Genomic DNA, 144,179 nt, shown 5'->3' with positions numbered 1-144,179 from the left:
TTTGACAGCATATTATGAGTGGGCTCTAAAGTACTTATTTCCAATAAATTATTTAAACCTTCAACTAAAATGGTATTTATGGGAAAAATTTCTTAAATATTTACAAATTAAAAAGGTTAACTAGTACTGTACCATTAAATACCAACATGCGAGATTGGAGGGACCTATAGCATGAACTAAGATGGCAGCAAATGTTTTACAAAGTGCAGGAAATGTCAAGTAACAGAACAGAAACTTCTGGAATTCTCTTTTTCAGCTGATTATGAAAACTCTGGGTCCCTCCTCTCTCATAGGAGGCAGACTTTCTATGACTACATTGTCCATCAGTCCATATTTATCCTCCTTTTTATTCCTTCCTCTTCTTCCATTGGTTGTGACTTCTTCTGTAAGTCCCACCCTCTCCACTGGCTGAGAAAGCTGATTGGTCAGCTGCTTCATTGTAATCTGCATTAAGAGAAATCAAACATCAGATTCCTGTATGAGGTTGAATCGTTGTATCTTTATTGGCAAAAAATAAGAAGAAAAGCTTTCGTTCATCTGAGGAGGGATGTTAGGGGGGAAGGGATGCCCACCTGCAACTCCCTGAACAGGTGTAGCAAGGCCACGCCCACCACGATGACCAGGAACGAGCCCAGTGTTGTGACCACGTCCACGGCAGACATGCTGCTCCACTCCTGGAAAAGGATGATGGAGGTGGAAAGGACCACAGAGGTGAAGAGGACGTAGTAGATAGGATACACCAGCAGGGTGTTGAAGGTGTCCAGAGACTTGTTGAGGTAGTTCACCTGCACAGACACAAAGGTGACTTCAGACTCATCAATGAGTCTCCCAGCCACATGACAAACACAAACGTTTGGCTTTGTGTGTGGGGTCTGGTGTTCTCTCCATGCATGAGGAGGCCTTTCTGTCCCAAAGCTGTTTTAGACTTTTTTAACAAGACGTTTTATGGTATGAAATGAGGATGTCAGTCAGATGAAGTTTCATACTGGCCACTCATAATTAACCATTTATAACAATAGTCCATAGTCTTCTTAAGGTGCATTAGGACCAGCCCTGTTTAGTCTGCTTCGATCCAACTCTAGTTACTTTGTTTAGAAAGTGAAGTTCATTTGTCAGGTGATCAATGTGCAATCCAACTCTGATGTGGTCCAGAACAGCAAACTGTGGTCCGGATAAAAACTTGGGTCTGAATTTGGTTGGAGCAAACTCAAGCTGGACTTGGATGCATATGTGAATGTCAAGCAAACCAGAGAGCAAGAAGCAGACAGCAGCAAGAGCATTCTGGAAAAACACAACTACAGCAAGTGCAAGTGTCTGTTTCTTGCATACATTTTTAGCAAAAGCTTAGCCCATCGTTGAAAGGTGTTTATTTGGTACATTGTGACAGACAAAAGAGAAATCCTCCAACTGCTGAAATCTAGTTTTATCTACACTTTGTGAAGAAGGAATTAAGGAACGGTCTGGAACATTTGACACAATGGATGTCATCAGCTGAATCAAGTCTATTCTGAGAAAATATACTTGTGTGAACCAGTAAATTACATGAACCAGGAGGACATTTTGATAGATCATTAAGATCAAAACCAAAATAAAAACAAATGATTTTAACATATTCATGATTATTCAATTTAATAACCAGATATATGGTCTACAGCAATCAGATACTGCATTATACATCACCAATTTATATGGTACCAAGACACCAAATTCTTTTCCATCTTGTAACTTACAGCGCCTGTTTTTATGAGCCCAGCTTACCTGTGCTACTATTGAAACAATGAGGGTGAGCAGCAGGATCCATGTAAGAGGCTGGCTGAGCACAGAGATGTCATAAGTCACTGGGCAGAGGGGGAAAAAATGACAAAGATTCACAGCAGTGGTTTTGTGTAATTCAGCTAAAGGAAAACTTTAGCTGATCTGAACATGTTTAGAATCTTCAAAATGTTGAGTCAGCAGAAGCATGTTTCCGTCTGCAGCATCTCACCGGTGTTGATGGCTATGGCGAGGCCCTTCACCGACGATACGGTGAAGGCTCCCAGCAACGAGCAGATCCCGATGTAGATCAGGATGTTGGAACGACCAGAACGTGGAGAGAAATACAACACCAGAACCGCACACAGAACCAAAACCGCCACAATATAGAACAGGAAACCTGGTACAGGCAAGCACAGTGGCAAACAGATAAGCAAAAACTCAAAGAATTTCTTGTTTTGTTCAAATGAAGCTTGCATATAAACCAACTTTGAGTTAATTACAAAATAATAATAATAATAATAAAGAAACAGGGGTGTCAAACTCATTTTCTTTTTGGGTAACATCACGAACATAATCACAGAGTCAGTTGTGGTAGATTGGTTTTAATAAACCGACCTATTAAACTTTCTCTATTTTCAAAGAGTAATTCATAAAATGTAATCACTTTTAACATGTATGCTAACTGGCTGTATATGAATAAAAACAGATCTGATTGCTGAAATTATATTTAAGAATGCAATGCTCTATGTTGGATTTGATGGACCATGTCAAGTAGCATGTCTGGATGAATTGTTGGACTCTCCTCTCACCTGGCTCCAGCAGCTTATTGGTCATGTCCTGTATTGATGTGACTTCTTGTTCTTGTGGGGCATGAATGACCAACAGAATGCTCCCGAGTACACACAGCAGACAGCCGAACTTCCCCACCACATTCAACTGCTCCTCCAACAGGCGGGAGGAGAGAACCGCGCTTAAAAACACAGACCAGAACGACATGACTAAAAACACATCAACATGTTTTCCTCAGAAGATGGCGGCTGTCTGATGAGGACACTGAGCGCTACCTGATGAGGACACTGAGCGCTACCTGATGAGGACACTGAGCGCTACCTGATGAGGACACTGAGCGCTACCTGATGAGGACACTGAGCACTACCTGATGAGGACACTGAGCGCTACCTGATGAGGACACTGAGCGTTACCTGATGAGGACACTGAGCACTACCTGATGAGGACACTGAGCACTACCTGATGAGGACACTGAGCGCTACCTGATGAGGACACTGAGCGTTACCTGATGAGGACACTGAGCGCTACCTGATGAGGACACTGAGCACTACCTGATGAGGACACTGAGCACTACCTGATGAGGACACTGAGCGTTACCTGATGAGGACACTGAGTGTTACCTGATGAGGACACTGAGCGTTACCTGATGAGGACACTGAGCACTACCTGATGAGGACACTGAGCACTACCTGATGAGGACACTGAGCGCTACCTGATGAGGACACTGAGCACTACCTGATGAGGACACTGAGCACTACCTGATGAGGACACTGAGCGTTACCTGATGAGGACACTGAGCACTACCTGATGAGGACACTGAGCACTACCTGATGAGGACACTGAGCGCTACCTGATGAGGACACTGAGCACTACCTGATGAGGACACTGAGCACTACCTGATGAGGACACTGAGCGCTACCTGATGAGGACACTGAGCGTTACCTGATGAGGACACTGAGCACTACCTGATGAGGACACTGAGCACTACCTGATGAGGACACTGAGCGCTACCTGATGAGGACACTGAGCGTTACCTGATGAGGACACTGAGCGCTACCTGATGAGGACACTGAGCGCTACCTGATGAGGACACTGAGCACTACCTGATGAGGACACTGAGCGTTACCTGATGAGGACACTGAGCGTTACCTGATGAGGACACTGAGCGTTACCTGATGAGGACACTGAGCGCTACCTGATGAGGACACTGAGCACTACCTGATGAGGACACTGAGCACTACCTGATGAGGACACTGAGCGCTACCTGATGAGGACACTGAGCGCTACCTGATGAGGACACTGAGCGTTACCTGATGAGGACACTGAGCGTTACCTAATGAGGACACTGAGCGCTACCTGATGAGGACACTGAGCGTTACCTGATGAGGACACTGAGCGTTACCTGATGAGGACACTGAGCGCTACCTGATGAGGACACTGAGCACTACCTGATGAGGACACTGAGCGTTACCTGATGAGGACACTGAGCGCTACCTGATGAGGACACTGAGCGCTACCTGATGAGAACACTGAGCGTTACCTGATGAGGACACTGAGCGCTACCTGATGAGGACACTGAGCGCTACCTGATGAGGACACTGAGCGCTACCTGATGAGAACACTGAGCGCTACCAGATGAGAACACTGAGCGCTACCTGATGAGGACACTGAGCGCTACCTGATGAGGACACTGAGCGCTACCTGATGAGGACACTGAGCGCTACCTGATGAGGACACTGAGCGCTACCTGATGAGGACACTGAGCGCTACCTGATGAGGACACTGAGCGTTACCTGATGAGGACACTGAGCGTTACCTAATGAGGACACTGAGCGCTACCTGATGAGGACACTGAGCGTTACCTGATGAGGACACTGAGCGTTACCTGATGAGGACACTGAGCGTTACCTGATGAGGACACTGAGCACTACCTGATGAGGACACTGAGCACTACCTGATGAGGACACTGAGCGTTACCTGATGAGGACACTGAGCGCTACCTGATGAGGACACTGAGCACTACCTGATGAGGACACTGAGCGTTACCTGATGAGGACACTGAGCGTTACCTAATGAGGACACTGAGCGCTACCTGATGAGGACACTGAGCGTTACCTGATGAGGACACTGAGCGTTACCTGATGAGGACACTGAGCGCTACCTGATGAGGACACTGAGCACTACCTGATGAGGACACTGAGCGTTACCTGATGAGGACACTGAGCGCTACCTGATGAGGACACTGAGCGCTACCTGATGAGGACACTGAGCGTTACCTGATGAGGACACTGAGCGCTACCTGATGAGGACACTGAGCGCTACCTGATGAGAACACTGAGCGCTACCTGATGAGGACACTGAGCGCTACCTGATGAGGACACTGAGCGTTACCTGATGAGGACACTGAGCGTTACCTGATGAGGACACTGAGCGCTACCTGATGAGGACACTGAGCGCTACCTGATGAGGACACTGAGCGTTACCTGATGAGGACACTGAGCGTTACCTGATGAGGACACTGAGCGTTACCTGATGAGGACACTGAGCGTTACCTGATGAGGACACTGAGCGCTACCTGATGAGGACACTGAGCGCTACCTGATGAGGACACTGAGCGTTACCTGATGAGGACACTGAGCACTACCTGATGAGGACACTGAGCGCTACCTGATGAGGACACTGAGCGTTACCTGATGAGGACACTGAGCGCTACCTGATGAGGACACTGAGCGCTACCTGATGAGGACACTGAGCGTTACCTGATGAGGACACTGAGCGCTACCTGATGAGGACACTGAGCGTTACCTGATGAGGACACTGAGCGTTACCTGATGAGGACACTGAGCGTTACCTGATGAGGACACTGAGCGTTACCTGATGAGGACACTGAGCGTTACCTGATGAGGACACTGAGCGTTACCTGATGAGGACACTGAGCGCTACCTGATGAGGACACTGAGCGCTACCTGATGAGGACACTGAGCGTTACCTGATGAGGACACTGAGCGCTACCTGATGAGGACACTGAGCGTTACCTGATGAGGACACTGAGCGTTACCTGATGAGGACACTGAGCACTACCTGATGAGGACACTGAGCGCTACCTGATGAGGACACTGAGCACTACCTGATGAGGACACTGAGCGCTACCTGATGAGGACACTGAGCGCTACCTGATGAGGACACTGAGCACTACCTGATGAGGACACTGAGCGTTACCTGATGAGGACACTGAGCGTTACCTGATGAGGACACTGAGCGTTACCTGATGAGGACACTGAGCGCTACCTGATGAGGACACTGAGCACTACCTGATAAGGACACTGAGCGCTACCTGATGAGGACACTGAGCACTACCTGATGAGGACACTGAGCACTACCTGATGAGGACACTGAGCGCTACCTGATGAGGACACTGAGCGCTACCTGATGAGGACACTGAGCGCTACCTGATGAGGACACTGAGCACTACCTGATGAGGACACTGAGCGTTACCTGATGAGGACACTGAGCGCTACCTGATGAGGACACTGAGCACTACCTGATGAGGACACTGAGCGCTACCTGATGAGGACACTGAGCGTTACCTGATGAGGACACTGAGCGCTACCTGATGAGGACACTGAGCGCTACCTGATGAGGACACTGAGCGCTACCTGATGAGGACACTGAGCGCTACCTGATGAGGACACTGAGCTTTACCTGATGAGGACACTGAGCGTTACCTGATGAGGACACTGAGCGTTACCTGATGAGGACACTGAGCGCTACCTGATGAGGACACTGAGCGCTACCTGATGAGGACACTGAGCGCTACCTGATGAGGACACTGAGCACTACCTGATGAGGACACTGAGCACTACCTGATGAGGACACTGAGCACTACCTGATGAGGACACTGAGCACTACCTGATGAGGACAGAGCGCTACCTGATGAGGACACTGAGCACTACCAGATGAGAACACTGAGCGCTACCAGATGAGAACACTGAGCGCTACCTGATGAGGACACTGAGCACTACCTGATGAGGACACTGAGCACTACCTGATGAGGACACTGAGCACTACCTGATGAGGACACTGAGCACTACCTGATGAGGACACTGAGCACTACCTGATGAGGACAGAGCGCTACCTGATGAGGACACTGAGCACTACCAGATGAGAACACTGAGCGCTACCAGATGAGAACACTGAGCGCTACCTGATGAGGACACTGAGCAATACCTGATGAGGACACTGAGCACTACCTGATGAGGACACTGAGCACTACCTGATGAGGACAGAGCGCTACCTGATGAGGACACTGAGCACTACCAGATGAGAACACTGAGCGCTACCAGATGAGAACACTGAGCGCTACCTGATGAGGACACTGAGCGCTACCTGATGAGAACACTGAGCGCTACCAGATGAGAACACTGAGCACTACCTGATGAGGACACTGAGCGCTACCAGATGAGAACACTGAGCGCTACCAGATGAGAACACTGAGCGCTACCTGATGAGGACACTGAGCAATACCTGATGAGGACACTGAGCACTACCTGATGAGGACACTGAGCACTACCTGATGAGGACAGAGCGCTACCTGATGAGGACACTGAGCACTACCAGATGAGAACACTGAGCGCTACCAGATGAGAACACTGAGCGCTACCTGATGAGGACACTGAGCGCTACCTGATGAGAACACTGAGCACTACCAGATGAGAACACTGAGCGCTACCAGATGAGGACACTGAGCGTTACCTGATGAGGACACTGAGCACTACCTGATGAAGACACTGAGCACTACCTGATGAGGACACTGAGCGCACCCAGGGGGGTCACCAGTGTGGCTGGCGCGAACATGTAGGCAGCAAAATTACACACCTCTCCGGCTCCCACTGCAGAGACAGCACACACACACACACACACACACACACACACACACACACACACACACACACACACACACACACACACACACACACACACACACACACACACAGGACAGATGATCCAGTCAACTTTTACAAGAAAGAGACATTTTTTGCACATTGTAGTGTATTGAACTCTGATGAAATCCTTCATTGTATTTGTTTTAAAGTTCTCTACGTTTTTGTTTGGTGGAGATTATTTTCTTGGGTTGTGATCGCTTTATAGTCACTTTAAAAAATGGTCTACTTTACACAAACTAGGGACGAAAACGATAGGAGGTAATAGTGTGAACATTCATGAAACACATGGCTAGACGCAAGTTAAAATCCAAAGCAACAATCAAAAATAACACACAAAGCATGATAAATCCGGGGGTTTTCCCCCACAGTCTTTCTGACTGAGTGAAAATAGATAAGACACTTTAAAGAGTTCATGAGTGTACCTGAAGTAAAAGCAGAGGAAGAAACACAGAATCAAAGCAAAATTCTAGTTTTTTTCCCCGTTTGTGGTTGTAGGTCATCCCCTCATTAGCTCTTGAGAATGCCAACAAGCTGCTCAGAAATGTGATTGAAATTCAGTTAATTATATTAAAGATATTGATAAAGACAACTAGAATTAGAATTTTTGACATAGCTTTTACTAGCAATAATGAATGATCATGAAAATGTAATAATGTTTTGGTTGCTTAATGTTGAGATTATTGCACTTGAGTTTTGTAATTTCTGGATTACATCTAACGCCTTTCTTGTAGACACACTTAGCAATGTGGCAAAATGTACAGGTTTTACCAACGGACTTTGAAACGTTGGACTGCTGCGTGATGAAGAGGACAGCAAAAGCTCAAGAGCAAATTTGCCTCATTTACACTTATGGTAGTGAAAAATGATTTATTTGGATTTTGGAAATGCAGAAATGAGTCTGAAATGAATTTATTAACAGTAAGAGTTTCTTGTCTAGGAAATCCTGTCTGGGAAAATGCTAAACAAATATTCTTGCTCCAGAATTACAAACTGATAAAACTCCTGTTTTAACAGAGATAATCAAATTTATTGTTCAAGCACTTATTCAGCAGCACATGGAAATTAAACCTCCCTAGTGCATCTATTAGAACCTTTTTGCATTTTGGTTTAGCTTAATCTCATACATGCTTCCATTTCTAAAGTTCTACTGATATAATTTAATCCAGTTTCCAAACTAAGCTATTAAAGGGTAAATGATCTTTTTCCTCTCTCCCCTTGACTGAGATGCGCAGTAAACAACTATTCTTGGGGGGTTTTGCTTCAATCACACAAATGTTACGACTGTAAAAGGTTCTACAGTGAAGTTCTTACTGGTCAACAGGCCTCCCCACCAGAGCCAGTCTTTAAGGTAGCCATATCCTCCATCACCTGCAGAAACGCAAACAGATGCACATTTTGTGCTAGTAATGCCATCCTGATTCATAGCATACACTGCACTAACGTAGTATTTTGTTTCCTGGTTATTTTCATATTTTGTCACATAATAGCCAACAATCTCATTTTTATTTGATGGGATTTTATGTGACAGTCCAAACATGGAGTATAAGTGAAGTGAGAGGAAAATTAAATAAAGAAAAACTAAAAGTGTGCACTTTACTTTCAGCATGTTATTTCATAGACTGTACAGTCATGAGTAACATGTACTTGGCTTTTTGTACACTGGCTTTTTGTGCAGAATATTTTGCCATAGAGAAACATATCACATGGTTAATTAGTCAGAGTATCTGCTCCAGCAGCCAACCCACAGCATCAGACAGAGTTCATAGTTTAATGAGTTTAATGTATTGTTTTAAAACTACAATATATTAATAAGAATGATTATTACTATTGAGTTTACACATCATGACTATTTGCACCAGTGAATATTTATATTGATGGTAATTAGAAGCATTATGCCAGCCTACTGACAAAGTGTGCAGTAACAGGTGGGGACAGACAGTACTGCATTGCTTCATATAAATACAGAGAAAACATCAGTCATTCCAATGCCAATTTCAGGTCTACATGTTATCTAACTAAAATGTCTGAATAACAGAATGTAGAAAAAAATGGCCAGTTCTGTAAATCCCATTTTAAATCTTTGATACATCTTACTACTAATAGTCATCCCTTAACAAGTCTGCAAGTTTAACTGAAGACGAGTGCAACAGTTCCATTTATGAGCGTGTGAGTTGAATGTTGTATCATACAGCAAAAGTGAAACACTTTTTTAGGTTAGTGGCTAATGCTAATGCTAAGATGTGAATGTAACACAACTTGAAGTTTGGGTAAAGGATGTACTTGTTGTGGGCACAAATTAAGTTACTAACATCAATAGAAATAATTGCAAAGTTATTTTAAGGCTGGTTGAATTATCCAATGAATGGTATCACAAAAAGCAGTCACCCTACTTGCTGGGAGAAGTGATTGAGCAGAACAAAACAGGTCTTCCAAATCGTTGTTACTTCCATGTTGGAAAACAATTTGAGCTGAAATGTCAGGTCTGTATAAGCAGTCACTTTTGTCACTTATTTTAACCCGTTTCTAAATAAATCACCTTTTCGTTGTCATTTTTCATTCTTTCTATTCTGAACTTCTCACCTCATTGACTCTTCAGATTAAAGTAATATAGTTCATCTATTTGGAACCACATTTGTTGCTTCAATTTTGCAAGATCATCCAGGGCACAGAGCAAACATGGATCAAATGTCAACATCTGCCGCTGCTCACCTGCTCTGCTGTGTCCATTGCTGGCCAACCGGATGAGAGCTTTCTTCTTGAGGATGACACTTCCACCAATCAGGAAGGACGACAGCATTGCCAGAGTTAATCCCAGCCACATGTTGTAGGAACTGTAAGTTTGCATACCTGGAGACAGTTCGCATACTTATTAAGACTGTGTGTTTAACAGGGTGTGTATTCTTCTATGAAAATAAAAACACCTGCAGGGAAAGGTTTTCAGAAGGAGTGTCCATGGAAAGAGCAATGAGCTCAGAGGAATTTAGCCAGAAATAGCTCCGTTTTGTGGAACTGTTTTGTTGTGATCACAAGTTTGTTAAAGGAATGCTACTGTTATTATGGTCTTTTAATGATTTGCCATTTTTATTTCAAGATACAATTACTCCAAGAATAAGAAATGCATGAACCAAGAAAAGAAAAACCAGAACCAACATGCTGAAATTCATTCCCAATCACCCATTGATCCCACACTTCTTGAGGCTTTTATCATTATCAATATAATCAGACAAGATACCGATTAATCCACTCTTCATGACTAAATTAATAATACCTTTTTAAATTGGTCAGTTTCTTGACATGAACCTGGTTTTCAACAAAGACTTTTGGGATGTTTTTTGTTACTCTGATGTGGTCCAAGGCCAGTTTTATTCTAGACTCCTTTGAATGTCCAAACACCCACTAGTGTTCAGGTTTTACAATGTATTATGCACCAGTTCTACTGGCCGTAAAGCAGTGCTCCCCAATCCCCGGGCTGCAGACTGGTACCAGTCCGTGGACCAATTGGCACCGGGCCGCACAAGAAATAATTAAATATTTCTGTTTTATGTATTATTTGAGTATGGAGGATCTTTTACTTTAATAATCCTTTAGCCGGATTCTCTCGGTTGCGTCTTGCCGCCAACATTGAGCCACAAGCAGCAACATGAGTAAGAAACAGATGAGATTCTTTGGAAAGTTTCTTTGTGAAGGTAAAAGGCCCAGAGAAGAGACAGGAGAATGGATTCATCCGGGTAGGTGATTCCCACAGTCCCAGCTGCTCTGCATGATGTGGTGACCGGATGTCAATCGGATGTTAATCCGGTCACCACAGCATTGCCTCAATGAAGCTTCATTGCTTCATTGCCTCAATGAAGCTTCAAATTGCTTCTCCTTGCAGAGACCAAGTAGGCTGTGCATTAGCAACACTTCGGGTGTCATTGTCTCTCATCACTCCCAGATGGGAGAAATGAGCTCAGCGCTCCCAATAGTCATTTTTCTGAGTTAAAACTTTCACAAGAGTAAAATGTTTGTTTTTGTGGCACAGCTGTATCTTATTTTGAAGGGCATTAGGGCAGTGGTCGAGACAAGATGAGAGGAGTAGAGCTTGTGAGTTTTAGGTCTGGTTCATTTTTCGATGGTCGGCCGATTTTCCAAACCTCTGTGACCACAGAGCCGATAAAGACCTACAGGTTCGATCGGTTCGTGTGTCCGACCACACGGCAGGAGCAACACACCACAACAACTGATTCCAGTCACAAACATCCCGATTCCAGAAGAAAATCCAGTAAAACTCCCAACATACCAAGTATGTTTGATTTAGAATAATCAAAAACAGATGACCATGTAGAAGCAGAAGTGATAGTTTATGGATCATTTTAAGCGATAAAAGACAAACAAAAAGAAAAGACCTTGGATAAAAGGGAGCAGCTGCTCTATTTGCTGCACTCTGATTTGGAGGTGAGTTATGATTTTTCGTAGTTAACATTTTTAACTCAATAAACATAACCACATATAATAAACATATATAAAAATGAAAGTAATTTTCAAATCAATTCACACTTTAATATTACCTACAAGTTCTACATTCATACAGAGGTTTGCGCCTCACCACCACCGTAAATTCAGGTGTTCTGAATTGTATATTTTCACTGTTCCAAACCTGATTTGACTTCACTCTCAAATCAGCTTCATCCTGAAGCAGATGAAGTTTTTCTAACAAACTTCATCTTTCCTTTAAGTGTTGGCTCCTGCCTTCAAGTTAATTCCACTGGATCACCAAAGGAAATCCTGAGTATTTGCTTTGCAAAACTCTGAAAATCCTACTAATTTAGTTGAAAGACATTTCTGACAATGCAGTGCTTTCATTTGACGTGCAGTTGAGCTGCACGACCAACAAAGCTGAGCTGTCACAGTGCCGTCCTAATAACACAGTACTCAGGTGACATGCATCCAATTTCCAGGACAAAACTGAGGAGGGAACAGAGGCGATCATGACAGCAGAGCAAAAATAAGCTAACTTTACACAAGAAGAGAAGCTGCGATGCTCAGCTGATAGAAGCATGTCGGTGACGGACTACCTGTTTGTCGACTGTTGTTCAGGTGTGTGAGGATCAGAGTTTGATCTGTGGTGACCAAACACACAGCGGTCTGGGATCCACACCACAGTGTCAGCAAAGAGCCTGCAAAGACATGAACCATTCACTGAAAATCTGAAGTTCTGTAGGACATTTCTGATTTTACTAGAATTCCAGGTGATCTTTTATTAGGAATGCATCATATCTTTATTACTACAGAGTTAAACAATAATAGTGGCCATGACCAGAAAACCTATGTACACATTTCCTGTAAATCATTTGTCAGTGTCCAACAGAGAACAAAAAAACAATCGTTGACTGTAGACCAAAGGTTTGCCAAAAATAGAATTACTTTGAACTCAACTGTCCTTCCTCTGACATCTGACTCCAATTTATTACTTATATCCAGGATTTTGTTCTTTATCATCCATATCCCATGACTATATAAGAAGATTAGGACATAGATGGATTAGTAAGAATATAACTTTTTGGGTTTTGTCTGTATCCTCCATTTCAAACCAGATCAGAACTCATGATATTGAAGATAGACCTCAGTAGAACTGGCCTTTGACCATGAAAGGTGATTGTTTCCAGTTGTTATAAACTTGAATTTTACATGTTAGTGTAATATTTATCCAGTTGAACAGAGTCTTACTGCAGTAAGTGCTCACACTGGAAACAAATGACACTGCTTAAGATGCTGAAGGTCACAGAGGTAAAAACACCGATGAGCCCGAGAGGAAAGAAGATCAGAAATACAACCATCCTAAGACTTTTCTAATATCATGCTTCCCTAAAACTGAGTTATGAACACATACGCACTGCACTGTGTATGCACTGTTTGCACAAATACTGGTCTTGTAGGTGGCAGGGGAATGCAAAGAGACTTTTCCCCAGAGAACTGTTCATGTAAACAAAGCTAAATTAGTGCAGGAGACATTGTAAAAAAAAAAAAAGTCAACTGAAGGCAACTGAAAATTAAAATGGATTCAATTTGAGTATTTCCTCCTGATGTCAGATTTGAGGCATGACAAATCTGACAGACAAGCTTTATTTCTATTTAACCACTAGATCATTTACAATTCAGCTGCTATCAAATGTAGTGAAATCAAATTCAAAGAACAGGACAAAATAACAAACCTGCTGAACTTAGTCCTCCTCTAAGTGAAGTTACTTAGAGGACTGGGTCTTTAAGTCTAAAGTTTGAAGAGTTAATTTCATATTCATGGCAAACTGTGAAACTTGCAAGGACTAATTATTAACCTTGAAAATTATTTGTTTCTTAGATCAGTGGCACTTAATGTTATTTCAGTTCTATTTTAGGAATTTGATTTTCATGTATGATCAGGGTACTTGAGCTACGATGCTAGCTTAAGTTGCCAGTCTACAGTGGAATGTTCAACAGAAATGCATCTGATATTTGGTGATGGTTTGCATTAGGCACCATTGATATTTTGAGCCTCTATTATAAGAACAGGGGAGCAGGGTTATTTGAAGACTTGTTCCTCCACAAGATGCTGCCCTGGGGAGTTGCCACACATACCAGATACCGCATATGTATATACATACATACCACACATATCACTGACTGGAACTTTTAATCATTAGTGAAACCCACTGGATACAATTGATGGGAGTATAACAGGATTAGAGTAAAAAATGTTTCAAAATAGTTAAAACTGATTGAAATTTGAAGTTCAGTCAACGATGTTTCATGTTGTTTTTGCTCTATTACATTATGCCAAAAGAACATGAAAAATGTAAACAAAATGTCAAGAATGATGGATGGAGATATGCTGCAAATTTGGAAGAAAACTTGGGAGACATTAAAAATGGTTCAGTTTAAATATACAGCTAGAGTCCCAGGATCAAATCTCACTGATTTTAGATTAGATTCAACTTTATTGTCATTGCACATGTACAGAGCAATGAAATGAGATTATTATCCAAACAAATGCTTTCTGCAGTAAATTAATCCAGCATATTGTGCCTACCTATGCAAGGTAGAAAAAATAGGCAGAAGAAAGTGAAACAAGTACAACCAAAATAAATGGAACATAATTGTGCATAATTGCATAATTGTGAACTATTTTGCAAAGAAGACTGTTCATAAATTTCAATCCCTAAATGAGGAAAGCAGGTAGATCATCCAGATCTAGAGAAACTCATCCATGTGTTTATCTTTAGTCACATTGATTATTGCAACAGCATCTTCACAGGCCTGTCCAACAAATCAATCCTCCAGCTGCAGCTGATCCAGAAGCTGCTGCTCCTGTTCTCACTAAAACCAGGAAGATAGAGACATAACAGCAGTTTTAAAGTCCCTCCACTGGCTCCCTGTAGCTCAAAGAATAGACTTTAAAATACTGTTGTTAGTTTACAAATCACTGAACGGTTTAGCGCCACAATACATTAAAGATCTACTGTTGTTGTATCAACCTTCCAGACTCTCAGGTTCTGGTTCTGGTTCTGGTTCTGCTCTGCATCCCCAGAACCAGAACCAAGAAGCAGCTTTCAGCATCTATGCACCAAAAATTTGGAACAAACTTCCAGAAAACTGTAAAACAGCGGAAACCCTGACTTCCTTTAAATGTCAACTAAAAACACACCTGTTTAGAGTTTCATTTGAAACGTAATATGTAACAATGTATTGTCTATTATATGATGCATGACTTTGTGTTTTTGTGGTTATGATGTAAAGCACTTTGAAATGCCTTGCTGCTGAAATGTGCTATACAAATAACATTTGATTTGATTTTAGATGCATATAGAGATCTTTCAGATTATTCCAAAAACCCTTCTGAGATTTTATGAACAAAAACACTGACAGGCAGACAAGAAAAGTAAACATATTGGGTGTTTGCAACTTAATGAGACAAACAAAAATGTTTTGGGTTTCTTTTTCAAATTCGAAATTAAATTACACAGAAATTGAACTGAGGTAAGAAAAAAGTTTTAAATTAGATTTCTGATCATGGCAGCTAAATACTTGGCTTTGAGAAATTCATGATTGTATCACCGCAGCTTCCTACACTGTTGTAGACACTCCTTGGTCTCGCTGACCAAAATGCAATATTTGGTTTGTGTGTGCAGTGTTGAGCCATGCTGGTCTGACCGCTCTGCTTAAGGGCAACAAGAAGAACTTGGCTAATATTTACACTGTAAACAACTCGGCACCAGGCAGCAGCCAGATAGAGAACACTCAAAACGAAGTGGTGGGGAAACATGTTTGGATTTCAGGTGTGGGGAAGCAATTAAAATACCTTACAAATCAAAATGACTCAGAGCATTTAGAGATTAGAGATTACTTGTATTAAGCAGAATTTAAGAAACAAATTCCAATTCAATATTTAATTTGTTGTTTCAGTTTTGTTTTACTTGGTAAAGTCAGTCGGCCAAGAAAGGAGAAATTGAAAATATGTTGATTGGTTTGAAAATTAAACACATCCTCTTTTTGATTAATATGTGGAAGTTCAACAAACAAACAGTTTCATTCGAGGACAAAAACATGAGTAATAAAAACATGTTTACATATTTGTACTTTACTAACAGTTTCACTTAAAGTGTGAAGCAAAGGTAAGAATTGAAATAAGACAAAAATGAAAGGTATTCTCCATTTTAAGCTACCATTAGTATCTAATATTAATAATTAGCACAATTAGCATTAGTTTGAATGAGCGCCACCTCAATGGCTGAAATGCTGTGATGGACAGACTTTTAATTTTTCCTGGAAGAATGGCTTCTATTTCCATTAGGTCTGAATTTCGGCCCCAGTCACTTGAATATTGATCACTATACTGGCCTCAACATCCCATCAAAAGCTGCTTTTCATTTTTCATTGTTTTACTATTATTATAGCTGTTGCTATTAGAATTCCTCCAAACAGCATAACCAAGGTTTTTGCTTATTCTGTCAAGTTTATTGAAACAAAGTCAAGTTCATTTGAGTAGCACATTTCAGCTACATGCTTTACACCATAAAAACAGTAATCAATTATGAAACATGCAATAAATATGACATTTTCTCAAATGCCACCATCAAAATCATCAAGCAAATATTTATCAAATATGTTGATCATTTTTTTAGTTATCCTGAATTAAAGGCAACTCTAAACAGGTGTGTTTTAGGCTTGATTTAAAGGAACTCAGAGTTTCAGACGCTTTCTGAACGTTCTAGATTTGTGGGCCATAGAAGCTGAATGGAGCTTCTCCACGTTAAGTTCTGGGGTTCCAAAGCAGATCAGAACCAGAAGAGCAGAATGATCTGGAAGGTTGACACATTAAGACCGTTAATGCATGTTGGTCCCAAGCTGTTCAGTGACTTGTAAACTAACAGATCCCTGTAGCTTTTCCCTGAGCTGCAGGTGTTAAAGCTGATGATGTGCTCCATTTTCAAAGTTCTAGTGAGAAACCGCAGCAGCATTCTGGATCAGCTGCAGGTGTCTGATATTTCAGGTAAATCTGTAAAGAAAAATGTATTTACCTGAAGAAGATGAGTATTTAAAAAAAAAAATAAACTTGAGTAAAATAACTTCAAACAAGTCAACTCCCTGACTTGCTGAACATTAAAATGACTTTAAAAAAATTGAATAATTTCAATGTCTTTGTCATTTTGATTCACAAGTGTTGATATTAATAGAGGGATGAATTTCAACCTTTGATTTTTGATCAAGAAATACTGTTAATATACATATTTCTATTTGGTATTATGTATTTAAGAGATGATCAAATATCTCTTCTTGTTTATCAGAAGTTGAGCATCATTTAAATTCATTGATTAATTGAGAAATACCAACCAAATATGTTGGTTTGTAGTTCAAACCAACATATTTGACTTTGTGTGTCATTAAACATCATTAAACATCCACATGGACACATGGAGACATGGAGACATGGAGACATTGAGACATGGACACATGGAGACATGGACACATGGAGACATGGACACATGGAGACATGGACACATGGAGACATGGAGACATATTTCGGACAGCTTTCAAGCAACAGACATTTACATCTTCTCAGAAAAACAGGCTCTTTGTCCCGCATATCGTTTGTATGTGATGCATAATCTCACATTTAAAATGTTCATAAGTCTGTGACGTTTCATGAAAAACAGACAGAATAGAGAAACAGTTTCAGCTCTGAATTACAAGACAACGAGGAGAGGACAGATGTCCACTGACGGGTCCAGCAGCAGGAGCAGCTGCAGCAGCAGCAGCAGCAGCACTGTGTGAATCCCTGATCCTTCACCTCAAACACAAAGCAAAGCTTCTTTCTTTTTACCGTTTGCGCACGTCTCGTTCAGGTGAAACTCGGGCATCGCGCTGCTGTCCAGTTGGAAGTGACCAGAAGAAACAGCGCAGAACCGGAAGTCCGTCTTCACCTTTGTCCAACAGATTAATTAAAGCAGCTTTTTAAAACAGTTTATATAAAATATATTTAGGGAGCGGTCAGCACTTCAGTCCATGGAACAAACGCCACTTCTGGGCCGAAAGTCCGCCCTGTTTTCTCCGGAACCAGCCGCGACCCAAAGGAGGTTCAGGTGACCACGCCCACCCCGCCCCGCCCCGCCCCGAGCGGAGAGAGCGATGCGCGCGCCCGCGACAGGGCATGCAGGGTACGCGCTTCTCTGCACAATACCAGGTTAGGTAAAGTCCTTGCTTAAGGTCGTGAGACAAATTTCATTTGGGGAGCCTAGGTTATTTATTTATTTATTTATTTATTTATTTAACATTTAAGTAGTGAACCAACAGTTAACACACATGTCTGTTTCAGAATGAGCTTTGTGTAACAATTACAACAGTTACTTCACGTTATTCGTTAAATCTCTTAAGAAAATGTGCTAATTTTAAACATCATTTCCATCTTTTAATATTTTGCTTCCTTACAAATTCCAGAAAATGACTAGTTGAGATGATAATAATTAGATATGATCCTAGCCAACATTGGGCCCACAAAGGTGGGAAATAGATTGAAACATGGGGCTTGAGGGATTTTACTCACTGTTGTACTCATGTACTCACTATTAGACATTTTTATAGGGTTTTTGTTGTTGTTGGTTTTTTGCATGACAACTCTGTAAAAATTTGACCCTAGGTTTCTTAACCACTTTGAACAGATATTCTTAATCACTCTGCACCAAGAAATGATTTTTTAAACGTTCCACCTTTTCTTGCCACCAGTTGTAGCCTAAGTTCCATTTGTTTCTTGTTTCTTGTACCAAAGCTATGAGGAAAGAGCTTGTCTTAATGTTTGCCTTTCTGGCAACTGCCGGGGAGCAGCAAGAAAGCATAAATGAACAACATCGTTGCAGGTTTTTGGTTTTTAAGATGCACTTTTGTCTCATTTTGAAAAAATCATAATGAGTCAACAGGTTAGAAAATATCTGGCTCTCTGTAACTAAAATAAACAAATCGAGGATCTATGATGCTGTGGGCTTCATTCTCATCTATAAACATTTTTTAGAGTGAATAGTGTCATAAACTGCAAAATCTTGCAAGCTCTGTCTGAAATTGAGAATTGCTCATTGTTGAATTCTGTTTTTACAACTTAAGCATTGTTGCAAGAATATATGTGATTGTTTGGGTATTGGGCCAATTGCAAAATAAAGCATAAAAAGCAACCAAGAATTATGTACAGAAATTGGACAAATAGGAATCGATAAGAGCCACAAAGTCCAATATTGTATGTTATAAATGAAATCCAGATGCTGTCCTGTTGACAAAAGGGGATTGCACACATTAAAGATAAAGCAAGATTTTACATAAAGTAAAAAAAAAAAGTAAGCATAGAGAGAGAGAGAGAGAGAGAGACTCCCACCTTTAATTTGAGTTTTACTCAAACTGAAGGTGGGAGTTTTGTAAATAATGATTTTGAAAAAAAAATTAAAGGAAACATCTTTTTTTCATATTTCTTACCACGGATGCTAATAAATATGACCTGCAAGAATATTTGATGAAGGACACATTTTACATTTTTTTTGGGGGAAAAAAAAAAGTCCATCTAAGAAACACACATACCCTGACGTTGTCTCAAATCATAAAACTTTATTTTCTTGCAAAAATAATCCATCTCTCAACATGTCATTGACTGCAGACGGTTCTCTGGAAGAGATCCACGCTGCTGGGATGGGGTTCACTCTAAATTAAGCAACAAATCAAGCTGCGCTCAGTCAGCGGCTCCACATGGACTGTCTGCACGCCGATTAGTTGCAGTAGTTCTGCAGGTCAAAGATACTGCAGGGCCTGTGGCAGCACTGCTCGACGATGCCTGTCCTCTTTACCATCATCTCCATCTGGTCCTTAAAGGCCAACTCGGCCACCTCGTTCTCACCGCCCTGAGTCGACCCTGTGGCGGTCTTTGAAGGGAGGAACCCTGGAGGAGAAAAACAAAGAGAAAGGAGAAAGGGTTCAAATAGGAAATGATTGACTTGAAACACAAGGGCTAGTACTGATGCATGTTGTTGTTTGGTATCAGACAAGAGGTAACAGTCACCTACCACATAAGTAATGACAACATGGAAAGAAAATAACATATATTTTAAAATCCAACACAAGAAGAAAGCAGAACTGAACATCCTGATCTGAGTGGGACACAATCTGAAGACTTAGTTGACAAAAGGGTTCAGAGGACCACAAATAAGAGCAAAGATGAGAATATCACTTTTCTATATTAATTTTTTTGCCAAAAGTGATTATGACAAAAAAAAAAAGAATCAGGTCATTATTTGAGGCAGGTGACTATATGAGAAAGAGTCACAGACGACCAGAATAATTCCATAATATATACATGGCAACAAGGAAGAAACCCCTTGAAAAGCTTGCTTGGAACAAAACATGTTTATAAACACATATAACATATTCACAAAAATAATAAAGATTTAAAAAACCCAGCTCACATAAAAGAGCCAAATAACTGTTCAAAAATTTGATTTCTAACAAAAGTTCTGCTTAGAGCATTTAGAGCTACTATTTTGTTTCTTTTACCCAAAAAGTTTTCCATTTTTTTCTCCAACAAATTAAAGTGGTAAAGTTTTGATGTCTCACCCAGGAGATGATCCACATCCCTCTTGGGGCTGTAGAAGAAGCCTCTGTCCCCACAGACCAGGTAGAGAGCGTCAACCAGGTGAGAACCGCATAGATGCTGCGGTGGTGCGACGCCCTGGGAGCCGGGCCACGATACAACCAGTAAGACCAGCACAGAGAAGGACTGAAGCCACAGTGCTGCCATGCTGGAGGAGAACTGAAGACACACAGACAGATTCTTTAGACGAGAGCAACAAAACAAAGAGAAGGTCATCAGGAGAGGTGGAGAAGAATCACTCACTTGTCAGGAGTCAAAGGAGGAGGTGAAGCTCTGATGAAGACAAAGAGCAGAGGCAGCAGAGAGCTGGTTGGTGTGAGGCAGAATGAAAGGAATCGCCTCCTTTTATAACCCAACACTTCTTCAAACACAAGCCCAACCCCACTTTCTCAGTTCTTTAGTTTTACAATGGAAACATGAAGCAATTCAGTTCATGATAAAAACAAAAACAAAACATTATTCATGTCACTTGTTTTATGTAAGAAAATACATATTTTAAAGGTAAATAATTCCAAAAAGACTTAGAAACTATAATAATAGTGTGACGTCTGTGTACTAAGCTGCTGGTCAGCAGATGCTCAGTAGCACTTTGTATTTCTGATTGAATGGTTCCAGCACTTACTTAAGCAAACAAGAGCTAATGAGCCAAAATAATCCAATCACCTCATACTGACAAATATTGATCTGCTAGTAACCTTCTGCTCCATCTGCTGAAGTTAAAGAAGTTGAATCCAATCCCTCCAAGTTTGGATTTCTAATCACTTTTTATCTGATCAGTGTTTTTTCTGTTTTTTTCTTTCTGGTCTGAAATAGTAAACAAGATGCAAATACAATAAGGGCTTAAAGGTGGAAATGATTGGAATTTATTGCTTCAAAAATTGTTTAGATAGCAGTTTTATTAAGAATCTTTTCACCTCACCTTCAGATTATAAGGACCACCAATGCTTTCTTCATGTCCTCACTACATTTTTTGATTGAAAAAACCTGATTATGATTTAATTAGACTAGATTAGTGAAAGATTAGTCTACACTATGCACTAGTGAAATAGGATTTTTGCCTTCTACAACATATTTTTATTTCAAGAATTTATTAAAGGGACAGAATGTATTTTCCAGGTACTTAGTGCCACTTTATAGTACAATCAAATAACTGTGTTACCTTAGAAAAATTTTATAATTTGACACTTTGAAATGGGGTCCATCCATCCGTCCGTCCGTCCGTCCATTTTCTTCCGCTTATCCGGGTCGGGTTGTGGGAGTAGCAGCTTCAGAAGGGAGGCCCAGACTTCTCTCTCCCCAAGATTCCCAGGGTGGCCTGGGAATCCCAAAGCGTTCCCAGGCCAGCCAGGAGACATAGTCCCTCCAGCATGTCCTGGGTCTTCCCCGGGGCCTCCTCTCGGTGAGTCGTGCCCAAAACACCTCACCAGGGAGGCGTCCAGGATGCATCCTGACCAGATGCCTCAGCCTCAACTGGCTCCTCTCCATGTGGAGGAGCAGTGGCTCTACTCTGAGTCCCTCCCGGATGACCGAGCTTCTCACCCTATCTCTAATGGAGGCCAGACACCCTACGGAGGAAACCCTTTTCGGCTGCTTGTATCTGAGATCTCGTTCTTTCAGTCATAACCCAAAGCTCATGACCATAGATGAGGGTAGGAAGGTAGGGTCTCTTTCTCTTTAAAAACTCCTGTTCTTTCTCAAATTCAGGATATCGTCACATCGCTCCTCTATTAACACTTTAACAATGTTTTCACCAGTTTCACTGAATAGCAGTTTGTATAATGAGCTCAGCAGATGCACCGTTCCACCACATGTATGCTAAATTCTGCTGACTAGTTTGAAGGAACTGAGTGAGGGAAGGGGTCTTCTGTGAGGCTGAAGCTCAGAAGCATAGAAACAGGCATTCTGCCCAGCTGAAGATTTTGCAGAATGCTGGCCCTCTGAAGAGCTGGAATAATGTTGCTCAGAGTGAATCTAGTGTTCCTTTGCAACAGAAAGGCAGAAAATTGCATACAAAATGGATAATTTATTTGTAATTGTTTCAATGAATGGGGCACAGATCAAGTAAGATGCATAAAGCAGAAAAGCAAAAGAATTTCTTTCCATGTATGAAACAAACCGAAATTCATTCAATTATTTCATATATAAACATGTAAGGAGCAGGAAAAAAAAAATTAACAAGCAGAGAGTAAAACGTGTGCTAGAGTTTTCTTATTTGTATTTAAAGTGGCAAACTAAATTGAGCTTAGTGATAAACTAAGCTTAAAAAATTATCCACAAAAATATTTTTGTAGTTTTCTCCTGTAGGACACACTATGACTTTATTTAGGATTTTGAAAAGATTTTCATGTCAGTCTTCCTACATGTGTCAAAGCCCAACACTTGTCTGAACATTGAGAACTACGAGTATGCTAATAGCTTTAACTTTAAGATAGACTTAATTTATACCATATCTCAAACTATTACACCACATAAGGGTAAACTGGTATAATGATTCCTATAAACAGTCTAGTTTTCAGAAGTTATGTTATTACACTAGAAAAAGGTCCTATGTACATGTATATACACACACACACCCACCCACACACACACCCACCCACACATACACACACACACACTACCTAATGGATGTCACTGAGGTGCTGACGGAGCTTTGGTGAGAGGATGTTTGTCACGTTCAATGGAAACTCAATGGGTTGAAAAATGTTAATGGAGATCTTAGAAACTAGAACTTGAAATACTTTCGTGGAGATGCGTTTCATCTACTTTGTAATACTTACATATATATAATAGATTAACATCCCTAATATATTAGAACTGTCAATCAATTAAAATAAATCTAACCAGATTTTTACACTTTAGGGCTGTGATTTATCAACTATACTCAACAATTCATCATGCTTAAGTTTATAAGATTGAAATATAAATAGACATGTCTTAAAAATGTTAAAGAAAATCTTTTGTTGACCTCAGATTTCCTGTTTTTTTATTTGTATTTTTTTTATTAAGAAACAATTAAATCAAGTTATTTGTTTCAAAAGTTAACTTATAATGTTAACTATAAACTGGTTGCACTTGAAGAATAATTTATCATTGACAAAAGCAGGCAACATGCTAGCTTGGTCTTATCCACTGATCTGTCACTGTTTCCTAAGTTGAAAGATACATGTACCATCAGACACAGCCAGCTTTTTACCTTGTTTGCCGTCCAGCAGCAGGTTCTATTTTATGAGGAGTTTCAAGTACTGATGGTCTGATGGTCTGTGTCAGCGTTCATCTCCCAGCACCTGGTGAGCCAACCAGCTACCCTTGGGCTCAACTCCCCCTATGCAGCTGGCTGCTGGATTTCCTCACAGATTCACTGCAGCTTGTGAGAATTGGGAGAAATACTTCAAGGGTTGTCAGGGTGAAGAGCCCACCGCTCTTCACCCTGATGACCTTTGACTTCTATGGCAGGTTCAGTATGAACCATGTCTTAAAGTCTGAAAATAATACAACTGTGTTGGGTTTCATCTGGCATATAGAGAAGAGGTGAGAGATCTGGTGGACTGGTGTGATACAAACCATCTAATCCTGAATGTTAACAAAGAAGAGAAATTTCAGGAAAAAAAATCAGCCAAGTCACACAGCCCTCCTCATCAATGATGACCAGCAGTATCTCTATGGTTTGTAGCATGAAACACCTCTGACTGACAACGTATAGAGTAGTGAGGTCAGGGAGAGAGTCATTGGGACTGAACTCCCAATCGCTGACTGTCCAGGGCTCCCAATCACTGTCCAGGGCTGTCCAGTGATTGGTCTTTTGTCCAATCACAAAAGACCCCTTCCACCATTTCCCTGCTGCCCTCTGGGAAAAGATTCAGCAGCTTCTAACGCAGAACAACCAGATTCCACAACAGCTTCATTCCTCATGCCATAAGACTACTAAACTCCCATTCATTTAATCTTTTTTGTTGTATATATTTATATTGATACTTTTATTATTACCTATTTATTGTTATTGGAGCATGGCAACAACATTTCTTTCAATATGTACATTTTAAAATGTACAACTGAATGGCAGTAAAATCTGTCTATCTTGGAAGAAATGAGTAACAAGAGTTTGTGTGAGAAGAAACAAGAAATGTATTAAAACCTCGCAAGGTGAGAACAGAAACACAGAATCAAAGGAGTCTGGCGAGTCTGCTTCTGGTCAGAGAAGAGACTTGATTGGAGAATAGGTGTGAATTCCCGATTGTTATGTACTATGAATTCTGATGGCCTTGCTATTTGTCTATTGTTAAGGAAAGGAGGGTAGCTGAGTTCTACATTGGGGAAGTAACATTTAGTCTCCAGGATCAAGGAGCTCTACCCTGCTGTCATATGACACTGTGGAAGTCTATGTGAGAGCAGCTTGACCAATTTCATAAGAAGACTGTAGCAATACCTAAAGCAGAAGAGGGTTGAGGAGCACATTATAAAAGCTTCCATTACAAAACATGGCAAAGACCTGAGCTGCTTGTGAACTCAGGAGAGGAAACCCAGAACACAAACCCTGTGTGAGGGTTGAACTTACAAACTTCAGATTATGAAACTCATGAACTCCACAAAAGCTAACTGGGCCACAACGGATCCATGCGAGATAGTGTTAAAGTTATCCTAATTCATTTTTACTTTCTTGATTTTCAAAAAACTGTAATGTAAAATTGCCTAGGTCTCATGCCGTCTCCCATATATTTCAATTTGTAAAGACAAAAAGCACAAATAATTAATAAAACAGCAAAATTCATCTTCATTTGTGGAATAGAGGAAATTCTTTATTTAAATTTCAGTGTGATAAAAGCTTTGCATTTGCTACACAACATACACTTATAACTATTGTACCACACTACAGCTCTGTGCCTGAGGTCGCAAAAACCACACAATGCCGACTTTAGATCATGAAGACAAGACATTATTAAAACATAAACCTGGCATTTCAGGTCAGTGAACACTTGGTCCTGGGAGCTGGATTTTGGCTGGCTCGTTACCTGAAACCTGAAACTGGCATGAATACACCAAGAACAGAATTCGAAAGAGAAAAGGGATAAATAATGCACATTACAGAATCAAAGAAAAGAAAACATGGAGGTAGATACTTGATGAACTAGAAATAAATGTATGTCAAAGCTATGCACAGATATTTGGAGGAAAAAAAGGCATTTCAACAATATTTATAATGAAAATGTATGGGAAAAACAGCTACTGTGATCATTTTAATGGTCGAATTAAGAAGGTGCCTTTTGTCTTTTAGATTAAGGATGTTTATCAGGCATGAACTAAATGCTGAAATTACCAACAGGCTGCTGGACAAAAGTTTGATATGAAGCATATAATCAAAACATCATATGCATAAAAACTAACTTTTAATGCATCACTATTTAGAACACATGGCAGTAGAAAACAAGCACAAAACACCCAGTTGTAGTCAATAAATCTGACTTATTAGAGGTCGAGATCAACTATATTCAACTCAATTCTTCATTTTCTCTAACATTTGACATTTTGCAACAATTTATGTTTTTTACAGTAAAAAACATTACTGTTTGCCTCACAATGCTTGACACATTTTTTTGGTGATCTTATTTAAAATGTGCTTTGTGTGTGTACTTGTACTGTGATTTTTGTGATGCGTCACAAAAAATAATGGCAAGCAATTAAGCAACTATAGAATTCTACAGGCAGATCCAAAAGTTAGGAAGATCTAAAGCAGAGGAAACAAAAAGTGGCATCACTTAAGCTTTCTCAGGACAGTTTCACCATCAATCACAACATGAACACTGAGTTAAGGATGGAATGATCAATGTGTTTTTACTGGGACACAAGCATAAACAGGGAGTGTACTCAGAGATATAAGCATCGATTTCAGACTGCCAAAACAACGGAAAATGCAAATATGTCAACCACAATAATTTAAACTGATTGAAAATGACTTTTCAAAGTGAAAATACACCTAACATTTCAGATTATTATTTCTCATTTACTTTTTAATTCCCTTGTTCTGGCAGTCGGTTACAAGCACAGAAAATAAACAACCTCTTTTCAGGAAGGAGGAGAGCAGCCATGAGCTCAGTTTTTCAGGATGGAGTCATACATCTGGTAGATGTACTGAGAGACTTCAGGGGCCCGACACTTCAGAGAGAGCTGGGGAGAAAAAAAAAGAAAAAACGAATATAATTTTCTCTCATATTTGAAGGTTTTAACACCCATTTCAATGGGTGGGAGGGTGGGGGCGTTCTGCATTTATAGCTGAGTTCATTTGTAAAACAGAAAGGAAAGTGCCAGAACTACAGAAGGGAGGGAAAAAACTATTTGTAGAATAAATAGCAGTAAAACGAGAAAAGAAACAAATACACCTGCAGATATTTAAAATAGGCGAATACTTACGACCCTTTTCTAGAAACACAGAGCAGTACATTTATGGTAGGAATCTACTACTTTTTACAAAATGAACAACACAGAACTCTCAGAGATATGAGTACTAAGCTGCTTCTTTCAGGTCAGACCTTAAAGGTTGGTTTATATGCAGCATCGCTAATCAAAAATTAACAAATTACTTTGCAGGAAATACAAGTGTAAAACTCATCAGTTCCTAAAAATAAATGTATTCTGTACCGTATAATTGGGGTTCCCTGGTTGAATACGGAGCTCAGCCAAGATCCAAATGCCATTGGTCAACTTGAGTGACTGGTACAGCATGTCCTGGCCTTCCACGTTTCTTTTGGCAATGGTGTAGACGTTGTTATTCTGTAGTTTGCCAGACACCGTGTCTGTAAGACCAGAATGAAAATCAGTCCTTATTATGAAACACCTTAACTTATGAAGCGTGATGAAATAATAAACCAAGGAAATGAACAGATACACAAAAACAAGAAGCTAAAACAACTAAGTAAATCAACGTTTTGTCAAAATTCATCTATTGCGACAGGGTCAACTAGCTCTTACAGCGTTTTATTGAATATCTATTAGCAACCTTCAGATTGAAAGGATCTAAATCTATCTCAAGCCATCATGGGTTTGTATGGTTGTGAGGGGAACAGCACAATTAACAGCCTTTCTACATAAAACAAAGAAGTTGAACAGTTTAGATAAAAAAAGAAAGTATCCAAAGGTGAGCATGTGGGTGAAAGAGGAAAAAAAAACAAAAATAAATAAATTAGAAAGTAAGATTTTGGATTAAACACAAGACAGGACCTAAAAATGACATTATATGACAGATGAAGAATTAAGAACAGTAACTAAGCAAATATCTTCAAAATTCAGGATCAGTAAAACCGCAGAAGAATTCAAACTTTAACTCTGCTAATGTAAGTTTTAGAGATTCACTGAGAAATTGTTATTGATTACACTCAGTAGATTTTTAGGTTGATCGGTCCTGACCAGCGACTAGATCAAAAACCCGATCTTTTTCTCATCTGTAAATGCGTCACATCTGTCTCCCTGCGCCAGCATAACTGGCTGAGAACATCTTCCAGTTCTGCAGAACCCTGCTGATGAACTATTTTTGGATTCTCGTGAACTGAGCCATAGAAACAGAGAAACATCTAAAATGAACTTTGACGAACATCACTGTTCTTCAGAAAATGCAGAGACTCAGGTTTGTCAGTATTAATGCTAATGACCAATATATAGCTGTGTTCCAATTCTAAATGTGCGAAAAACTGCAGATATTCCACTAATGTAGAAAAAAAACACAATTTTACAATTGTGTTGTTTTCTTCAAATAAGAAATGCGATTAAAATCACACATCAATAAGTCTGTTCAGACAATGTCATCAAAGAATATACGGCGCCATCACCTCCGTCCACTTCACATCATCTTCTTCATCTTTTCCTTCAGTAGTAACATCTGGCTGTTGATTACATGACTTGGGTGATGCAAAAGAAACGTTTCTATTGCACCAGTTTCAAATACACTATTTTTAAAAGAGCTGAAAAAGCCTTTACTGTAGAGCACATCTGTCAAAGTCAAAGCCCGTGAATTAATTACCTCTGGCCCCCAGGATGATACTTAATTACTATTAGAACCGGCCCGCCGGCCACAGCAGCCAGCCCGCCGGCCACAGCAGCCAGCCCGCCGGCCACAGCAGCCCGCCGGCCACAGCGGCCAGCCACAGCGGCCCGCCCGCCGGCCACAGCGGCCAGCCCGCCGGCCACAGCGGCCAGCCACAGCATTTCCCACAATGCAACAGTAGCCTGCAAAGTCACTGAAGCACGAGCAGCTTCATTGTTCATCAGCAACCAGAGCAGAGATCAACTTTAAGGTCCCCCTCCTCAAAAACGGCTAAACATTTAGTGACGCTGAGAACAGAGGGTTTCAGGCCAGGAGGGAGGCAGACAGTGATGCCAGTAACCGAACTCGTTACTGACGTCAGACCACTTTTTTCAATAATGAGTAATCTAACGCGTTTCTATTTCAAATCAAGTAGTCAGACTACAGTTACTTATCAAAACCACCTTGAGTGACTATTTCCTTTTGTAATTTTATTTTCTCTATGCCGTATGGGGAGTAACTGCAGTTACTATGCGACTGCACTGTCAGCAGCGACAGAAACAATGGAGGGAGATGCGCATTTTGTTGCTGAAAAGGAACTATTTTGAGTTTCGGTCGCCTATTCCGTTTATTGCGGCTTTAGGCTTGTTTTTTCTTTCTAAAGTCGCTTGCAGATTTAATGAGTCGCGGGTTGCAGTTTTTGGGCTTAATAAGCGACATAAACCCTAGAATTTGTCCGTCATCCAGTTAGTTTTAGTCCATCATTCCCCGGATGATCCGTCCCGCACACTTTGTTAATGTTAATATATTTGCTGTGAATGACGTCAGGCTTCGCGTTGCGCTCCAGAAAACCGCAAACATCGAGACTAATATGAACAGCGCAATAAACGTGAAAACAGTCGCAAATTAATGTGTTCGTAAAGTTGTGCGACTAAACATCATTATAATTATTAACATTAAGATAAGTATCACTAATCTATGCAGCCATCTGAGTTGTGGAGCCGCAGGAGGATATCTGTGCTGTGACAGCAAACACAGGGCCATAACACACAACCTGGAGGATGGATCCTATTTATAATTTTTCAGACAATAGAAACACACAAAAACAAGAATATGAACATTATAGAGCAGCACAATAATGCATTTTCACTTTATAATGCATGCACTTTAATTTATGTATTTATTTTGATATCAAGAAAGATTTTGTTTTTCAAAACAATGACAGTTTTTGCTGTTTGCCCATTGAAAAATGGTCTCATTTGAAATTACTGTTATTATTGCTTTATTCATTTAATTATTAAATAAGATACACTGTGGTGGGTCTTGAGTCAATAGGCTTTGTGCAATCATTTCAATACGTTTTACTAAACGTAGAACCAGTCAGGCCCTCGGCTTGTAGCAAATTTGTTTTTTTGGCCCTCTGTGTATTTGACTTTGACATCTCTGCTGTAGAGCAAAAACTTTTTACCAAGAAATGTGTTTTTTCAAAATCGGTATGTTTTCATTGAGCAAATTTGGGCAATTCCAATTTGCAAACTTTTAAGGTCAGTGGAAATGTAACTTAAGACAATAAAGACATCTTAAGCAAATTTTGCTCAAAACCCTGAAACATTGAGTCGGCATAAGCTGAACTAGCAAGAACTAGTGATTGAAATCATCCACAAAACTCTGTTCATGCTGGTACCTACCAGCATTAAGGTGACAATCTTTGATCTGGTACTGGAGCTCATTCTCATTGGGAATGTCCTTCCAGGTGGCCAGAAACACCTGTCGCTCTGGAAACAATGAGACAATGAGACACAGTCATCAAAATAGATCTTAATTACTTTATAAGGTGATCCAACATTTGTAAGGAAGATGTAGATTTTCTTATCATTTTGGGCAAAGTGCACACATAAGAGTTAATTATTAATTTTATATTACACAAGACGGAAATTTTATATTTAAGCATCTCTCGAAATGATCAAATTTGATTATACTGTGCTTCACTTTCTGGATCTCAGAGATGATTTCAGTCCACACTTTAAAGAACATACATATATTTTTACTTCTTTGTTAATTTAGTATTTTCAACAACTATGATTAAAGATGTATTGCTGTCTATTGCACTGCATCAGCAAATTGGATGAAATCATACCCATTTTTCCATCTTCAACAAAGAATATATTCAGAGGGATGAGGACGCTGAAGTAGAACACGTCAATGTTGTTCTTTACAGCCACCTGTGCATACATAAACAGAGGAGAAAGAGACAACCATTTTGGAGACTACAGAGCACAAATTTGTAATAAACATGCATCTTCAAACATAAAATGAAAACTAAAAAGTTAAATTTTTCTATTTTCTGTCCAGCACATCACAAATAATTCTTACTTCATTAAATGATTCTTAAATTCAAAAGCTACTGTTTCACAATCTAAATCACTGTGAAACTCATGGTCAAAATCCAGCTTTTAATATCATCATCTGGACTGTAATGTCATATTAACATTACTAGGTCCCTCCAGTTTGTCGCGATTCTGCGAACGTGGGAATTTATGCAAAAATCAACAAACCCCGCATATTTGCATGCTAATGCATAAAAGTAAGTTTATTGCAAATTTTTCTTAAAAATTGTCAAGAACATTAGGTTTACGTGACTGCTAACTTCCACCAGCAGGTGGCAGTATTTCTTACTTTTACAACACTGCTGCCTGAGCCTCACTTGTTGTCAAGTTAGTGTGTAATAGACGTGGCAAGAAAGAAAAAAGAAAAGAGTCACATTTAACATCTTACATAAGTTTGAATTTTGAAAGATTGTCATCAAATATTTCAAAGTTAGCACCACAAAATCTGTGATTTTGATAAGATCAAAATCAAAAGCAATTGTAAAATCCTGGTGGGACTGAAGATGTGAAATGATTAATATTTATATCTAAGAAGTAATAATCAAATAGTTAGTAATATTTCAGCAGTTTGTTAGTGGGTTCTATCAATACATTTTGGCACAACCAGCCCATGAGAACATTCACTATCCTGATATGGTCCAAAATGAAAAAGAGTTTGATATCCCTGATCTAAATGATGACTAACCAAAAGTCACTTGATAGTGATCAACAAGCATTTTGTGAGGACATGCTCCTATACCTGCAGATTATTGAGCGGATCCATCTTCATAACAGGCCCAATGGTATTAACAGGGAGGGAGACCTCGATACTCTGATTGGGCATCAGTGGAGTGTGAATAGGCAGAGGACTGGTGGGGATCACACCAAAACTGCAACAAGAACAGAAATTTAAGCCCAGTGCTATTCGGTTGCAACTTTTCCAAAGACATTTGTGAATTAGTGCCTGAAAAAAAAAAAGAATTCCTCTCCTCCAGTTCACAAACCTGTTTTTGTTGAACTGGACAGCAAAGTCGTTCATGTGCTGCAGCGCCTTGTTGGTGAACGACATGTCCATGTACATGTGGCCCTGGCGGCGGGAGAATGTTCCAGAGATTTCTAGACCCTTAGCTTTTACTGCAGGAAGCCACACCTGATAAAAAACAGCTTTTGGTTTAAAGACTTTTTTGGCACTAGTGACATTTATTGAACAGCAATTTGAAAGAGAGTGGAGAGAGAAGGAGAAGACATGCAGGAAAAAGACTGCATTGAGGAATATAGCCTGATATAGAATAGAATATAGAAGTTGTTTCTCTGCAATAAACACATTGCGCAACACATAAGTGATAATGATGACAGTGCTTAGATCCTTCTCCTCCTGGCTCTGATTGGTTGTTTCTGACTGAGTGGTGTTTTTCTGCAAGTGGCAGTAGAATCACAGGGATGAGGCGAAGGAGCTTGATGTTTTTCATATTATGTGTCTCATGTTACACTGTCCAAACAGTGACAGTTTTAAAAAATATGTAAAAATATCTTTTTACAAATGTACATACCATGGCTTTAAGTACAAAACCAAACTCAATCCAAAACATTCAGCAATGTCTAAACAAATGGAACTATCCATATAATATAAGATTAACAAAATAAGTTTAGCTAGAAAAAATATTTCAAATCCTTTTACCACCAATAATCTCTGTTTAATTTGACAGTACATTCCTTCTTTCCTTTTATCATTGCACATGCAATACAGTTAAGTGTACTCACTGCTTTTGGGGCTATGAATCCTCCGGTGGTGACGGCCATGCCTGTGGAAAGCTCAAACAGATCATTGAGGCCACTGCTGACTGCTGGAGGAGCAGGAGTTGGTGACGGAGCAAAAGTGCTGGGGACGGACGACGGAATGAAGTTTTGTCCCACCTAAAGGAATTCCGAGACAATAGCACAAATATTGAAAATACACTGTTCTAGTGAAAACTATTTCAGTAAGCTTTCTATGCAGCTTCACCAAACATAGGCCAAAAGGCCAAGAAGAAAACATGAATAAATCACACAAAGAATGTTAGATGTTAGGTCACTGAAAGCATGATTATATGGAAATAATATTTGGACACTCAGCCAAAGCAAAAATAAAAGCAGACCTAAATTAATTCTGAGCAACACCTTTTATGTGCATTTGAGTATTTTAGCCCATAAATCATAAAACATTTATTTCAAATTATTCAATAATACAAAGTATCTAACCCAACGCAATTAGTTTTCATTAACTAATTTTCATTAGTTAATGAAAATTAACTAATGAAATTTTCATTAGTTAATGAAAATTAGTTAACTTTTGAAAAGTTTTCATTAACTGATCTAATTCTTGTAAACAATATATTCCACAGTAGAAAATACAAACCCATTGGATCATAAGACTAAAATAAAAGTTATACATTTTGTTTTAAAATAGGCCAAAATGATTCAAAACAAGACATTTTCAAGCCCTGCATAAAAGTGTAAAGCAATAAAAGATTCTAACACAGTAAAAGCATGAAGAGTGCAGGAAGAGTTTAGTGCAAGAAGCATGCAGCAAGATGGCCGAATAGAAGGGCTTGACTTACAGCTGGACTTCCCCCAACACCTCCGCCCAGGTCTCCCCCAAGCTATGGGAGAGAAGAGGAGACCCCAAAGACAGCATTCAAACATCACAGAAAGACCGAACACACACGCACACACACACGCACAAACAAAAACAGAAACAGAGACCTTCTTAGCAACCGCAAGCCGTCAAGAGCAGCCCCTCATGGTCAGGGAAAATATTACCTCAATAATAAATCTGCAAGACAACTAGTAAGACTTCTAGACATTCTGAGATGTTAAATGTAAAACTGAGACTAACATAGCTTCCAATTATGAGCCAATGTCACTCTTGTATTTAAAAAAAAATATATACATTCTATAAAATTCAAAAAGTAAAACTAAAAGATTCATTACGAGCTGAGTAATACTTACATTTTCTGATGATTAGGTCTTACAGCTAACAAAACCAGAAAATATAGCTTCTCAGAACATTTAAGTACATCAGATTAATGAAAAAAAGAAACTGACTCCAGAACATTTATGTGCAGCAGACTGTCATCGACAACGTTCACAAAGGGTTTATTGCTAAATAAGATGGATTTTCAGAGTTTTATCGAAGCAAGTTGTTGAAAAGTTGTGTGAAAAAAAAAATGTAATAAACATACAATTAGAAAAAATATTGAATGCATTGTCCCCCTTTCACTCAACTTTCCATTAACTGCCTACTATATTAATTTATTTAGAAGTAAAAAAATAAAAGTGGTTATTTGATTTGCTGACAATAACAATTTAGCATATTGTTGAATTAAATACAAAGCACGATTAATTTAATTACTTACTATGAAATTGTGCTAATTTATTAGGTATAATTCCAACCACAAGACGAGGGCAACGCCCTTCCAATATGATTCGTAGGACATGTCGTCCAACAAGTGATTAATAAAACAAAAGTTACGCATGTAACTATGGTTCTATGAATCCCGGATGACCGACAGAGGGCGGTGCTGAAAGCACTGAATGTTTCCTTTGCGCATACGCCGTTCGAGGAATATTACCAACAGAGTCACATCTGTGACATATCGGATGATCAAGCAGAGGCTATACAGCATGACGTCATCCGATGCTCTGTTCCTACAGAATCTTCTCGTGAAATGCAAGGATCCTGAGATCCTGAGTGATAAGAGAATCTCTGGCAGTCATCTGGGATTCATAGAACTGTAGTTACATAGGTAACTTTCGTTCTATTTCATCCCTACTGACCGCCAGAGGGCGATGCTGAAAGCACTGAATGACTAATACCAGCAATGTCACAAGGAATCCTGAGCACAAACCTCAGTAAGAAGGCCCAGAGCACCCTTGTAAAAGAACCTGGTCCAGAGAATGAAAGGAGGCCACATTCACATTGTAAAATCTAGTGAACGTGCTTGGAGAAGCCCATGATGCAGCAGCATATATAGCTTCCAGTGGAACTCCTCTCGAGGCTGTCCAGGAAGTGGAAACGCCACTGGTAGAGTGTGCCTGCACGCCAACTGGCGTGAAGGCACGCCAGTTGGCGCCCTGCAGCGTAGGCGTGGGAGATGACATCCACAATCCAATAGGAGAGACGCTGTTCGAACAGAGGACAACCTAATCTAGGGGCCTCATAACACAAGAACAGCTGGTCTGAGCATTTTATAGCAGCAGTGGCTGCAATATATGCCTCTAGTGCCCTCACTGGGCACAGTAACGCAGAACCATCACTAACTTCCCCTGAGATGGGTTGAAAACGCACCAATCTCAAGGTTGGTTACAATAAGAATGAGAAAACACCTTGGGGCCAAAACGCCAGGTTTGGCCACAAGGTAACACCAGAGCCATCTGAACTCCATCTGAGGCATGATGGGCTGACAAAAAGAGCCTGTAACTCACCGACCCTCTTAGCCGAGACAATAGCCAATAAAAAAGCAGTCTACGAGCACCACGCAAAAAAAGAAAAACCAGATTATAGCTCCCCACTGTACAGCCATCAACCTCAGCATGACTTGACGATATAGCCGCTACATAGACCTTAAGTGTCGAAGGAGAGCAGCCCTTATCAAGAAGGGACTGAAGAAACTCCAAGATGCTGGGAACCGCATAGGTAACTGCATCATCAATACGGGAAAAACACCACCAGGAAAACAGATGTCATCTGTTTTCATATAGCTGACAAGAGAATACCATGGCACTCAAAATAGTGTGCCTGACAGGAGCTGAATACCCAGTCAGCTGCTGTTCAAGTCTCCCAGTGGTCACACCCACAGCCGGAGGTGTTGAAGATCAGGATGCCATATCTGACCCCTCAACTGCGACAGTAAATCCCTCCTGGTCGGGAGACACCATAGGACACCGTGACACAGACTCCGTATAAGTGGGAACCATGGATGTGCCGGTCAATATGGAGCTACCAGCAACATCCTGTGGCCTTCCTCGAGAACTCTCTGAAGAGTCGGCCAAATCAGGGAAGGCATATAGGAGGACCCCGGGTCCAGGATGGGCCAACGCGTCCAGGCTAAACCTTGTTGTGGATGTTGTAGACTGTTGTAAAAGCATTGTTGTAGACCATACTTTTACATGGCCATAACATTTTATATTAAAGATAAATTGGCTTTATTGGTCTAAAGCAATGGTTTGAACATTTTCATTAGCTGTAGCAATATTAACATTAATAAACCCTTGAAACATTAATCTGTGTGCAATGAATTCATGATACTTTACATTTTCTGTATTACATTACTTAAACTTTTCAGTGAAATTGTAATTTACTGTTTTACAATTATACAACTGGACCCCATCATGAACAAATAAACTTCATAAAAGTGTTAACAGCAAATCAGTCAGTTTTTATGTATAACAGCAAAATCTAAGTGGTACGTTGCACCCATGCAGGTGGTGGAAAAGTAACTTATTTGTGCAACTGAGCTCACCAAGCTGTCCAAGCCTCCACCCAGAAGGTCCACTGCACCCATCTGCATGGAGGAGACTTGGGGAACATTGACAGGAGGGCCCAAGTCAAGGTTTAGCAGGTCACCTAGAAGGTCACCCTGGCTGGGAATCACATGTGGCTGGTCCATGGCAGCAGCTGGACCACTGCTCACGGGGCTCTCGCCTGTATCAATACTGTTCAGGAGGAAGTGGAGAAGAGGTTAGATGGTACATTTAAACTTCTTTCATTCAAAATATCAGCAAAGTCTCTGACTCAAGGCTGAATATATGAAACAGGGTTTAAGCAGGCTTCGCCAACTAAAATTTAAGACCTTTTTAAGACCATCAAGAATAAAATGTTCACTCATCACAACAGATGTATCAAAGAAATTCAGGGGACCAAAACTGGTCTTTCTGGGGTATTTTTATGGCTCTTGGTAGCAACTTTCTGTTCCTCACATCACGAAAATGGCATATGGCTTTCCAGTTACCTAGCTAGGTAGAGAGCCATATGTTAACTGGTAATAAGCCAAATGTTAGGTGCCAATGACTTGTTTGTTTGCTTGCCAGCTAGTTATCGAGCCAACGAGATGGCAAGAAAGTATTAGCAGCTTGTTAGCGGTAATCTTAACCAAACTGAATCAACGAACGCAGTGAGTGAAGATGTCTGTGCACGACTACAGCTTTGGTCTGATTAAAAAGTCTCATAAAACTTGAGACCAGCGATTATCATATTTAAGGCAAACTTACATTTTCCGTAATAAATTTAAGACATTTTAAGGCCTTCACATTAGAAAAATAAATGTAGGACTTTTGAGGTATGCTCAGACGTCCTGTAAAACATGAGAACCAATAAAGCAACACTGCGATCTTTATAAATGATTCAGGTTTTCTGTGTTTGACCTGCTGTGCTGGACAGGAAGGTGCTTCCGGTGGATTCCATGACTTCCTTCCACAAAGGCGCTGGGCGGCTTGTGATAGACTGAGGCCAGGGAGCCGATGTGGCAGATCAGCTCGTCCAGCAGCGTGGGCTCAATCAAGTCAGTCTCCTCGGAGATCAGGGGCTTTTCTGACAGCACCACCTCTTTGGCCGTCACAGGGTCAGTCGACAGCAGGCGCCAGTAAATATAACCCCTGTCACGGAGGTCTGGGTTGTCAGAGTCCTGAGGGGGGGAAGAAAAAAACTGAAATAAATCTCAATGCAAGACTGCTGGGGAAAAGATTTGCATTTTTTTCATATGAAAAAAATGAATGCCACATTTCATTTTTTCACAGCATGCAAATGTTAAAAACATCTAATTTTATGAATTTTGTTAACGTGTGGATTTGACCTAGTAATCCTTGAAGTTGGAAAGAAGTTTTCAACCTTTCCAAAGACTTTTACATAAAAAAAACAGTTTCACAGACAGCACTGGTCATTGCAGATTCTGGTCTGTCTGATGTGACCTGACCTGTTCAGACTGGAGACTGGAGAAACCAGACAGGGAAGATTTCTGAGCATCACTTCTAAGTTCACCACGGACACATTCAAAAAGGTTTAATATGGGTTTACTTTGATTTTTTGAAGTGACAAAATTGTGATAATGATTTTTTCCCCATAATAGAGAAGTGTTGACTCAATAGAAAATATTTTCTGTGAAGCAGGTGTGAAAGTCTGATGTTCATAAGTTGTTCGTAGAATGAAAGATAAAACTGAAACACAAATGTGGGAAAAAGATTTATTCCGTGTTCCATTTCATATTGGAAATAACAAAAACAAGATATTTTTTAAAGTAACTGTTTTGTGTACACAAAACTACTTCATAGTCAAAAATCTAAATATGTAGTTTTGAAAGACACCCATCTCCTAAAGTTGAAATCATACATACAGTTGAAACAGAAGTTTACATCCACCAATCAAAAAGACAAGCACATCTTTTATTCTCACTGTCTGTAAAGCTGAACAAATTTCTCTTGGTTAAGTCAGTTAGAATAACTAGAATTATTCTTATGAAGTGAGTCATCCATTTACTTTCTGTAGAACTGACTTTTGTAACAGAAACAACACTAACCTGAGTGGCCAGACTGAGGACCTGCTGTACCAGCTCCTGAGTTTCTGATGGTTTCTTCAGGAACAGCTTCACAATGGCAGTCAAAAGAGTGAGTTGTACCTGCAAAGCAAAACAATGAAAAAACCTGTATATAGGTGTAATGAATGGCTAGCAGAGGAATTATGCAGAATGTAAAGAGTGAGATGCACTGACTTCTTCTGAAAGGGCTAGTAAACAGGTTAGCGTTCACTACATCTGTCTGAATTAGTTTTTGGCTCATTCAAGGAGATGAAAGCAGAGTTCACAAGAACTTGTATATCCCTTCTTTTTAATCAACTCACCTGAGTGCTCTCGTCGTGGAAACCCTCAAGGAAGCTCTCGAGCAATTCATCAGCGTTGTCGATCCTCTCGGCGTACTCTCCGACAATCCAGATCATGGCACCTCGAGCATCGGGTTCATCCAGGGAGTCCAGGTTCTCGCACAGTGTGGCGATGATGCTCTCATATCTAAAGAACATCAGCATCTCAGTGGTTAGATGTAAAGATAACTGGACAGATGATGTAAGCCAGTGTGTTCTCACGTACTTGTTAGGGTACTTGCGGAAAATGTCCCTGATGACCACAATAGCCTCCTGAACCACGTAGTTGACCTTTGTCTGGATCAGGTCCAACAAAGTGCTGACACAGCGCTCAGCCGATTGCTACAGAAACAAGACATACGCATCCTCAATACAAAAGGATCATACTAACTTACAACAACAGATCCTTTCAGGGAGTCCACTTCAGAGCTTGTAGCCATGACCAGACAAATACAACTACTAAAAACAAATCTTACTGGAGTATGTATTATCTGTTCTCCTCATTTGTGTTTGATTGTTATTTTAAAATCAAAGACAATATAATGCTGGGCAATGAATACATTTTTCTCCATCAATAAAATGTTTGATTTTTGAAGATTCAATTTCAGGAAAATCTGGATTTTTCTTTCACCAATGGACTCCTCGGGTTTCCATCAGAGTAGTCAGCATGCCCAAAGACACCATCTTGTTAGACAAGCATGTTTTATAGCTTCTATTTATTTAGTAGAGTTCAGGTGAACTCTACTGAATAATAAGACCAGGCACATTTTTTGAAGATTATGAGAGTAAAGTCACAATATTACCAGAATAAAATCGTAATATTGCCAAAATGAAGTCGTAAGTTTCTTAGACCCAAAAACAAAAAATTTAAATTAAGAATGCAAATTTTGGTATAAATTTCAGAGATAATATTTAATCTTTTAACACACTAGCATCAGATTATTGTCAGTAATGTTGAAATGATGGTGTAAACAACTGGGTCTATTTCAAAGACAGAACTACACCAACTGAGCTGCTCACAGCAGATCCTGATATCGAAGCTCATTTCTAATTAAAAAATTATTTCTTGTAATTCCTAAAGGTAAAATTTGATCTTTTTTCTGCAAACGTCATGAAGGGATGATTAAAATAAAAGCTACTTTTTTAAAAATATTTTCTGTTTTTAAAAAAAGAAATCAGGCAAAAAACAAAAAAAGCAGAATTTCTATCATTAAGTCATATTGCCCAGTCCTAAGACAAAATCATCATGGAGTTGCCATTAAAGCCAATTTTAGCATTGAATATTAATGATTAAAGTGTTTAGAATAATTAACATAGGTCTTTGTGTGTATGCTCTGAAGAATGTCTCCTGTCCTTTAACTTTATGTTTGTGTGTATTTCCAAAAAGCTACTAAATGAAGCAAGCTCTATGACAGGCACAGCAGAGACAAAACAGAGCAACTTTGCTGCAGCCTTTGAATTATCTGTTGCCATCTAGTTCTCAGTAGTGCTTTGGACAGCTGGCATACTGCCAGAGGAAATAGTGTGTCTCCTTATGTTTTTAAAAATTGTCTACAACATGTCAGCCTTATAGCCCTGACTAATAATCCCAACATAAAAAAAGTCACCGTCACCAAGACCTGTTGGTACTTCAGCATTCACTGACCAGAAGAAGATTGGATTTCTGAGGCTTTCACAGAAAAGTCGGTGCCTGTTAAGCTAGTAATTATTTGATTCTGGTGGCTTCTCAGGAAAAATAAATAGATCAGGTGACAGCAGTCAGTTCTCACCTCCACTTTGATGGCACAGCGTCCGATGGCTCGTACTGCCTTACGCACAAAGTCAACATCTACCTCTGTGGCATATTCCTTCAGTTCAGCCAAAACCTGTAAAAGGCCAAATATATCACTCCCACCATATACACAGAGCAAAAGGAATACAAGAAAAAAACATTTTAATTGAAACATTAAGCTAATCAAAATATCACATCTGCCTAAGCACTGAAAAAAATTAATTGTATTTTCAAGATTTTTCTTTTGGAAAATGGCAGTGTATATTTGCAAAGCTAGAGGAGAAGCAGGTTGGTGAAATTTTTTGTTGGACAATATTAAAGAAGGTCAGTAACGTTCAACTGCTTTTCATAAACGTTTTTTTTTTTTTTTTGAAAACAGAGCCTGCCTTTAAATAACAAAAATGAGTTTTCTTCATGGAACCACCTGGGCTATGTTGGCCTGAGAGGCCAAGCGGATCATGATGTCCAGTTTCTCCAGCTTCACATAAATCGGGTCGTTGTACTTGACAAAGAACACTTTAATCTCCTGTTTTAGGATCTCAGGCCTGCAAGAAAAAAAAAAAAACAAAACAAAACAAACAAACACACACACACACACACATGCACACTTTAGGTCCTGTTGGAAGTTTTCTTGTTTATTTTAAAACATAAAAAAGTTCATAAAAACAGAAGCTACAAATTTGTGATGGAACATAAACCAACTGTTGGAGAAATTGTGATATAATTAATCAAATATTTGTTATTCTCATTGATCTTTATAATGTATCTTTATTTTATGCTTTCCTTTTAGTTAATCTCATTTATAGGATTAAGAATGTTTCTATATTGTTAAGATTATCACATGCAAGATAATTGTGTTGCATAGAAGAAGAGGCAATCACAATACACATTCTCAAAGTACTGTCTTTGCATTTCCTGAAGTTACAGTTGTTTGTTGTCTCTGGGGTCGTAAAGTTCAGTTCCCCAGACTTTGGGTTATATGCAAACGACCCATTCTTCCTAGGTGACAGACTCATTGCTTCAAAGATAAAAGAAACACAGATCCCTAACAGTTAGTAAATGAGAACTGGCGCTGTAGCTATGTGATGAGTTGTTTCCCCTCCCTTTAGAGTTACATGGTCCTTGTGATTAGGGATCCTGAAAACAGGAGAGGAGCCGACAAATATGCTTCAGAGCGGTAGGAGATTGTAACTGAAGCACATCTCTGTCCGTTCTCCTCGCGAGTAGCAAGAATACTGACTCTTTTGTCTTTTCTGTCTTTGTTAAATATGTTCAACAGGTGTTAACCCTAACACCAACTTTAAAACTTAAATGATGGCAGAAGAAAAATGCCTTTAAAAAAATACTTTTGAATACCACAAATATTTTTTTCCCTTCAATATTCAATATAGGCACTTTTCCACTGTCAAGTTGTGCACTGACAAGTTAATGCCCAGCTCTGTTCTACCCCGGTAGTGAGCTTTTCCATCAGACGCTCTGTTCCTCACTATACACATAAATATAATTCGCTTCTGGCGCTGTGCTGAAGGTAAGATGTAAACTAGTAGCCACTTTGCTTTTTTTAATCCAAAGGAAAAATAAAATTCACATCACAAGCTAATATTACGTAGTTTCAGTGTTTCACACAGTCTATGCAAAACAGCCGCTCTGTCAAGAGAGTTTATGCATGCGTTTCTGGAGATGCTTGTGATTAAACTCATAATTACGCTGATAATTATGTTGTTTGCTGTTTTCAGTGAGGTAAATCACAAACCAATCAATGAATGCAGTCAGCACTCAAACAATGCCGTACCCTGCTCTGAGCTGATGGAACTACCCCCGAAGTGGGTTCCAAAATCTGAGAAGAACCAGATAGACCGGTGCTGGATTTGCTAATGGAAAATTCATCTTTGCTGAGGTGGACCAGAACCATACCGGTTAGAGGTGGTCTAGTGGAAAAGTGGCTTATGTTTTCAAAGGTGTGTGGCAAATCTATGCTCATATTGAGACTTAATCTCAAAAAGCATTAGGGATGCAACTACCGATTATTTTAGTCACAAATTATTGGGGTAAAATTATGGGCACATTCTGCAGATTTTTCATTTCACCATGTAAGCTTTTTTATACAATACAATAATTACACTGGAAGGTCCACATAAATAATTCAATTACTTTTTTAATTGGAAGGTAAACATTTTGTTGCCTAAAATGCAATAATACAGTATTCCTTCAGTAAATGCTTGGTCATCTGAAGTAAAGCAAGCATCTGCAGCTAAGAACATCAATAATAGCACGTGAAAAGCTCAGTCGGTTCTGCTTAACTTAACATCAATACAGTGTAAAGCAAATTTATTGATTATTTTTGGATAAACTGATTAATAACTGGATAGTAAAATGTGCTTAATACAATTTTTTTAAAAGAATTTTAACCAAGTGAAAACCTGCCAATTGAGAACCTCTAGGTAAAACACATTTACATAAAAGATTCCTTTGTTTTCTTTTTTTTTTAAAACTTAAATGCAAAATATACATACATCAACTAAACTAGTCAACTATGATTTCAGTAATTAATTTATTGCAATTAATCAGATGAATGTTTTCCACCCTAAAATGTCTCAAGCGCAAACAGTTATGTCGATCTCATACCTCTTCTGAACAATCAGGTTAATGTTCCTCAGAGCCACATACTGGACCTCTGGCTCTCCAGACAGCAGAGTAACGAGTGGGGGAGACAGTTTCTTCAGTAATGTGTTGTAGTAGTCCGAGTCCTTTGGCAGGAGCTCCAAGAACTTCATCAGGACCTTGACGGCAGAAAGGACCACTGCTGAGTTGGCGTGAGACAGCCGAGGAGTGACACGCTCACAGATGCTGTGAGACACAACAGAGGAAGAATCTCAGCATGAGTTCAGAGAGGAAAGAGACTATAGTTTGACTCAAAAACAATCTTCAATAAACACGGATTAAGTCAAAGGGGGCCTGTTATGCTTGCTTGAACTGGTTAGGATATGTCTATGGGGTGTGCAACACTTGTTCATTACATTTTTTGCACAAACTCATTCTCAGATAATCAGATTTCAGTTTGATCAGTTCTGCCTACTTTGAGCTCTTTTCAAAATGAGCTGTTTTCGGGCCTCTTGTCACTTTAAATCTAAATAAGCTGCTGGCCATGCCTACCCAAACAGATGCGCAATTATACAACCATACATCTTTGAAAAGCAGAAGTGGAGCCTCCTTCACAACCCACAAGAAGGCAGAAAGTGTTCTCTGGATGATAAGTTAACAACAAAACTTCTGTGTTTTCCAGCAGCCATTAAACAGTACATATAGCTATAAAACCAGCTCCGCTTAGGTTGCTCAAGCCCTTTTTGCACTGTAGGCCTGGCAGGATTTTCCCCGCTGGGGCGACACAAGATGCGAAGATCACCTTGTTCAGAGCGTTGTCGACTTCTGATCGCATCATTCGGAAAAATGGTATTTACATTTACTATTAAAATGTTTAGCTGAAGTGCGCTTGTAATCTAAATGTAGCTCAGAGCGCAGAACCAGCCTCCAGATCAACTTCAAAACCTTGAGATATTTGATTATGCACGACCGATGCAGACCAGGAAGTTATGAGATTACATACATTCAGGATTCTGTAGATGAACAGCTCATAATTTAGCTTCATCATTTAAATTTATTATTTATATGTTGTTAGTTGGACCAATATCAGTGTACTTTTTTTCTCCCCAACTGTGGGAAAAATGTATGTATATTTATCTGCTTGATCTGATGACATGATGTGGACCCTAAATTCAACTTCTTGAATATCATATTAACTTAAAGAAAAATGCAATTGAATATGTTATCATTTAAAAACTTACAGGTAAGTATAGATGATGACGAGAATATTTTGATACTGCAGGTTAAAATGACACATTGAGAAAATCAAAAAAAAAAAAATTTAAAAGCTCCTCTGACCCAGAGACCTGGAAGACAACTTATCTCTGTCCTGTCACCACAGTCAACACAGTAATCAACAGCAACCGGGCCGGCCAGACAGGACGGCCCGGTTGGAACCGCAGCTTTCGGGGTTCCAGACGGTGGGACGGGGCTGGAAATGCTAATGCAAAAATGCTCAGCCCGGTTTGAAACCAGGCAGGCCTGGGTCAGGCTGTGCAGTCCAAAAGGAGCTTACATAAACTTATGGCCAAAAAATGACAGAGTGTTTTTTTAGGGATTTCTGCTGTTTTCAGAAGCAGCAGAAACCCAAATAGAAGTATAGAAATGTCCAAAATGTGAATTTTGGACAATAGATCCTATTTAAGAATTAAAAGCTTTCTACCTCTGAGCCTCTCGGTCATCCTTGGGGTTGTAGTTGGACAGGCAGTCTAGGATGAAAATCTGTCCCCACTCTGTGCATTCATTGAGGGCTGTCAGTAGCTTGTTGATGTTCTGGGGATTCAGGTCCAGCAAATTGCTGTTGGGGTGAGACTCGCTGATCTCAGACAAAGCAGCAACTGCGTTGGCAACAACCTGCAGGATGACGGTCAAGCTTGTAAAACATAGCGTTTCATGAATGAAAATTAAACAACTTTATTTGATTGTGCACAAACAAATAGCCCTAAGTACATCTATAAAATAGAAGAGAAGAAAAGAAGGCCAACCATGGGGTTTGAGTCAGCGATGAGATCCCTCAGAGAGTCCAGGAAACCCTGATCTTCCACCATCTGGGCATTGATGTCATGCAGCTTTGCCACACAAACAGCTGCTGTCTTCCTAACATATGGGTCCTCATCCTTCAGACACTTCCTTAGTGGCTCACACAAGTACTCCGTGATCTTGTCCACCCGTATGCAGCCCATGGTGCGGACAGCCAGAGCTCGGATCAGAGGGTTGGGGTCCTCACAGTCCTGTAAAAAGAAACCTCATTTGCTCACACCACATGTGCACAAAACTGTCGATATTTTGCAAACAAAAAAATTCTCAATTGTGGTATTTCCATTCAGTAAGAAAAGTGATTAAAATTACATGTGAATAAGTTTGTTCATGCAATACCACTACCACTATTAGCATCCAGTTATTGATCAAATGACTTGTGTGGAAAAGTGTCTAATTTCCAATGCATTTTTGTCAAATACACTCATTTTAATACAGCCAAAACGACCACTTTTTCCTAATGCAAAAAGTGATAATAATGTATTATTATCAAAAAATGTGACTTGTTGGGTTTTTTTTATTCCTGTTGCCATTAAGTAAATGTGTTTTTGTAATTTCAATTTGGGCAATGATGTAGTCAATGGAAACACAGCTACTGCTGGGTTAAAGTGTGTTAAGTTCATATCCAGAAGCACCCGACACAAATGTAGCTGTCAAGAACTTTAGCATAATGACATGCACTCTCTCTTTTGCAAGCTAAATTGACATATTTTAATCATTTCTCATTTTAATCTAAAGTAAAAAGGCAGTGAATGAGATCCCTGTGGTCAAGTCTTACCTTGACAAAGCTGTTCACAGCCATGATGGCCATGTCAGGTTGGCTTTTGGCATAGTTCATCAGGTAGAGATAGACCAACTTCTTCAGCTCCAGGTTGTCAGTCTGCATGCAGTTCACCACATCTGGGAACAAAGAACTGAGAACAAATACAACTGGGGTTGGATAACATTGACTGATGGCTCAATGTTATTTCTTGCATGTTTGATTTAAAGTCAACAAAAAAGAAAGACTACGTAACTATCATTCAACACTAAAACATGCAAAGGAGGCTTTCTTTCCAGATGTCATAAACAAAAACATGAACAATGCTGGAGCTTTATTTGCAACAGTTGACAGGCTCACAAATCCTCCTATGACTTTACCACCTGAACTCCAATCTAATGCTGATGGAACAAGTTTTCCAGCTTCTTTTCAGAGAAAATTCAAAAAATCAGAGGATTAATCTGCACATCAACTCTAAAGCCAGAACCATTGCTGTACCCAAACAGAACAAACACAGAAAAAATGACCCAATTTCAACTACTTAATTATAAAACCCTAGAAGAAATTATAAGTCAATTAAGTTCAAGCTCCTGCTGTCTGGATGTTCTAGATCTATAACTCTAGAACATTTCTTTAAGAAAGTCCTGCCTGTTATTGCTACTGATCTGATCCAAATAGTAACTCATCACTCACATCAGGCGTTTTCCCCCAGGCTTTGAAAACAGCAGTCATCAAACCACTGCTAAAAAAGAACAATCTGGACAAATCACTACTGCAGAATTACAGGCCGACCTCTGACCTCTGACCTCCCATTCATCAGCAAAAAAAACTGTGTGTCAACAATTAAATAGTTTCCTCATGATGACCAACTGCTTTGACTCTTTCCAGTCTGGTTTTTGTGCTCACCACAGCATGGAGACTGGCCTAGTCAAAGTATTCAATGACATCCATATAAATACGGACTGTGGGAGAACCACAGTGCTGGTTCTGTTGGACCTCAGTGCAGTTTTGACACATTACTGAATCGACTGGAGAGTTGGGTTGGACTCTCCGGTTCGGTGCTCGACTGGCTTGAATCTTACATAAAGAACAGGGATTTCTTTGTTTCAATGGGAAACTTCTCATCAAGGAGGTCAAAGGTCACATGTGGGATACCCCAAGGTTCAATCTTAGGACCCCTCTTATTCAATATTTATATTCTCCCTCTAGCTCAGGTTATAACAGGAAATAATATAAGCTACCATAACTATGCAGATGATACTCAGCTCTACATTACAATGTCACCAGGTGACCTTTGACCCCATCCAATCACTGAATAAATGCTTAGAACAGATAAAGAGGAACGATCTAGAGCTATAGATCTAGAGTCAATGCACAGCTTCAGTTATTACAACTAAAAACTAGCGATCAGCCCGAAACCTGGGAGTAGTGATGGACTCAGACTTGAACCTTGCGAGCCACATAAAGACAGTTACAAAGTCGGCCTTCTATCACCTGAAGAACGTCTCCAGGATTAGGACTAATGTCTCAGCCAGATCTAGAGAAACTCATCCATGTGTTTATCTTTAGTCGCATTGATTATTGTAACAGCGTCTTCACAGGCCTGTCCAACAAATCAATCCTCCAGCTGCAGCTGATCCAGAAGCTGCTGCTCCTGTTCTCACTAAAACCAGGAAGATAGAGACATAACAGCAGTTTTAAAGTCCCTCCACTGGCTCCCTGTAGCTCAAAGAATAGACTTTAAAATACTGTTGTTAGTTTATAAATCACTGAACGGTTTAGCACCACAATACATCAAAGATCTGCTGTTGTTGTATCAACCTTCCAGACTCTCAGGTTCTGGTTCTGGTTCTGCTCTGCATCCCCAGAACCAGAACCAAAAGAGAAGAAGCAGCTTTCAGCATCTATGCACCAAAAACTTCCAGAAAACTGTAAAACAGCAGAAACCCTGACTTCTTTTAAATCTCAACTAAAAACACACCTGTTTAGAGTTGTATTTGAAATTTAATATGTAACAATGAATGTATTGTTCATTCTATGATGCATGACTTTGTGTTTTTGTGGTTATGATGTAAAGCACTTTGAAATGCCTTGCTGCTGAAATGTGCTATACAAATAACATTTGATTGGTTGATTGATTGAACAAAATGCTATCAAAAGAGCTGAGATATCTTGAAAATACTAGGGGGGGTGTCAGCTTAACCTTAAAAACTGTGATGACAAGAACTTATTAAAATATATTTATGTGATGGGCGGTTACAAATTCTGGCATAAAAATCCTTCGCATCATCATGAACACAATATACCCACAGTAAAACATAGTGGTGGTGGCAGCATCATCAGGTTAATTCGTTTCTCTACATTCTCCCTAGATGTGAGTTTCTGCACACTTCTTAGTCCTGTCTGTCTCTGTGTTGCCCTGAGATGGTGGTGACCCCTCTTGACCCCACAACGGACAGGGATGTACAGAAAACGGATGACTGGAAACTGCCCAAATAACATAAAAAGTCCAATCTGCTGGTGTACCTGACATCTTTGCCAACAGTCATGGCAGCGATGACCTTCTTTACTGCCTCTTTTCTCTTCTCTTTCTTCTCATTGTTTAACTCTGCCTTCAGCTCAAAGATCTCCCCTGAAATAGACATGAAAGAAATACTTTTTTTAAGTGTTCTTTAACTTTAAGTTTTAAGAAAAAAAGTTTTCATAGAAAAAAACCAGATCCCTTCTTTAAAGAAAAAACTGGTTTGATAACATTTTTCTACTCACCCTTTTTGTTGGTAGTGAAATATTTGGAGTCTGTCATGATGGTGGTGTTTCTGGTCTGCCAAGAACCCAAAGCAAAGATTAAGAAATTGTTGTAGTTAGTTAATATATAACTAAAAACTCGGGATGCAGTGCACAATATATTGTTATGAACATCAGCATTGGCTTATTTTTATCACATTGATAGTTTTGACAAAAAAAATTGACCAATATTAATAACTGATATTTAAATCCATCTTTAGTGTTTCAGAGGGGTGAGGGACGATGGTTGGTCATGTAGTTTCTGTCTGGTCATGTGACTGTGTTAGAGTATCAGGGAAATGGATATGAAATATATAAATATCACCCATAATGGCAGAACAAATATCAGATATTGGCCCAAATTTTCATGGTTCATTCCTCTTGAAAACTATTTTTTAAACCTAGCTTATTTTCAACACATCAGCTTGGAATGGCAAAAACATTTTATATTATAAATTAGAGTTTTTTTAACTGTTCCGCTTCATTCCCCAACTTTTTATGTCCAGTAATTTGGAATGTAATATCCAGAAATGAAAAATAATTGAAAAAGAAAATAACATTTTAAATTGCATTTTAATTAGCGTATTATGTACTGTTTGTTTTAGCTGCACTATATTAAAAAAATAACTTCACCAATATTTTCTAAATGCATTATTTCAAACATTTATTTCTGTCAACAGAAGGGAATATGTTCATTTTGACTTAACAGAACCCAGAATTCAGTTTCTCTGAAAGTTAAAATACTACATGGGACTAATTTTAAACCATTTAATACAAACCATTCTGACCAGGGAGGTTAAGCCACAGAATGTCACAGCTAAATACGCTGTTTTTAGAGTGTTGTGTAGTAGAAAGAAAACGTATGTAGAAAGCGTAACAAAATAAATAATGTCATTTTCTCAATTTTGTGGAATTTAGCAAGTAGAAATAATTTTGTTAATTCTAACTGTAACAAGAGAAGCGTGGTCTAATTTAATTTCAGACTAAGAAAAAAATGTGCGCATGTCTATTCGGTAAATGTAAACTACTGGTTTTAAATGTATATGTACTTCCAATATGCAAAATGAAAAAAACGATTCAACAGATTCAAAGCGAAACAATGTGCTTAGACGACGGCAGACGAAAATAAACATATCTTTGGTAAACACCGACATTGACCCTCAAATTTCTTGTGGCAATATTGTACTTTATTGGTTCTGCGTCAGACTTGTCTGGGGGGAACGTTGATAACGTTACACCTCACACCTCTGTCTTTATTAAACGGCTACTTCCCTCATCAGCCCACGCCACTATTTTATCCCTTCATAATTTCTGTAGCCCGAGTTATTGTGTTTGATAGTTAAAAGGGTTTCAGTGACATTATTTAACCTTCACAAAATGTTCAGTTCGCAACAACATATTCCAACCTCTACCCTCCCACCTTGCTAACGTCGGCTACCTGCGGCGCTGAAGTTAGTGTCTGATTACACACATCAGGAAAGGGCTACTTCGCTAATCAGCTCTTGTGAACAATCTGAAAGACATTACCAGGTCATACCCAGACTACATTGTTCTTCACTGCTTATAAGAGTGTGCTTTGGGAGAATCTGTACGGATTAACAATATCTTGGTTTATAATCTGGACTCTCTCCGAGGTGGATAATTGTCAGAAAAGTGTTTCTTTTGTCTTTTCCCAAATACAGATTTTTCACCTCCTGTGATCAAGTTATCTGGAAATGTAGTAAATTCTTCGAACCAGTTTTGATCATTGCACCCAATGTACATTTTGACCTGATCTAACGTAGCCTATAAAAAGAATGAATTAGCCTTTAAGTAAAATTGAAAGCTCCGAATCGTATTTGAACTTCAGCGTCGTTTCTTAGCTACAAGCTAAGAGCACCCCAATCTCCAGTTATTTTCGAAACTAGTGACCAAAAGCTTTATGTCAGACTGATTTATTGATTTAATAACTGTTAACCGAGCAGTGCCAACAACTTTCAGTTAAAGATTTTGTTAAAATTGACTCAAAACGGGAGGAAAGAGAGCAGCGGCCCAGCGTTCCCATCATCGCTGCTCCTGCTGACAGGACATAATGCTAATGCACCAAGATAATACACAGAGCAACACACTGACTGACACAAAAGTTTTTTAAAAAATGAGATAGTGTCATAATAATACTTAGCAAAAAGATAATTCACTTACCTTCTAGAATGAGAAAGAGACAAATTTCAATTGGGTGTAGCAGGACGCAGGTTGGTCCCTTCTCTGTTCAGAGGAAGATGGAGAATGGTGCTTTCACAGTCGAGGGAAATCGGACAACTTCCCTTTGTAACTGACGGAAAAAAGCTCCGGAATTCAGAATTTTGTTCCGTTCTAAGCATACAGAGAAACGTTGCAGCGCTTGTTTATGACAGCAATTATATTATTTTAAATGAGCAATATTTGATTCTACAAATTAGTAGATTCAACAGTTAGTGAAAGTTTTACTAAATGTTTTTGACATTTTAAACAACCCAAAGATGTGTTTCCAAAATCTTTTTGCTTGTTTATTTTTAACAACAACATCTCTAGTCTGGGCTCAGACAGACACAGGAATTCTTATCATTTTCACATTGTCAGAACTCCTGTCCCACGGTTTTGAACGCAACACTTTAAGAAATCGTTTTCTTTGGAATGCAAAATTAGGGCTATTTAACAGGTTCAAGTGGCGTTTCTTAATGTTTCAGTTTTTAAAAAATAATAACTTACACAGTAATAAGCCTACACCTTCCACACTCAGATGTGAAAAAGACAACAAAAAAAAACTGTCTCGTGCAACTCAAGTGAAAAGAAAAAACTTATCTATTCTGTTGGGAAACAATACTGTGGTTACATAAGTGTTTAGATCGATACTTTTCTGAAGACCCTTTAGCTACTTTTATTACAGCATTCAGTCTTTGTGGGTAGAAGTCTGAGTATTTTTGACAAAAATGTTGAAAATTTACCAGATTGCAAGGTAATTCTCACAGATTTTCAATCAGATTCAGATCTGGGTAATTCCAAACCCATAACTACCTTCCAGACTTCTATTGTAGGAAGGACAGGTTCTCTTATGTGACCTGCAAACAATGCTAAACACCACTCAGCTCGAAGTTGAAGTCTTTGAGATTTGATCAACAGCTAATATTGGTAATGTGATGTTCACCCTCAGTAGCTTTCTGACAAAACGTACTGAATAAAATATATTTTATGTTACAATAGATTAAAAGTGGCCATATACACAACGACAAAAAGTACACACAAACAAGGAAACGTTTGTGTTTGCATGTTTATTTCACAACAATACTAGATCCATAATGTTACAATTTGAATGAAAAATTAATGACAAAAGTTTTAAAAAAATAATATTTTGTCTTTGAAAATCAGTCCTTTTTTTAACCAAAGACTAACATTAACTATGAAATAATATAATGCAAAAGAGAAACAAAGAATACAAGCGACTTGGCATTCCTTTGCTTACATTTGTGTTTCTGTCTGCACAGATGATATGCTGGCTCTGCTTTCAGCTTCATTTTGACTCCTATGCAGAGGACTCTGGCTGGTGTTGGGCAGCAGAGTTAAGAACATCTCTTGGAAGACTTTCTCTGGCCTCTTGCAGCCTTTTATGAGCCCTTTGATAGGCCTCTAAAAGGAAAGAAACAGGTGAACTACATTACCCATAACTTCGAGTGCCACAAAATGTCATAGAGATAACAGATGTTCACTTTTTGTGCTTGAAGCCTCCAAATGACAGAACACCTGACACATTTATATGACATACAGATCAGTCGGCAGTTTGAGGTTAAGTGCCTTGCCCAGGCATGGACATGTAGCAAGAGGAAGCTGGAATTGAACCTACAACTGTCAGATCTCAAGATAATCACTCTACCCACTCTGCCCGTAAATTCTTCTGTTTGATTAAAATGAAATATCACGTAGAAATAATCTCTGAATAATTGGTGTCATCTCTGCTGTCTTTATACTGACTTAGAAAAATTCTAACTGTTTACAACATACATGGAAAGAACAGTTTCAGCAACCTAACCACAAATTCCCTAGAATCAAAACTGAAATTCATCAGTTTTTACCCAGAATGCTGCAGACCATTCCCTGCTGACTAAAACCTCCGAGGTGGTCGACCACTTTCTGTCTTCTCTTCTTCAGAAGGGCAGCATCAGCAAAGGCCCTGAAACCAACAAACCAAATATCAAAACACTGAACCAGACATTCAATTATTTATTGGTAAGATTAAAGTGTGTACAGTATTGCATATAGGAGTTAAATCAGAAATGTTATCATTTTTTTTAGACTTTAACAACTTAATAATAATAATAATAAGATCATAATAATAATAATAATAATAATAATAGGAAGAAGAAAAAGAATAGTGAGACTTTTTTTTCATCTGCATGCTTCTGAATCTTCTCTATGTGGCAAATATTTTTCTAGTAATTAAGTCTGACCTTTATTTCGTCACAAATCTAATTATGTGAGTAATTTCTTTAGTTATTGAGTGATGGTTATGTTTGCTGTCCTGCATGATTTAATGTTCAGTCTTCTTCCTGTGTCAGCTGGTAGAGCATGGAGTTAAGTAAACAAATGTCAACTTAAGTAATCTGTTTTTTAAAAGGTTGTCTTCACATATTTTTTATATATGTCAATTTACAAGTACATTTTGTATTTATGTGTGATTGAATCACAACTTTCTTTTAATAAAAAAGCCCACCACCCTAAACAGCCCCCTCAATAAAAATTTGTAAACTATCTCAAAATAAATTCATTATTCATTTACTTTGACAACATATTTTGACACAAAACATTTGAGAAAAATCACAATAAAAACATTTTGAAAAAAACAATTGGTCAAAACTTTATTGACAATCCAATTCACATTAAACAAATGTTTATTATGCTGTAAGGGGACCTTTATTTTTACATGCAAATGTAATTTTCATTGTCCAGGAATTTTAAATGAGTAATTTACAATTGAATGTTTCTCTGGGGTATCAATCCTTGTGTTGTCTTGCAGGTCAAAAGTGACCCATTACCACAATTACCTGAAGAAAAAGTACCCTAAACTATCTTTTTTCTGACTTGAAATTTTATGAGTTTTCCTAAATTGACCCAGTCATTAAAAAAAATGCTACTTTGTTTTTGTTTATATTTTCATAGGGGCTGTACAGCACTTGGGTACAAGGATTATCTTATGGGTCCTTTTTGATCCATGCATTATAAAAGCATTTAAGCACCAGGAAAAAAAAGTTCAAAGGCCATACACAAACTTTCTCTAATATATACAGACACACCACCACCCCCCACACACACACCTGCACCCCACTCACACACACGCACGCACGCACACACACTCGCACGCATGAACACACACACACACACACACACCCCCACACACACCCACTCGCACGCACAAACACACACACACACACACACACACACACACATGCACACACACACACACACACACACACCACACACCCACTCGCACGCACAAACACACACACACACACACACACACACACACACACACACACACACACACACACACACATGCACACATACACATATCAAAGAAACTGGATTGGTGTACGAATTGAACTTGCATTTGACTTGCATCTGCACTCTCAATCTGCAGCTAAGTCCTCATCAAACTCCCAAACACAATAGAAAACAATCTCAGACAAAATAAAAACAACTTAGATATAGAGGATATGAAGGTACGCTGAATCTGAGTATCCCTAGTTGAAGCAATGAGTAAACATTTCACTGCCCAACAGGTGCAGTGTGTTGTATGTTTGGACGTACTGTCCTACATGGGAACTTCAGCATAAGCAGTTGAACATCTTATGTTGAACAAATTCTTGTGCTGAAGATGTTCAATGTAAGAGCGTCTTCATATGGTGAAGAGCATCTTCATGCTATGAAGATTTTCTTGAACATTTTGTGTTCAATGTGGGATGTTCTTCATCTTATGTTCAACATGTGGTGGGAAGGATAGGATGTTCTTCGGCTTATGTTGAGGAAGTTCAACATAAGTTAAAGATGATGTTCTCGTGAAGATGTTGTTCATCTTATGTTCGACACCTGATGTTGAGCAGAAGATGTTCTTCATCTTGTGTTGAAAATCTCATATAATTGAGACACCACATAAGAGCTGATGTTAAAATGTTCACAAAATCAAGCTACATTTTGTTTTGTTGTTACAAAAAGTAGTTTTATAATTCAATTCCTAAAAGAATATATAAAGGAATTAACTGTTACAAAAATGTTCCAAATTGTAGATTTTTCGTTCCCTTCCAGTTTAATTAAATTCAGAAGTAAGAACTTCATATTTATATAATTACAATAATAAACCTTTTCTGTGTAAAAAAAAACCGCTACAACACTTGGTTTGTGGTAAAAAGAAAAAAAGAGTGTAATCCTGTTGATCGTCTTTTTGTACTGTATAACAAAAATATATGATAAACAATAAATTGAATTGAGTTGAATTGATAAATTCAGATTGTTTAAATATTGCAAAATAGATTTTGGATTTTAAATTCAATTAATTTGCTTTATTTTGTTAGGGTGGCTCATTTTTGACCAGTAGAAGAAGGGGAGTGAACAAAATGTTAGGATTGCACAAGGTTAATATGATGTAACACCCATTTCTCAAGTAGACCAAAGTTAATCTTGCAATGCAAACAAAGCATGGTAATGGAGTTTTTAAAAAATCTGCAAAGCTCACTGCTGCAGAACTGCAGCAAAAAATGTCATCTCCATGACAACCACTAGACACCTTCTCTCCTACTATCCTCACTGTGAATGAATGAAGTTTGTGGGAACAGAGGTGAAGCCATGTGGCTTGATCTGATGAGAGTAACATTCAACTAATAGCCACAAACACTTTATGTAGGCCCATTTGACTGAAATAACAGAACATTTTTAATATAAATTGTATCTATCAGTTGATTCATTCTTCTTTTTAGTTAGCTGGACGTGTGGAAGGAGTTTACCTGGCTTGTTGCATGCAGTGCAGCCTAAAGGTAACACTTCCTGTGGTTTCAGTGCAAAAGCCAAAGCGACTCAGCCTCTCTCCCTGAAGCCAAACACAAACATAACATTAAGCATCTAAATATTGAGGGCTTTAAATCTTTCATTACTTTTGCAAATGTCTACATACATACTTTTAAATTAGAGACAAACAATAAATGTGACCTCCACCACAGTTTTTATTAAAACTAGATGCCAAAGGGCATGTTTAGGAAAGCCTGTAGATCCACTTCAATGTAATATGTAGTCATTTTCCATAAAATAAGATATGTACGATATGTAGCACATATAAAATAAGATATGTACTACATATTCTATTTTAGGATATGTGTCCGACGAACAGTTAGGTTTGTTTGTCAGATTAAAAGTACATTTTAAAACTACCAAACTTTAGCAGGTGTTAAACACATGTTTAACTAAGCCCATATTGCTGGATGTAAAAAAGTTTTTCTTTTATCTGATGTAGTATTTTAATTTCAAATGTGTTTTCATTTGCTGAAAGGGGAAAATTATCATGATCAACAGAAATAAAGGCTTGATAATAACAGTCTTCATGTAGTTAATCTATATAATATGTTTCACTTAGGGGCTTCAGTTACTAAAATAAATGAACAACAAATAAATGGAAGATATCTCATGATGGACTGAACTGCATGTACAGTTTACCAGTTAGAAGTCTACCTTAAATGTCCCTGGTACTCTGACGTAGCTGTTGTCTTCAAGTTCTGCAGAACCTCCGATAAAAAAGCGCCTCAAAGCAGAAACTATCCCCGTCTGAACAGGTCTCCATGTGTGACATGTCACTGTGTGTTTACCTTGCACACATGCATAGATATTGCAGACTATTAGAACAAAATATTTCACATCTAAATCATATTTTGCAGTACTTCATTTGTGTTCTGATCTTTAGTTACCAGATTAATTTATCATATGTAGATTTTGTAATGTTGCACCATCAAGCCAAAACTGAATAAGTAACATTAAGTTCAGGTAAAATATAAGCAAAGACTTCCACAAGTTAGTAAATGTAAAAACAAAAAAAAAAGGAGAAAGAGAAAACAGTTTCACAAATCAGAATAAAAGACTGATCTCAAAAACAGGAAAAGTTATATGTTTTGTAGCTTTTAGTGGAGGATTCACCAGGCATGGTGGGAAACTGTAGATATCCGTAGCCTTCAGTTCGGTAACGCTGCCAGAAGTCAAGGGACAAGACTTTGAAGTAAAGCACCGGCCACTGAGGAATTAATTCTGAAATTACAAAGAATAATTAATATTATTAACAATTGTTAGGTGTTTCTGTATGCTTTGAGTTCAGCTGGCATATTAGCTGTTAATACAATGAATTTTTCTAAATGAGGTACAAATAAAGGATTATTCTATTCTATTCTTTTTCATGTTGGTCAGTCATTGTTTTATAGTCCAGAAAGATGTAGTGACATTTTGAACCTTCTTAGAACCTTTTATACTACTCTTGTATTTCTTTGTGCTTGAAAAATAATCACAGTGTAAAGAATGTGTGTGACTCCATTTTTGGTGCAGCAGGGTTGGGAATAACCTTGTAATTAACTACAGTGAACCCTTGTTATAACGCGGTTCATCTTCACGGTCTCGCTGCTTCGCGGATTTTTTTGTGCACTTTTTATTTTCCACCGTGAAAAATTGTATTCTGCGTCCTGATTGGCTAAACAGTCTCTCCGCTTCTTCTCTACCTGTGTCAATAACGTTGCGGTTTAATATGTACACGTACAGAAAACAGCTCGGCAAATTTACCTTTGCAAATTCTCTTGAGATTTCAAGTTTCTCTAAAACCCATAATGTTCTGCACCGACAAAAAGGCACTTGCGGTCGGGCCCAAAAGGCAGAGGAAGATTCGAACTATCGCAGAAAAAGTTCAACTTCTGGACATGCTACTCAAACATAATCGATGATGGCATGTCGGTTTATAAGAATCTTTTTGCCCAGAAGAAAAAAGAGCGCCAACAACTACCTATACCTATAACCCTATAACCCTGACCCTAACCGCTGCAGAGCGGAGTCAGGATGCAGCGGCTCAGTCAGAACAGCAGTGAACACACGCGAGTCACTATTTGTCCTACTGGACTTTGTAGTTTTTTTCATAATCATTTTTCAACTTCTCCCGTTCTAATCCAATGACTCGGGTCGCGGTGGGGCGGTGCTGATCTCTGCAATTTGAAGTTCGTATTGATGATTGAAGTTTTATTTTACAGTACAGTAGTTATTTGTAAAAAAAACAAAACACACATCAATACAGTACTTTTATTTGTCAAACAAATGCTTGGGCCTGTAAAAAGCTTTTGTTCTTTGGTTTAAATGTGTTATGGAGTAATAATTGTAAAAAATAAATAAAGGTTATTACTTCACGGATTTGGCCTGTCACGGGTTCTTTTTGGAACGTAAGGGTTCACTGCACATCAAAGTCTAAAGAACAAGATCCTGAGCACAGCTAGAAAGTCTCCAAAAATAACTGTAGTTCACATTTTCTGTGAAACTATAAATTTTCTCTTGTTTGCTCACATTATTTTCTTCACCTTACTTTTGAAATTTGATGGAAGCAGTCATGATAAAGTGAGACATATTTGAAATAGAAAATACAAAACTGCTTAGCTACGTTTTATATTTTCTAGCAAGTAAATGAAGAGCAAGCGTATCAATAATATCCAGATATTCATTCTACATTCACTACAAAGGAAGTTTCTCAACATCGTTTAAAAAAACAAAAGCTTTATTTGCATGTGAAGGTGAGATGCAAAAAGACCAGAAATTTCTTTAACAAAAGATTTATGTCAGTGTACATGGGGCAATACTCCTTCATGTTTTAAACCACATTGTTGTGTTATTTGTGGAAGAAATAAAATCAAAGGGCTGCTCACCTTCATTCTCTTTTTCACTCATGTAAAAAGCCTCAAAGCTGAAAGGGTAGCTGAAGAACGCTACGTTTTCCTGTTGATAGATTTCAAATGACAGGTTTTAATACATTTCCTCAGTGATTCTATAAAGTTAAGAAATAAAGTACACACCTTCCCCAATGATTTTGTCCTGCAGGTCTGAGTAACTCCTGACATCAGCTGGTACGGTAAGCTGGACCAATCTAAAACACATATTAAGTGAATAATGCAGAAGATAATTCAATATTTAAGCAAAATCTTTCACATGTGGATACAAAAAACAAACTGGGCACTGAACATTTAAAGATGGTCATCATGATCATTAAGGAAATTGTATTTTTGCACATAAAAAATTATCAAACACTAACAACTTAAACATTAAACATACAAAACAATTAGTGAAAGCTAATGCTAACCATTAAGACAACTATCTCTCAGTCTGTGTCACACATCTTCATCTTCTTCCAGCTGACAACTACAGGTGTGAGACTCACAAACAGCAAAGTCCTCAGTTTCTGATTTTTAAAGTTGTATGAGTAGAATTACTTCAGCAAAAACATCTGATGTGACATTAAGTTAATTCAAGTCATGAAAATGGTTAATGTTTTCTGGCAATAAATGGTTTAGAAGATTCGTAAACCTCAATCATCTTGAAAATTGATTGGCAATCCTGAAATTTAAGTGGCTAATGGGAAATATTAGAGAACATATAACCTGAGGAGTGAGCACAGAAATTGTTATGCTTATATCCAGACTTGAATCATTTTTGCAGTAATATGCTGCTCTACAGGTAACCTGGTCAAATTAGACCTCAACACAATCAAAAATGTGTGACTCACTATTTGGCAAGTCCATGAAGAAGTTGATGTACAAGTTATCGTATTCAAAGTCGCGAGCCGACACTGGAAAGAAGAAATATACATGAGAGTGTCAAAGTCTAAATGTGAATCTCCATAATAACGTCCAAACACCTTTCCTCACCTATCTCTCCGTGCAGCAGGTAACGTACGACACCTATAGGAGGCTGCAGGATAAAGCACAGACAATATTGAATCTACTGTATTACACTAATACAGCAGTGTAATACACTACTGATATTGAACCAATATCTTCAAACATCACAAAATATTTTTAAGGTTTGGACAGTGTGGCCTGAACTGTTCAATCAACAACACAAGGGTTTCTTCTGCTAATATGTCTTTTTGTCTTTTACCATTTCAAAGTCCTGTCCTACAAGGCTGTTGAGGTACTCCTTGTGTCTGCTATACAACTGCAAGCAAGGAGAATGTATCAATATATTGGTTGTTTGACTCCAATAATGCAGCACTTGAACACAAATAATCTCATACATCTTTGTACATGATCTGCTCTCTCTCTCGCTCCTCTGGTTTCATCACTCTGGATGCGTTCTCCAAAGTTAAGCGCCACACTTCTCTCTTCTCCCCATCTGATACAATCCTGCGAAATAGAGCAAGTAATCACTCTTTAGCTGATTTACTGAACATTGTTTCTTCAATGAAATGCTCTAATTTTTCCTTTGCTTTGCTTTGCTCAAGTATTCATGCAGCTCCTTCCCAGGTCATCCACAAGGCTTATAGCATGGTGGGCTCTAAAAATTTGTATACTGAAACTAAGTTGTTGCAATGGATCTAATTAAAGGGCACCAGAGTAAAAAGGGTGGATACGAGTAAACGTCACAATTTTTCAATTATTATTTGTTCAATTTTTAGAAAACCATTCTTCATTTTCTTTCCCCTTTACAATTCTGAGCTACTTTGTGCTGGTCCATCACAGAACATCCCAGCAAAACACACTGGAGTTTTTGACAATATGTAGAAAAGATTAGAGTGGGGGGGCTCCACAGGTTTCCTTTTGCTATAATGTGTTGTAAACTTGCCTGTAGGGCTCTCTGCCTTTGTTGAAGTTGGGTTTTACAATGATAGTACCACTACCATCAGTTTTTATGGTTGCCAGCAAACACTCATTCTCTTTTTGGCCCAACCTGAGACAGCGGGTGCAAAGAATAGGACATAATATTCACAATAGACACTCTCAGTAAGTTGATACTTGAACTTGAAACATATCAGTTTTTATATATGATGAACATTTCTCATGGTCTTACTTTCCAGGTGGGCCCAAGTCACCCATGATGTGCATGGTCTGCATGGCGTTATTTACCACATGACTGCTCTTGACAAACTCATCTGTGGGATCCCAGTTGATGATTCTTGACTTAGTGATGTTGCTATCCCTTTAAAAACAATATATACTTTTTTAATTAGGATTATTTTTGTTTAATCATTTTATGTTTGCATGTGCTGGATTTTCACCTACGTGGTGCGTCTCTCCTGCCGTCTGTGTCTGACACTGGCCATCCTCTCAGCCAGGAAGGTGGGACGTGACTTGGTCGTGGAGACCAAGTCATTGTGCTGTTTTCAAGACGGAAAATAAAGAGAAGATCAAAGTCATCAATCAAAAATATCAACTAGATGCAGAGTAGCGCAAACAATTAAAACTAATTTGATCCAACTTCTGGAATAGTATTTCTTTCAATAACGACCATAATAAAAAGATTTTAAAAAATAAAATTCACCAGTTGGTGGAGTGGGAAACAGTTGGTGTATCGATCGTGATCAGTGTATGTGAAAATTCTCTGATTGCGTCGGCCCTTGGCCTTATTGAGAGCCCTGATTTCTGAGTGATACTGGCGGTCCAGCGGAGTCTGACAGGCTGCCTCATTCTGGAACAGTTCCACTTCATACTGGGACCACAGACAGACACATGAGGTAGGAGGTAAGGTCATGTGGGAAAATATAGAAAACCTTATGACAGCATGTGGTTTATATAACATATTTGGATACTGTGATATTTAAGATACATGTCAGAAATACTGAGTACTATAAATAATCAAAATAGAATATTTTGTGAAATGCAATAAAAGTGACGAGGAATAACCCCAGCTCAAGAGTTTAAGGAGGTTTAAAGATGTCTCAATAGATACTCACAAGTGCAGGACATTTAAAACAACCTTCAACATGCTCAGTGGTCCAAACACTGTTAGTTTGGACACCAAAACAGAAGACATGTTTTGTATAAACCAAATACAGAATTAAAATGTAAAAATGAACGGATTAAAACTTAATCGCACTGAAGTTGATGATGGACAAATGATGGAACATGGGTTAAATTATAAAATTATTTTGATTAAATTGTACATTTTTTGATTTTAGAGACTCCATACAACATAATTTGTAATGTGTAAAACATGTAGAATATTTGTCCAAAAAGGATATATAAGCAGGTGTTTTACTAGAACAGTTGGTAAGTTTTCTGGGATAAACAAACTAAACCAGTGAAGACCTGGCTGAAGAGTTTCTCCTGCCAGCCAACCACCACCTCCTCTTCATTATCGCCTGTCAACAAAAAGCAAAAGAGATGCTAAATGACTGAAATCCTCCCTCATTACAGTGACTAAACATCCTCTGATAAGAGGATGACCCATTACTATGTGTCCATTCCGGTGTTTTACTAGTAGTTACAGTACCTGTCTGGCCCTGTGAGGTGAGAGTCTTCAGCTCAATGTCCTTCCTGCATTTCTGGGTCAGAACCTGGTGCTGGAGGTGCTGTGAGAGGACCGCTGTGGAGGTCACCCTCTGTATACGGACTCTTGCATGCGAACAGAAATGTGAAAACCATGGAAACTGACCTTTATCAGTTTCATTTAACAACTTTATTCAAGAAGCTACTTACTTTATTTTTAAGTTTTTGATGGCATCCCGGGAGCGATAAACAGCATCTCCGGTGTGTGTGTTCCAGCACTCGGCCATTATCAAACAATCCCAGCCACCGGTGTCCTACAGTAACCAGTCAATCCGCATCGACTTAACATTTGCTAACCAGACACATTTTGTAGGTCGAAGGTCTATAAACTAAATACTCGATGAGGTAGTTAATCAGCTCAGCAGCTACAAGAAGAAGATTCCGAATGTTCAGCACAGAACACCGTAAGCTAACTGTTGTCGTTTCCATAGAGATTTTGGGTGGGTTTTTTTTTCTTCTTTTTTTAAAGTACGAAGGTTTGCTTGGGAGCTCAATTGATCATTACTGCCATCTGCTGATCTGGATGAAAATTCAAGAAACGCGAATAATAATAATAATAATAATAATAATAATAATAATAATAATAATAATAATAATAATAATAATAATAATAATAATAATATATTTTGGAAAGACAATTAATAATTAACTTTAGAAATTGTTATATTGATGCTAAATGTTCTGCAGTCCAATTGCTGCAGAAAGTCCTCCATATGACCAGTCCAAAAACAATATAATGAAGAACACTGACCACTTTAGCAACTACCAAGCTTGATGGTCACTGCTAGTGGTCTGCTGCAGTGGAAAAATGGAATAGAACAGAAGCATACTTCCAAATCTTTTGCGTCCAATCCTCAAATCAACAGCTACCAAGATGAAACTTGAAAATGGTTGTTCCAACAAAATCACAATAACAATGCTGGATTTTCTAGTACAATATTATGATGGGACCAGTCTTTTATGGTGAAGGCACACAATAAACAAATTAAACAAATACAAACAACAACAACAAAACGGGACAATATTTCAATTAATTTCTTAATAAAGTTAGTCAAAGAGCCACTTGAAGCTCTGGACTTTGATGTTCACACTAGGCTTTGGAAGCAGACTGACATTAGACTTCTGAAATGGCTTCAGCATCAAACTGATTAAAATGTATAGACTACCTTGCCATGTCTGTGTCATGAAATCGACCATGTTAATTTAGCTCTGCAATTTCTGATATTCAGAAAGAGCCAAACTATATTTTAAGCAGAATTTTGCCTGAAGCTTGTTCATGGCTATAAAAATGTTGGTGCGCCTATATGAATTTATCTATTTTGGCCCCCACATGAATTAGGATTTGCAAAAAATGGATATTTACGTACCCAACTCTTCTTTTAAAAGACAGTTGTAGTTGGTTGTGTAATCATTTAATCTTTGACAAAGAACAGTTCAAAGGCATTACAAAAAGCCCAACTTTAGTGACGTTTATACCACTGATGAGCGTATTGGCATACTTTGTCCAGTAGGAGGCAGTAGTTCACCCCCAACCTCCACCACAGAAGAAGCAGTGGAGGCGGGTTGTATTCAGCGCGGTTGGACTGTTACATTTCTGCTGATGTGTCGTGTTGTTCAAACATTATAACATTACTCTGCAGTATGGCTTCGTTTGTTACCGAGGTGCTCGCCAGCTCCGGGAAGCTAGAGAAGGAGGACCTGGTCAGCAAAATAAGCAGGATGTCCCGGAAGGTGGAAGACACCAAGGTAGTTTTTTCTGACTAGCTTTAGTAGCTGCTAACATTAGTGTGAAATAGTTTGAACTTTGAACACCTGGCTATTAGCTGAGCTCCGTTGGGAGATTTAAAGCAACATTAATCTCAGAAAGTAGTCATAGCGTTATTGAACAGAATTTAGTACATCGGCAGGACTGCCATAATGTTCTAAAAGGTATAAAAACATTTTGTTAATTGTCTGTTTGGGTGTCCTTGAATGCAGCTTTTTCAGCCTTGTTGCAAAATTTTTTAGCACTTCTCACTATTTCATTGGTTTTACTATATAAACAAATCAATTTCTGAAAATTCAATGCAAGTATTTGCTGAAGAGAATTGAGGCAAAACAGATGCTCTGGTCATATAAACTACCGTAGTTTCGTTTATCTTTCTTCCTGAAAGACCAGATTTGTAGAGTGAATGACAACAACCTTCACCAACATGGATGGAGGCTACATTCAACTTTGTATTTCTGTTATATGACTGCTGATGCACTAAAGTTCTGTTGATCAAAATTCTCTGTGTTCTTCTGCAGGAGGAAGTGTGTGACATGATAAACAAAAAGTACAGTGAATTTCTCCCAAACCTTCAAGCGTCAGAGGACCTGATGCAGCAGGTTGACATGATCTCTAAAGAAATGGAAACTCTCAAAAACTGCATTGAATTTGAGGTATAGTTTAAATTTAGGCCAAATGACACTCTGCTTGCAGCATTGCGACTATGATGCTTTTTCTTGTGTGGATTTAGGTGCAGCAGAACATCCATGTGGCAGTAAATGAATACATTAAGCTTAAGCAGCAGCTGGAGAAGAACACTGTGATCATAAAAATGCTTGAACATTTAAAAGAGGTACATGTTATTTGTTAAGCTTTTCTGTTGGATGTTGCAGCCTTTGATTCATTTTACCACTATTATTTTTTTGTGATTCAGTTTCACAGTGCGATGGAAGACTTCAACAAAACACTACAGGAGAAAAAGTATGTTGATGCTGCCACTCATCTGGAAAAAGTAAGATCTGCTTTCCTTATAGATTAAATGTTTCGATGGTGATACAATTGCTCAACCTGAAGGCATAATTTGTTTGCAGGATTATGAGAAATAAAAACGTTTTTTAATCCAGCAACAAAACATTTTATGAAATTAGCTGACTTATTAGCTAAATGTCTTTTTTTTTCTTTATTTACATTTTTCTAAATAAAAAATAAATTAAAGATGTTCCAGACTCCCATTTTCTACAAAATACATATTTCAAAGTTTTCACATTCAGCTCTTTTCATTATTAAATTATATTGAAAGGACATCCTTTATTTCTGCTTGCCACACCATTACTTTGATATTTGAATTCCTGATTGATAATCTGACAGCTAAGTGCAATTTGATTAAAGTCACACAGTGTTTGCTGGGTTTTTCTGTTCTGCATTGTGCACAGACTGTATGAAGCCATACCTCTTTATGTTTGTGTGTGTGTTAACTTTTCAGGCAATACATCCCTAACTTTAAAAGCTTACTTGGTAATTATGTTAAACCTTTTAAGCTTTTGATAATTTTTAAATTAATATCTCATTGCTTCATTTATTGACAAAAATCAATGTCAGAGATACTTCAGCTTTCCTATTAAAACTAACATCATTAATTAAAATGAATTTACAAAAGGGAAACAGGTAAAAACATGGTTGAGTATTCATGTGAATATTGAAATTACAGCTGCCGATAATCTTTTTTTACTAAATAAAACATTCATGTATATGTTCCTTCCTGTACAGGCGAGGAAAAACATGGATTCACTGAAGGATTGGAAAACATCCCAGGTACCTCTGCTTAGTTCTCTGAGCTCTGAGCTGACGGTGCAGAGAGAGAATTTAATTTACCACCTGGGAGACGAGTGGAAGCGCCTCGTCATCTGGAGAATACCGTCCAGAAAGGGTGAGACATTAGTTAGAGGTTGTCTAGTGGAAAAGAGCTAAGAAATTCTCTTTGTTTAAATATTTCTAATATTTACCCAAACTGTTGTGTACAGTTTCGAATATACCTGTTTGACTATCTGTGGGGCAGTAGTAATGATGGTTGAGAGTTTTTCTTTAGAATCTGCAGGTCCGAAGACCTTCCATAAGGTAGAGTTGGTGCTGAGTGAAGCCTGCAGTAAAGAGCTTGAGCAGAAGCCAACCCCTCTGCTGTGCTCCGTCCTGCAAGCTCTAGCGATCCAGGGAGACCTTCAGAACAAGATCAAACTCTTTAGTAAGAACAACCAACGTTTTAGAGTTTTCTGTGTGTTTGCACAGGTTTGGATAAGCTTGGAAAAAGGAAATGGAATGTAAAACTGCAACTCAATACCGGGAATGTATGTATTCCCTGATCCTCCTGTCTAGACATATTCATTTAAATCAGCTACGTCCAAATTGTGTCCCGGGAGCCACTTGTGAAGTTTGAATTAGTTTTCTTCAGCCCTTGACCATCAGCCAAGAGTGGGAACAGACAACAAAATAGGACGCTACTTGTCTAAACATCTACATCTGTTTGCCTTATTCAGTCTTATTTTCTCCATACATCCTTTTATTCTTCCATCTGTCCGTCCTTCTTTGACTAGTCTGTTTTGACTTTAGTTATTTTTCAATAAAGTAGTTGTTCAACAGTTGCAAATGTTCAAGTTTGGAACTTTTGACTAGAAGCTATGCTGATGAAATCTTTTTATTTTTTCTTTGTGCTGCATATTCAATCTTTTTTCCTTCTTTTTCTTTCTCTCTCTCTTTCTCTCTATCCCTCTCTCCCCCTTCCTTCCTTCCAGGTCAGGTTCTGTTGAAGAACATGCTGAAGCCGCTGGTTATGTACTCATCGCTTGAGCTTATTGTATCTGAGCAACATGGTGAGGGAACCATTTTGAGCCTGGAGTGTTTAGAGGAGGAGAAGAAGGAGCGATCCACTCCTTCTCAAGTCTACAAGAAACTACTGCTCTTACTAAAGACCTTACACACGCACCTGCTGGGTAGAAAAAGCCATATTTACATATTTACATTTTTATCTTGAGATACTCTTAGGCTAAAATCAAATTGCTGTTTGTTTTTTTCCCCCTAAGATGTTTCCATTGGAGACAAAAAACTCTCTATGATCCTTGGAAAGTTGATTTGGGAGGAAATGTCAAAGTGCATCATCCATGACTGTCTCGTGTACTCTATACCCACCAACAGCAGCGAGCTTGAAAGATACAACATTGTATGTACCCAAAACACTTCAACTCCGCCTCTTTATTGAATCACGCTTTTGACTTTATCGCATTTTCTGTGTTCAAGGTGATTAAAGAGACAGAGGTATTCGAGGAGGCTCTGAAGAATATGGAGTATCTGCAGGTCGATTCCACTGATCTGCTCAAATACGCCAGAGATGTCAACTGCCATTTTGCCAGCAAGAAGTGCAGGGACGTCATAGTAGCAGCGCGCAAGCTCATGACCTCCAAGATGCACAACACAGTTAAAGTATGTTTCCATCAACAGTAAAGGTCAGGTCTGTAAAAATACAGGGAAACGAAGGATTATAATGTATGAACATTATGGAATGCAATTCTTATTGAGTAAGAGTTAAATAATCAACTCTTAATTATGGGGAAAATGCACTTTATTTTGATTTTTATACTAATTTAGTAATCAATTAATTGTTTACTAACTGGACTAAGCAGACTCAAAAAGAAGCAACATGCTGAAAAAAGCCAATGCATTCAGAGCAGCAATTAAGCCTAAACTGTACAAAGAAATATATATATACAGAATTTAAGATTAAATATCTTTGTATGTAAATATGTTTTATCCAAAACTCCTCAAGTGTCAGTTTTAGCTTGACCTGGTTTAAAATCACTAAAGTATTGCATATTAGGCTTAACAAAAAGTTTGTTTTCTTAGCTCTAATAAAATTGAATTGCTTATTTGAATTGTTTAAGATCGTCCTAATATTGAATATAAATGTTTGAGGTTTTATTATTTGATTAATCATCAGAATAATCAATTCCTAAAATAATTATTCATTGCAGCCCTAATTCTCATACTTAAATTATTTTTAATGATTAGTTAGTTATTTTGTATGCACCATTGTTTCATTCATAGTTCTAAGTTTACAAGTACAGATGATGAAAAAGACAACAACAAGATGAAAGAGGGAAAATAATGTCACGAAAACATAAAAAGTGACTCAATCAAGGTGGCACAGTTCCGCTTGGTTGAGATTTGAAACGTGATTTAAAAATATGTAGGAATCTTTCAGCAGCATCCTCACATTGCTTACTGTCAAGTTCCTGTAGTCTATTTCGCTCAGTAGCTTTGATCCTTTTCTCCTCCATTAGATCAGTCCTGAGTCGAAACTGCGTCTACCCAAACTGCCTCCTCCGGGTTCAGAGGTGAAAGCGAAGCAGGAGGTGGTGAAGGAAGAGGTGTCGATGGAGAACTCCAAGCAGTTGTCTGCATGCAGTCTGCGCCTGCCAGCCTGTCGCATCAGTGAGTCTGTGCAGCAGCTGATGGAGCTGGCGGTCAACACGCTGTGTGAAGCTGCAGGAAGCTCCACTCAGTGGTAAGTTTCAGAGACTTTCACTGTTTAAATGCAGCCGGCCTCCTCCTGAGAGAAAAACCTAGCAAATATGTCTCTCTGTTTTTCAGCGCCTTGCAGCTCTTCTTCACTGTGAGAAACATTTTTCAGCTTTTCCATGATGTTGTGCCGACGTATCACAAGTAAGAATCCTTCCGTCCCAGGTCGCATAAACCAAATACTGTCTCTGGAGAGAGGAATGTTTGTAATTTTACTCTTTTTAGGGAGAACCTACTAAAGTTTCCACACCTTGCTGCTGTCCAGCACAACAACTGCATGTACGTGGCGCACCACCTGCTCACACTGGGGCACCATTTTCGAGCCCACCTGGCGCAGCCCCTCAGCGAGGGTGTCGCGACTTTCGTTGACATGGTGCCTGGATTCAGGAAACTGGGTGAGCCAGCAGTTAAGAAAAATATAGACATTAGAGGTGTATTGATCAATCATAATTGGGCGATTTTCATGAAAAAAGAGGTAAAGCAGTGCACAGCTACCAACACTCGCCCGGAAGAGCATGATTGTCACAATAGAGCATGATGGTCAGAAAGCTAAACAAATAACCTGTAAAATAATTCATGTCTTCGAGCTGGCGATGTGTGACTCTGGTTCTGGTCTTGCTCTTGGACTGCCGCTACGTGCTACTGGTAGTAATATTTCACAGATGGAAAATACAACTTTTAGCATAGAATGTTAATGCTGGAGAAAATGTCCTTTCTCTCCATCTCCACCAGACGGTGAACTCTCACACCGAACATGTGCTTAAAGCTGCGGCATGTAAATTAAAGAAAAAGATTTTATATACGAGTTAAAATATGTCTATTTTGTCCAAATTAGGTGAATTTATTGCCAGATAAGTTTTCCATTTTCCCAAACAATATAGTATAATTTATACCTAAAGCGAAAAATTATCAGCCATTTCAGGCAATCGCCTGTGATCGGCAGAGATCTGTTTCATGGATGATCGGTATCAGAATCAGCAGCAAAAATCCTGATCAAAGCATCTCTCGTCTTGCATTTAATTCATAATGGTCTTAAAAAAGTGTTTATAATGAATTGATGTTTAATGCAGAGATATCTAAACATTTTGCCATCTTGTCAAGAAGATGGCCACAATAATCTGAGGTAAAAATGCAACTGTAAAGGCATTGATTTTTTTTTTCTTTTTAGCTAAAATCAACTAAACATCCAATATTTTCATGAAATGAGCAGAGTGATTAATGGAGATGAGATCTTGAATCATTTCTAAACAAAAAATTTAAACGGTTGAACACGATCGTCTTATCAAAAGATAGACAGTTTTCTAAGTTTCTAGAAAACAAGAAAAAAAGTCTTGAAAGTTTATTTGCATATTTGTGGAGCCACACACATTTAGATCTGCACAAGCTTCAGGCTGTCCTGTGTTTGTTAGGTGCTCAGTGCTTTTTGGCCCAACTGAACGTCCAGAGAGCTGAACTCCTGGAGAGACTGTCCACGGCTCACAACTTCTGCAACCTGGATGATGAGGACAACTACACTGCAGCCAGCAAAGCAGTAAGACAGGTGAGAGACAGAGAGAGACCTGTAGCAGTTCAGAGTGTCTAGTGTGGTTTATTGTTTCATTTTGCAGCAGGTTAATGTGGGGATGTGGCCATGTAAATAAGACATTGTCTTGGCTAACAATCGGTGTCCGTCTATAACGTACGGGAACAGTTTTATAAATAAACTTTAAGCTCTTGTACAAAATAAATGTGCCTCTGATAAGTTAAAAATACAACTTTATTATATAATGTTTTTTCATTCATACACGGTTTCTCACTAATTGCTGATGTATATGTGTGTGTGCAGGTGATTCATCAGCTGAAGCAGCTGGGAACCGTGTGGCAGGATGTTCTTCCTGTCAGCATCTATTGTAAAGCCATTGGCAACCTGCTCAACACGGCCATCACAGAAATTATTGCTAAAATCATGATGCTTGAGGTTTGTTTTTGTTTTTATTTTTTATGCAGTGTACATATATGTGTTGTTGACATGACTGAATGTGGGTTAAAAGTTAATTTAAATTACTGTATGTTGTTCTTAATTAACGGTGAACCTAATATTGCTAAAATTAGTCAACTCTAGACCAAAAGGATTGTTGAATTTTAAGAAGGCAAGATTGCTTTTCATAAGCTATATAAAATAAATTGAGTTAAATAAGTTGCTTAGAAAAATGATTATAATTTTCTTCCTAAAATTGTACTTAGTTTATTATATTTTGCTATCGAATTTACTTTAGAACAAGAAAAAGAAGAAACCTTCAAGTAAGACCCTTTAAGTAAAAGTGTTTTCCATAATCCTTCTGCTCTAGTCTTCATTGTAATACATTTTTATTAAATGTTTAGTGTAACTTCATTTAGAAAATTGACACGCAAGTCTATTTCTTTTATTAAATGTGTGAAAGAAAAACGCAAAAATACATAATTTCATAAGCTCTGAAGACACTTAATGGCAAACTTACCCACATATTGAGTACATTTAATATTCCAATACAATGAGGAAAACAATTGGAATTTGATTTCGAGGTCTTGCTTAGTAAGGGAAAGGACACTTTCTCCAGCCTTAATGTTCTATTCAGATGTCTAAAAATTGTATTCATCCTTTCAACTATCTGTCATCTAGCATAAAACTTTATGTGCAGGACATTTCCTCTGAGGATGGAGAGCACCTCCATACCCTGTGCCAGACCATCATTGAGGAAGGCCCTCTGGTGTTCATTCCCCTGGCTGAAGAGAACAAAAATAAGAAGTATCAGGAGGAAGTGCCGCTCTACGTGAAGAAGTGGAGCGCTTTCAAGGAGCTCGTCATTGTGCTACGAGCCAACCTGCAAGAGATTGTTGACAGGTTAGAAAAGCTAAGGTCGTGACAGAACAAAGAGAATTCATTCTGAAAGCACAAGCTGAGGCTTTGATCTTTTTTAACATGTATTGATGAGGAGAATGTTAAAAAGAATTTATTTAATATTAAGTGAGTTCAAACATTAAAAAATTTTTTTCTACTTAGTTGGGTTTAAAGAAATTATAAGGCTGTATAAATTGTGTAAAAATGAAATGTATTGATCCAATGTTTCGGCCTGTCACAGTAAACCATTTGGCTGGACAATAAATGTCTGAAATTATTGTGACAAATAATATTGTCATTTGAGACCATTTTTAACTAATACAATAATAAAGACATAATAATAATATAAGAACGTCCTGTTGAAAATCAAAAACCTTAATTTTTAAAGACCTTCTAACTCTGGAACTGGAAAAGATTTTAAATATTCAAAATAAACAAAACAACCCAGTAATTAAAATGGGTTCTGAAATCTCTGTAACCAAAATTAGTTTAATAAATGTTACTCATTCAGCTTAGACAGGGGAAACAGGCAAAAGTGACAGATAGTGCAAACTGTCTGCTTCCTAATGAGTGTCAAATGTTTGAAGCGTTTTTCAAAATAGCGGCTTTTCAACAATATTGAAGATGAGTATCTTTCTAACCATTGTTGTCTAAAAGTAAATACTCAAGCTCATTTTAATTTATTATGTGATTAATTGATGTGCTTATTATTACAGTTATCATTAAGTGCTCATCTCTCATGCTTATCAGTGCTTATCTGAATTGCTTATCATTACAATATTTCTAGTGGTGTTCCTTATGGAAAGTAAACTGACAAGAAAATCTATTTTTTTCCTCCAATTTTGACATCTTTCTTTCTGGGCTTTTCTCCTCAGATGGACTGATGGTAAGGGTCCACTGGCTGTAGAGTTCTCCAGTTCGGAGGTGAAGAGTCTGGTCCGAGCTCTGTTTCAGAACACTGAGAGGAGAGCTGTTGCTTTAACAAAGATCAAGTAGACTATTGGACAAACAACAAAAGCACCAAGCAGACTGTGTTGTACCTTTTTCCTGAATGGAAAATCTGACGACTTTGCCTTTAGTCATTGTTTCATTTATAACCTTCACCTATATGAAAGATTAACAGATTGCTTAAGACATGAGAAGCTGCTGCGGGATGTTATTCCTGCACAAAACATCTGTACATTTCACTGCCTCAGTTGTGAAGCTTTGTTTTTTGTTTGGTAGCTTTCATATGTTAACATGATGAAATTTCCAGTTAAGTCAAACTCAGCTTTGTTTTCTTTTCAAGTTCTGTTCTTTTCTGGACATATGTCATTTTACAAAAAATTGTTTCAAGTTTAACATCCATGAAGTGGTAAATTTCTTGCAAATGACATGAAATTGAACTCTTCTGTAATGTATTTATTATTCTTTTAAATAAACCAAAATACTTTGCTTCTTTTCAACTTGACCTTGTACTCTCTGTTTTCCAACCCAGTTTTGAACCTTGAAAGAAAATGTTTTGTCCTGCCGACTTTTCTTAATAATGTGGTCAGACATCTTATTCGGGTGTAATCGGATGCTTGAAACTCATGAGTTGGTGTTGAAGAGGAATGCTGGGATTGATTATTTTATCATGGATCTATAGTCTAAATCTATTTCATATTTTCCATTGTAAGGCAGCACTACAAATACTACTTTATGACGTGACATCAGAATGACAATTAGGGAGTTTCACACATCTGCTTCAACCCTAAGGTACACTTTCATATGCATGTTCATTGGGTCACAGAATTATATGCAACTATGGTAATGTCCATCTAACTTTCTACGAAGGAGATGCGTTCTGAGTCCCAGAGCTGAACATGTTTTGTTGGTTTATGCTGACTGAAGATAATATCGTCATCCACAGTGAAGCAAATGCTACATCATTTTGAGCTGCAAGGCCACTCAGAGGATGAGTGGTTACTCCAAAAGTAACATGTATGCAGATTACATTTTACAAATGCACAGAGACAGATAAATTATGGAGATATGGCCTGTGGGTTCATAAAATTGAAGTTGAAGTATTTGGGCATAAACAGACTTACACCCTCACACATAATTAATATTAAAATAGATCACAGAATTAAATAAGTTTATATATATATATATATATATATATATATATATATATATATATATATATATATAAAAAATTCCCTTCTCACCCACCGCGGGTGGTTCTTATCCTCTGAGCTCGGGTCCTCTACCAGAGGCCTGGGAGCTTGAGGGTTCTGCGCAGTATCTTGGCTGTGCCAAGGACTGCTGCACATTTCTGGACTGAGATGTCTGATGTTGTTCCTGGGATCTGTTGTAGCCACTGCTCCAGTTTGGGGGTTACTGCCCCGAGGGCCCCGATGACCACAGGCACCACTGTGGTCTTCACCTTCCAGGCCCTCTCCAGTTCCTCCCTGAGGCCCTGGTATTTCTCTAGTTTCTCGTGCTCCTTTTTCCTGATGTTGCAATCACTTGGTATTGCTACATCTACCACAACGGCTTTCCTCTGATGTTTATCCACTACGACAATGTCTGGTTGGTTCGCCATTACCATTCTGTCTGTCTGGATCTGGAAGTCCCACAGGATCTTAGCTCTGGCGTTCTCCACCACCTTTGGGGGTGTTTCCCACTTTGATCTCGGGGTTTCCAGTCCATATTCTGCACAGATGTTTCTGTACACTATGCCTGCCACTTGGTTATGTCGCTCCATGTACGCTTTCCCTGCCAGTATCTTGCACCCTGCTGTGATGTGCTGGACTGTCTCAGGGGCCTCCTTGCACAACCTACACCTTGGGTCTTGTCTGGTGTGGTAGATCTGGGCCTCTATTGCTCTGGTGTTTAGGGCCTGTTCCTGGGCTGCCAGGATGAGGGCCTCTGTGCTGTCCTTGAGTCCAGCTTTTTCCAGCCATTGGTAGGATTTACTGATATCAGCCACTTGGGTTATTTGCTGGTGGTACATCCCATGTAGGGGTTTGTCCTCCCATGATGGTATCTCTGGCACCTCAACCTCCGTTCCCTGTTGTCTGAGACATTCACTGAGCACATTGTCTGTTGAGGCTTTGTCCCTGATGTATTTATGGATCTTAGTTGTTTCGTCCTGGACAGTGGTTCTCACACTCACTAGTCCTCTGCCTCCGTCCTTGCGGCTCGTGTACAGTCTCAGGGTCCTGGATTTGGGATGGAACCCTCCATGCATGGTTAGTAGCTTTCTAGTCTTAATATCTGTGGCTTTTATCTCCTCCTTTGGCCAGCTGATTATTCCAGCAGGGTATCTGATTACTGGCAGGGCATAGCTGTTTATCGCACTGATTTTGTTCTTGCCATTGAGCTGGCTTCTCAGGACTTGCCTTATTCGTTGGAGGTATTTAGCTGTGGCTCCTTTCCTTGTGGCCTCATCGAGGTTGCCATTTGCTTGTGGTATACCTAGGTACTTGTAACTGTCCTCTATGTCTGCTATTGTTCCTTGTGGGAGTGAGACTCCTTCTGTGTGGATCACCTTCCCCCTCTTTGTGATCAGCCGACCACACTTCTCTAGTCCGAATGACATCCCAATGTCAGTGCTGTAGATCCTGGTGGTGTGGATCAGTGAGTCGATGTCTCGCTCATCTTGGCATACAGCTTGATGTCATCCATGTAGAGGAGGTGACTGATGTTGGCCCCATTTTTGAGTCGGTATCCGTAGCCAGTCTTGTTGATAATTTGGCTGAGGGGGTTCAGGCCTATGCAGAACAGTAGCGGGGACAGAGCATCTCCTTGGTATATGCCACATTTGATGGACACTTGTGCAAGTGGTTTGCAGTTGGCTTCAAGGGTGGTTTTCCACAGCTTCATCGAGTTTGCAATGAAGGCTCTCAGAATCCTGTTGATGTTATACATCTGTAGGCATTCAATGATCCAAGTATGCGGCATTGAGTCATAGGCTTTCTTGTAATCGATCCAAGCCATGCACAGGTTGGTGTGTCGGGTTTTGCAGTCTCAGGCAACTGTGCGGTCTACGAGGAGTTGGTGATTGGCTCCTCTGGTATTTACACAGATACCCGTCTGTGCCGTGCTCATGTGTTTATCCATGTGTTTGCTTATCTTGGCCGCTATGATCCCTGACATGAGCTTCCAGGTTGTGGAGAGGCAGGTTATTGGTCGGTAGTTGGGTGGGACTGGACCCTTTGATGGATCCTTCTGGATTAGGATTGTCCGCCCTTCAGTTAACCATTCAGGGTGAGTCCCACTTTGTAGCAGCTGGTTCATTTGGGCTGCCAGTCGCTCATGGAGAGCAGTGAGTTTCTTTAGCCAGTAGGCATGGATCATGTCTGTCCAGTTTTCATGCCTGAGAGTCTTTCTTCTGTCACAGTGATGGTTACCGGGGCTTGCTCAGGGAGGTTGCTGTGGTCTCGTAGAGAGATCAGCCACTGTGCATTGCTGTTGTGGGACGCCTCCCTTTCCCATATGCCTTTCCAGTATTGTTCAGTCTCCAGCCTTGGTGGGTCTGCTCTGTTGTTATTACCCTGCCATTGAGAGTACACCTTAGCTGGTTGAGTGGAGAAGAGCCGGTTAATCCTTCTGGATTCATTCTCCCGTGTGTATCTCTTTAGGCGGCTGGCCAAGGCTTGGAGCCTCTGTTTGGCAGTTTCAAGTGCTTCAGGTATGGGCATCTGGTCTTTTCATTGTACCCTTGTGGAGCTCTGACAGTTGGCTCACTTCCCTCCTTGTTACCTTGATTTTAGCCTCTAACCGTCTTTTCCATGGTGGGTATTGGGTCTCATGGTTGCTCTTATAGCCAAGTATCTCAAGGATCACTGATGCTGAGTTGTAGATCAGCTCATTGTTGCATCAATGCTGCATTCACATTCTCAATGAGACTTTCTGATGGTACTTCACTCAGCCGTTGTAATTGGCGCCGAGGAGGCCTGGTTGTCATTCTCTCTCTCAGGTCAGCAGCTGTCTCGTTCAGCTCTGTTTCGCTCATTGGGGCCGTGTATCCCCTCACTGGGTGGGGACTTGTAGTTAAGTCCCCACAGTTCTGACATCCGGGTTCCTCCCTTTTGCCGTAGCATTTGTGTTGTATCTCGTCAATCTCAAGTTGTGATAGCAGTTGCCGTTTGCGGATGTTGGAACACTGAGCTACTAGTTGTTTAGCGCTTAGTGTTGACTGGGGATGTCGAAGTAACCATTCCTTCCCAGTCTTTGCATGTAACCCCTCTGACTAGGGTTACTTGAGTAGTAGCATTCCAACAGATCCACATTTTCATCTCTCGCCCATTTCCGTCTTGTTCCAGTAGCCCATTTGTCATCAAGGTGCTCTGGTTCCCCAACACCTGACGCAGACCTTGTTTGGCCGGGCGACGTCTGAGCCGGCATGTTACGCAACTTAGTATCTCTCATGGTATGAGGTAGGCAGTAGCTTGAAGGGTCTTGCCTTAAGGACCCAGACTGGATTCGAACCCTGCCCTCTCGGGTGATATACTGATGCCTTATGTATTGAGCTATATATATATATATATATATATATATATATATATATATATATATATATATATATATATATATATATATATATATATATATATATATATATATATATCCAATATAAGTGATATATATATATATCCAATATAAGTGAAATATATATATATCCAATATAAGTGAAATATATATATATATATATATATATATATATATATATATATATATATATATATATATATATATATATATATATATATATATATATAGGCTCCCAGGCCTCTGGTAGAGGACCCGAGCTCAGAGGATAAGAACCACCCGCGGTGGGTGAGAAGGGAATTTTTTATATATATATATATATATATATATATATATATATATATATATATATATATATAATAAAACTGTGATTTCTGACTTTGCTCGGTTGAGGGCGCTGGCGCACCGAAACTTCCCAAAGCAGCATGAAGAGATACGAGAGTCGTCGGGCGGCGCGCTACCGCCATGTCACCTAGAGAGAAACATTTAGCGCTTTTCTCTGTTTTATGCCTAGTTTTGCTAGTGTTTTATTATATACCTATCTTTGTTTACGGAACTTTAATTCTATCAGTCTGCTGTTTTGCCTTTTACTATCGCAGTGGAGATCATCTTCCCGCCAGGTTAGGCCCGAGTCCTCGGGGTGGGCTACACATCCCATCCGTGTTTCGGGGCTGGTTGCCGGGCTTGGAGACGACCGGCGTGTCGTTTGCTGTGCGGGGAAAACCGAAAAGGAGCATCAGCGGCTACAGAGCTGAGCACAGAGAAACAGAGGGTCACTTTAGACAAAGACCCAGTGAAACCGGAATTTACCGAAAGGAAGCCTTGTCAAGCGACTCATTTCTTTTCAGCCCCCGGGATTTTCTCATGGGGAGTTATATCGGGAAAACCGAAAGTCCAACCGCCGACCCTGGGAGGCCAAGAGCCGGGAGAAACCCCCGAGAGCATCTACGGGAAAGGCTGGCCAGACCCAACCATGCTGTCTATACCCCGAACAGGAGACTTTCATTCACTGGGTAATTAAACAAGAATATAAAGACGTGTCTACCTCCTCCTTTAAAATTTCTAACCAATTCATCCTCGAGATGAAAGTTTATTGGCGGGTTTAAATTTGCTCATTTTCACTTATATTGGATGGTAGCACACAGATAAGGCTCGCAGGGGAAGAAACGTAACAAAAAAGCTTTTAAAACTTGGCATTAAAAACCTTTTTGAAATATCAATCAAATTGCGAACTTTTGTTGCTAACTAGGGTTAGGTAAAAATACAACCTTTCTCATGAAACTACTCAAACTTGATGGATTTGAGCCTTTTACCATTCTAATGAGTTGCCTAGTAAACCTCAAAAGTAGAAACGAGAAGACATAAACCATTTTCCTAAGAATTGTTTTTAACTTCCAAACCCTCCTTTTTTTTTGTTTTGTTGGGAAGTTAATCACAAGCAGCCTCTCATTTCTTCAAATGTTGCTCCCAAGCTGTTCCAAAAATAGATAAATCAATAGTTAAGTGATATAATTGAAGGCAAACTGTATATCAAACTGTTAGCCCTTCATATTACTCGGTAGTCATGAAGTAGCTCTGAGTTGCAAAAAGGCTGGTGAATCCTGATCTGGAGTGATTTAAGGTCATGTGATCTGATGAAGTGATGAAGCTGAATACTTTTTATATGCACAGTATGACCTGGAATCTACTAATGGACATTTAATTACAGTATTACAGAAAAGAAAACCGTTTTAGATGATCTGAGGTTGCTGCAGTTGGTCATGTCAACGTTGAAGTCAGCTCAAGCTACTGAATGACCAGGTTATTCCAGCAATTTGATAGTAAATAGTTTGACATAGGTAGTCTATATAGAACATATTATTTGAGAAGAACCAATCAAAGATTTTGTGGCGTTTTTCTCTTCCCGTCCTTTACAAGACATCATAGGTTTGTCTTTGATGTAAGTTTTTTTGTGTGACAAGACATTTTTATATTTTCAACAAGATAAAGTTAAAGTGAGTAGCATCCGTCTCCAACTTATGAGAGCAAAAATAAAATGACATGACTTAAATAAATTATTTACCTTTGTACTATGTACTGTTGTAAATTATGTCATTTATTCATATAATCGTGTGGCACCCTGAATGAACAGCTGACAGACTTCTTCAGACAATATCTTCCTTGTAATCATTCAGGTCACACTTATTATCAAAGAGAAACGTTTGCTATACTAAACTTTTGCTGTATATTTCTATATACGTGATGGAAGTGATATTTACCTCACCATGTTCCTTGCAGTGATACGCTGGGTGTCCCGGGGAGGTTCACCATCACGCCTCAGCGTCACTACCCCTTGCAGCAGCTCAGTGTGTCCTCGGTGGGAGTTCTGCCTCCCGTCAGGTGGGACGGCTTCAGAAAGAAGAACATCCTCAGTCCTCGTAATTCCCCGTCTACCCTCAGCCCCGTCACCGTTAAGATTGCAAGACCTGACCACCGGAACCCCAGGTCTCATTTTGTTGCATAACTCTTAATGCTTATTGAACTGAAAACTCCAAACAAGTCTTCTAAAGTTTAGTTGCATGTCTGGTCTGGATTCTAGTGTGAACCATCAAAGCTGTGCCGGGCTCACCCGGGTCCCGACGGACCCCTGCTCTCGAGAGAGCGTCCTGAGGGTGTTGAAGGAGAGTCGCAAGAGGGAAGTGGAGGATGAGGACAGGAGCTTCACCACAGAGCAGAGGAGCAAAAGAAGGTAAATATGACTGGATCAAATTAACATAGGATATATTTTTCTTTAAAGATCTTTAGATTTAGAAAGTATTTCATTCTTATTTCTAAAAAATGAGAAATCTAGCTTTGTTGGAGGAGCAATCAAATCTGTAAGAATATTCATCCCATGGTATATTTCACCCTTCTATTGCTTTAACAAAGTAATTATGACCAAAAAAATATCATTTTTTTACAAAGAAATTACAAGGTGAAAACCAAGTTTCATAAAATAATGACAATTAAATAAAAATATGTAACATTAAATAAATTATTGCGTATTTATTCACTCTCTTCAAGTCTGTGTGGATAGGGCTCCATTCCACTCCAGGTAAATAGACTCAGCTAAAACGATGAGTCAATTATTGAAGTAACATCAACTAATTTAGTAATTGAATACCGTATTTTCCGCACTATAGGGCGCACCGCATTATAAGGCGCACCTTCAATGAATGACATATTTTAAAACTTTTCTATAAGGCGCTACCTTATACATCCATTAGACAGTGCTGCGCTAAAAGGAATGTCAACAAAACAGTCAGATAGGTCAGTCAAACTTTATTGTGAATAAACAACTGTTTTATTATTTTCTCCGAGGTAAAGTATTAATATTTTTGTGACACAGTTTATCTTTTAACAACAGTAAGGTATAACATATAGTGCAACATTTATATTATATAGTGGAGTGGAACGTTTCCTCCATTTCAGGAAAAAACATTCTGATGCTGTTTACGGTAAATTAAACATTTGTGCAATCACAATATAGTAACACGTAATAGTGCAAAGCAATAACAATAACAATAATAACTCAAATAATAACTCTAAAGCAATAGCATAATAGGCTATCTCAATGTTGTTCACGTTAATCCCCATATTAACAATATGACCAACCTTGTTCAACTGTAAACACACACACACAAAAAAAAAAAAACATGTGAAACTCACGTTATCAGTTCATTCCTCATCTACGAATCCCTCGAATTCTTCTTCGGTGTCGGAATTGAACAGCTGGGCTAATGCGGCATCCAACACGCCCGGCTCCATCTCATCAAAGTCGTCATTCACCGAGTCAGTGTCTCTGTTGTTGTCAGTTCAGTGACAATTCCTGCCTTCTTGAGTCTGATATATCAGCCCAGGCATTTACGATCCACTGGCAGATAGTGGCGTATCGTCCGGCGCTGTCTCCCCGTCTTGGTGAACGTGTGTTCGCCTTCTGTCATCCACTGCTCCCACGCAGTTCGCAGTCTCGCTTTGAAAGCTCTGTTGATGCCAACATCTAGTGGCTGTAGTTCTTTTGTCAATCCACCCGGAATGACGGCGACGCTTCACTTGCTTTTTGACGTTATCAGTAATATGTGAGCGCATGGAGTCGTAGATCAATAGGGATGGAGCTGTGTGAAAAAACCCACCCGGTCTCTTCACATAAATTTCTCTCAACCATTCACTCATCTTTTCTTCATCCATCCATCCCTTCGAGTTAGCTTTGATGACGACGCCGGCTGGAAAGTTTTCTTTTGGCAAAGTCTTCCTCTTGAAAATAACCATGGGTGGAAGTTTCTGGCCATCAGCCTGGCAGGCGAGAACTACAGTGAAGGATTTCTCATTCCCTGTGGTGCGAACATTCACCTTACGTACTCCAGTTTTATCCACAGTGCGGTTCACAGGAATATCAAAAGTAAGTGGAACCTCGTCCACATTGATGATATGCTCTGGCCGGATCTTTTTTCAGTAATCTTGTTTCTGCAGTATGTGCGGAAATTGGCCAGCTTTTCTTGGTAGTCAGCTGGCAGTTGCTGGGAAACAGTAGTTCGTGTGCGGATGGAGAGATTACGTCTTTTCATAAACCGAAAACACCAAGAAGGACCGCCTCTAAATTCATTGATGTTAAGTTTGCGTGCTGGCGCTGTTGCCTTCAATCGAATAGTGATTGTACTGACACTTCTACCTGCTGCTCTCTGCTCAACAACCAACGGTTCAAGTTTGTCCTCTAACTGTGGCCATCTCGCTTTGTTCCCGCGGAAACTCTGTTTCGTCTTCTTTACTTGGCGCAGCTCATCCTCTTGCTTCCTCCACTTCCGCACCATTGATCGTTAATGTTGAACTCTCTCGCTGCTGCTCTATTCCCGTGTTTTCTACTGCGTGACTGATCGCCCTGAGTTAAACTCTACGTTGTAAGCGTGTCTCTTAATAGGAGCCATTTCAGGGTCTTTACAAAAACACACAAATGGAAATGAAACGCCGTTTAATATAGCTATCCCAGTATGCACCGCATACTTCTTCTACGGGGAAAATGAAGTCTTCTTACCGTAGTTGCCAGACCTATTGCGGCTCAATATTGATTGATATAATGCGCACCGGATTATAAGGCGCATGATCAGCTATTGAAAAAATTTAAGGCTTTTATGTGCGCCTTATAGTGCGGAAAATACGGTAATTAACTTTTTATACAGATTATACAGACTCTGAAACATGGCATTTTCTGAGCAGTAATTAAGTAAAAAATGTTTTGACTTTTGAATTTAAAATTTTAGCTTCACCTGGTTTGAATTGTTAAAGAAAATCACATATAAGGCACCTTTTTCAATTCAATTATTAATTGGGTCATCAAAAAGGTATTCACCAGATCACCCCTACAGTATTTATGCCCTCAGTAGTTTTATGTTCCATAGCTCTATTTAATTATCATTTTGTCTTTAATTTTCTCTGATATTAAAAGGTTAAAGATTTTTTTTTTCTTTTGTCAAAAAAGCCAAATTATAATCATCATGATTGGTCAAAGCACTAAGGAGCTGAATACTTTTTATATGCACAGTATGACCTGGAATCTACTAATGGACATTTAATTACAGTATTACAGAAAAGAAAACCGTTTTAGATTTTTAGCAAACAAAACCTTTTCACTTTAATCATGTATAGAGTTGTGTTATATTGCTGAACTCTTATCAGTTGATTATTCATCAAAACTGCACCCTAATAGGAATGTGGAGCATAAATGGTATACAGCAGAAACAACTAAAATTTCACCTACAATACAAGTCTACTGGCTCATCGCGGTTATGCTTGTTGATTATGTAATCAAATGGCAGTAATACTGAGCAACTGATTAAGATCGTTACACATCCCTACACCCTACATTTTCACTAATCAGTTCTGATTCCCCTCCTCAGGCGTAATGACAGCGATGGAAGTTCTCATTCTGCTTTTGAGCCTCTGCTGCCCAACGGAACTCCATCCCAGCTGGTCCCCAAGTGAGTCAGTCAAGAGTCTCCAAATTCGGACAGATTCTGCGTAGTCTGGAATTTGATTCAAAGGGGAGCTGTCATGCAAAATTCAGATTTTGCAATGTCTTTGTTCTTCCATTTGAGTTTCAATTGCTTCTAAAAACAGCCCACGCACTTAAAAAAAACCCTGACATCTTTTGGCAATAAGTTGATGTTTTCTGGTGTCTAGAAAACAAGCAACTTCAAAATTCTCCCAATTGTTGAGTTACACTGAGTGATTGCCTAGTAACCCCAGCCTAGGTCAGGCCATCACATAGCAACCCAAGTGAATCTCCAGAACTTTTGGTCAGCTGGTGCAGCAGCCACTGTACAGTGGCTGCTGGAACACACAAGTGTTTTATTTTTATATTGTCATTCAGAAACCACTTGCTGCATTCTTGTTTGTTGTGCAAGAGGCTCAGCTTCTGCTTTGCAAAGATGTAGGATCATATAATTGCATATTTTCAGCATTTTCAAGCGTAAACGTTGAGTTGGATGGTATGACCAGCAGCAGCTTATTTGGATTTAAAGTGACAAGAGGCCCGAGGAGTTCAAAATAGGGAGAACTAAGCAGACTAAAGCTGCTTAGTTCCACTAAGTCATTATTTAAGAATGACTTAGTGGAAAAAAATGCAATGAACATGTTTTGCATAGTCCACAGACCTATCCTAAACGGTTCAAGGAAGTTTTTGAGGTCACCTTTAAATGTTTTCTGGTCTTTGATAAATATGGAAAAAGGAAACAGTATAGAAAAATAGTTATTTATTCCCCTTTCTATTGTATAAAAGTCTCACTTACCTCCTCATCCATCCATCAATCAGTTTATTCATCACTCAGCATCCATTCATCTAAGTGTTCCCCATCCATCTTCCTTCCTCACTCTGGTTTTTACAGGTTCCTTGTTTTTTCAGAAACCCTTGTTACTGTGAGACTAAGTGTTTGTGTCACTGGTTTTTCTTTTGTTTTGTTTTTTGTTTTCTCTCCCAGACCAGGAAGCCTAAAAAGAGGCATGATCTCAGCGATAGATGATACCACCATGAAGAGGTCCCGCACCTCCTCCATCAGCTCCGGTTCTGGGGCTCATGCTGCCAAAGGAACCCCCGGCACCAGGAGAAACGCCATCCAAAGCTCCTACAGCTCCTCAGTTGGCCTCAGCCAGGTACAGCGCCGTCATCGTAGTAGAGATACAGAATTTATTCTACAATTGTTTTTAAACCCTGGGGTTGTGTAGATTTGTTTTAATCACTAACATGACACAAGGAAAATTAGAAATATTTAAATATTACACATGTCCTGGTACAGATCACTGTCATTTCTATGGCGAACATTGAGCATCTCCATTTAATGTTATCTCAGCGTCTTCCTTGGATCTCTCACGCTTCTTCTGAAAATATTTGAATGTACTCTGAGTAGGTGTATTTGCATTGTTAGTTAACAGTGGTCTCAAAATGACAATATTATTGTTTATCACAATAATTTCTGGGACAATTAATCAGCAAGCAAAATTTGTTATGGTGACAGGCCTTGTTTTACTGTCCTGACATGAGAGATAATCTGTGAAAAAAAATCGATCTCCTGTGTTCTGCAGAATTACATCGCCCGGTCAGAAACAACCAACCAGAACCAGGGCAAAACAGTTAGCCATGCTGTCAGGCAATTTTGATTTAGTAACTTAGGATTGTTTATTTAAATGCAACCTGCATTTTTTACTTGACATTGTTTGATATAGGCAATGTTTTGAGATTTATTTGACTTTATGTATAATTTAGGGCCTTATTGTTAAATATTGTATTAATGATGGCAGGTTTTACAGTTGTCTTTTTGACTGACTACTTGCTGCAATATGCCTGCAGGTTCTTTGCATGTTTTTTATATCTAAATTGGGTGATTTTTATGGTTCCATTTTTCCAGATCACATAAATCTGCATTAGCATGCTACTGTGAAAGAGAAAAATTAACAGCTAATCCATGTGATTGGTATCAGCAGCAAAAAAACTAATCAGAGCATTTCTGAACTATATTAACAACTTTACTGTGGTTTAAATGCAACATACATTTTCATTAGGATTGTTTTCATAGGCTTGAACTAAAAATACATTCAGGGACCTTTCTTTCACTTTTTCTCTCCTTCTACTTCAGACTATCTAGTTTTTCTTCAATTCCAAGAGAAGAACAGTGCACAGTAGCCAGCTTCACAGCCAGACAGGAGCCTGCTCTATTTTGGGTTTTCAAAATGAACAAAATTTTAATGTTTCATAATTAAATTCATTTCAAACTTTGGTTATGGTTAGTACAAGTGTGCAACATAGGCTGTATTTGTATAAATCTCACATGCTTTAAAAATAATATATATTTAAAAACAAAACTTAATTCTGAAGGTGTGGTGCCTTTTATTTTGCTGTGATGGTGCGCCATGATCCATTCCATGCAGAGGAAACCCAACATTAAAGCATTTTTCAGTTTCCACATTCCTGTTCTCCTCTGCAGTGGAAGAAGCGGTCAGCTCCCAGCTCTCCTCTGTCCAGCCTCGAATCATCTCGCTCTCAGACTCCAGAAGGAGCCTCTAAAAAAGCCAGGTCTGTTGCTCTCTGGTTGCCAACAGCCATTCACACTGATATCTAAAGATTGAGTCTTAAATACGTTTTTCACAAACAGAGAGGAAGACATCCAGTCTCCCAGCTCAGCATCTTCTGTGAGGTCAGATCACACAATGTCAGAGAAAACACCCGATACTTGTAAGTCTAATTTACCTTCAGTCTTCCTTTATGCTCAAGAACTTTTAAAATTGAAATGCATAAGTCCATTCTTCCTTTCTTCTTTCCTGTATCTTTGTTTCTCTCTCTCTCACTCTCTCTCTCTCTCACACACACACACACACACACACACACACACACACACACACACACATATACATCTGGAGTCGAGTTGTGGGGGTAACAGCCTTACTAGGGAGGTCTAGATTTCCCTCTCCCCAACCACTTGGGCCAGTTCCTCCAGGTGAATCCCAAGGCTTTCCCAGATCAGCTGAGATACATAGTCCTTCCAGCGTGTTCTGGGTCTCCCCCGGGGCCTCTTCCTGGTGGGACGTGCCCGGAGCACCTCAGCAGGGAGGTGTCCAAGAGGCATCCTAACCAGATAGCCGAGCCACCTCAACTGGCTCCTCTCGATGTGAAGGAGCAGCAGCTCTACTCTGATATTTTCATACAGACACATAAAAGTCATATTCATAAAAGACACAAATAACTGTTTTTCTTCACATCCTGGAGTTAAATCACACTAATTTATAAGTTAAACAAAGTTATTTAAATTTCAAGGTTTTTTTGTTAAATAGGTGCTGTGTTCTCGTACCAGTCAGGTGCATCGGGTATGTGTGAAAGACATTTCAACACAAATTTGATATTTTAGTTCAGTTTTATATTTCACTAGATTAGGGCTGAAATGATTCCTGGAATGATTCGAGTACCTCAATTATTAAAGTTCCTCAAGAAAAATTTACTTGGCTCGAATCTTCATTCATTTACGATTTATTATTTAGTGCACCGTGTTCGGGCCGGGACATCCTTTGCGTTACGCGTAGCTCTCACTTCTGTCTGTTGTTAATGAAAGCTAAGTGTTAGTGGCATAATGTCCAGTGTTCAAGTTTGGCCAATGGGGATTTTATTGATTAATGATCATGTCTTGAGTTTTCATCATTTTTGGGGAACCAATAAGTATCCTTAAAATGACTGGTTGCAAGATGTCATACAGCAGTAAATGTTTTCATATAATAGTGAATTGAAACTTGCTGCTTTAGTTATTTTGCATAGCTTTTAACTCCAAAATGTGATGATGGAAAAGTTTTTGAATGAAAGAAAAGTGTAGAAACTTTGTTTTAATTTTCCAGCTTTGATTCTCTTGTAGCAAAACAAACTCCAGTCAAAGTTCCTGTCACAACAATAAGAGACTCAACTGGAAGTAGTGGGAAAAGAAAAAGAAAGATCCAGCTGGTGTCCAGCAACCGGGATGATCAAATCTCTCTGGTAAGGAGTTCAGAATGTCCAGACTTTACCCTAAACAATACATTTAATTTGCGTTAGAGATTCCTACAGTCTGGAAAAAGATGGAATTGCATTAAAGTTTTTTCTGAGTCAAAACTATTAAAAAGGCAAACGTATATATTTTTTTCCTCTTTCTAAAAGTTGCATCTATCTCTTATGTCATTTTGACCAAATTCAAAGTCTGATCACTGAAGAAATATGTTTTTCAAAAATAGCCCCAAATCATAACTTCATGTCCAACTCAACAGCATTTCACGCCATCACATAACTGGAGACTTGATGATGCTGTAAATTCTGGTGTTTGATTGTGTAAACCCCTGTCTTGGCTTCACTTCACTGGCTGCCTGTTTATTTTAGGATCCGTTTTAAAATTCTTATGTTTGTTTTTAAATCACTGCATGATCTTGCCCAGGCTTACCTCACTGAGCTTCTTCACCCTGACATACCTTATCGATCTCTCAGGTCTGTAGATCAGTTGCTCCTGGAGGGACAGAGATCTAGAAGGAAGCTCAGAGGGGACAGAGCTTTCTCTGTCGGGGTCCTAAGTTTATGGAATGACCTGCCTTTGCAGGTCCGAGGCCCCTTCACTGTCCACTTTTAAAGCTCGTCTTAAAACCCATCTATTTTACTTGGCTTTCAACTCCAGCGAGATCTAGTTTTACATTGTATGTTTGTTTGTTTTAAACTGTAAGAGTTTTTATTTGTTTTTATCTATTTTATGTACAGCACTTTGTAACAGCTGTGGTTGTTTTAAAGTGCTTTATAAATAAAGTTGGTATGGTAAATAGAAAATGCTACCTCATTTATGTATAAAAAATTTACCATACAGAGGTGAGCCGCAAATATCACCTGACATTTTGCAAAAAAATACATATTTTCTGATAAATTAAATCTCTACTGCAGATTTTTTTTTTCATTCCTATTTTTAGGTTTTGATATAAAGAAAAACAGAAAATGTTTTCCAAAAATGGATTGCTACAGTTATATGGGATGTTATTTGCACATCGTTTCTGGCCTCAGAACAATAAAATATATCTAAATAAAAAAATCTGGTACTTTTGGTGTCTTTTGTTGCAGAAATGAAATGGAAAAGAGCCTAAAACTCTTGGCAGCTCTATAGGTGATGGACAGAATAAGCTAGTAAGAGGAAAATCTTAGTAAACCTTCAAAAACTAAAAAAAACTATCTAGCAAATTCTGGGGAGGGAAAAAATTATGACCCCAGACTTATGCACAGTTTTCTTGGAGTTTTATGACGTGTCTGGACCTTTTTCTAATTTTTGGGAACATAGATTTCAGTCTGAAAGCCTGTTTGTTTGCAGCCTCCACCCCCTGAGCTGGGCTACACCGTCACAGCTCGAGATCTGGACGAAGAGAAAACGGCAGCCATCAGTAAGATCCAGAGAGTCCTGGAGACTCCTGGTGAGTGACTTTAAAGGAATTTGTTGGGAAATTTTGATCTCTTTTCTCTTTCATCTTATTGTTAAATGTTGACGGTTAGCCTTAGAACCAGAGATGTCCATGCGTCCAGGAGCTTCCACCTCAGCTCAATCTGCTGCACCCACGGCCACACTGAGCAGCCTCCTGGCAGCCCCTCTGCCCACATGCACCTCTGTCGTGCCGGTCATTAACCTGGACCCGATTACTGGTGGCTCCAGCAGTGCAGCAGCCCCTGCAGGCCCCAGCTCTCTGCTGGAGGCCCTCAAAGTGAAGATCAGTGTCCCCACCAGCTCCACGTCTGCTGCCAACACCACCACAGGTAACTAAGATTATGTTACTAATCCATTCATCTATTGTTCATTCTGACAATTAATCACTTAATCAGATAAAATAATTTGCACATTCAGCAAATTAACTAATTACTAAATTAGTTTACAAATATTTAAATAATCAATGAATCATAATTGTTTCTGCTGTACTTTAATGCATTTTTGAACCTGCTGTTCCTTTCTGTATCTCTTGTGTCTGCATCAGCCACAGCTCCACCTGCCACCACCTTTACCCTGAAGACCTCCAGCCCAACCCCTACTGCCTCTCAGTCCCAGTCCTCCTCCTCTGCTGCTACTGTGGGCCAACCCTCTGCCTTCACCCAGGTGCTGGCTCAGGTTTCCAAGGCAGCCACCAGCATTCCTGATGCCCCTATAACCGGACCGACCCTGTTTGGGCTGCCTGCTCTGATCAGCAGCTCCTCTGCTCCTTCAGTCTCCACAGTCTCCACCACTGCTGCTCCACCTCTCGCTCCAACCAGCAGCTCTCAGCCCATCAGCACGACTAATCCTCTCCTGACCGCTGTGTTCAAGCCCATCTTTGCGGCCGCCACAACCACTTCCTCATCTGCAGCCTCGTTAGAAACCAAACCTCTGCCCCAGAACTTCAAGCCCATCTTTCCGCAGCCCCCCTCCATCTCTGCCACCTCCACAGCCTCCACCCTCTCTTCTCCCACTATGTCTGTGTTTGGCGTGACGAGCAGCAGTTCCAGTTCGTTCCCTGGCTTTAACGACACTTCAGCTGGCATCGCTACGACAACTCAGCCTGCAACCCTACCAGTGCTTAAATCTCTCTTTGGAAACTGGTCCGCATCACCCACAACCACAACCAGCAGTTGCAGCTCTGCTTCAGTGCAGCCTCCGAGTACAGGGAACATGTTCCAGTTTGGAGCTGCAGCCACCACCGCTGCAGCAACAACAGCTGCATCAGCTCCTGTGATCTCCAAAACAAGCAACTTCGGCATTGGAGCTGTGCGGCCGGATCTCCAAGCTCCCAAAGTGTTTTCCTTCGGTCAGCCCTCATCTAACCAGAGCACCACTACTGCTGCATTTGGGGGATTTGGTCTGGCCAACACAGTTTCCACTGCCGCTCCCACCTCAACTGCAGCCCCTACTGCAGCTTCCGCCACCGCTCAGCCCACCCAGTCCACATTCACTTTTGGAAAGCCAGCATTTGAAGCACCAGCAGCCCAACCGGCCTTCAGCTCTGCATCAGTTACCCCAAAGCCCTTCACCTTCGGGAGCGGTGGCGCATCATCCACAACTGCTGCTGCCGCCGCCACAGCACCGGCTCCATTCACGTTTGCAGCGCCTGCTCCCGCCGCCGCTGCCCCTACATCGGCTCCCACCTTTGGGACTCCGGCTAAACCAGCATTTGGAACCGGCTCCACTGGTTTTGCATTTGGCGCCAATGCAGCCCCTTCAGTCACGCCGAGCTTTGGTGGCTCAACGCAGACTCAGAACTCCTCCACCTCTACTTTCCCATTCGGAAGCAGCAGTGGTGCCACCCAGTCAGCAGCCTCGGGATCAGCTCAGCCTGCGTCTGGTGGATTCAGCTTTGGAGCCAGTATGTCGTGCCCCCAGTTCGGAATGCCAGTTTCCAGTAATACAGCACCACAAATGGGAAGCTTCAACTTTGGTGCAGGTGCTGCTGCTGACAAGCCAGCTTTTGGTGAGGTTTTTATTGAAATTAAAATGTAATTTATTTATAAGAGGGCAGTGCATATTAATCAACATGAACACATCATATAAATATGCCAGGCTAACTCTCATCTGCAGCCTCATAGCAGGGTGACGAAAGAGATTTAAAAAAATCACAATAATTGTATTGTTAATCAGTAACAAAATGTATTGTGATTGACATGGGATCAATATCAATAGATGATGCATCTGAACACTCAGCTCTGGTCCAGAGTAGAACCACACAGCATTCTGGGGTATGTAGGCAGAGGGAAGGCTTTAGCTGCTCTACCTCAAGTTGATTTCACTCGCTCTTTGGTTACCTAGCAACAAACTGTGGAGTAACTTGCACGGCAGTAGTTTAAGATTCGGTTTCTGCCTCATAACTGATTTAAAAAAAGGAAGAGGGAGAGAAAACCGTGGACTAAACAGAAAAGGATTGTGTGTGTTTCGTTAGCAATCATTTGTGGTAAAACACTAAACTTCCTGATGCAGAGAAGTGATCAAACCTGTTGAATTACCTGGAATACGTCTTATAGGCATTGAAATGAGATCATCTGTGTTTAAAATTTTGTGAGTTACATGCTGAGAAGAGCCAACTTCAGTTGCTTAAGTTTTCAAATTAGTGAAAGATATATTAGTAGATAAATGGGCTGTGAAAAAAAATGTGATTTTCAGAATATCTGTAAATATTTCATTGAAATCATGTTTTTTGCGGTTCTCTCTCCAGGGACATCGACCCCGTCGTTTGGCCAGGGTGCCACTCCAGGTCCGATTCCTTTTGGAAGTCCATCAACTCCAGTCCAAGGCTTTAACGCTGGTCCTTTCGGTAGGTTATAGTGACAAACCATTTCCAGACTGATCTCCTATTGTTGAAAGCCTGAAACTGCTGCTTCTAATTTTTGTTAATTCTAATTCTTGACAATGATTTATTGAGGTATATTTGTACAAATCACACCCTTTTAATCTTTTGATGTCCTGCAGAAAGTCTCAATACTCTCACTTGATACTGGAATTTCTCCACGTCCTAAAAAATTCTTTCCTTTTAAGGAAAAGGACATTTCTTACCTTCATTTGTTAGAAAAACTGAGACATTTTAATTTAATTTCTGAGATTAAAATTAATCTCAGAAATTTGTTAGAGAAAAAATCGTGGAAGTTTCTGAGTTTGAAAGGCTAAAAATATGCTTGAAAAATGTATACAGTTTGAGATAAATCTCAGAAAATGAAGATTTTCATCAGTCTAAACCGAATGTAAAGTTTTTTTTTCTGTGCTTCACAGGGTCTCCTGCAACCCCCACCTTCTCTATTGGAGCCGGATCAAAGCCGTCCGGTGCACGTCAGAGGTTGCAGGCACGAAGGCTGCATAACAGGAAGAAGTGACCCCGTTGAACTTGTCCGACACCATTTCTAGAGGACCATGGCAAGCCTGACTGATACCATGGTTTTAGATCCAACATCCGCCAATCAGGCTGCTGCCCTCCTCTCCCATGTTTTCTTCCAGTCCAACAGCAGCGTGTGCTGGCCCAGAGCGCTGAGTTAGCAGAGGAGTTAGTGAATGTCACAGCAGGAGGGAGTCATCCACAACAACATGCTATACTTGAAGAAAGACAGAACAGACAGTCGAGTTGTTGGATTCTGAACAAAAAAAGTACATCCAAAGTTTCTTGCTCTCTTTCAGTACATGGACACTCCTGCCAATTTTGTCCGGAGGAGAAAGATGAGACATTTATTTTTTTACGTAATCTCTGGTTTGTATGTTACCGAATGTTTCAGTACAATGAGTCTAAACAGGAGAAATGCTCAGCTGCTTCAGATGAGGTGCAAGAGTGAACATGCAATTGCATTTAAATTATTTTTTTAATTGGCTATCTGACCTTGTAAATGGATGAATGATGTTTCTGGGCAACTCGGTTTATGTCTTAATGTAGATTTTGCAGATGCTCATGCTTTGGTTGCTTATCAATATTGCAAGCATTCCCAGAGTCCTCCCATGGATGGCCTTTTTTCCTTGAATCCTTATCTTTGTTTTGTTTATATGAAGCATTTGCCAACACTGATGGAAGTAGCGGGTCAGTTTGTGATTAGGATGACTACTTCTGACCTGCGCAGACAGACCAAAGCCAACTGCTCAACTTCATGTCTGTGAAAAGAATATGTGATCTCCAGCTCACCTTTAAATGCTGATATATGTGTGTTTGTACGTGTGAGTGTGTGTTTGTGCCAGACTACCTCTTTTTAACCACAGGCACTGAAATCTTTTGTTGGTCCGTAGATTGGATTTTAATTTTTATTTTAGCTACTGATCTGTGCAAATGGTTTGAAATATCTGCACACCACATTACCCTGATTTCAGAAATGTCATTGTTACAGTGGTTTACATAATATTAACCTAAAACCAGGTATTTTCAAACACGGGCTGAATCTGGACTCTTGGATACAAGGAGTTTTGTTTTTAATGTTTTTCGACATGGTTTCTGGAATTTTTGTCATTATTTTTAATGTCAGTTGCTTCATCAAAATGGTTTGTTGCTTCGTAATGATTGCTCTCTTGTGACACCTGAACAGCAACTGAGTTAGTATTTGATGTTTTTTTTCCTGAATGAATAAAATCACAGTTTGAGACATGAATGTTCAACCTCGTACACACAAAACTCTTAAGTTATGAGTGTGTTTTTTTCTGCGATTAGGTGGGTAAAATAACCTTTGAGTAATTTTTTCTTGCAGTTTTTGTTTTCGTTATTTAAATGTGTATAAAACGATGCTGGGATGTGTAAATAGTCTAAGCCTGGTAAAAATTCACTTTTTAGCTATTATTTAGCATAAAAAGTCTATAAAATGACAACCAAGATATCCTATGTTCCAAAGAGTGATCAAAGAAATTTTGAGAATGATTTAGCAGACCTCGTATCAGGACTTTTACGCAAAAATGGCCATATCTGACAGTGTTCCTAAATGAATCTTTTTCTACCATGTCACCTCAGAATTTTTAGGAAATAGTTTTGAAACAAGTTTACAGTCTTGACTTAACTGTGCTCCAGAATTGGTGCTGGTGTTTTCCTAGAAAAACAAAAAACATCTTGACAAATTATTTAACTGTATTAGTTCTCAAAACATAGCTAATTTTGTGACTATTCGGGCCTAGAGACAGTTTGTTATAAAAATATTTTTGCGCTAACGAAATATTGCACCAAAAATCAGAATTCCTAACCTGAACTAAAGCAAGAAATAAATGTATGTGTACATCATTCCTAATAAATCTTAAATTTCAGTTCAACTTATAGCGTTTTAATTCTTATTTTTTGACATTTTATCCTGTTAACTTAAACAGGCCTTCCAGTAAGGCAAAAAATAGCCTCTTGAAAGCAGTATTTGTAATTCCAGCCATACCTTCCTCCTTGCTAACTTTTGAATGAATTTCTATTTAATTTTCATTCCACAGGGCCCTTTTCTATGCCACACTATTCGAGGTTGAATAAAAAGGTGGCCTTATTTTTGCAGTTTTTTTTAAATTATTATTATTTATTCAACGTTTTATTATCAAATAAAATAAAATTATAGTTATATGTTCAGTGATATTTTCTATGAAAATGTGAACTAAAACACGTTTGAAATATGTTCTAGAAATGTGTTTCTAAAACATGTTTTAGAAAGAGCAAATGCCAGCGATAAGTACTTCTATTTCTGTCAACATTTTTCCTGTTCATTTCTACAAAATAGTATGTTGAAATTGTGGAAAACACAAGTTTGTAAAACTAACAGTAGCTATAACAGTTGATTGATATGTTTCAGTGTTAAACCGTCCAATGAATAGAAAACGTTTTCCTTAAGAATATGTCGTTTTACTTACTGGTTTTTAGTTTATTTCAGCAGAAATTGTGTCAATATCGCACTGCTAGTGGAAATTTATTTTTGTGCAGTGACATTCCTGTCCTTTAGATGGCACTGCAGATTACTATGGGTGTTAATGATGCATTTACGAAAGATCAGAAATGGCCAATTTAGATACGCAAGTCAAAATTTGCAACTAGAAATTAGGTCGAGTGAGTCAAATTGGAATTGCACAGAATTTATGTATATTATGAATGAATGTTATGAAAATACACTTTAAAAGTTATTCCTTATTTAGAAAGCCATTTGCTGAGAGTTTCCTTAATCTATTAACATGGAAACACAGCAAAAAAAGTTTGAAATATTCTTCATTGCAACGTCAATGTTTGAAATCATTCGAAGCTGATGTGATAAAAAATTAAACGTTCTCTCATTGTAGTACTTGTGTTTACGAGTTGAATTTCATAACCTTGAATGCAACACTCAAATATGACAATCCAGCGCATGCGTCTTGTCCTATTATAATGGGCTAACTGTTAGCGTTGTAAAAAAAATTACGTGGCAGTAATATTTCAATATGGAGGTAGCAGCATTAGTTGCCCTGACTTTATTATTAGGTGCTTTGGTTATTCTGGTCGCTTTAGCGGTGGGAAGAAGAAAAGAAGAGATAAAGGAGGAAACTGAGCGGGCTGCGGAGAGTTCAGGTGAGAGAACCGCGGAGCTCATGTAGCCAGAATCGGCAGGCTGACTGACTGCCAGCTCTGTATGAGTCCGCTGAATGAGCAGCCATTCATTCTTATATTCATTCACTATGTAAAACATTGGGATGTTTTGCTAAATATTAACCCTTAATTCTTATAAATGGATCAAAAAGAAATAAACTAACTTTCTGTCTCCTGGTTCTAGCCAATAGTAAAATGTTTTATTAACGGACCAATGAGATCACAGCCTTCTGCTGCGTGACAGCTCTTTTTCATTCATGAAAAAGTTCAGAATGACTGGTCGGGAAACGTTCATTAAAACCTGTGTTTATGCAATAGGAAAGAATGTGCAATGAAACTCTTGTTTAAACATGATCATCTCCAATATAATTCATTGTAATTTGACTGACTAAGTAATTTGCAGTGATTTATTTGGAAATCTGAGTCTCAAACAACAAATTCACAAATACATTATTCATAAACTGATCTAAATTAGTCATAGCAGCCTTTAAAAATGTCTCGTTGCATAACTTCTTGTCCTCTAGCTGAAGCCACTGCTGCGAAGGGCCCAACGTCTAAGAAACAGAAGCAAGACAAACAGCGGAGCCGCAAAGACAAACCAGCACAGCACAACTTCAGCCATTCTCTGCTGGCAGCTTCACTGAAGGTAAACAAACCGGATAGACCTCAAACACTAACAGGTGCTCTTTATTGTCATTTTTTTGTAGACCTAAACAAAAAGAAGGCTACATTGACAGTTTTCACTTAAGCCATTTATGCAAAATTGTGTAATTTGCGCTCCAAATTCCATGCGATAAGTTAATGACTTCACCAGCGGGCGATATCTTGTGGGAGCTGCATGAGAGCGGATCCGTCTCCTGCTTTCACAACCAGAAGATCTGAATGTCAACTGTGCAAATCTCTATCCCCAACTAATCAGACTAATTATTTCAGTCCTAAATTTGATTTGATTTGATTTAAATGTAACGTACTGTGCATGCATTTAATTTTTGTATCTTGTGCTCCTCAGGGCCATAGTGGGAATGTGACAAGCCTGCATTTCAGCAGTAATGGGAAATACCTGGCATCCTGCGCTGATGACCGCACCATCCGGATCTGGAGCACCAAGGACTTCCTGGAGCGGGAACACAAGTGCCTGAGAGCTAACGTGGAGCTGGATCATGCCACGTTGGTTCGCTTCAGCCCCGACTCCAGGTCTGCTTCTTTTTCCAGACTATAGTAACTCATGTAAAGCAGGACATTCCTGCCTCTAACCTTTACTTGATAATTACAGCTTGTGGAAAAAACACACTGGGAATGACAGCTCACTTTTACCGAGAGCTGTAAAGTTCATTTTTAAACATGATGAGGCAATTGCCTGTTATGATAACACGATATACTGGATGATAAATTGTTCCAGTAATTACTGTGATAAATAATAATATTGTTTTTTTTAGACTATTTCCAATGAATACATTGATCATTGCATAATAATGCAAGTTCCTCTCTAAGACCAATAAACTTTAATTTTGCAAAGAACACTTCAAGCTGGAACCGGAAGATATTTTAAATAGGACTTAGGATATGGCACAGGGGTAAAGCACAACCCATGTACAGTGGCCCTAGTCTCTGTACATGGTTGTACAGAATCTTTGGCATGGCTGAGTCCTGACCTGATGACCTTTGCCACATGTCTTCCCCTTCTCTCATTACCCATTTTCCTGTCTGGCCACTCTCACATAAAGGCCACTAGAGCCAATAAAACCTTAAAAAAATAAAAGCTTTGAACTCTTGTAGCTCAGAAATGTTCTTGTTTTTTCTAGAAAATTTCTGAAATTAATCTAAAAATTTCACTTTTCTTTTTTTGCCAAAAATATGCTCCTTTTTTTCTATCATCATTCAAACATGTTTGAATTCTTTACCAACGCCCAGTTTTGTCCTGCAGGGCTTTTATCACCTGGCTCGCCAATGGAGATGCTATTCGTATCTTCAAGATGATCAAGAAGGATGACGGGACCTTCAGTTTCAAGGCCGCCTCAGAGGATTTCCCCCAGAAACACAAGGCCCCAATACTTAACATCGGCATTGCGGAGACAGGTAAGGAACACATCAGAACACGTCACATTGTACTATTTTGTGATGGAGAGAACTGAATATGGAGACTTTTCCACAAATATGAGACTCCTAATTGTTTCTTCTCTGCAGGTAAATTCATCATGAGCGCCTCAACAGACACCACCATTCTGATCTGGGACCTGAAGGGAGAGCTCCTGGCCTCCATCAACACCAATCAGATGACCAATTCTTATGCAGCTGTCTCCCCCTGCGGCAGGTCAGGCTCAACACAACAACAAACACTTGAAACATTTACTGCTGCACTTGATAAGAATTCTGGTGCTCACTATGGAGAACCAAAACTTGGTGATTCCATCTTCTCTCTGCTCTCATCCTCAGGTTTGTAGCATCCTGTGGCTTCACTCCGGACGTGAAAGTTTGGGAAGTTTGCTTTGGAAAAGGAGGAGAGTTCAGAGACGTAGCCAGAGCATTCGACCTGAAGGGTCACTCTGCAGGAGTTCATGCATTTGATTTTTCCAATGACTCTCACAGGTAATGAGTGTTTGTAATTAGGATCTTTGCATTGTCGGATAAGATAAATAATGCAGTATTTATATAACACACATCATCACAATTTTCTTATTATATCAATATATTGATTGTAAGTTACTTTAAAGGATTGAGGTTACAATCATGGAAGGCGCTAACATAATGTTGTAATATGTTAATAAAAAACATACCTAGAGTGCTTCTTTAATTCTTCCATGCATGTTTCAGAAATCCCTCAAAGGGAATTGCTTAATCCAAAATTCACCTGTTTTTGTTCTTCTATGTAGGTCTCAACTGCTTCTAAAAACTGCTCAAGCACTTAACAAACACCCAACTAGTTTTGCAATAATGTTTTTGATGTCTGGAAAATGAGCCGTTTCAAACACCTTCAGAATGTGGCTTCCCAAATGAGCCGGCTCTGCTCTTCATCTAGCAACCCAAACTGAACTCCCAACAAGTTTGCGCTGTACAATGGCTTCTGGAAAAGACAAGCGTTTTGAGGTTGACTTACCATCTGGAAACCACTTGCTGGCATTCATGTTGGTTGTGCATGGCCCTCCATTTCTGCTTTTCAAAGATGTGTAGTTTGCATAAATGCACATCTGTTTGCAGCCATTTTCACGTGTGAATGTACACATTGAGTTGAGGGGAGTCGTCAGCAGCAGCTTATTTGGACTTGGTGACAAGAAGCTGTAAAAACAGCTCATTCTGAAAGGAGCTCGAATTGGGCAGAATCGAACAAACTTAATTTTTGTCTGAAAGATATTTTGTGTGAAAAAAAAAAATGTAATGAACATGTTTTGTATAGCCCATAGACATATCCTAACCTGTTCAGGGAAGCATAAATGAGAAAAGGTGTCTAAAAAGTTTAGCAACCAACTTTGTTTTTCTTTTTCTGATCAGAATGGTGACTGTGTCTAAAGACGGAACGTGGAAGCTGTGGAACACAGACGTGGAGTACAAGAAGCAGCAAGACCCGTACCTCCTCAGGACAGTGCCCTGCTCCTCTTCAGATGGCAGCAGGGTGGCATTATCTCCGGATGGCCGGGTGATCGCCATCAGCAACGGCTGCAACGTGGCAATGTTTGACGCAACCACCGGAAAGCTGGAGGAGGAACTGCACGGCGTCCACAGCCAGGGTATCACCGACCTTAGATTTGACATCAACAGCCGCTTCCTGGCATGTAGCGGAGACAAGGCCATCCGTGTGTTTCACAATGCGCCGGGTTACCGGGCGGCCATCAGGGACATGCAGGACATGCTGAAGAAGGCTCAGAACGAGGCCATGAAGCAGAGACTCCAGCAGCAGATCAGAGAGGCTCAGAGCGCTCTGGACGCTGTGTTAGCTGCTCCCGTTGAGTGAAGCTTTGTACAAAGAGCCACATGAGTTCTTTTTCTGTCAAGAAAATATTCAAATCTGCATGCGGTTTTAATAAAATTCTGTTTTTATGGAAGGATTAAAGGCAATGTGTTCAAACAGTACTGTGTTAATTTCTTGGTCAGAATCAAAATAATGACAAGAATAGCATCATTTACTGAAATTAGAGCAATTTTATAGATTAATTACATTTTTGAAGATTTAAGTTTTGGAAAATCTGATTTATTTTTTTACCAACACACTCCTTGAATTCCCATAATTCAGAGATGAATATTTTTGCAAATCACTGTAGTGATACGCACATTTAAGCATATCCATATGTATTTATTTATTTGTGCATAGAATTTATGCATAATAAGTTGCATAATAAAGCACTTGTGATTTATTTATGCTTAGATCATAAGTGGTTTATGATATTTATGCATTAGAAGTGCATAAATAAATATTATGATTTACAATGGCATATAAGGTATAAAAAATACAATTCTAACAAAAGACTCAAACATTTTCTAGATAAAACATGAAAATTTTAGTTTCCAAGGCTGAACCTTTTTAACTCTTGAAACTCAGAAATGTTTTGGGAGATCTTTAATGAAAATTCATGAGATTAATCAAAAAAAAAAAATCTTAATTGAAATTTCCTTGTTTTTTCTAGACAAAATTCAAAATGTATGAGTTTTAATGGCAGAAATGTACACTACCCATCTACAAAGATCACGTCTAACCCCACCTGTGCGCCGCGCAGTTACATGTGACGGCGTGTATATGATGCACACCCCACTCTGATTCGACCCGGATGTGGTTCTTGTTCTTGCTGCACGTTGTTGAGCAGCATGACCCGCAGCCCGTGCTGGATTCAGAGCTCATGTCTGTGGGAATGATGGAGGTTTCGGTGAGTTCAGCCGAGCCGGTCCGGCCGGCTGGGATTCTACAACAGAACCGGGTCTTCCTCGACTTCTTCTGGGACCTGGCTAACCCGGACCAGGAGGTCCGGCTGAAGGCGGTGGAGAACTTGATCCAGTACCTGAAAACAGGAGACAAGGTGGGACACCCAGCATGTCCTCGAGGACAGTTTTCAAACTGCGTCGCTGTTGAAATGATGAAAGTATTGAGTCTGAAACTGCATCACTATCACTAGTGATGTAGTTAGATGTTAACACAAAGGAACATTTCACTACATCTTTCAACAAGATGCGTTTCTAATCGAGTCAAATTTGACTTTCTGATCCAAAATATATAAACAACAAAACATAAATCCTGTTATTATCCAAGACAACTTTAATACATGAAACTACTTGGAAATAATAAGACGAGATGCAGAGAAAAGGCCAAAAGGAAAAGACAATTTTTCATTTATAAGTAACTGAAAAGTGGGGATTGTATTTGTTTAATTTAAATTATGTATGATTTAATTTAATAAGTAAACTGTATCCCATTCTAAAAACACCATCTGCATTTTGAAACATAGCTTCCCTGTTCAGAGTGAATGAAACTGAGAGCCTGCAGAGAACTGCAGACAGAAACCATGTGGACTTGGAGTTTCCTCACCACATTTTCTGGTACTATTGATGAAAGTGGCAATGAGAACTGTTGATTACTTCTATTTTTAGGTAGTTGAATGGCTGCAACTGTATGCAACAGCAGCACGGGGCCCTGCTAACATAAATAAAGCTCTTGAAAAGCATTTCCATTTCTAATATGCTGCTTTTGGACGCCAGTCAATCCCATAAAGAAGTGGATCTTATATCACTACACTGCAAATTGTAATTGCATTTAGTCATGTTTTCAAAATGATTGATAATTATTGATTCTTACATTTAAGCCTGTCATGACAATACATTTTGCTGGATGATGAATTGTCCCAGAAATTATTTTGATAAAAAATAATTTTTTTGTTTTTAATACGATTTTCAATTAATATAATGATAATGGTATAAAAATATAAATTTGCCCTTTCAAAGACTAGAAAACTGTGATTTTGTACAGAACACTCCACAATAGAACTGGAAGATGTTGTAAATATACAAAATAAAACACAATCACCAAAAACATTAAACGAACAAAAATAAAGGAAATTACAACCTACCTTGTGATGCCATAAATACATTTATTTATAAATGTATTTATTAAAAAATAAATGTATTTATAAATGTATTTATGAATAAATACATTTCAAATTTTTTGTTTATTTATGAATAAATTTAAACCACACATAAAATTATTTTTTTAAAAATGTAACATCTAAATAGAAATGATTAAACTTTTTGAGCTTATGTGATTGATGGATTAATTGCTTATTACAAAAGGCTTATGTTCATTGAACAAATGGTGCAGACAATATTGAAACTTACAATCCTGTCAATGCTGCCAGTTGTGCGGGTTTTTCCACAACAAATGGAGCTTACTGTGACAACAACGAATCGAAATTATCAAGAAATTTATCACACTCAGTGATAAACAATACAATAAATGTTCACAACCCAAAAAATACAGGCATGGTGAAAATTCAATTAATAAAATTTATTTGTTTGTTTGTATTGGATAACATCTCAACAGAAATTTAAATCTAAAAATGAAGAAAGGTAAAACTGTTCAAAGAGTACCGTAATTGTAAAGTCAGGAGTAAATGAAGATATCCTGGTTGCTGTTTGTGTGCAGGCTGATGAGCTGGAATACACATTTAAAAGGCTGGTGGACGGCCTGGCCCACACCCGGGAGACGGCCCGACCTGGGTTCAGCCTGGCTCTGGGACAGGTGAGTGGACCGCCGGCCTGAGTCCTGTGGTATAAAAAGGAAATTGATACAATTCTGTTGATTTTCCAACTATAAAGCTGCTATAAATTTATCAAACTTAGAGACAAAACTAAGAAAATTCACTTAAATCTGATATTAGGAGAATGTAAAGAGTCAAACCTATGAGTTTTCTTCTCCCTAAGGTGTTGAGTGCCTTTGAAGACGTTTCCCTGCAGAGTATACTGGACAGAATCAAAGAAAAACACAACTTACAGGCTGTGAAAAGGGTACATTTTGATCTTTTGGACTTCATTTAGCACAGAAACATTCATTTAAAGGATGTTTAAACACCTCAACCTTGTTTTTGCTCTCTAGAAACTTGCCAGAAATGCTATGTTTGGGAATTTGTTTGGCGTCCTTGCCCTCCATCAGTCGGGACGCCTCGTCAAAGTAAGTCTGCTCCAGAGTTTGTCCGTGAAAGTATATAAAGTCAAATTAACACAAGGATAAAGTCAAAATATACAAGAATAAAGTTGTGACAATACGAGAATAAAGTCATAAATAATACCTTATTCTAATAGAATTTTTTTATATTGGTATGGCCTTACTATTTCATCATAATTAAAACATTTGTTTGATTACATTTTTTTTTTTGCCCTTTTTTACCCCATGTTCCCTCTGACTCTGAGGCGCCCCCTTGAGGCCCTGACTTTGTGAAACATTGATTTAGCCCATAAATCCAAAAGCTTTTGAGCTTGTTTACTTCACTCTGCAGGAACCCCAGGTGGTGCTGGGATGCATACGGCTCCTTCAGTGTTTGAGCCAGCACAAGCAGCACCTGAAGGACCTGCCCAGCAAAACCATGACTGACATCCTCACCGAGGTAACGGTAACAGCTTCACTGTCCCACCACTATGACCCGTTCTCCTTCTTTAAGTCGCTGTTTTGTGGGCCCACAGATACCGGGGGGTGTGTTTGAGGAGGTTCTGCTGAGCGCTCTGGAGGCCGACCTGGCGTCGGCCTTCAGGACCCCGGAGCAGATGCAGCTGCTGCTAGTGGCGCTGCAACGCTTCCCACAGGCCCTGAAACCCAAGAAGCTGAAGAAGCTGCTGGACTCTTCCACCATCATCAATGCAGACAACATCCCAAAGTGAGAACATATTCCATAACTCACAGCACAGCCATTAGTTAATCTGCACTGCTGCATTTGATTTTGAATTTAAAAGATAAATAATCTAGAATATAGAGCTGGGCAACAAATCTATTATAATGTCTATCACGATAGACGTGTGATCTGATCAGTATTAGATGATTTGTCTGATAGGATATTCAAAAATTTCACTGATCCAGCACTGCACAGCATTCTGGGGGTTGTATGCAGAGGAAAGGCTTTAACTACTCAACCTCATGGCAAGCTAAGCAAGATTGGTGGTATCAGCTAATTCACTCAGTCACCCTTTGGTTACTTAACAACTGATTCACTCTTTGATTATCTAGCACAACCTGTTGAGTAATTGCAAAGCAGCAGATTAGGGTTTCACCACTGTGACTCATAACTCTTTAAAAGTAAACAGCAATAATTTAGAGTGAAAGAAATAAAGTGGTACAATAGCTTGAGGATAAAACAGGAAAGTTTACGTTACCAGTTGTCAGTATTTCAGATATTTGAAACGAAACAAAAAAAATAGTCATTAATAATTTATATCAACTGTTTGTTATTTGATGGTGTTCGGACCCAGTGGCTCCTGTGATATGGAACCCTTAAATTGTGATACGTTTCTCATCCAACCCTAATTGAAGACTTTTTTTAAAATTATTATTTGTGGATTCGGTAGCTTATGGTCAAAGGTTGCCATCTCAATCCAAAACAACATAAGGGATGGACCAAAGAAATCAGCCAAATTTTCCCTGATTTGCTCTGATTGGTGATCAGCTATTAAATCCTGAAAAATGACAAAACTAAAAGGAAACACATTTTGTTTTTGTTTATAAATGCATCAACAAACAGTATTTTCTCTTGGTGCACTTTGCTTTGAGATTGGCAAAGAAAAATTGGATGAATAAATGGAGATAGTCTTGTAATTCTTTCTTTTTTTTTTTTCCATTGCTAAATTGTCGCCATCAAGGAACCTGAGAACCTCAGAAATTTCAATGTATTTTTCTTATTTCAAATACTTTTATTAGTCAGTCAAACAAATTAAAAATGTAATTCTTATTGTATACATATACACCTTCTGATGCTCTTAACAATACCTACAAAATGGTGCATCGGAAAAATATTGAGTGCATCAGTTTCAGCCCTTTTTGTTCTTTGTCAACAAAATGAAAAAGGTTAAAATTCAAAATGTAACTAGAGAACAAAACCAACCCCCCTTCACATCTCAGCTCCAAATTTTTTTGTTAAAAATGTCTGCAATTAATCTCAAATCTTAAGTAAAATTAGTTCAAATAGAAATCAGTTCATCTACTCATCTGTAACATCCATGTGGCAGGATAGTGGAGGTGTTGAAGATGGCGGCCCGTTCAGTGAAGAAGGAGCGTGTTCTCCCCTCTGTGGCCCTGGACTTGCTGAAGCTCTCCCTCAAGGAAGACAGTTTCCAGCTGTTCTGGGACAAAGCCATCACTGAGGGAATGTTCAAAGAGCCGTCCGGACCGACACAGTGAGTCTATAACTGACAGCTGCTAAACCGTCACTTATTAGGATGGTTTGGTGTGATTTGAGGCAGATGATGAAGAGAAATGTACTGTTTTTCTGTGATGGTGATGGAGGTGATGGTGTTCGGACCCAGTGGCTCCTGTGAGTCCTCTTCTGTTGACTGGGACCCTTGGAGGTGTATTTACTGCCTCTAGGTTCTATCCTCAGGAAACATGGGATTTCATTTCATTGTTATGCTGATGATTGCCAGATTTATTTACCTGAAGCAGGAAGATGTCCAGTCAATCAAACATCTCCTGGCATGTCGAGGTGATATTAAAGCTTGGTTGGCTTTGAACTTTTTAAATTTTAACATAAAGAAAACAGAGGTGATGGTGTTTGGACCCAGTGGCTCTTGTGAGTCCTCCTCTGTTGACCTGGGACCCTTGGAGGTGTATTTTAAACCTGTTAAACCAGACCTTGGTTTTAAGGTGGACAGTGATTTCAAATTGGACAGCCACATTAGAGCCGTGGTTAAGTCCAGTTTTTATCATTTAAGGCGATTGGCATCAGTAAAATCTTTTCTTTCCAGGCAGCATTTTGAAACAGTGATCCATGCTTTTATTTCGACTCGACTGGATTATTGCAACTCTCTATATCTGGGAGTTTGTCAGTCACTGCTCTCACGTCTGCAACTGCTTCAGAATGCACGACTTTTGACAGGAACTGGAAAGAGAGAGCATGTGACCCTGTCTTGGCTTCACTTCACTGGCTGCCTGTATATTTTAGAATCCGTTTTAAAATTCCTATGTTTGTTTTTAAATCACTGCATGATCTTGCCCAGGCTTACCTCACTGAGCTTCTTCACCCTGACATACCTTATCGATCTCTCAGGTCTGTAGATCAGTTGCTCCTGGAGGGACAGAGATCTAGAAGGAAGCTCAGAGGGGACAGAGCTTTCTCTGTCGGGGTCCTAAGTTATGGAATGACCTGCCTTTGCAGGTCCGAGGCCCCTTCACTGTCCACTTTTAAAGCTCGTCTTAAAACCCATCTATTTTACTTGGCTTTCAACTCCAGCGAGATCTAGTTTTACATTGTATGTTTGTTTTAAACTGTAAGAGTTTTTATTTGTTTTTATCTATTTTATGTGCAGCACTTTGTAACAGCTGTGGTTGTTTTAAAGTGCTTTATAAATAAAGTTGGTATGGTATGGTTTATGTTTTCAATTTTACTCTTTTTCTTCCAGTTATTTTCAATCTAATGACATATGTTTTTGTTGTGTAGTTACTTGAGCTACCGTCTGCTGGGCAGTGCCATGCCTCTGCTGTCCTTATCCCAACTGAAGGAGGTTTTATCTGGAGAGGTGATGATGCACTATGGCGAACACGTAGTTTCAGCTCAGGTCAGTCCCAGTTTCAGATTTTCTTCAAGTATTTATGAAGAAAAATGTAAATTAATAACATACATTTTGAACCTTGAACCTTCTGTTTCAAATTCAAAATTACAAGTATTCACCCGAACGGAAAATGAAATGTTTTCGTAACTCATATTGTTCCAGGTTGTTCATAGTTGTTGTAGACACTGTTAACTGTGAGAATTACTGGAGTGCTACAGAATTTCCTTTAGCAGTCTGTATGGCAGCAGTTCTGATGAAGCCTCTGACTGAATACACTTGCTGCCAAATGTGCACAATACTTTGTCCGTATTCCTCCAATGTTGAAAAAACACAATTTCACAGTCGTGGTGTTTCCATTAAATCAGAAACGCATTTAAATCACATGTAAATAAGTTTGTTCACACAATGTCTTTAAAAACATGCAGCAGAATGATCCTCCTACTACATCCTGTTGTCTTCTTGAAGGCAACATCCAGTTGTTGATTATGTATCTTGTGTGATGAAAATCATGTATTTACATCACAGTTTTGCGAAATAAACCAATTTTGATATTGCAAAAAATCCACCCTTGAGGACCAGGGTTGGGATACTGCTCTAGAGGTTCCACAGAACGGAACCAGCCTTCTTTATGAGTTTTTTAAAAATCACTTAAAATTCTGGTTCTGGTGCTGCTACCCCAACAAATGATGCTAGAAGATATTATACTCTACACAACAGGCTTGTACAAGATAAGCACCATCTTGCAAATATGGATACTGTAAACTAATTCGGTCAGCAGCTAAACTGAAGCTGATTTGTTTATGGTGCTAGTTACAGAACATAACTTGGCAAAAATATAATCTTAGCTGAAAAAATGCTACCATGGTGACATTCAGTGATGCTCAGTCATTACAGCGAGTGCACTATGTCTTCTAAAAGTTCTTGCTAATAATTTGTTTCTTAATAATTTCAGCTAGCACAAGAAAGCATCCCATTTTAACATGGTACTAAAAGAATCTGCTAATATGCTGCGATTAGTTAAGATACTAATAATAGCATGTGGTTACAATAATGCAAACTATGTACTGTGCTAACAACTTACAAAGCGCTAATAGTAGTATGTTGGCTATAAAAATCGAATGTGCTAAAGTTAGCTATATTACTGACATTAGCTACCGTGTTAACAACACGCTAGCACAGGTTACAGCAGTGAAAACTAATGCAAACATCAGTATGTTTGCTATCAATACCAAACATTATCTACTATTATTAGGTTACTGTGCTCATTACTTAGTTTGCCTCTGTTAGCAGTAGTCCATAACATGTTACAATTAGCATTTTAGCTTTAAATAGGTGCCATTACCCGCTATGCTGAAGTTAGCGGTATGCTGTTGTTGGGTAAATGTTTATGAAAAAAGGCGATAATCTGAAATACCACAAATCCCGGCTGATACATACAATTGCAGAAGCTGTTAGATGCTAACATACAAAAAATATTAGCATCAAAAGCATCTTAAGAGATTTTTTACCGGGCTCTTCAGGGGACATGGGGAAAAAAAACATTATTTTGCTGTACCTTCCAATATGCTTACTACAATATTTGATGGTCTACTTTGTATACAGTCACGAATGTCAAATGAATATTTCAAATGTATACGTATTGCAGAGACTAAATGTGCAGAAATGGTTGTAGAGGGCCGCACTGGTTAACTCAGGGAATCTCATCTGTCCAACGCGTGTCAAATCATCTCCAGGCCACTTCTTTGTTCTGTCACAATTAGATTTATTCTTCTTTGATTATCATGCTTCAAACTTTACAAAGACTGCGACACAGACTGACCAGGACAACGATCTATGACCACCCCGTGCACCCACTTCCTCATCTTACCCAACCTTCCTATTCATACTTACAGCCATGCCCACATCGACACACCCACCACCCAGGTGTCCAAGCCACATGCTTCTATCATATCAATAATTATTTATTTCATTCATATGGCTCTTATAGAGCCTCAGCGAAAATGTGATTATTATAATTAACTCTTTGATGCAAAAAAAGTATTGAAACTTGATTTGTTCGCTGTATGTTTATATCCCTTTGTGTAAGATTGAGATAGAACTGCAGATGAAAATGGCCCTTTAATCCATTCAGACTACCAAGACAATAGAGATAAAAAAAACTGTCTCATTACACCACAGTTATTACTGTTATAGTTTGGAAGTATTTTTATTTCTTTCCTACTTACAGAAAGTTTCTGTTTATAGGTTTGTGGTGCCTTGCTATACTAAAGAAAGAGATGTGTCAGATTTTTCACAACAACATATTACGGTAACATTCATGGAAAAACCTTATATTAAAGCAGAAAATATGGCTGCCATCGTAAGAAAGACTTACAGTATTCAATATGCCACAAGAACTGATCAGTACAGTATTGCAAGAGAACGTAAAACCTTTTGCAACGGAATGCAAAAGAAAAGAATTCCCCATGTCCCTTAGAGGGCTCCGTAAATGTTCTTTAGCCTTAGAGTTTGGCTTAGACTTACTTTATTGTTCTTTCACAAAGACACAACAGTAAAATTGATAATGAAATGTCATTTCTCGGCCACAGGAGCATGCAGAAAAAAACCCTCAAAAAATAATATCTTGCTAAATATACAAACTGTAGCATTTTCAGACTGTCTAGTGTTGGGATTGTTGCGCAATCTGATGGCCAACAGGAGGCAACTGTTGAGTCTGGCTGTTCTACAGCAGTCCCACAATAAATGCACTCAAGGAAACTTTTCAGGGGGTTGCAGCTGGGTAGTCTGGATACATGGTTGGAAAAACAAAGAAATAAATGGTGAATTGAGAGTTTTGCTGAGAAAAGGGCCATGCATGTTAGCTACAGCTGGAAAAAGTTTAGAATTGTTGCTCTTTTATTTAAAGCTAAATGTGCATAATTAGAATTGTGATACATCCAATGACTACAAAACCAAACATTTTGAGAAAAACTCAAAAAGGTGCAACACAATAAAATCTTAAGTGCTCCACAAAATTATGATTAACACATTTTCCTGCTTGAAAATAGCACTAGAATTATTACATTATTACTTTTTCAGTAATTATGGCTGATTATTGGTGATTGGTGAATAAAAGATTGGTGATTTTATCCTGGATATAGTCAAAACCAGCTGGATGATCAGAATTCCCAATTCTTCTCCCCAGAAACCGGACCGCTTTAAACTGGCCCCAGAAATGGACACCTACGTGTCAGACTTCCTGCAGGGCTGTCGGGACTCTGACAAACAGCTGGCGGTCATGGTGAGCTTCACCTCACTGACCAACCACGGTTACCCCGTGGTGCCGTCAGTGTGGCGGGTGGTGCAGCACCTGGAGCCGGCGGCTCTGCGGAGCTACGTGGACTGGCTCAAAGGAATGTTCCTGCAGCCTCAGCCGGACCGTCTGCTGGACTTCAGCACCCGCAAGCAGAAAGACAAGAGCAAAGAGCAGTGAGCGTTTATTCAAACGTAGATGCGTTAGATAATACCTCTCCCTGTGATTACTCTGATGTTCTCTCATTTAGGAAAGACAGCTCGATATTCCGCCTGAGGAAGTGGATCATTGCTCGCCTCGCCTCAATCATCGACAACCATCAGGTGAAGAAGCATAAGGATCTTATCATGAATGTTGCCAGGTGAGACCAGCGTTTTAGGCTATATGCACACAGCAAGTGCCATCCACATCCATTTATTTTGCCCATATGCAACCTCTATCCGACTTTTTTACTGCAGTCTGAACTGCCAAATTTCTTTTTCTCCCCTCCGCCCAAAAAATCTCAACTGTGCCACTTCTACATGTGGAATTAATTCAGACACATAACGATTGTTTTCAAAGCACTTGCACTCTGAACAGTCATGTCATTTTTATCCAGCTTTTATGCCATTGATATGAGACATATCATAATTGGTGGTGGGCACTTATTGTTTAATCATTTATCGTGGTTCATTATTAGCAAAAATAATTTTTTGCTTTATTGTTGTCTCAATAAATTTCCATTAATGATGTTAAACAATAAACAAAACTGACATTATCAAAAAAGTTCTCTGTTTTTTCCTCAAGAGCACCATTCAATATCAGAAAATTTGAAAATATGAAAAAATGTGTGCAGTTTAGTGATGTAAATCTTCTGTCTGAAGATACACACACTGACCATTGCAAGTGGCCAGAGGAGGCCAATTAAAAATGGTTTTCCTGCCGATTGCTGTTCCATCTATTCACAACCACAAGACTAACTACAAGAGACAGAAATAGTTTTTCAGCATCATTTTTATCGTTACCACAATGGTGTTGCCCTGGACTCTTTTTGGGAGAGATTATCTCAAATGATCATTAAACCAAGTTAGAATCATCAGTCCAACGTATGAAAGCCAAATAAGTGATAAAATTGTTCTGGAACAACAGAGAAATAGTTTACCATTTTACCATTGGAGTCAATTCTAAACAAAAGGCCGTTATTCGTTGCGACTTCGTTTCATTAGCTTTCTTCATCTTCTTATGATCGTGTGACAATACTGTCGGCTCCCATTGCTGAAGAAATTGATCTAAACATTATTACTTCTGAGCTGCTGTGTGACGTGAATGTTCTTCTTCTGCGCATGCTTACACTGTTCACACAAAAGTCTAGCTTGAGGTCAAGTTTAATTATTAGTATGAACGACCATGCAAAAATAGTTCTGATTTCAGCAAAATATCCAAATTGAGCATCAAAATGTAGCTCCTAGTCAGCAACTTTCAAGTCTTCTGTAAGCTGAAGAGAAGTCTCTGAGTTTGTTTCGTCTCTTTTTCCAGGTTTGTCTTTTTCCACGCTTTCTTCAGCGCCAAGAAGGCCGCCACCTCGGATATTGCAGAGACGAGCGAAAATCTTTCCATCCCACTGGAGGACGAAACCAGAGGAGCCCTTGTTAATTCATTCTTTGGGTTTGACAGTTTTCTTCCCAACATTTATTTATTGCAGTATTTTTGTTTTTATGAAACAAACAAGAAGGAAAAGTTTATCTTGGAGTAACCTTGGAGAGGGATTTTGCATTCAAGAAAAACATTCATTTATGTAAACAGGTTGACTGTTTACATGTCAACCTGTAATATAAGAAAAGCAACATTTAGGGCTGAAAAGATTAATTGTAATTATTTGGATTACTGAAAAGATCCTCAACTAATTTAGTATTTGATTATTGATTACGAGAATGTACAGACTCAAAAAGCCAATTTGCAGAAAGAATGACACACTCTTAGCAGTATTTAGGCCAAAATTGTACAAGCAAATATAAATTTTACATTTAAGATAATAAAAAAAGCTTTGTAAATATGTCCTACCTAGAACGTAATGGCATAGTTTTTGCTTCACTGCTATGGGGAAATTTTTCTACCATTTTTTCTACACACATTTTCAGCATGCGACCTGCACCACCCAGTGGATGTAGGGAGATGGTTAGGTGAACAAACTCCTGCCTAATATCAGAAGGCTGTTGGTGATCAGTAGCACACTGCTAGTGGATGTTACTGTAACATGGAGCAGAAAGCTGACACTGCTGTTTCTCCATACATCCAGTGGGTGCTACAATCGATAGTAGCCACACAGGAACACCAGCTAGAAGGAAACAAACGGACCCAGTGCAACACTTCCATTCTATTGGCTGAGAGGTTGCCAGGGAACGGTGCATTTTTGTTCCAGAACCAAGCAGAAAATGTTTTGTAAACAAGTTTTGAGAAGAAAGACATGGAGTCCTGCTTTCAAAACAAAAATGTAAACAAAAGTATTAAAAGTTTTGAGAAGACATGAAATCCTGCATTCAGCCTGAAAATGTGTGCTCTCGATTTATGGCAGAAAAACTCCCCCATAGACCCGGTTAAAAATTAAAAAATTAAAAGTCCTATTGAGCACCCTTTCCTTTCTCATTTTTAGTTAATCCAAAAAAAAATTCAACTGATCAGCCCTGCATTCTAGGAAAAATCTGCAGAACGTGTCATTTATCTTTTTTTTTACCTGTATAAATGATCAATCATCACAATAAACATTTGTGCAGATTATGCACCTATTGCAAAAACACATGAAATATGTCATTTTAGTTTTTAGCAACATGGTGTAATTTAACTGAACAAGTTGCATCTGTCTACAGCTGCTGCATTGGCACTTGGCAGGAATGGGAACTCATTTTCTTGCTGATTTTAACAAAACAATTTCATGTCACATTAAAACTTCTGCTGCTAAAACAAGAATCCTCTAATATATTGAAGGATGCAAATAAAGTAAACTAAATTCAATTACTTTTTCAAATATGAAATAATAATTGTATTACAGTAACACACTTTAGTTAACGCTTGATCATTTGGATCAAAGCATTCATCTGCAGCTAAAATAGCTTTTAAAATCAAAGTGTGAAAAGCTCAGCTCTTTCTGTTTGACTTAACATCAGTACAGTGTAGGGCTGAACTGTTGATTTCTTTTTTTTACATTAATTGATTAATAATTAGATATTAAAAGGTGCTTGATGGGATTTTTTTTTTTTTTTTTTTACAAAATTTGAACCATGTGAAGCTAAAACTGCCACAAGGGTTTTTTTTCTCTGAAATACAATGTGTTAATATTTTTTGTACAGTTTTCACTCAATTACTGCTCTTGAGTTTGTCATTCTCTCAGCAAATTAACTCTTTTTGAATATGTATGTGCCAGATAATCATAACTGACTGCTAAATTAGTTGACTGTTATTTCAGCAATTGACTGATCACAATTAATCTGATTATTTGTTTCAGCCCAACTAATTTTGTTGCCAATTTTAAGCAAAGTTTGTTAAACAAGTGCTCATCTGGCTGAGTGAGTCTCTTTTTTGGCCAAAGGAAGGTATACATACGTTTCTCTATCTTCCATGCAGGCTTCTCTTGTCCTTGCACCACATGCCACTCATTGATGACAGCGCAGCTGTCAATCAGAAGCGATCTGTTGGTGTAACAGCAGATGGCACCATGTGGATCTACCACCTGGTCCAGTATGCTCAGCTGCTGCTCAGCCGTCCCAAACACGTTCAAAGAGTCCAGCCGTTCAGTGCTGAGCAAAAACAGGCCTGGGACGGGTAGGACAGAGAAGGATTATGCTCTATTTTACATGCCTGATCAATTACATTTTAGAGAAAATGTTTTTTTTATTTTATTTGATTGTCAGCATGCTGGAGTCAGTGGCAAATTTGAAAAGAAAAGCAAAGAAAGGCCCGACGACAGAGAGCGCTGCGTTCCAGCAGCTCTTCCTGCTGATTGGCATGCTCCTCTTCAAGGTAAAAGCAGCTTTTTGAGGATTAATAACTGTGCTTCCATTGAACCTATAATTGTAATTACAAAAACAGAAAAAAAATCAGCTTTATGGAAACATAAATATTTTTGAAAAAACTCACACCATTCGATAAAACGCTTTTTGCTGGTGTGGCTTGGTTGTATAAAAATTTGTGTATTGCACAAAACTGCAATGGAAAAAAAATTTTTGTATCACTAGTCACCCGGATGTTACTACTGGTGGAAAAGAGGAAGAAGATATCACAGAGTAGTTGGAGGATTATGGCACATGTTTCTTTTTTTTTTATTTATTGACATGATTTTAATTGCATTTCTTCAATGGAAAAAACGAATATTCAATATGGAGTATTGACAAAGCACTTTTGTAATGGAAACGCTGCTGCAGGAAAGGATTTCTGCAGCTTTTAAAGTCCAGATGTTTAATTTGAATTCCTCTGTCCTGAAGGCTCCGGATGAAGTGCTGGACATCATGAAGGACCTGCAGAGCTGCATTGATAAAGCGCAGGAGAAGAAAGCCAACAAGAAGAAACAACAAGGTGAGACTGCGTAACCCCGATTCAAATATTCAGCAAAGACCTTTAGAATAATAATTAACTCCACCTGTAACATGAACGTGTTGCAGCTATGGAGAAGGAGGAGCCAGAGTGGGTGGAGGTGATGGTCGACATCCTGCTGTCCCTGCTGTCCCAGCAGAGCCGACACATCAGGCAGGTCTGCAGGACGGTCTTCAGCTCCATCTGCCCCCACGTAACTGCAGCAGCACTCACTGCCATCATAGACGTGAGTAATCGGTCCAAACTGGATTTTAAAACTACATTTTCAGGAAGTAAGATGTTAGATATTTAATTTGACTAAGAATTCCTTATATTTGTTTCTGTCCTTCTTGGCTGAAGCATCTTGATTTTAAATGTTACTTCTGTGACATCTTTGATGTGGGTTTTGGGAATTTATTGAGAAACTTTGATTGAACATGGCAATGCAAGTGATGAATTAAGTTAATGTAAAATTAATTTTTATCGATCAATTAATGATTAATTAAGAGGCCATTTGTCTCTTGTATCCATCATCTTTCCATAGCACAATGGGGTACATTTTTCATAATATGCTGGAATTTTAAAATTTATTGCATTTTAACTTTATTTTGTCGGCTGTAATTAATGCTGGCTGAATAAACAAAAGCACCTTCTTTTGTCTGTAAATACATCCTACCACATCAATAATTTTAATAAGTTGACGTTGCTTCACCATAAGGCTGAATGAGAGTTATTAAGGTGAAACTTAAGGAGCTTGTAGTGTTTATATTTCAAAACAGAACTGCATAAATTACATTTTGCATCCTATACGGGACACTGCATGCCAATATTTTGCCATAAATTAATTTATCAAATAATTTATCTATCAATTAATTTTGATAAATTATCAATCATCAACTAATTTAGTAATTAATTAATTTCTAGGTGAAGTATGCAGACTCAAAAAAGGGCATTTGCTGAAAACAAAAATATTCCAAGCATGTTTAAGACATGTTTTTGTCTTAAAATGACATGTTTTTAAGACAAAAACATGCAATTTGTTTTTTGTCTAAAATACATGTTGCATTTAAGAAACAAACACTTTTGTCTGCATATATTTCATAACCAAACACTTGAAGAGGCATAGCTTTAGCTTGACGTGGTTCAAGTTCACAAAAGGATTGCTATGTTGTTGCATCGTGACCAATAAAATGTTTTATTTCATATCTAATTTATTTGTTTGTTTGCATCTTTTGATGTATTTCTAGCATTATATAAGAAAGCCTTAAATGAAGATCTGGAGCATTTGCCAATTAGTTATCAGAATAATCAATAAATGAATCAATAACTAAAACCGTTTTTAGTTGCAGCCCTAGAAAATTGGAGAAAAAGGTAAAAATCTTAGTCTGATGCAAAAAAGCGGATTTCCTGCTTCTATGAATATATTCATGAAGTGTTGCTGTGTTTTTCTGAAAGGTCTTGGACCCAGACAAGGAAGATGAGGAAGACAGAGTTGTAGTCGTCACCGACGACAGAAAAAAAATACGAAAGCAACTGAAGGATGATGATGACGAGGAACGAGATGAAGACATGGAGGTTTCAGACTTTCCATTTTCTATAATTTCAGTTTACAGATTTAGAGGTTGATTTTACAAAAACATTTTTATGTCCAGGATGATGAGTCAGAGGATGGCTCTGATGAGGAGAGTGAGGGTGAAGAGGAGGAAAAAGAGGAGGGAGAAGTGGACCAAAACTTTCGCCTTGAGCTGATGAAGGTCCTGCAGCAGCAGAATGCTCTTGTGAGTGATCCAGTCAGCACTTCCTGTCTGGTTCCAAGTCTAAACCTCTTCAGCTTATTTTAGTAATAATATGCTGTTTATTTAGGCCACAGAGGAGGACGCCAGCAGCGATGAGGATCTGGATGATGAAGCTATGATGCAGCTCGATAAGAGCCTGTCGGTGCTTTTCTCAGAACAAAAGAAGATGATTCAGGCAAAGAAAAATGAGAAGATGAAGCTGCAGAAAGAGAGGGGTCTGGTCCGGGACTTTAAGATTAAGGTAACTTACCCTCAGCTAGAGCTGGCCAACATGACTTAAAAATAAAATCTCCAATCTTTTTTCATATCACATCTGATTTTAATAAGTACTCTTTTCTTGCTTTATTCTAAAAGAAAAAAATATCGCAAATCACAAAAAAAAATGTCAAAAGTGTTTATTTCAATCATCTCAATATGAGTTGTATGAACTACGAGAAATTAATCATTATGTTAACAAAATTAAGAAGCAAGTCTTAAAATTCCTAGAAAAAATTTGTTGTAATGAGGAAAAAGCTTGGATAATTAACGTTTTGTTATTGGTTTACTGTTTTTCTTTCTTGTCTCTCTTTCTACCGAAAACTGGATGACAAAACTCTTTCAAGTAGCCCCTTTTGTGAAGGACAATTTTGTTTAAAGAGATATCAGATTTAAGTGCTAAATGTTAATTTTATTGATTATTGTTAATTTAAAGATCAGTGGACAATGTTCTTGCATTATTTTGCCATTACTAAAAAATGATCTCAAAGCAATAATATTATTGTTTATCGCAATAACTTCTGTGACAATTCATCGTCCAGAATTTTTTTTTTTTTGTGACAGGCATACTCATAATATTACAACTTTATTCTTGTAATCTTAAGACTAAAGTCTCATTTTATTTTGACTGTTGTGTCAGTTATATTTAGCAAAGATTGAGGGATAACTTTCAAATATATATCCTTTATTAGTATTTATTTTGAAGACTGCTCACTGAACACAGGAGAAAAAGTGCTTCAAGCAAAACACAGCACACAGTTTCATATAAAAGGTTTCTAAATGTAGAGGGTTAACTCAGGGAATCTCATCCGTTCGATGCGTTTCAATCAACTCCAGGTCACTTCTTTGTTCTGCCAATTATCAGTTTATTCCATTTTAGATTGTCATACTTCAAACTTTGGAAGGACTGAAACACAGACTGACCAGGCCAAACAACGACACCACAACACTGTCAATAGAAACTATGATGACCCTGCGCACCCACTTCCTCTTAACACACAGCCAGTAACCTTCCCATCATACTTGGTGACAGTCACACCCACATCGACACGCCCAGTGCCAAAGCCTCGTGCTCCTGTCATATCCATAATTACTTATTTCATTCATATGACTCTTGCGGCTTCATTCCATTCACATAGTTTGACTATCTACTTAGTTACAAAACAGAAAGAATGCACACGTTCTTTCATAAGGAACATTAAACATTCAAGGACAATTTGAGTGTCCAAACAAGAAACAATTGAATAACTTTATTGTAATGCAGAGTTCAGAGAAACAACTTCAGAAGACTCTCATGAATACGTTCATTACACAAGAATCATGACACTGTTATACACTGATTCAGTCAATATCCATAGCAATCTTAAAATTGTTATGTATTGATTTACTCCTAACGATAGTATCCTTAAAAATGTCCACCATATTGTTTTGTAATCTTGCTTAAAAAAAGAAAAGACAAATCTTAGCCAGACATTTTGTTGCAGAGTTCACCTGAATTCAACGTTCAAATGAATAGAAGGTGTAAAAGATGCTTGTCAAACTAAATGGCAGCTCTGGGCAATCACACTTATGATGATCCAAGAAGTGCACTGGCGAAACAAAGTACAGATTTTCCAAAAATGGAATCTTCAAGACTTAAAATTGATGAATCAATAACATTGATTTATTGCCTAACACTAATCTCATTGTTTGCTTCAGATGCCTGAAATAGGGCGTCAGTTGGTAGGGAAACCCTGTCTCATAAGGTGTCCATTTCAGGTGTTGGATCTGGTGGAGGTGTTTGTGGCCCGGCAGGCCGGCAGTCCTCTCATTCTGGGTTTAGTGGAGCCGCTGCTGAACATCATTGACAGAGGAATGAGCTCTGGGAGTGAGCAGCAGGAGCAGGACTTCCTCCGCAGAGCAGCAGATATCTTCAGGTAGAAACCGTCTCATCAGGCTCTGATCAAAATTATAATCGTTTTGGATTTTCTTTATCATTACTTTTATTCCATTGTGACTATTTGTTAGTTTTAGTTAGTTTTTACAGTGTGTTTGCTTGTTTTTATTAGTTAAATATTGTTTAGTTTTAGTTTAGTTTTTGTACTTTTTTAAATGCAGAATTCAAAATGTCTAAATATTGACTCTTCGAATAATTTGAGTATTGATTACATCGATTGAGTAATTAATACTCAACAGAAGATATGACTTTCAAAATATTTATTCAATTATTGTTGCACAACCAACAATAATTTGACAGGTGATGGAAACTGCTTGAGTAAATAAATCAATTTCATATCTGTTCAAAAGACTAATAAATAAACACCAAATGAGAGACATTATCTATAATATCAATATGTTATAGTTTATAAATGCATTTTAATTTAATTTAATTCTAGTTTTTTTCCCCTTTATTACCATTTTTATTTATTTCAGTTAAAAATGTTTCCTCAATTTCAGTTTTTGTTGTTTTGTCAGTTTTACTTTATTGTAATAACCTTTACTCAGATCTAATGCTCCAGACCATCTCTGGATGTCAGTTTAAATACCACCAGGGGCAAGTTTTCTGGGGTAAACGCTGACTGTGTATGATTGATGGATGGATGGATGGATGGATGGATGGATGGATGGATGGATGGATGGATGGATGGATGGATGGATGGATGGATGGATGGATGGATGGATGGATGGATGGATGGATGGATGGATGGATGGATGGATGGATGGATGGATGGATGGATGGATGGATGGATGGATGGATGGATGGATGGATGGATGGATGGATGGATGGATGGATGATGGATGGATGGATGGATGGATGGATGGATGGATGGATGGATGGATGGATGGATGGGATGGATGGATGGATGGATGGATGGATGGATGGATGATGGATGGATGGATGGATGGATGGATGGATGGATGGATGGATGGATGGATGGATGGATGGATGGATGGATGGATGGATGGATGGATGGATGGATGGATGGATGGATGGATGGATGGATGGATGGATGGATGGATGGATGGATGGATGGATGGATGGATGGATGGATGGATGGATGGATGGATGGATGGATGGATGGATGGATGGATGGATGGATGGATGGATGGATGGATGGATGGATGGATGGATGGATGGATGGGATGGATGGATGGATGGATGGATGGATGGATGGATGGATGGATGGATGGATGGATGGATGGATGGATGGATGGATGGATGGATGGATGGATGGATGGATGGATGGATGGATGGATGGATGGAGCTACCTTTCTCATCAGAATAATCGACACATTAGTCAATTACTAAAATAATCCTTATTTGCTGTCAATGAAACAATGAAAGTTTAAAGAGAAAATAAATTTTGTCTCATCAGGTATAATTATAATTGCCGGTGAAAGTAATTTTATTTATATAGCACATTTCCAGCAACAGAGCCATACCAGATGCTTTACAGGAATTGAAAGGAAATACAAACAACATCACAAACCAAAGGAGAGAGCAAAAGAAGAAAAATAATCTAATGTTGATCTAAAGGATGTAAACCAGGTGTTCTTGTTCAGGGTTGACAGATGAGTAGAAGTAAGTATCCTCTGGTCTGATTCCTTTTCTGGTTTGGAAGAATAGGAGTCTAAAAAGTAATCTAATAATGTTGATCCAAAGTGTATAAACTAGATTAATTCGATTCTCCTATTCAGGGTTGGTAGATAAGTAGAAGTAAGTATCCTCTGGTCTAATTCCCTTTTTTTGGGTTGGAGGAACAGGAGTCTTTACAAGTAGTTGCTTAGGTATTGTTTCTGGATTCTAAGTATTTTCTAATCCCTGTTCTGTTGATGCTTCCCTTAGCTTTTGTTTGAAACTTTTGCAGCATTATAATTTAATACCTAATTTGAACTTTTTCCTTCTCTTTTCCAGGAATCATTTGTGCAGGTCCAAAGTTTACTGCAGGACTGCTGGTGACAGGCAGGGGGAGCTCCACGACCTGCTGGACAAACTGATGAGCAAAGCCCAGAAGCTGTCAGACTCCTCTCTGTGTCTCTACTACTTCAGGTATGAGGCTACAGAAAATGATGCTGAACTGTCTCACATGCCTCCCTCTGTGTTTGTGAACGTTCCTCTAATGATGCCCTCAAGAAAGAGCAGAGTTCACAAAGGAAAGCAGATGTTTTTTAACCCGTTTGTGTGGATTTATTGCTGATGTTATGTTTCCTTTCAGTGCGTCTCTTTATGTGGTGAAGGTGCTGCGTGGTGCTCCACCCTCTGAGACCAACGAGGAGGAGCCTGCAGCTGATGGAGCAGCAGCATCAGTAAACGATGTATGTTTACACACTTTGATCTGGTTCACGGTTGGATTTCACTTGGTGTGACCTTCTCACTGCAGGAGGCTGCTGTGTTTAGATTATAGGACAGGAGAAAACAGGACACACATGGTGCTTCACCCAACATTCAGATGGTTTACTTGGCAGCAGGTGTTAGCAGCTGACACTTTCCACACCGCAAAAACACAAAATCTTACCCAGTATCTTTGTAGAGGGCACAGATAGAGGAAATCTGGGAGCCCCTACTGTATCAAATCAAGATAGGAATAATGGAAAGTTGGCCATGTTGAAGCAAAAATGAAAAGAATAGCTTCCACTCCAGGGGGAAATCAGCTGACTTTGAGGCCGGGCCTCCGTCGATGGCCAGTCTTCTCTCCAATGTTTCCTTTGGCTTCTCTGCAGCTCTGTGCTCCTGCCACCGCAGTATCAATTCAGACTGATAGCCTTGCTGTGATTCACTTGTCAGTTGGTTTTTCCAAAATTTTATGGTAGATTTTATACTTTGTCATATTATAGCAGCAACTTACATTGAAAAATGTTTTAATGTCCAAAATCTTTCCATCGGTAACACTACGGTAGAGAGTGTTCATTTTGCAGCGCTAACATTTGTGCTTTAAGTGGTCCAGTATGCAATGGTCGTAACATCGTTTTAAAATTTTACCCAGCAGTGTACAAGGACTTTTTCTGCTGCTGTAGCAGGTTTTATTTCAGTCTGGTATCCATCAGGCCATGAAGTAATGCCCCGATTTACATTTACTTCATTGCTCCTTTGCTATGACTGAACAGTCACTCACAATTGCTGATAAATGTTCTGGCAGTGATAGTGTAGCAACAAATAATTTCTTAACCTTGAATTTCTTTTCCTATCTTTGAATATATGTAGTCTTTCTAAATAATAAAAATCTAAATATTTTTATTCTAATTTTACAAATGTAGCAAAAAATATATTTATTTTTGAAGATTTTACACATTTTAATTGAGAAAGAAAGCAAACATTGTGGAGAATGCTGTATGTAACATGATGTTTGCTAATTGTTGTCCTGAGCCCAATATAAGCTGCATAATTGACAATAGAAACAGTTGCTGCCTCTCACACATTTTACAGTAACTTTATAGCTGAAGGATGAAGCTGCTGTCAGATGCCTTCAAAAGTGTCCAAAATTAATTGAAAAGAATCTTATGACATTTTTGGGATTAAAACAAAAAAATGTCTTCAGTGTTTTCAATTAATTAGTTTATTATAAGCCAGAGATGGCAGCTGATACTTCTCCGGATTTTAAGGTATTTCTCTACAACAATAAAACAAATGTTCTTAGGTGATAAAAGAAAACTCTATCACATTTTTTTTTTCACATTTTCGCCATCAATCACTGATTTGTCTAAATTGCTGAATTATTTAAAGTTTTTTAAGCAGAATATTATTATTTTTGTTGCATTTTCTAAAATGAAACAACATCTAGATCAGTGGTTCTTAACTTTTTTAAGCTAATGAACCCACCAGTTTCATATGCGCATTCTTTAGTAATTAATAAAATATGATTTATTTTTCCAAATTCAAGCCATATATATATATATGCTCTTTTTACTGATGCACAAAATGAGCTGTGCATGAACATCACTTTGTTCAAAGAACAAAACCAACACAGAGCTTGAACTCACAACAAGTTACTGTATTACTTTATTCTGGACCCAAGAAAATTTTTCGGCCCCATAAATATTTTAATTAAAACTAAATTTTAATTTTTTTTAAAGAATTTTAAATTTTTTAGTAACTACATTTTTTTTAAATTTGAAATTTAATTTATTTTTTGTCATTTTGAATCCACAAAATACTTTTTTACTTTTCCTGTCTCCATGCAGCTTTAAGAAGTGTTTCCAGTGGAGACGGGAGATGCTCAACTTGGCGTTGCACATTATGCAGATGGGACGCTGAGTCTCATCCTGTTCTGTGATACACGTGAATCCATGTTGTACATATTCATTCGACCACTTTCGTTTTTTTCTAGACATATTTAGTATGGATTAAAATATTGAGAAAGAAACCACAACGACATACAAATACGACAGCCGTTGATTACTGCGCGCACTAAACTCCCTGCAGCACTGATTGGCCAAGCAGTGTCACGTGATCCTCTGCAGCAAGTGACGGCCAAGCGGGGCGCGTCATCACGACTTTACACAATGTGTCTTTACCTCCGCGGCAGAGGCTCCGTCGAACCCCTGAGACCGACTCATAGAACTCCTAGGGTTCGATGGAACCCAGGTTAAGAACCACTGGTCTAGATTAATCACACTAAGATGAATATAAATCAATTGTAGCAACAATTTACTGTGAGGGTAACAATCATTACGCCATAATTTTCATGGTTGATAGACAAAAAAAACCCAAAATCATTTGAAATGTTTTGGCCTTGTTATGATCTTCACAATCATGAACATGATAACTGTGGTTCTGTGATTAAATATTATATTATCAATCATATCAATGCAGTTTTATATGTTTACTGCCAATTTATATTAATCAATCCCTCCAATTACTTGAGAATTTAGTTGATGTATAATTATAGTCCATGATTTATACAGCGAGTAAATAAACAGTCGCATTTATTATTAGTCTCTGAAGGGACTGAAAAGATCTTCAATAATGTTATGTAATTTTAAGAATTCATTGACATATTAACAGTTTGTGAACAGATTTTATCAACACATTCTGGCACAACCGGCCCTTTAAGAGCCTTCATGATCTTGACTTGGCCCAAAACGAAATGAGTTTGACACACCTGGTCTAGTACTTTGAGTTGTCAAAATGATTGGAAAAGCGCTGAATAGGTTCAGTCCATCTAATTTGTCCTGTAGAACAAATTTCCCTAGGTAACAAAAAAGGGATTATGAAACAAATGTATTTTGGTTTTTAGGCATCTAGCTACTTTATTCATCAGTAGCTAGACTGGGCACAGTAAATAGACAATGGCTGGGAATGGAACCTAGGACAGCTGCGTATGGCTCACCTACAGGAAATGATGTCCCAAGCCTCTTTATGAATTAGGATCTATTTCATATAGAAGCATTTAAGCCACTCCTGAACCAGACGTTCATATTTGTAGCAGAATGAAGGTCTGGGTTGTTGTTCAGGGACCTGGAGTCATTTCTTCAGATGAAAGTAAATTAGATTTTCTGCGACAGACTGGCGACCTGCCCAGGGTGACCCCGCCTCTCGCCCCAAATGCTTGGTGGAGATAGACACCAACACCCGCACTGGGGACAAGGGTGTTGGAAAATGGATGGATGGATGTCTGTAAGATAAGGTTTCAGATTCAAGCACTTCAGTTTTGATGATAGTGAAATTAGGTCTGCAGCTGACAATCATTTTAATAGTTGATTATTCTGGCGATTAATCACTGAATTTGATTAAAAATATTGGCAGCTTCTGGAGATTTTTTATTTAACCTCATAAACCTTTTTTTTTATTAAATATTAGAGCTAGATTAAAGGACGGAAATAAATACAGAATGAAATTATTTAAAAATAATAATAAAATAAGCTGTTTATGGCCTAAAATGCAATCACATAGCATTTCGTTAGTGAATATGAACCAAGTGAAGCTAAAATAATTCATCTTGAGGAGATTTTGGTGAAACATATTTACAAACAAATGCTAAATTTTCCTTTACAGTTTTGGCAAAATTGCTGCTAGGAATATGGTGTTTTTGTAATAAATGTCATTATTTTGAGTGTTTACGCCACTTTGTGATTAATCGATTATTAAATAAGTTTACCATTTTTTTCAATAATTGATTAATTATGATTAATCATACAGAAAAAAAAGCCAATTTACAGGTTAAACAGAAGAGATAATGAAGAGGTTTAAAACTCTGAACATTTTCAGAGTTTTAACCACTCTGAATATGTTAGTTTTCAACAAATGACCTTTTCTGAGTCTGTATACTTCAGTTTATGATTAACTGATTACTAAAGTAGTCTACAGTTATTTTCATCCATTCATCCATCCATTTTCTGACGCTTATCCGGGGTCGGGTCGCGGGGGCCAGCAGCTTCAGAAGGGAGGTCCAGACTTCCCTCTCTCCAGCCACTTCTTCCAGCTCTTCCGGGAGAATCCCAAAGTGTTCCCAGGCCAGCCGGGAGACGTAGTCCCTCCAGCGTGTCCTGGGTCTTCCCCGGGGTCTCCTCTCGGTGGGTCTTGCCCAGAGCACCTCACCAGGGAGGCATCCAGGAGGCATCCTGACCAGATGCCCGAGCCTCAACTGGCTCCTCTCCATGTGGAGGTTATTTTAATAATCGATTAATCTTATTAATTGTTTCAACCCTAATTCAAATATATTGTCACTGACCAGCTGCTCAGGAAATCTGCTGTGAATCTCTTGGCACATTAAAAAAACAACAACAACAGAAAGTCATTTACAGGTAAAAACTGAAGAGAAAGTGAAGAAGTTTCAGTGCTAACAGCTCTGACAGACAGGAACAAGGTGGTTAGTGTACAGCAGAGCAGCACATCGGATGGGCTTTCTTCCCCCTGGCTGTCATTTCATCCTGTCATGAGTGGGAAGTGAGCCAGCAGGAAGGATTTCAGGACTCAGAAGCAGCTATCTGGGAGTCTGGCTTGACTTGTCTGAATTTAAAGCTTTCTCTTTCTGCCAACTTCTCGGACAGAAAGTCTCATGCCTGTCTCATGTTGTGTTTAACCTCAGCCAACGTTTATGGGGAACGTGGATGTGGATCGGGTGTCGAGCCTCTTCAGAGAGGCTCTGATCTCCTTCATGAGCCGAAGGAAGAGCCCTCTGACTTCTCAGATGTTCACCGACCTGTTCACCAGATTCCCTGTGAGTCCAAGCACATATCTTTACTCATAGTGTTTCGTTCGGAGCATAAATGACAGTTTGTGATGGTTGGTCCAGGTTTTATGTGTGAAGCTCCTGGACACGACTGTGCAGCACATCACATCAGGAGTCCGGGAACATCAGCAGGTAAAATCCTTCCCAAACACAAAATAAGGTATAAATAATACCAAACACTGATGATTTAACATTTAACATGAGCAAATTCTTATTTGTACTCAAACTGGCAAAAATCAAATGAGTGAATTAATTGAACTAATTTGATTACAAAGAACATAACTCTTGCTTTCATGGATCTCATTTCATATGCAGTGTCAAGCGTGTGTGTTGGTCCTGCGGGCGATGCAGAGCAGAGACATCCAGAAGCTTCTGAGCAGCTCCGAATGGACGCAGCTCTGTGAGAAGGTCTTAGCACAGGTGGTTTTGGTAAGGAAACACATCTTCACCAAATCCATCAGTCAAGATCCAGTCTGAATCCCACTTCTCTAGCCTTGGAGGATGCAACCCATTTGGTAACTTAGGGTGACTCGGTTTGATTGGGGACCTAAATTGTTACATTTTCTTCTGTGGTTCACGTTCATGCTGCAGTGTGTCAAATGAAAATCCAGTTCACCCGTTGCTTGTCGTGATGCTTCACCAAGAACCACTGAAGAAAATGACATGAAAAGCTCTGAAGAAGACACTGAGCACGACTTCCTTCATGGAATGTAAACCCAAATGGAAAGGCGTCACATTTTAGCACTTGTTTTTCTGCTTTGTTGTAGGCAAAAGACCACAAGCCAATTCTACCTCACTTCTTTGTTTTGGTTGACTTTACCCAGAATGCCCTGTGCTATAATCCACTCGCTGCTTCTGGATCAGTCTGCAGTCCACTTGCCATTCACATATGCATTCGAACCATGTCAGAGTTCCCAGAGCGGGTATTTTTGGTTTGTTTTTGTTGTTGTTGTTTCAAATCAGTCAACATAATAAAGTGTGCTGGATAATGAAAATACATTGCTGAATACTCTAGCCTTTGGTAAAAAGACAGAGAAACTTGTAAAAAACAAATAATCATGCAAGTGAAAATTATAGAGCTTGTTTTAATTTACCGTGCAATTCATAGATTTTTTTGGTCATTGAGGCAGGTTTAATCAATTGTGCATTCACTCTCCCCAAAACAAACCAAACTTTTTACACAAATAAATTGACTCTGAGTTACCTAACCATTGGCAAAGCATGAGTTAAACCTTAACTAGTGGTTAATCTAAATGCAATATTTAGATTATTTTACTGATCAGACTTTCCCTCCATTTCCTCCTCAGTCACTCCAACCAGCAGCCAGGTCTGCCTCCTCCTGTTTCAGTTCTGTCCCTTTCTGCTTGTGGAACTGATTGAAAGTCTTCTTCATGCACACAAGGCAGCCACTGTGCACCGCGGTTCCACTTTGAGCTGAAATGTTCATTCAAATGCAAGCTTCAAGCCTGTTTGCGTTCTAATTACATTAATCTGGAACCTTTATGAGATTGCATGGTGCAGTGATAAATGATAATTGGAGGCGCTGCTCCTCTCACTGTCCTCCTTGTGTCCTCCGGAGAGCGGAGGGTGAAGACATGCGTAATTACATGCTCCTGTAAATCGTCCCAGAACAGCTCCACCTCTGGTGCCTTTGCTCCTGAAATAAACGCCAGAACAGAACAGAACCGAACCGAACCATCCTGTCCTGCTTGACTGCTTTCTCTGTCCTTAATTTCTGAGAGTTTCCTGCATATTTATTTTGAAAGTAAGACAAAAAATGTTTTTGAAGTTCCAGATAATGTTTCTAAGTAGTATTTTAACGTACGTATTTATGTTTACCAACAACAACAAAAAACTTACTTTGGAAACAAATTATTTGCTAAAATACAATAAGATTTACTTGTTGTCTGGTCTCTTCCTTGTAAATGTACATGAAATGTTTTTTACAGTGTTATTTTAGAATTTCTGCAACCATTGTACAATGCAGCTCTGTTTGGGTTGCTAGGTAATGGGACTAGGTAACGCCGCAGTGGCCATTGATTGTGACTTAACAATCAGGAGGTTTTAGAAATGGCTTGTTTTGCAGACAGACCCAAACAGAAGTATAAAAATCCACATTGTGAATTTTGCTTGAAAGGTCTGTCTTGATCATTTCAAGACAAACTTTGAAATGTAGGTTCTGCTAATTATGTTGGTCATAATTAGGAGGACCAACATGAATTGAAATATAACGTCTCTGTTGTGTTCTATCTACAGAGTCTGGGTCAGGCCGGCCAAGCTGAGAGCAAGGTGGCCAAAGAGAAGCTGGTCAAAACCCTGGAGCTCTGTCAGTTTGTGGTCAAGCACATTCACCAGCAGGTGGGTGGGCTCCTGGTCATCAAATAAACCTAGAATCAAAAAAAGGAAAAATCAACACAGTGCAGTTTTTGCATTTTCTATTTGTGCAGAAATTGTTTGTGGACCTGGAGCAGCTAAAGAAGGTCCTGCAGTCCCTGACCAGCAATGTCTCGTTCAAGAAGACGGGGAAACTGGAGGACACATACTGGGCCGTGATGAAACACTTTGGAGTCATGTAAGTCTTAGTGATGTCTTTAGAAACACACATTTTTGTATTAATAGTTGGGCTGCAACTAACAGTTATTTTAGTAATTGATTATTGTATTAATTATTCAGATGATTAATCGAATAAAAGATTGGCACATTCTGCAGATTTTTTTTACATAATCCTTTAAATAAAATTTGATACAATGTTAGAAATGCATTAAGTGATGCAAATAAACACAAATTTATTATTTTTTTAAATAAGAAAATGAGCATTTTATTGCCTAAACTTCTATGGGTTTAAATTAATCAATTAACAATTGGATAGTAAAAGGTGCTTTATGAATAGTTTTGCAAGATTTGAAACAAATGAAGCTACAATTATGCCACTTGAGGAGTTTTGGGTTGAACATATTTGTCGTTAAAAAAGGTTTTTATATAAATGCAAAATGTATTTATATTTATGTACAGTTTTGGCTTACCTTCCGCTTCAAGTGTGTTGTTCCCTCAGCAATTGGCCTTTTTTCAGCCTGAATATTTTAACAATTTATTCATTACTAAACTAGATGACCATTATTTCAATAATTGATTAATCACAGTTAATTGTTCCAGCCCTAATTCACAGTCTGGTGTAGCTTATAAAAATGCTAATTTCATTTGGTTATAGCTTTTATATTTTGATTCTAGGAGGCCCAAAGTTGAAAAGACAAAGCCCAGCAAGGACAGCGAGCAGGAGGCCGCTCCCAAGAAGATGAAAGGTTTCCTGCCAGAAACAAAAAAACGGAAAAAGCGCAACAAGCCTGTTTTGGAGCCAGCAGGGGACAAGCTGGCCTCGGACACCAAGCCAGGGGAGCAGAAAGGAAAGGCCAAAAAGAAACAAGACAAGAAGACTAAACAGAAACGTCCAGCTGATGGTTCTGTTGCGTCACAGACCATCCCGGCCAAGAAGAGCAAAATGCAACCTGACAGGAAAGCTGGCAAAAAGAAGAAACCCAAGCAGAAGAAGGGAGGAGAACAAATATAATGTGGACTATTTAAATTGAAACAGAAAATAACATTTTAAATAAAAGCTTTTTGTTTCTTTATTGCTACCACATCAGGTTTAACTGTATCTTTACTCCAATATATACAAAATAAAACGTGGAGATTTGTAGGACGTGAAGTGAAAGTTTATTTTTTTCTAACGTGACTGCTGTTGATGGAAAAAACCCTGAAACAATAAAATATTCTTCTCTGTCTTTAAATCCACCAGTTTCTCATAATTTCAGTTTATTATGCAGCATGATATTCTATTCAGCATTAAATTAAATTCCCTATTCTGGATCTGTGCTGCTCAGGGTGGCAGCCCGTTGGAGTAGCTTTTATTTTCAGTGAGATTTTATTTTATTATTTTTTTAAGCTTTCATTTAATGTCACAAATATGGTAAAAACATATTTTTGTAAAAGTTTTCTACTGCAGATTTAATGAGAAAAAGCAAAATGAAAAGCTTTTTTGCATCACCTTTCTAAAGCTGTCCGTCCTGCTCCACATCTGGCAGTCACATGGATCCATCCTCCTTTGTATGGCTCGAAGGTAGAAAGCATCTGGATACACAATTTATCTCTGATGAATCGTGTTTATCAAAGACGATTGTATCCCGATGCTTTCAGAAACCATGTCCAAAGTTTTATTGGACATTTGGTCAATTGTAAGTCTTGGTGTGAATGCTAATGTGCCCTTAGGCTCATTGATGAATCTCATGAGTCATCCTCTTTAGCAGCAGGCTTTTTTTTCTCCTCCTTCACTGACTTTTTAGTCGGACAGCTGAAGAAGTGTTAAATAGAAAAGAGCATAACATAATGAGTCATTAAAAGCAGCCGGTAAGATTCTCATTTAATTACAGTGAACTGTTACATTTCTAACTGCAAACTGTTCAAAGTGAAATTCACTCATACATGGCATATTCAGAGCATGCAAAGCTTTGAACACAGAAACACAATATAGAGAGTTCAGACCTTCTGATGGATCCAGTCGTACATCTAATGTCAGTGGGAAAATTGAATTTTTCAAGATTTCCTTCCTACAACGAATGGAGAAAGTCTTACAGAAAAATCAGTTGTAACACCAGTCAATAATGAATGTCTGCGCTCTATTATTAATTAATAAAATCATTTTTTGTTTTTTACAGTTGAGCTGTACCTATAATAAAAATGAAATAACAGCCTTCTCTGGTCTTTGTGATAAACTTGAACAATTAGTGTATCAAGTACTTATTTTCCCCTCTGTGCAGTCCAGGATACAAGTAAAACCTGAGTGAATATAAAACTATTGAGTGACTTTTGTTTTTGTCTCAAGGCTCTGGGTATCCCTGTTGCTTTTGCACGTTTTCCTGTGACACTTTCTCCTTCCACTCAACTTTCCCTTTACATTAATTTCCCTCATGTTATTGGCAGCCTGCACAAAAAGGACCGTATGATTGATTGTCAAGTCAGCAGTTCACACCATGATTGTGTAGGCAATAGTATTTCTTTATAAATGTCTTGTTTATTGGTTAAATTTCCTGAGAAACCAAATTTGATGTCTTTCATTAGTGGTAAGCCATTATGTCATGTTCCGTGTTTTTCTGTTGTGTTTATTTGAGTTTTCTGTGTCCTGAGTCTCCTCGTTGTCCTGTCTTCCCCTTGATTGTTCCCAGGTGTGTCTTGTTCCCCTGATTACCCTCAGTGTATTTAGTCCCTCCTGTGTCCTTTGTTCCTCGTCGGGACCTTGTCGTATTTTTGTCATTGTCTGCCTGTAAGACTAGATGCTACCGGTGTGAGCCCTGGCTTCCGCTCAGCCGTGCTGCCCAGCCGCAGACTACGTGTGTTGACTGTATTTTTCTGGACTATTTTGCTATTAAATCACCATCATTCAACTTACCTGGGTCTCTAGCGTCTGCCTCACCACCTCCACCACCACAATCCATGACACATTATCATCAAAATTAAACATTTGAAATAGATCACTGTGTGTAATGCAACTATTTAACTCCCATCTCCAAAATTCTGTTACTGAAATAAACTTTTTGATAATTTTCTAGCTGTTGAATAAATTGATAGAACAATTCATTTTAGATCCAAGTGAGACTTTTTTTTTTAATGTATTATAACATAAAATTATAATTTGATTTGATAAAAGGGTACATAATTGCCAAGGAAAAAAAACAAGTTCCAACACCCATCAACCCTCAGAGTGAAATGTTGTATTTCTTATTTTTCATTAAAGAGGATTGTGCTGCAAGTTCAGTGTTTTGGGTTGAAACTGCGTACCTGGGTGAGTCACCTTTCTGCTCTGCATGCTCAGACTGAAACAACTGTAACTGCATTACATAACACTCTAAGCAGGAGAAATATCCCTGGCCTTTGTTCTGGATTGGATGCTGCAAAGCCTTTGTGCAATAAACAAAGGTTTGCAATCACACAGGTCCCTAATTCTGCTGTCAAGAAAATGATGCAGTGTCCCCCCAAATGGATTACTATACAGGACATGAAGTCGCTCAGCCATAAATCTGCAGGAGTGTTAGCGGGCAGTCGCCTCATCCATCAGTAATCTCATCTTAAAGCTCCCCTCTGCACTGCAGGGCCCAACGAGGAGACTAACAATGGCAGCCAGTGTTTATTTGTGCTAGTTGTTTGTTTCCAGTTGCACTGCTGTAACTTAAGCTCTCTATGATTAGGATATGCACAAAGACCACTGCAGAGTGGAAAATAATGAATCAGTTCACATCATAGGTTTGTCAGAAAGCTAAAAGAGACAATGGACTGCAAATTTCCCCCGCACAATGTTAGAGACAGAGCTTCGGAGTTAAATCCATATTTTAATCAAGAAGCAATTATATGTCCACTTGGATTTAAAAGAGTGGCAAAAATTCACAATTATCTGCCAGTTTCCTTGATATCATCCATCCATCCACCCACCCACCCATCCACCGCTTATCCAGGTCGGGTCGCGGGGCTAGCAGCTTCAGAAGGGAGGCCCAGACTTCCCTCTCTCCAGCCACTTGTTCCAGCTCCTCCGGGGGAATCCCGAGGCGTTCCCAGGCCAGCCAGGAGACATAGTCCCTCCAGCATGTCCTGGGTCTTCCCCGGGGCCTCCTCCCGGTGGGACATGCCCGAAACATCTCACCAGGGAGGCGTCCAGGAGGCATCCTAACCAGATGCCTGAGCCTCAACTGGCTCCTCTCCATGTGGAGGAGCAGTGGCTCTACTCTGAGTCCCTCCCGGATGACCGAGCCTCTCACCCTATCTCTAAGGGAGGCCAGACACCCTATGGAGGAAACCAATTTCGGCCGCTTGTATCTGAGATCTCGTTCTTTCAGTCATAACCCAAAGCTCATGACCATAGATGAGGGTGTAGAAATGTAGATTGACCGGAAAATCGAGAGCTTCGCTTTTTGACTCAGTTCTCTCTTCACCACGACGGACCGGTACAACGCCCGCTTCACGGCGGACGCTCCACCAATCCCCCTGTCGATCTCCCGCTCCCTTCTTCCCTCATTCATGAACAAGATCCCAAGATACTTGAACTCCTCCACTTGGGGCAGGACATCCCCCTCAACCCGGAGAAGGTACTCTACCCTTTTCTGGCTCAAGACCACGGTCTTGGAGGCACTGATCCTCGTCCCAGCCACTTCACACTCAGCTGCGAACCGCTCCAATGAGAGCTGCAGATCACGTCCCGATGAAGCCAATAGGACCACATCATCCACAAAAAGCAGAGATGGATCCTAAGACCACCAAATCGGATCCCCTCAACACCTCGGCTGCACCTAGAAATTCTGTTCATAAAAGTTATGAACAGAATCGGTGACAAAGGGCAGCCCTGGCAGAGTCCAACCCTCACCGGGAACGAGCCCAACTTATTGCCGGCAATGCGGACCAGACTCTGACACCGGTCATACAGGGACCAGACAGCCAGTATCAAAGAGCCCAGTACCACATACTCCTGGAGAACCCCCCACAGGGCACCTTGAGGGACACGGTCGAACGCCTTCTCCAAGTCCACAAAACACATGTAGACCGGTTGGGCAAACTCCCATGCACCCTCCAGGACCCTGCTGAGGGTGTAGAGCTGGTCCAGTGTTCCACGACCAGGACGAAAAACACACTGTTCCTCCAAAATCCGAGGTTCGACTATCCGACAGACCCTCCTCTCCAGTACCCCTGAATAGAGCTTGCCAGGGAGACTTTTAAGAGTGTAATCCCTCTATAATTGGAGCCCACCCTTCGATCCCCCTTTTTGAACAGGGAGACCACCACTCCAGCCTGCCAATCCAGGGAACTGCCCCCGATGTCCATGCGATATTGCAGAGTCGTGTCAACCAACACAACCCTACAACATCCAGAGCCTTAAGGAACCCAGAACGAATCTCATCCACCCACGGGGCCCTGCCACAGAGGAGGTTTTTGACCACCTTGGCGACCACGTCCCCAGAGATCAGAGAGCCCAACCCAGAGTCCTCAGGTTCAGCTTCCTCAATGAAAGGCATGTTGGTGGAGGTCTTCGAAGTCTTCAAAGTATTCCGCCCACCGACCCACAACGTCCCGAGTCGAGGTCAGCAGCACACCACCCACACTGTAAACAGTGTTGGTGCTACACTGCTTCCTCCTCCTGAGACAAGTGAACCAGAATCGCCTCAAAGCCATACGGAAGTCTTTCTCCATGGTCTCTCCAAACTCCTCCCACGCCCGAGTTTTTGCCTCAGCAACCACCCGAGCTGCAAGCCGCTTCGCCCGCCGGTACCCATCAGCTGCTTCCGGAGTCCCACAGGCCAAAAAGGTCAGACGAGCGCAGAAGTCCAACAACCGAACACCACTCGAGTTCAAATCGGAGGGAGCGTTCCTCCCAACCACGCCCCTCCAGGTCTCACTGTCATTGCCCACGTGAGCATTGAAGTCCCCCAGCAGAACGAGGGAGTCCCCAGTAGGGGCACTCTCCAGTACCCCCTCTAAGGACTCCAAAAAGGGTGCGTAGGCTGAACTGTCATTTCGCCCGTAAGCACAAACAACAGTCAGAACCTATTCCCCCACCCGTAGGCGGAGGGAGGCTACCCTCTCGTTCACCTGGGTAAACCCCAACGTACAGGCGCCGAGATGGGGAGCAACAAGTATGCCCACTCCTGCTCGACGCCTCTCACCGTGGGCAACTCCAGAGTGGACATACATCCAGCCCCTCTCAAGGAGACTGGTTTCAGAACCAGAGCCATGCGTCGAGGTGAGACCGACTATTTCTAGCCGGAACCTCTCAGTCTCACACACCAGCTCCGGCTCCTTCCCTACCAGAGAGGTGACATTCCACGTCCCAAGAGCCAGTTTATGTAACCGTGGATTGGACCGCCAGGACCCCCTCCCTCGGCCATCACCCATCACTCACTGCACCCGGCCCCTGTAGCCCCTCTCATAGGTGGTGAGCCCATTGGAAGAGGGACCCAGTTTTCTTCTTCGGGCTGGGCCCGTCCGGGCTCCATAGGTAAAAGCCCGGCCACCAGGCGCTCGCCAACGTGCCCCACCTCCAGGCCTGGCTCCAGAGTGGGGCCCGGTGACCCGCGTCCGGGCGAGGGAACACAAGAGCCAAAGTTGCCTTTTTTCATAGGGGTCTTCGGGCTGCGCTTTGTCTGGTCCCTCCCCTAAGACCTGTCTGCCTTGGGTGACCCTACCAGGGGCATGAAGCCCCAGACAGCAAAGCTCTTAGGATCATTGGGGGACTTAAACCTCTCCACCGCGATAAGGTGGCAGCCTGAGGAGAGGCACTTCCGATTCAATTAACTCAAAACTTAATTTAAATACAAAAATTAATTAAATGTGTCATAGTTCATCAACCAAATTGCTATTCTCATTGTGGATGGTGATGCTGTGGCGAAGAAAGATTTCTGATAGCTATCAGTCTTACAACAAATCTGAAGAAGACTCTGACTGAAGACTGAAACTAAAATCAAAATCTGGAAAAAAAAAAATGAAGTGAATTTCAATGATTTTAAACATGTCATACATTGAAAATAGATATTTCAAGGACTTTATTATAGATAGATGAATTTAAGAATTTTATAAGGACGTACAGTCACATTTTCCACTTAGAGCCAACTTGATATGGCTCTAAGTGGTCCATTGGTCATTTTAATGCTCTTTGGCAGGTTATCTTTGTCTAATATTAACATTAATTTGATGACCTGAAACAACTGAGGGTGACAGAAAAGCAAAAACAAAAACATATTTGTGTAAGAGGTATTTTGAACACCCTCTTTAGCTCTTTACCACTTCTTTTGCTTGCAGCTGAGGTTTTTTATTTATTTATTTTTTGGTACTGTACCCTTGAAGTCCCAGCTTGACGCCTCAGTAATGAAGCATATAAAGTGGGTCTCCTGGTGACAAATTGTTCTCCTCGAACCCTGACAGCAGGGGTTAGAATGAGAGCAGTGCTGTGCTCTCCTCCTGACAGTGAACTGACACTATTCATTGCTGTGAGCAGAGATACGGAGCACCAAACCAATCTGCTAATGCAGCGCAGCCGAAAAATCGCAGAGACTTGCAAACTCCAAGTGAGATGGAAGGAGTGGAGGGAGCAGCGCCTCATCAGTATGAGAAAGATGCAACTGAACACCAGTCTGATTCATCCCCTCACCTTGAAAAATCTTTTCATCTTCAAGGATTCATGCTGTAAAACACAGACTGTGAATTTTTCTAATCCATGACGCAGCCAACTGTGAAGTATTTATTATTGCAGAGCCATTTTTTTTATTTTCTTCTTCTTCTTCCATATCTGTGCTTCTCTTATTAAAGTGTCTCCTTTGGAGTCTGCTGCTCCTCAGCAGATATGTTGGCAGGTTGTACACAGAATGCTAGTTTAATGACTCCTTCAAGATGGAATCCTATTAATTAGCACTCTCAGTGGTTTATTTATCAGGCCTTGAGGGAGCAAGGAGCTCTGAGCTCCACTACTGCTTGAAGGAAGTCCAGATGAATGCGCTAATTACAGCAATGTTTCTCACACCTCACCTTTTACAGATTGCATCTCATTATTATAGAAATACTGAATATCTTCAGTAAATCTCCTGCTGTGTTCTTTCTGAAAGCTTTCATTTTTATGGTTGCTTCTTGTTGGAGTAGCTTTTTTGACTCCTGCTTTGCTCCTTTTTTTTTTTTAACTTTCTGGCTATTGTTATAAGGTGTAACTGTGGCAGCAAAGTATTGTTTTTACAACTGAAATGAGCTGATTATCATTTCAAAATCTTAAAGGATGCCTGAACTATGACCCCAAATTCCATAGGAGTTGTAAAGGACTCTTCATGGATGCAGAGCATGACTGAAAAGAAGAGCGAGAGAGGAGTAATTTTACACTATTTCTTCCATCAATTACATATATTTTTTTATTTTCTAATATTTTAATTAAATTGTTTTATGGATCTATTCATTTTTTTAATGGGTGAGGATCATGTCCCCCATTTATCTGCCTGGCTTTCTAACCATACAGCCAAACAGATTGAGAGAGGAACAGAATGAGGTGAATTAACAATGTCTGCCATCCAGGACGCGTTCCTGTCCTTTATCTGCTGCCTGGAAATTAAACTATTGCTATGACAATCATGAAGCTGTCATATAGCAACAGTCGTCAGTCAGAAGCTTCTTCAGAGTCATTGTAACACTGAAACACAGAAACCATTCCTCTCCACGGCATCCCTGCCCACAACAAAAACTCTTTGAGGATGCGTGCTACGGAGCCCCCTAAAGGACGGAGAAAAATTTTCTTTTGCGTTTCCTCGCTAAAGTATTGCATTTTCTCTTAATAAGTTTTGCGTTCCCTCGCAATAAGCAAATATGTCCTGGTCTATTATACAGTTAGAAATGTCAATTTGAAATTTCCAATATGTACACACTTAAAGAAGTGAAAACGTGTTTAAAACTGAAAATTGATTTATTCACTACGAAAGTGTACTGCTATCACGGAGGAAAACATTAGTTATATTGTACAAACATGATAATTTATTGTTTAAAGTGTTAAGAATCAAAGAAGAAGAACTTGATTTAGCTCATTGATTTATTCCTCTGTTTTCCCGGATTCTGGAGTCTAAGCATGCGCAGGGAAAAAGAGCGATCATACGACCTCAGATTTCAGATATCTAGAGTTTTATCCAGAGAATTCAAATGCATACAAATGTTACAATAAGCATCTCACCCAGAAATCAACAGTCCACAAAAATAGAAAAATACTTGCAATGAGTTTAAAAAGAAAAACAAAGATGCATCTTTGGGAATCACTCACTCAGCACAAAGAGATTCGAATTCTCTGTTGCAAACGAAAACTTTTATAAGACTGTGTATTTCATACATTTGCATATTAGGAGGTGTGTTTTCCCTTTGTGGGGGCTGTCTTAATGTTAATTTTATTACCTCTGGGGCCTGCTAAAACACCCAGCTCTTCTCGTTCCAGCCTACTGGCCATACGTGATTTATGACGTGCAGCTGGAGCGTTATCTCTGCCTCAAAATGATTCAACAAGAAACTAGTTTGTATTTTTAAACAAACTCGCACAACATCTAATGCTAAATAATAACTATAAGTTTGGATCTAAGAACTAAAGTGTTTTCTGTTTAAAGAAGAACTCTTTTTGAGAATATCAGAAATATTTTAAAGTAAAGTAGTTTTCTGAATCTATTGTATTTCAGTAATATAAAATGCATGCAAATAGTGTGATTACAAAGTAACTAATTCAAAACATGTTGTTTAATGTTTAAGGAACATATTTTCTTAATTCTAGTATGGATAAGATCTTTTTTAAAACGTTTTAATGTCCTAGTGAACTTTTGAACCATACCAAAAGAATTTGTTAATTGCCTGGCAGACAGCCTCCCTGTCTGTATAGCAGTTAAGGGAGTTCCACTATAAACCCTCCTTATAGATTTATGTAAATTCAGAGAGTGGCCAGTTGGTTTGGTTTGGATCTTTATCTAAATTTATGTGAACATAGAGTGTACTCTAACTTTCCATGGTATATTTCATATGCATCAAAGTTACCCTGTGTACTATTGTGCTAATTTAAAATTACATTTCAACAAAAGGTAATATTCATATTGTAAAACGTAATAGTTATTTTGTATAAACGTGATGATTTCATGTCCAGGAGGTGGCGGTAGTGTGCGTTTCGTGCAGGCTAGCGGAGCGGCTAACGGAAGCTAACAGGTCAAGTTTTCCTTTTGCTGCTTGGTCTAAAATATGGAGACATACTGATGCTGCTGTAACTGGGTGTATATTAATAGTTATATATTTACACAACAATGTTTTCTTTAATGTATTTGTCAGTTTTCATCTGGCTGTTCTTGTGTTCTTCTGTCTCTGTTATGGGGGGTTTGGTCCTCCAGCCCCGCCTTACTTTCTTCTTCTCTTGTTCAGGGTCCTCCAGGACTGTTATAAATGTTAAATTATTCATTTCCTCTTCCCTTTTGTCATTCGTTCCACTGGGGAGAGGCAAGTTTTGTGGTCCATTGGAACCCTTTCATTCATATTCTTCAAATGTTTATTTTTCCATCTGTGTTGATTATATGCGTTTGAATATTTTCATTTGAGTTATTACTCCTTTATAACATTATGTTGTATAGATTGGGCTGGAGAACTGGAGCACATGCTATGTGCTAATGCTAATATCTCCCGATTGACAGATCAATAAACGGAGACTGCCTCCAAACCCAGACTTGATGCTTTGTGGTTTGTCTGATCACCACACACACAACGCAGAAGTCCACCGGTCACATTACATCACATTGTGATTCAAATTAGTAATAGTATGCACACTCGGAGTTGAACATGGTAAGCAAAGGCATGTCAGTAGAGTTATGACTGAAGACTCTTTCATTCCGTCATAATCGCCCTTTCGCCAGTTCCCGAATCGGAAGCCAACTTCAGCTCCGTTCCAGTCGGCCAGTTAGAACATAGAGGCTCGAACTGACACTTACTTCTGTGCGACCCGTTCTGTTCCGGATGCTCAGATTGCGCATGCGTCTCTTAACAGACGCATACTATCACGTCTCTGTGCACACCCAGGTCTGTTTACCAGTTTTTGGAACCCGACCAGAACCCCTCAGTGTTTTTACTTTGAGAAATAATGAGATTTGGTTTAGTATAAAAACAGACAGAAAATGATCAAATGTTACAAGCTATACATGTCATACAAATATAACAGATGCAGAGTTACATTTTCCGTCCAGCGCTGGGCCACACTTAACTCACTTTATGGATGCAACCAAGTGAGGCAAAGATTGTAGCGAGTTTAGCTTTTATTCTTCTCTGCAATCTGTACCCTCCATAAACGGTAGTCTAGTCAGTTTCAGTCTGTTTATGTATGACTGATGGTGACAGTCACTTATAAGCATGGTTATGTAAGCTGCAGCGTGTTTGTGTGTGTGTGTGTGTGTGTGTGTGTGTGTGTGTGTAGGGGTGTGTGTGTGTGTGTGTGTGGATAGAGGAAAACACAGAATCCTTAACAGTTCGTACAATATGAATATTATGTTTTTAGAATATAACTAACACTTTATCAGGTGACAACGCTCTAATTGTTCTCCTCCATGATACACACTTCCGTAGTGAATAAATCGCTTTTCAGTCAGTTGTTTCACCTTAAGATCACGTTTTCACTGAGGCTCTTTCAATATGTATATATGAGACATTTGTGACTGTATCCAAAACAGACCAGCGTGTATTTGCTTATTGCGAGGGGACGCAGAACGTAAAAGGAAATGCAAAAGAATAGTTTTCCCCATGTCGTCTAGTGGGCTCCGTAGCAGGCTTTGCTAGATCCATCCGTGGTCTGTTGTTGTGTTTTTTCTAAATAAAATCATTCACATGCAAGCTGACAAAGCTTGCATGTGAAGCTTGCACAGAAGCTAAAAGTTGCTGTTGTTAAGCTGCGGCTGGTCGTGGCAGCCTCCACCTGCATCTGTGGCCGGTTGTCTCACCCTTTGCCACGACCTGCTGAGGGTGTTAGGTCACTGGCAGGTCATGACCACAAATTGAATTTAATTTTAAAAAATTTGTAAAAAAAAATAAATAAATAAAAATTCCAGGTTAAGTTAAAAAAGTGAGCTATTGTTACAGGTTAATTTTCTAAGCTACAGAAAAGTAATTGTGATGCACAAATATAAAAATTTGAGTCAATGTAGATATCCAATAGTAATACTGCTGTTAGGGTGTAATTTAACAGTATTTTATTTGATCAATTGTTTTTATTTAATTACTCAATAAGATAAGTGATAGAATATTTGATGACTAAAATAAGTGTTTACAAGAGCCCTGCTGTAGTGATTGATGAGTAGTGAAGAATGAGAACAGATTGGGACAGGTCGAGCGATTTGTGACATTACATTCCAGAGGTTTCCACATGAATACATATTATGATTGCATAATGGTTTACCTTCTTATCTGTGTTGCTCATCATTTGGCTGTGCCAGTATTCTACCATTGTCATAAAATGGTGGTGGTGGAGGTGGTGAGGCAGCACGCTGGAGACCCAGATAGGTGAATGGTGAGTAATTTAATGAAAATAATCCACAAAAACACAGTCAACAGAGTCCGCGGCCAGGCAGCACGGCTGAGCGGAAGCCAGGGCTCAACGCCGGTAGCAACTGGTCATACAGGCGGCTGACAAAAACAAAGGACAACGATGTGCAACAACAACGACAAATCTGACAGACAAAACGAGACAAGGAACACAAAGGACACAGGAGGACTAAATACACTGAGGGTAATCGGGAACAAGACACACCTGGGAACAATCAAGGGGAAGACAGGACAACGAGGAGACTCAGGACACAGAAAACTCAGAATTAAAACACAGAAAAACACAGAACCTGACAACCATTCCTCTGCCTTATCACTGAGCGCTGACTTTCTATTGTCTGTGACAAACTGCAACCTCTGGTGATTTTCCTGGCTACTCACCTCCAGCCTAGCTATTAACCTCTTACTTTTTAGCCATCTGTAACTGCTACTGTCCATACAGTCGTCGATAAATTCCCTTTATTCCCACTCAAATCCAATCTTCCAACTAAGAAGCAGACAGATTTTAATGTCTCATATATCGGTTGACAAAAGAAGGCGTCTCACCCAAATGAATTACACCAAGCTTCATCTGTCTAAGGCAAAAGTGTTTTGCAATTAGGTCCAATAAGTATTTTTCACTTGATAGCAGTGAACATTGGAATTACTTAGAAATATACATATGTATATCATTACACTGGGAAGGGGAGATTATGAGCAATTATTTTAGTAGTCGATTACTAACAATAAATCTGGAGATTTTTCATTTCTCCACTTAAGGCTTTTTTTAATCTATACAAAATTAGAAAGGCATTAAATAGTGCAAATAAATGATTCTATTTTTAAGTAAAAATGAAAATAGCTAAGGTCAAACCAATGTATAAAACTGGCGACAAACACCTCTTCACTAACTACAGGCCTGTGTCTCTTCTCCCACAATTTTCTAAAATCCTGGAAAAACTATTTAAGAAAAGACTGGAACAATTCATAGAAAAAACATTCACTACTTATCAGCAGTCAATATGGATTCAGAGCAAACCGGTCAACATCACTGGCCGTAACTGACTTAATAGAAGAAATAACCAACGCAACAGATAGTAAAAACTGGCAGTAGGGATATTTATAGATCTAAAGAAAGCTTTCGATACAATAAAATCATGAAATCTTACTTAAAAAATTAGAACGCTATGGAATTAGGGGAGTAGTTTCTGACTGGATGAGGAGTTACTTAAAGAGCCGGAAACAATTTGTGAAATTGGGAGAGGTGGAATCTGATTGGCAGGAGACTGTCTGTGGAGTACCACAAGGATCAGTATTGGGACCAGTTTTATTTAATCTTTATATAAATGATATCAGTAAAGTGTCCAATGTATTAAAATTTATCTTATTCGCTGATGACACAAATATTCTAGCCTCTGGCGACAATTTAGAACATCTTCTCTCAACAGTCACTTCAGAGATTAGTAAGTTAAAGATATGGTTTGACCATAACAAATTATCCCTAAATTTGGACAAGACGAAAATTATGGTCTTTGGGAACTGTTATAAAAATACTGAAATCCAAGTTCAAATAGAGGACGTAACTCTACAAAGGGTTTTTGCTAATAAGTTCCTCGGTTTAATAATAGATGACAAAATCAGTTGGAAACCTCATATTACACATTTACAGAGTAAACTCAGTAGAAGTATATCCATATTGGCTAGAGCTAGACATGTATTGAATGCTAAATCACTTCATATTCTATATAACTCCCTGATTTTACCATACTTATCATATTGCTGTGAAGTGGGGAGTTAATTACAAGAGCTCTTTACATCCGGTAACCGTCCTACAGAAAAGAGCCATTAGAATCATCCATAATGTCGGTTATTATGACCATACAAATCCGCTCTTCATAAAATCCAGAATTCTCAAATTCGACAAGCTTGTAGAATTTAAAATGGCTCAATTTATGTTCAAAATATCGAAACAGTTGTTACCTGAGCACATACAGAGCATGTTTTCTGAAAGAGAAGGGGGGTATAACTTCAGGGTCACTCAAACTTCAAGATCCGCAAATTCAGAACAACAAGGAAAAGCTTCTGTATTTCAATTACAGGTGTAAAGTTATGGAATAAGTTACATGAAGATTTAAAACAAAGCAACAGTTTAACGCAATTCAAAGAAAGTACAAAGAGGTAATTTTCAATAGATACACATACGTGTAATAGAAAGCAATAAGGTGTGTATTGCAGACAACTTGGTGTAAGGGTTAAGAAAGACAAACCAGCATAAAATGGGAAAATGAATAGGTAAATATTAGTAACTGTTACTTCTGACTGACACTTTGATTTTGATTTTTTTAATGACAGTAGGATTCTACAGTCTCAAGTGTTTAGGGGTAGGAGTTTATAAGTTCTCACTTCTTCCTACCCCATTTTGAGCATGATATGTCAACTGAAACAAAAAATCTGTATTTTCTCTTCTTTCTTATGCATTTCTTGTTACTGTGCACTATTTTATTTTTATATTTGTATCATGTTCGAATAAATTTCATTAAAAAAAAAAAATAAAAAAAAGAATTAACATGTTATTGCCTAAAAAGGCAGAAATAGCAGAAATAGTAAATACTTGTTCATTTATGTCAAAGGATGAATCTGCTGCTGAAAATACTTCTAGCTCATTCTGCTTGAGTTAATATTAACACATTGTAAGGTTATTATGGTATAGATTTGTGAAATAACTGCTTAATAATAACTGATTACTAATTGGATAGAAGACGATGCCTAATAGAGTTCAGCTTTTTTGCAAAATTTGAATTAGATAATGGTAGAATTAGGGATGAGAAATTCTTATTAGAATATATTTGCAATAATTTTATGTTAAATGCATTTCATGCATTTAAAATAAGATTTAATAAAATTTGTACAGTTTTGTAAGCATGTTGCCTTTTTGAGACTTTATGAGCCAGTTAACAATTAATCAATTACTCAGTTGACAATTATTTTAATAATTGATTTGTCAAAATTAATCCGATTAATTGTTTCAGCCCTACATCACATGCTGTACTATAGATATTTAACAATGCTAATGTCTGTTTGTGTTAATCAGAATTGTCTTTGTTAATAGAACAACTTTAATGTGTGAATTGCTCTGAACAAAGCATATGCTTAAATATAAATGCATTAGTCATCTTTCACTGAGCTCCTTCCAGTCTCCCTGAAGGGGAAGAAAAACAGTTTCATTTTGTTGCACTCAATGAGATAAGAGCAGGCCTTCAGAACATCTTCCAGGGCTCGCTGGTGTCTTGCCAAAGTTTGCTTCATATTCTCAAGTCCTTTTTTTTGTTGGGGACAATTAGGAACACGATGTTCTGGATCTTGGCCAATTATACTGACAGATGCAGACTCACTTCCTTTGACCCTCCCACAGGACATGATGTGGCTTCATTACAGAGACGTTGAGTTTAGGAAGGGAATGTTCAACCTTTGTACCAATAAAGCACATGGAAGAATTGATGGAGTCTGCTCAGGTGACTTTGCTTGTTCATGCAGTTAGCCCTGATTCTGTATTCAGTACACGTAGCTTTTAGTGCGTATAGATTACATGCTTCAACGATCCTTGCACATGAATTGCAGTGCAAGTATCACTGAGGAGATAATATTATGCACGAAGAGAGTTTGTCAATGTAATTAACATTGAGTCACACTCATTTGCAAACATGCCATGAGATACCGCATGTGTCTCAATGGAATTCATTACATAACCAAAAGTATTTACTCACCTATCCAAGTTTTCAGAATCAGGTGTTCCAAGCACTTCCATAGCCGCAGGTGTATACAGTTATGCACTTAGACATGCAGACTGTTTGCACAAACATTTGTGAAAGAATCAATCAATCAATCAAATTTTATTTGTATAGCACATTTCAGCTACAAGGCATTTCAAAGTGCTTTACATCATAAACACAAAACACAAAGGCATGCAACATAGAATAAAATACCGAGTTTTTTTTTTTTGTCACGGAATTTAAGCGCCTGTTACCGCCGGACTCCGCCGTCCATTTAACCACAGGTATTCGCCGGGCCCCGTTGCCCACAACAGGGAAAAAAAAAAAAAAAAAAAAAAAATGGGTCGCTTTCAGGAGCTCAGGGAATTCCATTGTGGAATTGTGATAGGATGTGCAACAAATGCAGTTGTAAAATCTCTT

General features: G+C 39.1%; 8 protein-coding genes across 10 annotated transcripts in view; 4 read left to right on the top strand and 4 right to left on the bottom strand.

Annotated features, from left to right (window-relative positions):
- nipal4 (NIPA like domain containing 4) overlaps positions 1–18,045 on the bottom strand; it is a 19,422-nt gene extending 1,377 nt beyond the window's left edge. Inside the window, exons 1-10 of the mRNA XM_055023487.1 lie at positions 17,824–18,045; positions 12,542–12,643; positions 10,197–10,334; positions 8,799–8,855; positions 7,343–7,433; positions 2,565–2,725; positions 1,985–2,152; positions 1,759–1,838; positions 573–785; positions 1–444 (exon numbers count right to left, since the gene is read on the bottom strand). The exon at positions 1–444 is cut by the window's left edge and continues 1,377 nt beyond it. Of these exons, the coding sequence (XP_054879462.1) occupies positions 253–444; positions 573–785; positions 1,759–1,838; positions 1,985–2,152; positions 2,565–2,725; positions 7,343–7,433; positions 8,799–8,855; positions 10,197–10,334; positions 12,542–12,643; positions 17,824–17,860 (1,239 nt within the window). The 5' untranslated portion in view covers positions 17,861–18,045 and the 3' untranslated portion in view covers positions 1–252. The remainder of the gene's footprint in view (positions 445–572; positions 786–1,758; positions 1,839–1,984; positions 2,153–2,564; positions 2,726–7,342; positions 7,434–8,798; positions 8,856–10,196; positions 10,335–12,541; positions 12,644–17,823) is intronic.
- A 1,521-nt stretch (positions 18,046–19,566) lies between these two features.
- Positions 19,567–20,963, bottom strand: ins (preproinsulin). Of its 2 annotated transcripts, XM_055023489.1 has the most exons (3): positions 20,866–20,963; positions 20,586–20,781; positions 19,567–19,914 (listed from the first exon to the last, which is right to left on the bottom strand). In XM_055023489.1, the coding sequence occupies exons 2-3, from the start codon at positions 20,767–20,769 to the stop codon at positions 19,745–19,747; spliced, it is 354 nt and encodes a 117-aa protein (XP_054879464.1). In that variant the 5' UTR covers positions 20,770–20,781; positions 20,866–20,963; the 3' UTR covers positions 19,567–19,744. The 2 variants fall into 2 exon arrangements, with proteins under 2 accessions (XP_054879464.1, XP_054879463.1); XM_055023488.1 differs by lacking the exon at positions 20,866–20,963 and having other exon boundaries at positions 20,586–20,838.
- A 4,426-nt stretch (positions 20,964–25,389) lies between these two features.
- ap2b1 (adaptor related protein complex 2 subunit beta 1) lies at positions 25,390–51,166 on the bottom strand. 2 transcript variants are annotated; one of them, XM_055023482.1, is made up of 22 exons: positions 51,058–51,166; positions 48,859–48,913; positions 48,619–48,724; positions 46,111–46,246; positions 45,281–45,526; positions 44,959–45,149; positions 43,281–43,502; positions 41,080–41,200; positions 40,654–40,749; positions 39,111–39,226; positions 38,867–39,032; positions 38,547–38,645; positions 37,399–37,658; positions 36,498–36,690; positions 33,594–33,635; positions 32,758–32,910; positions 32,001–32,146; positions 31,757–31,886; positions 30,768–30,852; positions 30,319–30,405; positions 27,253–27,407; positions 25,390–26,781 (listed from the first exon to the last, which is right to left on the bottom strand). In XM_055023482.1, the coding sequence occupies exons 2-22, from the start codon at positions 48,893–48,895 to the stop codon at positions 26,707–26,709; spliced, it is 2,862 nt and encodes a 953-aa protein (XP_054879457.1). In that variant the 5' UTR covers positions 48,896–48,913; positions 51,058–51,166; the 3' UTR covers positions 25,390–26,706. The 2 variants fall into 2 exon arrangements, with proteins under 2 accessions (XP_054879457.1, XP_054879459.1); XM_055023484.1 differs by lacking the exon at positions 33,594–33,635.
- Positions 51,167–52,148: 982 nt separating this feature from the next.
- mks1 (MKS transition zone complex subunit 1) lies at positions 52,149–62,847 on the bottom strand. The gene is made up of 18 exons (XM_055023486.1): positions 62,577–62,847; positions 62,371–62,492; positions 62,187–62,239; positions 61,420–61,587; positions 61,161–61,255; positions 60,949–61,077; positions 60,724–60,828; positions 60,176–60,284; positions 60,040–60,096; positions 59,808–59,850; positions 59,666–59,728; positions 58,959–59,029; positions 58,812–58,881; positions 57,061–57,168; positions 56,602–56,735; positions 55,884–55,966; positions 52,962–53,059; positions 52,149–52,518 (listed from the first exon to the last, which is right to left on the bottom strand). Exons 1-18 carry the CDS (start codon positions 62,651–62,653, stop codon positions 52,415–52,417), a joined length of 1,689 nt encoding a protein of 562 aa, XP_054879461.1. The 5' UTR covers positions 62,654–62,847; the 3' UTR covers positions 52,149–52,414.
- Positions 62,848–63,990: 1,143 nt separating this feature from the next.
- On the top strand, positions 63,991–73,041 carry zw10 (zw10 kinetochore protein). Its single transcript, XM_055023485.1, has 16 exons — positions 63,991–64,172; positions 64,713–64,847; positions 64,925–65,026; positions 65,108–65,185; positions 65,941–66,100; positions 66,260–66,412; positions 66,960–67,157; positions 67,248–67,384; positions 67,462–67,644; positions 68,502–68,725; positions 68,812–68,883; positions 68,965–69,134; positions 70,149–70,279; positions 70,565–70,696; positions 71,397–71,599; positions 72,472–73,041. The coding sequence occupies exons 1-16, from the start codon at positions 64,068–64,070 to the stop codon at positions 72,590–72,592; spliced, it is 2,304 nt and encodes a 767-aa protein (XP_054879460.1). The 5' UTR covers positions 63,991–64,067; the 3' UTR covers positions 72,593–73,041.
- Positions 73,042–77,545: 4,504 nt separating this feature from the next.
- On the top strand, positions 77,546–93,234 carry pom121 (POM121 transmembrane nucleoporin). The gene is made up of 13 exons (XM_055023503.1): positions 77,546–78,126; positions 79,391–79,597; positions 79,692–79,841; positions 83,023–83,103; positions 84,103–84,274; positions 85,603–85,691; positions 85,771–85,850; positions 87,016–87,134; positions 88,474–88,573; positions 88,653–88,910; positions 89,126–90,589; positions 91,328–91,426; positions 91,879–93,234. Exons 1-13 carry the CDS (start codon positions 77,579–77,581, stop codon positions 91,977–91,979), a joined length of 3,468 nt encoding a protein of 1,155 aa, XP_054879478.1. The 5' UTR covers positions 77,546–77,578; the 3' UTR covers positions 91,980–93,234.
- A 1,699-nt stretch (positions 93,235–94,933) lies between these two features.
- tbl2 (transducin beta like 2) lies at positions 94,934–99,211 on the top strand. The gene is made up of 7 exons (XM_055023468.1): positions 94,934–95,131; positions 95,674–95,795; positions 96,159–96,343; positions 97,074–97,225; positions 97,334–97,460; positions 97,583–97,735; positions 98,636–99,211. The coding sequence occupies exons 1-7, from the start codon at positions 95,005–95,007 to the stop codon at positions 99,093–99,095; spliced, it is 1,326 nt and encodes a 441-aa protein (XP_054879443.1). The 5' UTR covers positions 94,934–95,004; the 3' UTR covers positions 99,096–99,211.
- A 709-nt stretch (positions 99,212–99,920) lies between these two features.
- mybbp1a (MYB binding protein (P160) 1a) lies at positions 99,921–128,693 on the top strand. The gene is made up of 27 exons (XM_055023467.1): positions 99,921–100,152; positions 101,769–101,864; positions 102,047–102,130; positions 102,219–102,293; positions 102,619–102,726; positions 102,803–102,993; positions 104,336–104,503; positions 105,763–105,880; positions 109,059–109,342; positions 109,417–109,527; positions 110,682–110,810; positions 112,764–112,961; positions 113,051–113,159; positions 113,621–113,711; positions 113,798–113,955; positions 115,164–115,283; positions 115,361–115,486; positions 115,572–115,745; positions 117,518–117,675; positions 119,655–119,789; positions 119,956–120,055; positions 124,765–124,896; positions 124,972–125,040; positions 125,224–125,337; positions 127,165–127,266; positions 127,356–127,480; positions 128,137–128,693. Exons 1-27 carry the CDS (start codon positions 99,976–99,978, stop codon positions 128,471–128,473), a joined length of 3,789 nt encoding a protein of 1,262 aa, XP_054879442.1. The 5' UTR covers positions 99,921–99,975; the 3' UTR covers positions 128,474–128,693.
- The last annotated feature ends 15,486 nt before the right edge of the window (positions 128,694–144,179 follow it).

The sequence above is a fragment of the Poeciliopsis prolifica genome, unplaced genomic scaffold (assembly GCF_027474105.1).
Source record: "Poeciliopsis prolifica strain line A6 unplaced genomic scaffold, Auburn_PproV2 SCAFFOLD101, whole genome shotgun sequence".
Classification (NCBI taxonomy): domain Eukaryota; kingdom Metazoa; phylum Chordata; class Actinopteri; order Cyprinodontiformes; family Poeciliidae; genus Poeciliopsis; species Poeciliopsis prolifica.
The sequence above is the reverse complement of the archived record's forward strand: the minus strand, read 5'-3'. Positions and strand labels throughout refer to the sequence as shown.

Bases quoted from the DNA above. Each gene is read 5' to 3' on its own strand.
- ins (XM_055023488.1), bottom strand. From the start codon at position 20,838: ATGACCTTCTCTTTGTTTTGTTGCTCTCGTCTAAAGAATCTGTCTGTG. The intron at 19,915-20,585 runs GTGAGACATCAA...TTTCTCCTCCAG, and splicing joins GGATGTGGATCATCTCCTGG to GGTTCCTCCCTTCAAAGACC.
- zw10 (XM_055023485.1), top strand. From the start codon at position 64,068: ATGGCTTCGTTTGTTACCGAGGTGCTCGCCAGCTCCGGGAAGCTAGAG. The intron at 69,135-70,148 runs GTGAGCCAGCAG...TGTGTTTGTTAG, and splicing joins GCCTGGATTCAGGAAACTGG to GTGCTCAGTGCTTTTTGGCC. The intron at 70,280-70,564 runs GTGAGAGACAGA...GTGTGTGTGCAG, and splicing joins CCAGCAAAGCAGTAAGACAG to GTGATTCATCAGCTGAAGCA.
- pom121 (XM_055023503.1), top strand. From the start codon at position 77,579: ATGTCACCTAGAGAGAAACATTTAGCGCTTTTCTCTGTTTTATGCCTA. The intron at 87,135-88,473 runs GTAAGGAGTTCA...GTTTGTTTGCAG, and splicing joins GGGATGATCAAATCTCTCTG to CCTCCACCCCCTGAGCTGGG. The intron at 90,590-91,327 runs GTGAGGTTTTTA...TTCTCTCTCCAG, and splicing joins TGCTGACAAGCCAGCTTTTG to GGACATCGACCCCGTCGTTT.
- mybbp1a (XM_055023467.1), top strand. From the start codon at position 99,976: ATGTCTGTGGGAATGATGGAGGTTTCGGTGAGTTCAGCCGAGCCGGTC. The intron at 109,528-110,681 runs GTGAGACCAGCG...CTCTTTTTCCAG, and splicing joins CTTATCATGAATGTTGCCAG to GTTTGTCTTTTTCCACGCTT. The intron at 120,056-124,764 runs GTATGTTTACAC...GTTTAACCTCAG, and splicing joins CAGCAGCATCAGTAAACGAT to CCAACGTTTATGGGGAACGT.
- mks1 (XM_055023486.1), bottom strand. From the start codon at position 62,653: ATGGCCGAGTGCTGGAACACACACACCGGAGATGCTGTTTATCGCTCC. The intron at 58,882-58,958 runs GTGTGTACTTTA...ATCTATCAACAG, and splicing joins GGACAAAATCATTGGGGAAG to GAAAACGTAGCGTTCTTCAG. The intron at 55,967-56,601 runs GTAGACTTCTAA...GTTTGGCTTCAG, and splicing joins GAGTACCAGGGACATTTAAG to GGAGAGAGGCTGAGTCGCTT.
- ap2b1 (XM_055023482.1), bottom strand. From the start codon at position 48,895: ATGACAGACTCCAAATATTTCACTACCAACAAAAAGG. The intron at 41,201-43,280 runs GTATGAGATCGA...TTTTTCTTGCAG, and splicing joins AACCTGATTGTTCAGAAGAG to GCCTGAGATCCTAAAACAGG. The intron at 26,782-27,252 runs GTACAGAATACA...TTTTCTCCCCAG, and splicing joins CAGGGAACCCCAATTATACG to CTCTCTCTGAAGTGTCGGGC.
- tbl2 (XM_055023468.1), top strand. From the start codon at position 95,005: ATGGAGGTAGCAGCATTAGTTGCCCTGACTTTATTATTAGGTGCTTTG. The intron at 95,796-96,158 runs GTAAACAAACCG...TGTGCTCCTCAG, and splicing joins TGCTGGCAGCTTCACTGAAG to GGCCATAGTGGGAATGTGAC. The intron at 96,344-97,073 runs GTCTGCTTCTTT...TTTGTCCTGCAG, and splicing joins CGCTTCAGCCCCGACTCCAG to GGCTTTTATCACCTGGCTCG.